General features: G+C 44.5%; 6 protein-coding genes across 15 annotated transcripts in view; 2 read left to right on the forward strand and 4 right to left on the reverse strand.

Annotated features, from left to right (window-relative positions):
• Positions 1 to 26766: 26766 nt before the first annotated feature.
• MEIOB (meiosis specific with OB-fold) lies at positions 26767 to 70257 on the forward strand. 6 transcript variants are annotated; one of them, XM_029576741.1, is made up of 15 exons: positions 26768 to 27082; positions 27675 to 27779; positions 27890 to 27965; positions 30962 to 31019; positions 37817 to 37948; positions 38433 to 38505; positions 45892 to 46087; positions 55040 to 55140; positions 55782 to 55834; positions 55928 to 56023; positions 58370 to 58468; positions 61565 to 61718; positions 62812 to 62998; positions 67527 to 67613; positions 69964 to 70257. In XM_029576741.1, the coding sequence occupies exons 3-15, from the start codon at positions 27897 to 27899 to the stop codon at positions 70072 to 70074; spliced, it is 1416 nt and encodes a 471-aa protein (XP_029432601.1). In that variant the 5' UTR covers positions 26768 to 27082; positions 27675 to 27779; positions 27890 to 27896; the 3' UTR covers positions 70075 to 70257. The 6 variants fall into 6 exon arrangements, with proteins under 6 accessions (XP_029432605.1, XP_029432601.1, XP_029432602.1 ...); XM_029576742.1 differs by having other exon boundaries at positions 26768 to 26917; XM_029576743.1 differs by lacking the exon at positions 26768 to 27082 and adding an exon at positions 27096 to 27431.
• A 99-nt stretch (positions 70258 to 70356) lies between these two features.
• On the reverse strand, positions 70357 to 74163 carry FAHD1 (fumarylacetoacetate hydrolase domain containing 1). Its single transcript, XM_029576746.1, has 2 exons — positions 73939 to 74163; positions 70357 to 72730 (listed from the first exon to the last, which is right to left on the reverse strand). The coding sequence occupies exon 2, from the start codon at positions 72627 to 72629 to the stop codon at positions 71964 to 71966; it is 666 nt and encodes a 221-aa protein (XP_029432606.1). The 5' UTR covers positions 72630 to 72730; positions 73939 to 74163; the 3' UTR covers positions 70357 to 71963.
• A 5609-nt stretch (positions 74164 to 79772) lies between these two features.
• Positions 79773 to 94359, reverse strand: HAGH (hydroxyacylglutathione hydrolase). 4 transcript variants are annotated; one of them, XM_029577566.1, is made up of 9 exons: positions 94229 to 94359; positions 90030 to 90217; positions 89803 to 89867; positions 87385 to 87502; positions 86004 to 86112; positions 84940 to 85043; positions 84202 to 84303; positions 82781 to 82860; positions 79773 to 81683 (listed from the first exon to the last, which is right to left on the reverse strand). In XM_029577566.1, exons 2-9 carry the CDS (start codon positions 90132 to 90134, stop codon positions 81584 to 81586), a joined length of 783 nt encoding a protein of 260 aa, XP_029433426.1. In that variant the 5' UTR covers positions 90135 to 90217; positions 94229 to 94359; the 3' UTR covers positions 79773 to 81583. The 4 variants fall into 4 exon arrangements, with proteins under 4 accessions (XP_029433426.1, XP_029433425.1, XP_029433427.1 ...); XM_029577565.1 differs by lacking the exon at positions 94229 to 94359 and adding an exon at positions 93984 to 94084; XM_029577567.1 differs by lacking the exon at positions 94229 to 94359 and adding an exon at positions 93752 to 93918.
• LOC115076294 (hydroxyacylglutathione hydrolase-like protein) lies at positions 94234 to 107969 on the forward strand. 2 transcript variants are annotated; one of them, XM_029577569.1, is made up of 10 exons: positions 94234 to 94788; positions 99055 to 99171; positions 99528 to 99592; positions 99694 to 99811; positions 100986 to 101094; positions 103204 to 103307; positions 104207 to 104308; positions 105193 to 105272; positions 105963 to 106149; positions 106901 to 107969. In XM_029577569.1, exons 2-9 carry the CDS (start codon positions 99067 to 99069, stop codon positions 106111 to 106113), a joined length of 834 nt encoding a protein of 277 aa, XP_029433429.1. In that variant the 5' UTR covers positions 94234 to 94788; positions 99055 to 99066; the 3' UTR covers positions 106114 to 106149; positions 106901 to 107969. The 2 variants fall into 2 exon arrangements, with proteins under 2 accessions (XP_029433429.1, XP_029433430.1); XM_029577570.1 differs by lacking the exon at positions 94234 to 94788 and adding an exon at positions 94851 to 94899.
• On the reverse strand, positions 107508 to 116771 carry CIAO3 (cytosolic iron-sulfur assembly component 3). Its single transcript, XM_029577564.1, has 11 exons — positions 116603 to 116771; positions 115408 to 115503; positions 115114 to 115257; positions 114644 to 114776; positions 114099 to 114233; positions 113592 to 113710; positions 112708 to 112837; positions 112165 to 112237; positions 110725 to 110862; positions 109270 to 109427; positions 107508 to 108717 (listed from the first exon to the last, which is right to left on the reverse strand). Exons 1-11 carry the CDS (start codon positions 116666 to 116668, stop codon positions 108473 to 108475), a joined length of 1437 nt encoding a protein of 478 aa, XP_029433424.1. The 5' UTR covers positions 116669 to 116771; the 3' UTR covers positions 107508 to 108472.
• A 3882-nt stretch (positions 116772 to 120653) lies between these two features.
• LOC115076197 overlaps positions 120654 to 142470 on the reverse strand; it is a 43384-nt gene continuing 21567 nt past the window's right edge. The window contains exons 28-38 of the mRNA XM_029577374.1: positions 140499 to 140628; positions 138182 to 138363; positions 137712 to 137802; positions 137433 to 137550; positions 136121 to 136317; positions 130815 to 130970; positions 128892 to 129025; positions 127108 to 127244; positions 126063 to 126157; positions 124634 to 124823; positions 120654 to 121666 (exon numbers count right to left, since the gene is read on the reverse strand). Of these exons, the coding sequence (XP_029433234.1) occupies positions 121551 to 121666; positions 124634 to 124823; positions 126063 to 126157; positions 127108 to 127244; positions 128892 to 129025; positions 130815 to 130970; positions 136121 to 136317; positions 137433 to 137550; positions 137712 to 137802; positions 138182 to 138363; positions 140499 to 140628 (1546 nt within the window). The 3' untranslated portion in view covers positions 120654 to 121550. The remainder of the gene's footprint in view (positions 121667 to 124633; positions 124824 to 126062; positions 126158 to 127107; positions 127245 to 128891; positions 129026 to 130814; positions 130971 to 136120; positions 136318 to 137432; positions 137551 to 137711; positions 137803 to 138181; positions 138364 to 140498; positions 140629 to 142470) is intronic.

Genomic DNA, 142470 nt, shown 5'->3' on the forward strand with positions numbered 1-142470 from the left:
GTAAGGGTCCCAATACAGATCCCTGAGGCACTCCACTGTCCACTCCCTTCCACTGAGAAAATTGCCCATTTAATCCTACTCTCTGTTTCCTGTTTTTTAGCCAGTTTGCAATCCACGAAAGGACATCGCCACCTATTCCATGACGTTTTACTTTTCCTAGAAGCCTCTCATGAGGAACTTTGTCAAACGCCTTCTGAAAATCCAAGTATACTACATCTACCGGTTCACCTTTATCCACATGTTTATTAACTCCTTCAAAAAAGTGAAGCAGATTTGTGAAGCAAGACTTGCCCTGGGTAAAGCCATGCTGACTTTGTTCCATTAAACCATGTCTTTCTATATGTTCTGGGATTTTGATGTTTAGAACACTTTCCACTATTTTTCCTGGCACTGAAGTCAGGCTAACCGGTCTGTAGTTTCCCGGATCACCCCTGGAGCCCTTTTTAAATATTGGGGTTAATTTGCTATCCTCCAGTCTTCAGGTACAATGGATGATTTTAATGATAGGTTACAAATTTTTACTAAAAGGTCTGAAATTTCATTTTTTAGTTCCTTCAGAACTCTGGGGTGTATACCATCCGGTCCAGGTGATTTACTACTCTTCAGTTTGTCAATCAGGTCTACCGCATCAAGCGTCTGACATCAGATTCCAGGCCCAGTTCTGACTGAGCTGGAAGCTTAAAGGAGCAAGCAGCCACAGGCGGGTCAGAAAAAATTTAAAAAGTGATTAGAGTCAAAGGCGGAGCTGGGATTAGAAAAGGTCTGGTCTGTCCAAAGTCACACTGAGCCAAAGTGTGTCAATGTCTTTTTCCCCAAACAAAGCTTAGGGAACGTCTTCCTGTCTCTCTCGCACACATACAGCAGTGCGTAAACAGTGAGGCAAGATTGCAAAACCTGGATTCTGAGTTTCAGGTTAAAACTTCAGCAGCATGGGTGAATCCCAGACATCAGGAAGGTGTGGAGCAAGGACACGGAAAGCAGGGAGACAGAAAGAAGTGAGCAGTGCAGGAAGATGGGGGACCAAACCCCTGGATGCATTGCTAGGTGAGCAGTAGCAGTGCCAATATTCTGAAGTGCCAGCAACATTTCACCAAGCTCCAGGGGGATTCAGCAAGAAGAGGGGAGGCGAGGGGGTGGCAGGACGAGTAGAAAAGGAGACGAATGGTGGAGAAACAAAGAGGACAGAGGGCTGAGTTACTAACGTGCTGCCTCAACAGCCATGGCAGAGGGAGGGATCAGGGGCTTGAAACTTAAATGTTACATCCCGTGCAGTAGCAGAGGGCAGAAGCAAATTTAGGGGTTACCACTTCCTCCTCCTGAACTTTACATTAAAGAGTCACCACTGCTGCTTTGCACCAGGGGTTTCCCCCATGCCCTCTGCAGAGCTGAGGCATCAAGCTGGAAAACGGGTAGGAAAGGTAAGGCTGAGGCAATGGTGGAGCCAGAATCCATCCACAAGTTCTGTTTCTAATCCTTTACAATGAGCAGTCACCGGTACAATTCTCATTTATTTAATTGCTATATCTGCTACTAGAAGAGTATATTTAAGGGTTTGATTTTCACACGCATTTACATGCATGTAACATGGTAAATGGGCAGCCCGGGGGTAAGGGGGGCTATGAGCACAAAATACACACAGAAGCGATTCCGTGCTTAGTTTTCCACGCACGAGAAAGCTGCATCCCGGGAGCACACAGGGCTGGTGCATCCCATTAGACGAACTAGGCGGTCGTCTAGGGCGCCAACCATTAGGGGGCGGGAAAGGGCAGCCATGTAGGGCGACGAGCAGAGCCGATCCTGCTCGCAGCCGAGAGGAGTAGAGACTCGTCGGGCCGCTGGCAGCATCCATCCTGCTCGCGGCCCACGCAAGCACAGAATTGGCCGGCTGCAAGCAGTGCCCATCCTGCTCGCGGCCATGAAAAGCAGACACTGGGCGGCCCCGATCTCAAGGAATGAGGTTGGGGCCGGGCGCAAGGCAGAAGGTTTGCCTAGGGCACCTAATACCCTTGCACCGGCCCTGAGTGGCTACTTCCAGTTCTCGAAAGCCTGTGCATAAAAGCTACTTGTACACTTTTGCGTCTCTTGCTGAGCAGATGGAAATGTGCGTGCCTAGGCTGCGCTGGGCTCCGCGTGTACACCACATTATTCAAAGTGAACATAAGCATACACATCTGCTTTCAAAATTCACAGACTACAGACGGCGAAAACTTTATCCCTCCATGGACACCTGAAAATGACCCTTTGTAAGACAGGATCTTCAGCTGTGCTCTTATCAGATGAAAGATTAAGCCAACTGGCTGGCAGGGTACAGCACAAAATATTCTCCTAACCCCTCTGGAAGAAGGGCTCACAAATTAAAATGGGGCAAGAAGACAGAACAATGGAGCAAGGTTTGTGCGAGAAACCTGCATTTGCTGAAAACACGCACGTTTTCAATTGTAGCTATTAGATGGACCGCTAGTGTTCATTCTCTCCATGACTGTGCTAGGATACTCACACAAGCTCCCGCAAATATTGTGATTTTCACGAAATTCATAAATGCAAATTAATCTGAAGCCTCTCATTTTTGGAATCCCAGTGGGCATCCATGTCTTGAATGACCTCAGAGGAGAAAAGACAAACTCTTCTACTATCCCTAGCTGAATACAGGCAGCCTCTCCCTGAATTCATTATGCAGTCTGCTGCTCCAGTCAAGGCCATGACGCACTGAGTCTCATCTTCCACTTTTCTGCATTCGTTACTCAGGTCATCCCGTGCCTTAAGCCAAGCGGCAAACTCTTGCATGCAGAAGCAGCCCCAGGGTAACAGGCACCCTGTGGGAAAACTGAAATTACAGCCCCTCTCTGGCAGCAGCTCTGGCACAGCAGGCCCTCCTTTGGCAACTACTCCAGCACAATATTGACACCCCCCCGCTACGCAGCACCAGTATATGCCTTTGCCCTGCTCTTCCCTCCTGCCCAGGCTGCCAGCATCCCCCTCTCCCATCCTCTTCTCTTTATCTCCCCCTGTCCTGCCCTCCTCTCCTTGCAGACTGATTAGACACAGGCAGAAGCCTCCTTCCTCCTGCACAGCACTCCTGAGTCTCCTGCTTGCAGAGGGCGTACGGCAGGGTGTGGGAGGGAGGGGGCCCTGACGCCCTGTGTGCTCGCCCAGCTCCCAGTCTCTAAACGTCGGCCCTGTTTCTACTCAAGCTTTCCTGCTCAGCAACAAGGCTGCAAGATTAGGAATGCTGGGTCACCTGGCAGTGGTAGATTTGGATTATTTTATGTGTGGGCTACTGTTTTGAGTACCTGCTAATTTGATGTGCTTTTATTATAACGTATGTGATTATTTTCATCATATTTCTGTAAATTGCTGTGAGCTTTATGGGTGCAGCGAGTCACAAATAAGAAAGCTGAACTTTGGAAGCCTTCTTGTGTGGTGCTGGTTGTAGCCATGTTGGCAGTACTCCTCATGTTTTATCTATCACTGTCAAATCCTTTCTCGAATACATGAACCTCCATTCCGACGTTTCAGTTCTACGCCCCCCACTTAGGATCTTGCACTGTTGAAGAGACTGATGTTATACCTGGATGAGATATGTACTGTCATATTACCCTTTTATGTCTAATTATGTTTGATCTTACTGTTCCCCGCTCTGAACGTAGGAAGGGCGAGTAATAAATGACTATAAATAAATAAATAAATGAATAAATACAATCCGGGGGTACTGTAAAGTCTATAGGGTGAGAGCACAGAATTATAAACTCCAGTTTGAATTGCACCACCATCAGTTCTTCATATGTGTGAGGAAACAAGTCAGTAGAAGAAAGGACCTTGCTATCCCATTGTTACTGTTTACTGCATGTCAGTGAGGCCGCGCACTTTTTCTTTTTATTGTTTCAAATATAAATTATGCCCTTGGGGCCTTTTGCAATAAAGATATATGTCTTAGGTGCTTTCTGAATAAGGTCTGGTGGGTCTCACACTGTTTTCACAGTGGAGCTCACCAAGATTAGGCAAGCCTTTTGCTTCAATTTCTATATCCTTACAGCCGCACAAAGAAGATGAACGTAAATCAGGTTGCGAAAGTCTTTCAATCACTGTAACAGGTTTGCATTCAGTTTTTAATGTAACTGCAGTTTTGTGCAAATTAAATTAGAATTCTGTACAACTTCTGCAGAAAAGGAATGGTTGGATGCCTCTGACTTTTAGGGCTGCTTCTCGAGTGCAAAAGCACCTCTTGTCAACCATCAGTCCATACGCACGTTAGAACTGATTTCCCGAAAATTCGGCACACGCCGTCTTTCTTAAAGGTAAACAGAGAATTCTAAGCTTGCTTCAGATTGGTCCAACTTAATGATCAAATTGAGCCCAAGATGCATCCAGATGTTATGCAATGTGTAACCATCTCCAACCTTTCCTTGGGGGTGCAGCAGCAAATCTAAGGAAATTGTAGTGCTGGAGCCGACCAGTCCTGCTGATTCCCTTGCTGTATATGTCCCCTGTCACGATTTTTCTTCTGCCCTTTTGGGCCTCCAGCTGGGGCTATGGTACCACGAGTCTTCACTGGCCAGTACCTGAGGATTTTCCCCTTCCCCTCCTCTGGCCATCGCAGTGACAATCCTTCCCCAGATGGCAGCTCCCTCCAAATCCCAGTACAGGTGCACCCTGAGCCTGGCCAGTAGGTGCTACCATTGCATGATGGCTAAGTCTCCCTTCTCTGAGGGATGTAAGTGCTGCCTCCGCAGCATGCTCAGCAGAGGCCAGGCTCTGGAATCCATGTGGAGTTCCTGCATTGCAACATCTGGCACTGCTGCTGAGCTTGCTTGCCAACCCATGATTATTAATATTATTTTTTATGCCAAAATCCTGGCATAATAATCATTTCTGCCTCACCAGCTCTGACTTTCTGTGTCACGCTTTTTTGTACGACGAAGTCACATTAAAATGACACTTTTCTGTACCATGTTGTTCCACCAACACACTAGTTTCTTTGAAAAATCTGCTTTCTAAAAGAACTACATAAATAAATTAAAAAATATCCTATATTTATGGCAGATCAATTTCTGGAAAAAGTACAGATGGTCACTATATAGGCCAAATTCTTATGCATAAATCCATACAGTATCGTCTAATTAAATTTGAGATCAATAAATCAATTTGCATTTCTTTCACTTCAAGACTGTGGATGTGATATATTAAGGCAATTGCAGGAGCACAGAATGGGAGAAATTCCTTGTAAAATGAAATTCTATGGGCCTGGATCCCATTCTGAAATAAGAGCTTCATGAATCAGACCCTGATTTAAATTCCTGAGTTCCCAAAGCACTACAGACCCATCATAAACAGAATTTCTTTCTCCCATACTGTCTGACTCCTGCATAACTTGTCTTGGGGATACATCACCCTGATGAATTAGCAAGCTTGCTTCAGAACCTCTGTTTTGCAGAGTTTGGCCAAAGGCACGAGATGGGAAACCAGGCCTGGATTTCTGGGCAGGCTTCCTTCATGAGTCGTGAAATGTTGCACCGGATGCGGGACACAGAACCCCGTAGCATGTCCTGTTAACAAGATCCAATTACTTGTCCCACCGAGAGAAGATGAGTTCACAGCTCCACTGGTCCACACAGGGCCAAGGAGGATCCGGTGGTATCGACCCACCGGCTGCCACCCGTCCAGCTTTTGCTGCACGGCAGAGGCTGTGACAGAAGGGTCGTGCTGCCAAGGGCCTCTGCCCCAGGCTGACCACTACCACTGGATAGGGTGGGAGGGGGTGGATGGCAAAATTAAATCTATCACTGCATGTTGTGGGAATCAGTAAAACTGTTGCAGTGACTATCAGTAATACAGTTACTGCAATAATGCAGAGCGGTTCAAAACGGAACTAGCAGGCCTGGTCTGGTGCTGCTCAGCACAGCTCCACAGCTGGAAAAGGTTCAGTAGCAGCACATCTGTTGGGTAATACACACCACGAGCTGCAAGGTTTTCCACTTATACTACTAAAGGAGAGAAAGCTGCTGAAACGAATAGTTTCTCTTATGGAAGGAGCTAGGTGGGCATTGCAGAACTGTACCTTCCATACAAAGGGAGACCACGTGTTAGATTTTCACAATTTGACTATTTTTGGAAATAATGTCTTTCAGTGTTACTTTGCAGTCTCCGAAGAGAGGAGCAGACCTGAAGCTGAATTTACACTTTTGAGCTGTAAATTGAGAGCTTGGACCCACAGAACGGATGGTACAGGAAGCTGCCGTCTCACCGTTTCAACAGCCGCTGAATGATTGTTATGGTAAGATCTGATTTGGAAGAAAGGCTGAATAAATCCAAGATATAGTTGTATCATTTGCCATCAGATATTGCACTGCCTTCTGAATGCCTTCACTCCACGGGTACAAACCAGTCGATGTGTTGGGGCTTTGAAATGCTTCCAAATGGACAGGAAAGTACAAATTTAACTCAGTTTGTGTTTCCTTGATATACGGGGCAAATTGGGGTCAAACAATAAAAGTGAATGTGTCCATAGTTCTAAATACAATGAACCCACTACATTATTTTTCTTTTTGCATTCTTGGTAGAAACGGATGAATTGGTCTAGGCCCTCACTGGGGTACGCAGCTGTGTATCGGCTGCACAAATAGCAGGAATCAGGCCCAGTGCCAAAATATGTCCCAGGACCAGATTGTAGTGCCCATAACTTGATAGAAACGCAAAACCAAACCAGCAGACACATTTTCAAATGAAAGAATGCAGTACAAATTATTAATAGTCTCAGTGAGAAATGCCAGGCAGTATTTAGAGTCAGAAAGGAATATTTCCTCATTCAGAATCGGAGGGGATGCTACGCCCAATTTTTCCACAGCTGCTATAGATCTGGCAAAGCAGTGCAGGTGAGGTGGAAAGTGAAAGTGAATGGGTGGAGAAGCCGAGATCTTGCAGGACAGGACTATAAGGAAGAGCAGTGCTGTGAAGTGAACAAGCAGGCATTTTAGCCCATGGGGAGCCCCTCTCCCAACTCCTCCCCTGACCCCCCAGCTTCTCCCTCCCTTTCCCCAGGGCCGGTGCAAGACGATCTGGCATCCTAGGGAAGCTTCAGTCATGGCCCCCTTCGCTCCCTCTTACCAGTGGTAGTGGCTCTGGCACAGCTCCCCCTCTGGGTCTCATGCTGGTGGGAATTTGATGCCCTCCAAAATCTTGGCATTTTAGGTGACCGCCTAGTTTGCCTAATGGAAGCACCAGCCCTGTCCTTACACCTCCGATCTGGATGGTAGGAAGAGAGCTGCAATCTTCCAGGCTTCTCATCCACTCTAGGTCCATGCTTGCATTTCAGTCATTTCTCTGCTTCCTGAGCATCTGCCCCTCTCACCCACCCCTAGTTATGGCCCCAGAGAAAACCAAGGGACGGGGATCTTAGTTTTTTAGAACATGTCCTCAGTGGGAGCAGTCATTCAGAAGTTAACGCTTTGGAGCTTGCTTAGGTCCCATTATAAATATATCCACATGTGCCTAAAAATTCCAGAGAACCTTCTGGTTTATCACTGATAGAGTCACTCCATGTCAGCTTCCGAAGTATCACTGATCTATACAGGGAACAACAGTATATAAAATGTCTAAATAAATTACCGATCCAACTGCTTAAAACCCTGCACTTCTACAGCACAAAAGGGAGAGTTTTGTAGATTCCAGCGGTGAAGTGTTTCCCCTGGATAATTCATCTCATCTCTTGTCAGCCTAGACAGCTTTCACCCACAGGTTGTCCTTGTTCTCTTTGCAGAATGGGTCATTTTGCAATAGAAATACAGACCTCCATTGCCCGTTTTTAGCCTGATTACATATTAATGCAGGCTCCTGAAGTATACAAGCACCAGTGATGCATATAAAACAGATGGGCATGCTGTAGGAAGTGAAAATCCAGCTGCTACAGTGATGCTAGACTGAACTCTGCCCTTGCACTGTCATTAAAGGTCTTTCCACTAAAACGCGCACCAGCACAAAGACCTAATATGAGTGGAAAACATTTTCATGGGTTAACATTATATGTTTTCCATTCCCAGACTATTGCAGATGTGAGTACTGTGAGGCACACCATGGTCATTGTTACAGGAAGATATCTGTCAGGTGAGTTTTAATGAATGACTTTTTCACTTCACCATATCAGCCCAAGGTTCCAGAAGCAAAGCATTATTTTGCAGTCTGCTATTAATTAGTGATTGCACTGTTTGTCAACTACACATGAAACCTGAAAGTAACTCAGCTTAAGCAACCAATGAAAATTAAATCTAAAAAAAATACAAAAAATAAATGTAGCAACATGAATACAAATCATAAAATTGATTCGACGAATACCCGTGCCCTGACTGCTAAACATGAAGCTTGCAGGCTGAAGGTGCAGGTCAGTCTGTCTCATCAATAATTAGGCTTGCTTGAAGGCAAAAATTCTTGTTAGAGACTTTTCAAACAGCAAACACAGTGTAAAACCCAGAGACCCCACTGAAATCCCCTGCCTACCACTCACCGCTTCATCTCTCTGTGCTCAAAATGTACATTAGAAGCTCTGTGGGGCAATGGGTATTGCAACTATTGGGTCAATGTTCACAAAGCTGCCCAGTGCAAAGATAACCCACTTATTTTAAACAGTAATGATAACCAGTTTATTTTAATCAGTAAAGATAACCTGCTTCTTTTAATCAGTAAAGATAACCAGCTTCTTTTAATCAGTAAAGATAACTGGTTTATTTTAAAAAGTAAAGATAACCGGCTTCTTTTAATCAGTAAAGATAACTGGTTTATTTTAAAAAGTAAAGATAACCGGCTTCTTTTAATCAGTAAAGATAACCGGCTTCTTTTAATCAGTAATCTTTAGATGAATTTTCAGTTGAACTTAACTGGCTCAGTTTTTGGCTTACAATTACCCTAACTCTAGCCAGATAAAATGTGTCTTGTTATTTGTGCTAAATAAGAAGGAAGAGAACGCCAATCCGCCATATTGTGAGTGAGTAACCATGTCAGTGTTGTTTGAGAGGAGGTCCTTCGAGAATGCACATCTAAATGATTTAAAATTGATTAGCGTTGTGTAGTTTCTTTTTGTGGTGTTTTTGACGCAGAGCATTACCCTTGATAAAGGACTAGTATGTCCGAAACACGGTCCCGTGTCAATGTTGCAAGTTGGAATATGTGTAAAGGTCTTGTTATTTGTGCGACAGGGGTTTGATCAGCTAAACCTAGCCAGTTAGCACTGAAAATAAGCACTAAGCAGCTACGTCATAAGCCTGCCTCAGGATCAGCTCTGGAGCCACTTTGTTTTGCTTGGTTAAATCGGGCTGCCTTGTGAATTTAGCTGGTTAAACCCTTTGAAAATTGACCCATTTGTGAATTATAATGCTACTCTCGACGATGATTTTCTAACAATTTATATTGAGAAGGTAATTAAGACATTTGGTTGACGGTGTTTGCCTTAACGTTCTGCTGAAAATCCATTGACCTGCATGTAATTTCAAGAATAGGTCCAACCTCATAGGGACAGAGCAACAATATTGTTCTTTTGTAGTCAACCAGATATTGACTGAGAATACGCAGTTTCATTTCAATTTAAAAGGCACGAGAAAATCTATATATTTGGAATACTTTGTATAATTCTAGAGACTGCACCTTCTAAAAGATGTAAACCAAATGGAGAATTTGTAGCCATTTCCTCTTATTTTTTATTTGGTAGCCTTAAATGTATTGCTAAAGACTACTGCATATTCATTTTAAACTGAAGGATTCATGTTAACTTATTTCAAGACTGTGTAGTTTTTAAGCCTAGGCAGCACTGCTGTTTTATCTCATGTCCGAGTATTTATCTTAAGCTTTGTTATTATTGCAGATTTATTTCTGCCTTAGTCCTGCTTCTTTTGCAAGCTGCTACCAATTCTCTGATTATTCCCTGCTTTGGCTGAATTTCTTATTCAAAAAGGCAGGTAATAAATAGCAATAAATAAATATATAAGAGGGTGGCTGCTGAGATGCTCCGTTGTAAATTACACGGGACAGCCTTAAAGATCGAAACATATTTACCCTACAGAAAAGGCGAGTTAGGGGAGATGTGATCGAGACATTCAAAGACCTCCAAGATAACAATGCTCAGAAGGTAAGAACGAGGGGTCACAGGATGAGGGCAAAAAGGAGTAGACGGAGGAGTAATCTAAGGAATTATTTCTTTATTGGAAAGGAGAGAGTGCATGAAGAGCTTCCCCATGGAGGGGGTGCAGACAAGGACAGTATGTGAATTCAGGAAAGCATGCAAGAAGCACAGGCCATCTCCGGTGGAGCGGCAGGGCTTGTAGAGCCGAGCACTTGGAACCAACAGGCTGGACGATCTTCTTCTGCCACCACGTTTCTAAATAAAAACACAAATAAATGTTGTTTCATTTTAGTGTAACATAGTCTACTCCACTGAGAGTTTTCACAAATATATTTGCAGATTGCTTATGGGAAAGAATTCAGAAACTGTGCAGACACAAAAAAACTTGAGCCCCACCTGTCTGCTAATGTCTGTCAGCTTTCCTGCTGCACCAGTTCCTTTCATTCTCTCCTCCCCAGCTCGGCCAATCCCCTCTGGTCCCCTCACCCCCCCCCCCCCCCCAGCCACTATTTCTATCGCTGTTATTACTAGACGTGTACAGCACTCTGTAGATACATATACGACAGTCCCTGTTCCAGGGAGCTTACAGTCTAGTAAGGATCCATAGTGAAGCACCGTGCAGCTCAGCTAGTTAGCCAGATACACTTACTCAGCTAACGTAGCATTTATCTGCCTAATTGGTGCCTGCTGACCATAGCTGGATATTCAGCGATGCCATTTAGCCGGGGTAGGTCTGACTTATCCAGCTAAGTTTTTTTATTTTATTTTTTTTACTACGACAGGGGGAATGAAGAAAAGTGGATCTATATACAGACAACAACCAACAAGGATTGAATTACATAGTCTGGGTAAACAAATAAGCATGGGTGTAGCTTGCTTATTGCGGCGGTTACTACCCCTAACTAATTATGCTAGATATTTCACTTAGATGCAGCTCCAAGACTGCTCTCTGCATTAATGGTGGGGGTGGAAGGGAAATAGAACCAAAAGGTTACTAAGAGCCAAGAGTAACGGATAAGCATGAAAAAAAAAAAAGTATGAAACTTGCTGGGCAGACTGGACGGGCCGTTTGGTCTTCTTCCGCCGTCATTTCTCTGTTTCTGTGTTTCTATGTTTCTATATATTGGGCTCATCAGGACATACAAGAGTCTGTGGGAAGTGTATTTATTGTAGAGAAATGTTTAAGATCTAAAAGCAGCCTGAAAAACAGCCCCTTGACTATGGCCAGAGAAGACAGCTAATGAGGAGCTGCAGAGTGAATGCATTTGTAGGCAAGTAAGAGAAGCTTGAATTGTTTGCAGAGGCAGCGTAGTGACTTGAGAAGAGGGGTTACTGACAATGAAGGAAAATAAGTCACATAGCCCCCCCGCCACTTCTCACTCTATCAAATCCTTTCCATTACTGATCCCTGTGGGGCTAATCTGGTTTGGACCATGTCCTCCTCTTCTGCTATCCAGGACCCGACTGCCGCACAATTTAAAATGGCAGGGAAGGAGGATAGGCACCGCTGCTCCCCTCCTCCTATTGGAAGATGAGTTTCGGTGGGGGGGGGGGGGGGGGCAAGACACACAGGCGTTGTTACACCCATGGGTGACGGACAGGCCTAGCCAGCCAGCACCTTCCCCAGTCCTGAGCTCATCCCCAGTTTCCCATGCAATTCTACATCAAGGAATAGATTTAGTTTATGGGTAGTTGCCAGGTTCTTATGGCCTGGTTTGGCCTCTGTTGGAAACAGGATGCTGGGCTTGATGGACCCTTGGTCTGACCCAGTATGGCATGTTCTTATGTTCTTAAGGGCTGGATTCTGAGGCATTACAGGAGATGGTGGGTCTTACTCTTAACATATTCCTCCTTCTGTCCAAATCTCACTGCTGTGGTCTCTTACCTCTCACTCTGAAACTTGGAGGCAGGTTTTTTCATGTTTTTTGTGACTAAACTTCCCAGGAGATGATCACTGTTGATGCCATCTGAGCTAAATATGTGTTCAAAAGGACTAATAAGGGGGTCCTTGCAAGGTGAAAGTTAGGTGACGTGCGGATAACGTGGAAAATCGTGTGTTTTGGCCGATTTGCCTTATTACAGCTGTTCACCCTGTGTACTGTTCACAGAGACTTAAAAACCGACAGTATTTATTAACCTCTGACAAAGTGATTAATTAAAGTGTATAGATTTTTGGAGTTGTTGGATGGAGCTTGCTTTGATTTTAACCTATGCTTAACAGAACAGAGAAGACTAATCTAGTGGTTACTGGACTGGGGATTCGGAGAATTCCCGAGGTTAGAGGATTCAAAGACGGTTACTGCATCATTGCTTTGACTTATATAAGTTTAGGCAAGTAACTCAACAGCAACTGACTCTTCAGATTATTTCTTTTTGGCTTTCTCTTCTAATGCAGAAGCGGCTGCTTAAAAAGGGAGTTGAATTTCTGTGGGATTTACTCAGTGCAGTTTCTGGACGTTGACTTCATTGTCCAGTTTCTCCTCAATGTACCCAACAGGAAAGGGCTTTAGCCCTCCCCATCCCCCTCGGAAACGCCTATGCTGCTTACGCCCTGAATGCAAAATATGTTACCCACTTTGGGGTGGAATGGATGCGTGCAATTATTCGTGCAGTACAATTGCCTTATTCTATTTAAGGAGCACGTGGGAGTCAAAATCAGAAATAGTAGATCAGTCTCGGAATGCAGGTTGCTCGCTGGGAGTCCACTCCAGAATCCACACGAGAAAAAGTTTGTAACAATGGGCTCTCTTATAGCAAAGCAGTGTGCGGAGGCTGTGGATTGAATATCCTGCAGTGTGACAGCATCTGTTTCATTGCATCAGCACCTGTGGCTCCGCTATTAAAAACGTCAGCACTCTTCATTCAGCAGCACTGATCTCCCAGCCAGTTCAGGTATCACCAGCTCCAGCAACCGAGAAGTCCTTAAATACTTTGTTTTTCTTTAATACAATCAGGCCAATTAAATTAAATTACGGTGCAGCTCATCTTTATTTTACCCAGTCTTTGGATGCATAAGCAAGAGATGATACCACTGAGAACAGCAGAGGCGGTGGCGGGCAGCTGGGGGGGAGATGAACACGGAGATGCACACCGACAAAGGTCTACAGATAAACCTTAGGGCTCGATGTTCTGTGGAGGGAAGAAAGCCAGCATATCGTCTGGAAATGAAAGGATTCAGCTTGGGTTACCTCATCTTAACTTCTCAGTTTGTTTGTTTATTTCCAAGGATTTATCCAAAAAGGATCCAGACGACTTACAACAAGAAAGGAAATACAAGAAACTAATGCATCTCTAAAAGAATACATAAACCCAGTAAAACCACCCACAGTAACCATAGCATCAATTAAATCTATAATAAAAATCAAATAAATATTTAAAAGCATCAGTAAAACTCGTGCTTACATTGTTACCTAACTCTACAGATCCTAGCCGATGACTGCCATTTTTGCAAGATGTTATCATGAGATGCTGGCCAATCCTGGCTTTCTAATTCTGTAAAAGAAGCAGTGCCAGAAGGCACCGAGATGGGAGTTAGAAAGGCGCACTGGATTTCGCTAAGCTCAGGACGGCATGGACTTCGGCTGATTTTGAGACACTTGATAGCTTTGTACCAATGCGATCAACTGAACATTTCTAACCTTGAACGTCCAGCTGATCACTCATCACTCTCATCTCCTAGGGGTTTCCTGGTCTGGGTTCCAACTGTAATCATGAAAAGGCTTTGAGGCGACCAGGGCTCGAGGTGAAAGCAGCCCCATGGAAGTCACAACTGCTGGGTCCGGTGGCCCGGGCAGTAAAGAAGGCTGCATGACTGAGAGCTGAAATACAGCAGGGCCCCTTGCCTGCCTGGCTTGCTAAGCAGACCAGGATGCGTTACCCTACGGGTACAGAGGAAAGGCAAAGCCTGAACAAAAATGAGCCAAGACCTAAGGAACTGTAGCTTTAGCAGCTGCTCGGTGTTAAAACAGAAAGCTGACGTCACTGGTGGAGACGTTCGCAGGTCTCTGGAAAGGGGAGGAGTTTGCCAAAACTTATTCCCTTTCACGTGCATTCTCTCTGCACAAAGAAGACAAAACGCTTCCCATAGGCAAGGCCCTCAGAGCCTTTGGACAGAAATGAAAATAAATTGAGCCCAAAAGCTCCTTAAAGGGCATCCACCCAGACAACTGAGAGATGTCCCTCCTTTTTTCTGTAAAGAACACAGAATTCAACAGCAGATAAGGACCACAAGGCCCATGAAATCTGCCCAATTTACTTCCTCCTGCAGTGCCACAGACCTGCCTCCCCCCTCACTTCTTTTCTCAGGTCCTACCGGTCCCTGAATTTAAAACAAATGGGGAAAAATTCGGCTACTGGCACCAGCCCAGGAGTTGTGGGTCGCGCTGAGTCCTGGTCTTGTGGCAGCAGAGAGGAAGCTGTGTGGTGCTGCCCCTGTGCAAAACAATTACTGGGCTGCCCCTCACCGCCCTCCTTCCGGTTTTTTTAAACACAAAATGTTGTTGTTTTCCCCAATAAGCAGCACACAATAGATACCGTCAGTCTCATGCTCTGTCCCAGGCCCCCTTTTGTCGCTGATAAAAAGCCCCTGCTCTTTCCTACAATCCAAACTATCAAAGTTGACCCCCGAACCTATTTTACCCCATTCACAGGTCCAAAATTCCTAAATAGTGCAGAAGTGATCCCCAGGTACCCCTTCCCCACCTACCACTACATTGTCAAATGACAATTTTATCAGATAACCCAACATAAAATTGCTGCTGCCCGGTGCTCCTGGTACATAAAATTGGTAGCCAGCACCAGTTCGCTGTATAGAAAAACTTGCACTGCTGCGGTGCCACCCAGAAAACCCTCCAAAAAAAGACACTTGGAACCCATATGGTACTGGGCCTATTGTAATGCATGTTAGCCGTGGATTTGGCCCTTGGACGGCCTTGAGTAAACTAAAACACAACAAAATAGTAAACTTCCCACAGCACTCAAAAAGGAATAATCCTGACCATGAAAAGGCAACTATTACACCAGGCCCTAAAACACCTCCTATTAGGAAAGCAGAACGAACCAGTCTGCTATAAATCCCTACATATAAAGTACATGCTAGCAGAATACCTCAACTCACTTACATATGCAGAACACAGACAGACCCTCACCATATACAGAATAGAGACCATAAAGCATAAAGAGAAAGCTGAACTGGAAATGCAACAAGGCAGACTCTGTATGCAGTGCAGCAATGGAAAAACAGAAACATCACCAGTGCTCCTAAATCATCAAACAATAAAATCAAGAAATATAAATCAATCATAATAAGCCACACTAATACAAAGAATATTGCCAAAAAGATGACAAATAGAATAACATCCAATATTAAGAACTCATATAAAAAGTTTACAAAATTTTCCATACAGCAATGAAATATTTCAAAATAGCAGACACATCAAACACCCAATAATGAAAGCAAAAGAATGGAAAAATCCCCTGCTTCCCATACCTGAAAACTTGATTTCCAATCACCCTGAGCTTGTTGTGGATTAGTGGGGGTGGAACAAAATTTTTTCATACTCACCCCCCCCCCCCAAGGCAGGCTCCCATTAACATACATACACATAACATACACATACATAACATACACATAACATACATACATATAATTTATACAACATACACATAACCTACACACACATAACATACATACGCATAATATACACACATTACATACACATAACATACATACATATAATTTATACAACATACACATAACCTACACACACATAACATACATACGCATAATATACACACATTACATACACATAACATACATACACATAACCCCATCTCCTCCAGGCACCACACACACACCCATCCTCCTAGTTGTCGGGTCAGGTCATGATGCTTAGAGTGCAGTACTCCTTCTTCTTCCGCCTCCAGTGAGATGGGGTGGCCTCATGGGCTCTCTCTGCTCCCTTTAGTGGGTCCCTTCATAAGAACATAAGATATGCCATAATGGATCAGACCAAAGGTCTATCTAGCCCAATATTCTGTTTTCAACAGTGGCCAATCCAGGTCACAAGTACCGGGAAGGATCTCAAGGGGTAGAGAGATTTCAAGTTACTTATGCAAAGAATATGCAGTGGATTTCTGCAACTCTGCTTTAATAATGATTTATGGACTTTTCCTCCAGGAACTTGTCCAAACCATTTTTAAACACAGCTACACTAATGGTTTTCACCACATCCTCTGGCTATGAATTCCAGAGCTTAATTATGTGTTGAGTAAAAAACTATTTTCTCTTATAAGTTTTAAATATACTACCCAGTATCTTCATTGTCTGTCCCCTGGTCTTTAAACAATTCAAAAGAGTAAACATTAACAACTGGTTAACTTTTACTCGTTCCATTTCACTCATTATTTTACAGACCTCTATCATATTTCCCCTCAGCCACCTCTTCCCCAAGCTGAAGAGTCCTAACCTCTTTAGTCTTTCCTCATAAGGGAATCATTCCATCCCCTTTATTATCTTGGTCGCCCTTCTCTGTACCTTTTCTAATTCTGCTATACCTTTTTTGAGATGTGGTGACCAGAACTGCACCCAATACTCAAGGTGAGGTCGCACCATGGAGCAATACAGAGGCATTATGATATTCTCTGTTTTATTCTCCATTCCTTTCCTAATAATCCCCAGCATGCTATTTGATTTCTTGGCCGCTGCCACACACTTGCTGTGTGGTGGTTACTACCCTTAAGCAATAAAGCCTTCATGCTGTTGATACAACTCCAATATTGCTCACTGCTCCAATATTACTCTTTGCTTTAACGGTGGTGGGGGGAGGGAATCAGACTCAGACAGCAAGGGACAAGGACCCTGACTTTTACAGTCTGTGAAAACAAATAAGAATGGGGGGTAACTTGCTGATGCAGCTGTTACTACCCTTAACCAATAAGCCTGATACCTGTGATGCTACCAGAAGCTTGCTGGGCAGCCTGGATGGACCGTTTGGTCCTTTTCTGCCCTCATTTCTATGTTTCTGTATTAATGTGGAACCTTGCATTGTGTAGCTATAATTTGGGTTACTCTTTACTAAGTAACATGGGCTTCTATGGCCAAGTCCAAAAGCAAAGCAAGTCAGCATTGCTGGAATTTTCCGGAAGGCTCCTCACCCAGTAAAAATGTAGCTAGCAGGAATTTGCTATGGGTTTGACAGTCATTTCGTTTTTGGTTGTAAATATTCCTACCCTTATCATAAGAATTGGGGGTAACTGCATGGACTGCCCTTAAGAGAAACTCGTAGGTGACTTACACGGCGCGGCAGATGCCACCATAAGAAGCTTGCTGGGCAGACTGGATGGACTGTTTGGTCCTTTTCTGCCATCATTACTATGTTACTATATATGTTACACTTGTCCGCATTAAATTTGATTTGCTATTTGGATGCCCAATCTCCCAATTCTGTAAGGTCCTCTTGGAATTTCTCACAATCCTCTTATGATTTAACAGCTTTGAATACTTTTATATCATCTGCAAATTTGATCACCTCACTTGTTGTTCACATTTCCCAGGCCATTTATAAATATATTAAAAAGCTGTGGTCCCAGAGCAAATCCCTGGGGCTCTCCACTATTCACCTCTTTCTGTTGGGAAAATTGACCATTTAGCCCTACTCTCTGTTTTCTATCTTTTAACCAGTTGGCAGTCCACAATAGGAAACTGCCCCCATCTCACTGCTGCCGCCCCCCTCCCCCCAGGGTGTGCCGCCTCAGGCAATTTCACGGTTTGCACACCCGTGGCACTGGGCCTGGCCCCAAGGGACTCTAGCTTTTTAAAAATGCTTCTCCTTTGGCAGTAGCTAAAATCTCCTAACATTTATGGCACAGCTAGACCATAATCTTCCGATGTGAGTACTGAGATCATCTCAACCGAGCCTTTTCTGACTACAAAGGATAGCCTGCTGCTTTCAGGAAAGGTTCTGTCTGGGTGCAGGGAAATTTAGTGATTCATTCATGGTGAGCACTGGAGAACTCCAGACCAGATAACTCTGTGCTTTCACCTCCAGAGTGCTCTAAATTGTCCTCAAGGCTCAGTGACAGCCCAAATCAAATTATATAGTAATCCTTCAACTGCAATGCCATAGGCAATTATCATCTCCAGTGTGTATGACTCCAAAGGATTCCTATATATATAATTCATACCAATGTCAAATATGAGTTTATTGATACCATAAATATCTTTTGGCTACTCAGCTGCTGGAGCAGAAACGATCGCCACATGCTGAAGCAGCCCTTGGCTTCTCGAGAACTTCAGAGCTCAGCGGAAACTTTGCTCCATAGTTAATCAATAGATTCACGCGCTTACCCCAAAGTGGTGTCCGTCTTTCGGGACGTGGTGGGGTGCACGTGTGCCCTGTGCCAGCGGCTGAGTAGCGTTCGCGCTTACCTCGGAGCATGCACGTGTACGTGCACTCAGCGGGTGGGGAGAGGGGATTGGAGTGTACTGGGGGGGGGGGGGTTCGGAGTGAGCTGTGGTCAGGCAGAGAAGTGGGGAAAGAAAATGATAGGGGTGGGCCTAGGGGCAGAGAGAGCTGAGCACCTCCAATCCACCATATTCTTCACTGAATTTTCAGCGGGTGTCAGCTAGTGTTGTATAAAACAGTGACCTAAAAAAGAAAGGGCCGTCAGTTCCCCAGAAATGCCATTCGTCATCAGCGCAGTATAATTACAATGGACTTTATTGACATAATAAATATGAGAGCACAGGTGGTATCCATTTTCAGCTCTTTAATTGCAGTAATGAAAGATCCTGTAATATGGAGTTGACAGGAAGAATTTGTCAAACTACACTAAACTTTTCAATAGCTCTGACCTTGGGGGTCATAAAATTACTGATGGCAGGGTGAGGAATTTTATGGTGCTGAAGTGGGCAGTATTGATTCGTTTTGTTTTTAGAGGTAATGTGAATGGATAGAAGAGACTTTTTCAGTACACTATCTCCTGTGCCGCAGTCTGCCAGCAAAGTGCAGGGATCAATACAAACAATGTCAAACAGCATCAATTATACAATCCAGTGACAAAATCCAGTGCAGGCTTACTGCGCACAGGATGGAGGGACATTAGCAGCTAGACTCGCTCCCGCCGCTCTGCTCCTTTGCAGGAAGCTTCCTGTGCAAGCAGGAATACGGACACCGCTCAGCACTCGCTTGGTCCGCAACATCAGAAATATCGAAGAAGTGTGGAGGCAAAACTTCAATTAACTTCACTGTAAAAGGATTACAGTGTAAAGCTGAGTGCTTACCCCCCATTTCTGAAGTACCCTCAGATTTTCAGAATTTGAATCACCATCCTTTCAACACCCCCCCCCCCCCAGTATAATAGTAGTAACATGAGAGCAGATATTCAGCCACTATCTGCTTGTATTTATTTATTTATTTATTTATTTAGGGCTTTTTTATACTGACACTCATGATAACAATCATATCGTATCGGTTTACAGTAAACAGTGTAAACCATAAACTCTGCACAGAAGTAATTCAAAATTCTCACAAACTATTTCCCAGCACACACACATACCCTCAAAATTTAATGTAAACCTTAAACTCTGCACAGAAGTAATTCAAAATTCTCACAAACTATTTCCCAGCACACACACATACACTCAGAATTCAATGTAAACCTTAAACTCTGCACAGAAGTAATTCAAAATTCTCACAAACTATTTCCCAGCACACACACACCCCCTCAGAATTCAATGTAAACCTTAAACTCTGCACAGAAGTAATTCAAAATTCTCACAAACTATTTCCCAGCACACACACATACACTCAGAATTCAATGTAAACCTTAAACTCTGCACAGAAGTAATTCAAAATTCTCACAAACTATTTCCCAGCACACACACATACCCTCAGAATTTAATGTAGACCTTAAACTAGTCACAGAATTAATTCAAACATTCACAAACTATTTTCCCAGCACATAGAGGCTGATGTAATTGTACAAGTTAGTTGTACAATTGTACAAGTTAGTTGGATAAACTTATTCCTGCTGCGGCACTTAATATTAATTTAGTCACTCCTTCGGTGACTTCCGATTGGTTCCTCCACTGTCACATGTTACTGAAAGGACCAATCCTCTTCCAGAAGGCTGTCCTTTCAGAATTCTGAAAAGGGATTTTTTTTTCACTGATATTTCAGGGTGGAGGGACCAATCAGCTTTCAGTTGAAGGGACAACCTGTCAGAGGAGGCAGGGTCTTCTGGAGTGCAGGGGGGGTTTGGAAGGGTAGGTGGGTGGATGGGGGAGTTTCTTTAGGTTGATTCCATTTCTTTAAGATGAGTGGGCTGGGAGGGGTACCAATGGCACTCTGACCTGAGACTCGACTCTATTTTTATTTAAGTGAGTGGTTTGGCATAGTTGGGAAGGGAGCAGGATCAAACTTGATTTTCTTTTTTTTTTTTTTGAGTGGGTTTTAAGCTTATGACAGGTAACATGGCTGCGGAGTAAAAAAAAAAGCTATTTTGTACGCATGGTCTATTATTATGTCATTAGCTTACTGCATCCCGCGGGGACCACATATGTAAAATAAAACCCACACTAAACTCTAACTCTGATTTTAGTGCGGGTTTTATTACATCAGCCTCTATGTGCTGGGAAAATAGTTTGTGAATGTTTGAATTAATTCTGTGACTAGTTTAAGGTCTACATTAAATTCTGAGGGTATGTGTGTGTGCTGGGAAATAGTTTGTGAGAATTTTGAATTACTTCTGTGCAGAGTTTAAGGTTTACATTGAATTCTGAGGGGGTGTGTGTGTGCTGGGAAATAGTTTGTGAGAATTTTGAATTACTTCTGTGCAGAGTTTAAGGTTTATATTGAATTCTGAGTGTATGTGTGTGTGCTGGGAAATAGTTTGTGAGAATTTTGAATTACATTAATTCTATTATAACTGACTGATTGATCATTGACAAGGTAACATAAAACACACCTATATTTGGTTAAGTATATCCACTTCTTAAACAGCTTTAAATGTTAGCAATTCAACCACATTTTCAAACAGAGGTCCAGCAGCAAGATGGGGGCTTTCCAGGTGCCACTTGTATGATTCTCTTCCTGTTGGTGAGAGGTTGTATGTGTGCACCTGGTACAAAGAGTTCCTGTCTCTCAGAGAATGAGTCCGATCTCTGGAGGCAAGCGGGGCAGAGGCAGACAGAGAGGTATACGGAGGAAATGTTCAGGGACATAGCTGAGTGGTCCCAATGCCAGTCTCTGGCAGCCCTTGTGCTGTTTTGGAGAAGCAAGGTCACTTGGTAGGAGACCATCACCTTAGTGTGGCAGGAAGCAATCCTGTAGCTAGGACCTGCTTGCCAGTTTGATGCCTTAGCTTCTCAAAAGGGAAGGGTTAGGACTGCTATTGTAGTTGGTGATTCAACCATTAGGAATAGCTGGGTGGCTGGTGGGCATGAGAGTCACTTGGTAACTTGCGTACCTGGGCAAAGATAATGGACCTCACAAGTCACCTAGATAAGGTTTTTAGAGAGTGCTGGGGAGTAGCTGCTGTCATGGTACATGTGGGAATCAATGATACAGGAAAGTGCAGGAGGGAGGTTCTGGAGGTTACATTTCAGCTTTTAGATAAAAAATCGAAATCCAGAACCTCCAGGGTTGCATTCTCAGAAATACTCCCCTATCCATCTGCAGAACCCAATTATGCACGAGACGATGGTGCAGGAAAGAGGGTTTTAGATTTGTTAGGAACTGGGGAACAGGAAGGGGGAGCCTATTCAGAAGGGATGGGCTCCATATTAACCAGAGCAGCTTTTAAACCGCTCGTGCGAGGCAGCTCAGAAGCTCATGGCTTGGCGGGATATATATTTCAAAGATACTTGCAAATAGAATATCCCAATAAAAAGGCTATGGTAAAGGTTGAAGAAGCCCAGATGGATTTAAATAAAGAACACACAGATATGAATAACTCCAAACTGTCTGTGTCATCTTCTAATAAGTAGGTGAATACAAACAAAAACATCCTTTAAATTGTCTGTATGCAAATGCCAGAAATCTGCAGAGAAGTCAGGTGAGTTAGACTGTATAGCAGTCTACAGGATAGACAAAATAGGCATTTCAGAGATGTAGGGGAAGGAGCATAAGCAATGGGATAGTGTGATATCAGAGTATAAATTATATCAACATGACAGAGCAGATCAAACTGGTGGAGGGGTAGCGCTGTTTGTAGGATGGCAGAGAGTGCAAGAAACAAAACACACTGTCGAGAGAAATTTCATGTGCAATGGGTAGGAGTTTATAGCAGTGCAATGCTCATCTGCCCAAGATGAAGCATCAGGCAGGGAAATGCTGGCTGAAATGAGACAGGAAAATAAAACTGGCAACACAACAGTAATGGGAGAGTTCAGTTATTCCAGTACTGATTGGGTCAGTGTTTCACCAGGGCACGCTAGAGAAGTTACATTTCTAGATGCTGTAAAAGGCAGACTCAGTGCAGCTAGTTCTAGAACCAGCTTTACATCTAGTCCTCAAGGTGTTTTATTTGCCGCTTCTAATGAATGATAACGCAGGCTATATTATTATCAAGCTATTTTTGGGGTCATGAAGGCAGTTCTTTGGATACAAATGTGGCTGTGTTTCCTGTTTACTCCCCCTGATCACCACGAGGGAGCTGTCAGAGTTGGAGGAGGAGAAATGAACAGCTGTGTTAAATGGTTTTATTTTAGAAATAAAAACGGAATTAAGTGGGAACTGAGAAAATAACCCAGAAGGTCTGCCTCCTTCTTCTTGCCTCTGCCCCTGACCACCAATAAACTCACCGCTCATGATTACATGGAGCCCGCTTGGTGCTGTGACTGTGCCCTGCCTGACTCCTGCACATGGCCACAGCCTTTGCCAGGCCCAACCACTGCAACGGACTCAATAATTCAGATGCAAAGCAACTTGGGATGAAGGTATTTTGGTTAATAACTTTTGGTTTGTACTTTACCCATTAAAGCATTTACATTTTTATTTTGTTTAATAGTTTATTTGATATTCCACATTTTCCTAGGGTAAGGCACATGAAAAATAATCCCTTAGTCTGTCCCAGGGCTTACGCTCGCTAGCAGCTATGATCCTCTGCTCCTATGCTCATAGAGGCAGCTTCAAACCGTTCTTGGTTTTACGTGCCATCGCAGAAGGCATGGCAAAAAAACAGTGGGCACATTTCAGTTGAGTCGGATTTGTGAAGCTGTTAAGTTGAAGTGCTGCTTCAACAGGAAACAAGAGTTAATAAAAAATGACCTGTGCAAATTATTTCACTTTAAAACCAATATATTGTTGAGCGTCATTGAATTACAGCTGAAGACAGCTGCTTTCCTGCAGTCCAATGCAATATAGTGCGCTCAGCCTAGCACACAGCTTGATGTGTGGTTGGATGCGCATTTTGGAAGCGCTAGAATAACTTCCGATGCAATAATGGGATTAGTGCATCCAAAATGCACATCAAAACCAGCGTGTAGCTAATAGCGCTCATCACGTGTAAATGCTATGTAGGAGAGGCTATTAGCAAAGAAATCACCATGCGCCCGACGTGCACATTTTAAAATGGCAAATTTAACGGCAGATCCGAAGCTGGCATTAATTCTTGCCGCGTGTCAAGGGCTGTCGTTCCTAAGTAGGAGGAACCACAGAAAGCAGCATCGTGAAAAAAAAAAAAGTCTTGATGGCAGTCAGGTTAGGAAAACGAACACTCAGTTTACCAGCATCTGATTTCCTAAGCCATGGCTGTGCCCGTTCTCTACCCGCCTTTATTGCATCAGCCCCCCTTGTGTTTGGTGAGCATCAGAAGGACTGAGAGGAAAAGCCCTGCTTGGAACCTCTGCCCACAGCAAGCTACACCGCACACAAACATTTCTGCAATATCAGGAGGCAAGAAGCGCTTTGAATGACTTTGTCTAGGAAAGATAAAGCAAATTTTCTCTTTCAAAGAAAAGAAGACCTGCTCCTTTTTAGACGATGTTGCCAGACTGCCATTGGACAAAAAGAAAACGTATCCTTTGTAGGTCTGTTTTCTTTTTGAAGCATGAGGCTGTGTGACCTGCTGAGCTCTCACCCTAGCTGCAGGTGGGTTTCATATCAGGTTTAGACTCTCATAAACCAAGTGCGGTGTTCTCAGTAATTTGACACTCCAGGCTATTAACCTGATACAGCTAATAGAAGAGGTGTTAAAATACAAGGAGAGCAAGGCTAAAGCTTTCTCAGGTGCCCACACTGTAATCAGAACACTAATCCACTCAGGTCTTTCCTCAGCTTTACCATATTACAAGGGCCTTGTTCCTTGCGCTACCTTTGTACTGTAACTGAAATACAAGATACAGTATCTTGAAAAAGTCACAGAAAATACCATCCTCTTCTATTATTGCTATAAACTCTGGCGTAACCTTGCCCACCTTTGAGATGCAAAGATGACTGAACTCCAAGGCTGCTGATACCTGAAAGGGAAATATATACTCTGTAAATGCTTTCACAAAGCAGACCAAGATTACATTCTGCTTGCACCTTCAAATAATGAACCCTTCCACCGACAGACGCCCAGATGTAGAGCAGAGGTCAGATGTTAGGAAATGCTTTCTACAGCTGAAGAAAGGTGAATAAAATTATTTTGCACCTCTGCCCCCTGGCACTGGCAGGCCCCTGCGTGGACTTTCCACACCTTTCTCTGTCACACTTCACTCTGGCATCTGACAGCATTTCTGGTGCCCTGAAGGCACTGCTGCTGACCAGAGGGAGTGGGTGTGATATAAGGAGAAATATCACTGACAAAGAAGCAGCAGCCCTTTCAGGAACTCCCAAGCAAACAACTTCTACCCAGAGCCTCCAACCCCAACCCCCCCCCCACCCATCTTCCTTCTTCCCCCCCCCCCCCCCCTCCTGTCTGGAAACGACTCCTTCCCAAGAGGAAATGTGCAAGGTACTAGGTTGGAGGATGGGAATGTTCCTCCGACACCTTCCGTGGAGCGGGTTTCTTTCAAATGCACCCTCCACCCAAGCCAATGAATCCCTCCTTCTCCTCAGCCCCTACAGGCCGCAGCCTCCCTTCTGGCTTTATTTCATTCACTCTGCTTTTTTGCTGCCCCTAAGCACTTTTGGTGCTGTTGCTCCCTTCCTTCCCTCAAGAGGTCAGAAAACAGGGATGTAAGGCATACATAGACTCACAGTTTCCTGCAGCAGGAACGAGACGTTATGCAGCACTTTGACAGTATTTCCATCTTTTATATCACATTATAAAAATAGTTTTCCAAACTTACTTATGTCTAAGGAATTTATTTTGTTCTTATTGCAAGAGGAAAAGAGATCTCAAGCATCAGTAGAGGGAGGAGATCTTGGGATGGGAAGAAGTGAGAGGAGGACCAGAGATGGGGAGAGAAGGAGAGTGAGAGAGGACTGGGGATGGGGAAGACGAAGAATGGGAATATAAGGGGAGGATCAGGAATCTGGAAAGGGGAAGAGGAGGGAGAAAGAGGTAAGAGCGGGGATCAGGAGGCTCTGGGATTCGGGGCTGAAAGAGGGAATTCCAGGATCTGAGATTTGCATTGCTGGGGGTGAGCTTACCTGCTCCAGTCCTGCTGCTCCTCTCTAACCTCCCACCCAGAGTGAGAAACACATACACCTGGCACAAATACATTCCCTCTCTCAAATACACGCTCACAACCAGAGCCATCCTTCCTCCTTCCCCTCTCACGCACAGACATATGTCCCTCTGCCAATCCCTTTTCATCTCCCAGCCCCTCTCCTCACCCTCCAATGAGCTCCCATTCAGCCATTCCTAATCTCCCCAAAATTATTTATTCCATTTCTTCCAGGTGAAACTCAACCCTCCTTTCTTATTTCCTGAAGCTGGATGGCAAAGCAATGGGCTGTTCTCTGCTGAATAGGATTCAGCACATCTGGAAGGCAGCAAATCTTTAGCCAGCCTCCTGCCCCGACTTCGTCCTAGGCTCAAGCCTAGTGTGCCTATTGATAAATCCATGCCTGCCTTTTTCTTTGCTGCCTCTCCTCCTTCCCACCTCATCTATCTCCAATGCCTACTGCTCCAAAAATGTAGTAGTGAAATAATACAGTCAAGTGACGTGATGCTCTTAGTAGCAATGCCATCTCCTCGCCCCAGGTCAACCAAACAAGTTTTGCCCCAAAGACATGCAGTTCTAATTTTCCCACTAATTGTCCTAAAAACCCAGGTCTGGAGCAGGCTCTTTAGTTGATCTGGGGTGAGGTGGCAACCTTGCTTCAAGGAGGAAAGATTTAAAAATGCGAAAAAGAACTTAAAAGGATGAGTGAGAGCCCATAATGAAGAGGATGGGAGCGTGAGATGAGAGTGATATTTCATTTTTACATCTCATGCAGAGCAGAAACTGAAGTATAAATTGCACAAGCAGGATGGGCATTGAGGTCTCACACCCACAGACTCGTTCGTAAAAAGCGCTCCCATTTCCCGCGCAGACCCTTCCAGGCGGCTTCTCCCGCCTCCCGCCGCTCATTGGCTCTCCAAATCACGAGCGAGCCAATGAAGGGCGGGGAAAGCCGCGCGGCGGTGCCGTCCTTCAGGCAGAACGCCCCCCCCCCCGGCTCGTGCCCGTACTCCCCTCGGCCTGGGGGCCCCGCGCGTGCGCGCCTGCGATTCCCGCCTTTTTCTGAGGGGAAGGCGGCCGGTTGCGCTCCTTTGCCTCCTCCCGCCGGCCTGTGAGGACCCCGCGCATGCGCGCCTGCGATTCCCGCCTTTTTCTGAGGGGAAGGCGGCCGGTTGCGCTCCTTTGCCTCCGCCCGCCGGCCTGTGAGGGCCCCCACGGTGGGGCTCCCGGGGAAAGGGGTTGCTGCTCTTTGGAAGTTCGGTCAGGCCGTGGGCTGTGGTTTGGACCCTGGCACCCCTTCCTTTTAGGGCAGGTCCTGGGGGGCGCACGGGCACCCGAGTAGCTGAATCTGCAGCCAGGCCAGCATTGCTAGAGCTGAAGGGGTGAGGCATGGGAAAGGTGGGGCTCTTGGATGCTCCTCTCAGCGGGATGGGGGAAGACAAAAAGAGACTTGCGGGATAAGGAGAAACCTTGCAGGTGGTCACACGTCCTGTGGGAGCTTAACCTAGGGGTCTGGTGGTGAAAATCAGTGCTACCTGTCTCTAACACTGCCCCCATTACCATCCACCTTTTAGTTGCCTACATTTAAGAAAGGGTTTTTGTGCCCAGCCTGTAAGTTAGGGACCTGACTCAGCCCCTTAGAAAGCTGACTAGGGATTTTATTTATGTATTTTTGAGGATTTAGTTCACACCTTTTGGTTGGTAGCTCAAAGAAAGCTGCATTCAGGCACAGTAAGTAAATGCAGGTGCCTAAAACGTCTGGTTGGAAATCGTAAATGTAGGTAGGTGCCTAATTGTGGCACTGAGCATTTTTTAAAGTGACTCTAAAGCTCCTACGTTTAGGTGCTTAGCCCTAGTTAATTTTTTAATGGGGCTGATTTAAGTGCCTAACTGCCAAACTTAGGCACCTAAGCCCTTTGATAATTGACCCTTATGTAAGCATGGGTTTAAGGAAGGTTTTGTTCCCATTTTCAGATATTCAGGATACCAAAAAGAGCCACTATGGAGACTGTTTTTCAGCTTTCCCGCTGACCAGGATGGGGGAAACAGAGGCTTCATAGTAGATTTATTGGCCATAAGGTGCTAATGCCACTGTCTTTCTCCATGTTTCCAGGTGACCAGTCTCTGCCGGGCATTTATTTTAATGTGGCGTTTCATGGTTTTCTTTTGTACCTTTTTGTGCATTACAGATAAAGAATGGCGTGCTTCAATTCAGAACAGAGCTTCGTAGCCTTGCCAGATCTACATCCAAATCTGTCTCGTCCTGTAGGTCTTAATAGTGTGACCTTATCATATTACAACAAAATGATTTAATTGGCATGTGATTTAGATACTAAAAGCAATAGCATAATTATTAACTTCAGTTCTCTTTTTCACTGGGGAAGTGAAAGTTGATGCCACTGCTGTTCAGTGTGTGATGGGCCTAATAACTGAGCAATTCTTTGCTTGAAAGCATGAGGGAATGTTTAGTACGTTAACTGATTAATGATAGAAATGATTGCACAATATTGACACTGAAATTCTGATGTATCAACTTGATTCATTAGTTGTAGATAGTATGTGCAGTATTATAATTGTCCTTAGCAAGTGTTACAAAAATACTAAATTGCAACTGGATTATGTCTTTTTTTTTTTTTTTTTTTGCTTGCCTTGGGATAATGAAGCACTGGGCTAATCTGCACAAAATGGCAGTTACAACCCTAAACAGAATGTTTGGAGACAGAATAACATTTAAAGTTGCCACTGTTATTCATAAAATGCTGAACACACATGATGTCACTATGCTGAACTCTGTTAAGGATTTGCCAGTAAGGAACTATTGAAAGTTCCCAATGTGCGTCATGCACGACTTGGCGAGAGTAGCTGGGTAGAGAGTGCATCAAGCTAGGTAGAGAGTACACTGTACAAATCAACTCTTCTTTTACATTTCATCACTCCAAATGACAGAAAATCTTCAACTGTGCTGTTTGTACCTCTGACTGTATGTAAAATTGCCCTCCCCCCCCCCCGAAAACCTACCTCACCTCCCAAACCTCACCCCGAGTTACTAGTGCCTCCTCTTACAGTAGAATAAATAATAAACGTTTATGTCTCGCTCGCTAGCAGCCCAAACTGCCATTTGAGATAAAACCCTTTTCGGTTGGTAACGCACCTGTGGTGGTTGATGGATCCAGGGGTTAGTTTCCATTTTGTGCCTTCTATAAGGGACTAACTGCTCAGCTGATGCTGTCTTGTCTGAGAATACAGTGTTGACTCTTGCAGAGGGTTCTTAATAGCCAGGGAGACCCTGTAGGAGATGCTTTAACATGTTTCTATACAATCCTGAAGTTTTGTAGGAATTTGTGGGATAGCTCTATGTTTTCAGTAGTTACAAACATCTGCCTGATACATTCACCATTTGCACTGTGTAAATAAAATTGGACTCTTGGCAATTCTAAAGTGTATGTGGTATTGTCTTTTTCCTTTCCAAAAAGAGGTGCAGGAAAATGGGTTCAAGCTGACGGACAGCTCTGGAGATAGGTGTGAGACAGTACATGGGGAGGGTGTCCCTAGGTCTCAATTCCTTGTTGTGTGATATCATACCCATTGAGATTTTTCCCTATAGAGGCGTCAGTATCATAACAAAGGCTCATATTAATGGTCTTCATTCCCCTCTTGGTTTCATTCTTAAAGCAGTTTTTTATTTAGATTAGTTTGAGAATCTTACCTGTCATCTGAAGGGTGGTCCTGGACATAAAGATATGTCTATGGCAGCTGCCTCCTTGCTGTCCTTTTCCATTTCTGTTCTGGTGCTGGGCCCTACCTCACCTCCTTTGTCTATCTCTTCATCTCCTTGTCTGTCTCTCTCTGTTCTGTCTTCTCCACACTTCAAATAATTCCTCTTGCTTCTGTACCACATCTCCATTGCACAAGGTGCCCAAAATGCATTCAGGTTGCTTAGTTTTTTAAATAGCATGAGAAGGTCAGCAGAGAATGCCATTTACCAAGCAGCTGTTAAGACCTAATTTTCATCTTATATATTTGTTTTACTTGTATGTGATTCATTTTAGTCGGGTTTAGCCTGCATGCTAGGATGTTTGTGCATTGCCTGCTATTGTGAGTGTGTGCTAAATGGCTTTAGCATGTGCACTAAGCTTTCTTGCATAGGCCCCATTATCAGGCCGATGTAATATCATGTGCGTAAAAAAGTGCGTCCAACATGGAGGCACATTTTTTGAACATGCACACATCCACCTCTCTTGGGCAGTCGATGCAATATGCAAATGAGCTGCCGTACTGAAAGGGATGTGTAATGAATAATTTGACTGACCCTAGTGCTCTGCATCGGGACTCCCAGGAGAAGTGGCTGTGCATCCACAAAGCCTGGCCAGAGCTTCCTCCCCGCCCCTCGGCAGGGCTGTTCCCAATCGGTCCTTGACCAATCCCCTTTCAGGACAGCCTTCTGAAAGGGGATTGGTCCTTTCACTGACATGTGACAGTGAATAGACCAATCGGCAGTAAGTGAGTGAATAGATTAATATTAAGTGGACTGCTAGCTCTGTGCAGGTTACCAAAATGGATGCTCATTTTATGAACGTCTGTTTTATCCCGCAGCAGCTGATTTACTGGTACGATACACACGCACGCAACGATACACACACACACACACGACGGTACTAAGTAGGAAGAACCACAGAAAAGCAGATTTTTGGTTTTTAAGTTGAGCCCGTGACATGCGTGGAAGACTTCACACCTGCTCCGGGCAGATGTAAAATTTGATGGGTTAAAAAGTGTGCCTTGGGCACAGAGGGATTTTTTGCATTGCAGGGAAATAGCTAATAGCCTCATCTTCGTGGAATTTACATGTGATAAGCACTATTAGCTATGTGCGAGTTTGGACGTGCATTTTGGACACACTGATCCCCTTATTTCAGCGGAGGTTATGGATGCACTTCCAAAATATGCATCCAAGCGCTTGTTAACCTGTGTGCTAGGCTCAGCGCATGATATTGCATTGGCCTGTATGTTAGAAAACTAACATAATGATTAAAAGTAAACTAGAAGCATAAGCTATGATACCATATGTTCTGTAAATGCCACATTTTTGTCAATAGTATTAGTTTCTATAAAACTGAAAATCATGCACATTTATAGTCGTGTGCCATACATACACTAAAGTGATTTCCCTGTTTAAAAAAAAAAGGGTATTAAAACCAGTAAGTGTACCAGATCCATGAAATTTAATTCACCACATACATCTGTGTCTCAATTTTGTATTTCAGAGTGTATTCGGTGTAGTAATTGGAAAAACAGATGTTAGAGGGTTTCCAGACAGAAAAAGTTGAGTTTAGCTTCATTGCCTTTTTAAAATTTTTTACAATAATTTTTAAGTTTGCGTGTGAGTGCAGAACTGACATGCAGTAAATTTATTTTTCTATATCATTCACCTTTTGTCTAAGTACCGGTATTTAGTTTTAAATTGAGCAAAGCATTGTGATTGCCATCTTAGTCCACTTGAATATGTAGAAATAAAGGTTAATAAAATTGTAGGTGAGAACTTTTTATTGGATGGACTCAGTAGGTCTGTGACTAACTTTGAAAGCAGTACTCCTTTCATCAGGCCAGTGAAGAAACAGCAGAATTAAACTTAGTTTTAAACTGAAATTTCCCTGTACGTACCCGGATCAGTCCAGACTGCTGGGTTTTGCCTCCCTTCCAGCAGATGGAGACAGAGAAAAACTTGTAAAGCTCCCCCTCTTAACCCGGTGTGCTACCTGCATCTCCTCAGTATAAACAGTATCAAAGCAGAAATAACTTGGAGGCTAACAGTGCTGCAAAATGTAGAACTTTGCAGATCAAGCAACAAACCAAACTAGAAAAGTCGTGAACTGATTAATAAAATCGAATAAACATGTAGCCTTCTTTTGGTTTCTTCAGTAGAAATAAATCTCAGCGGACTCTCACGATAAAGCCTTTTAAAGGGAGGGCGTCTGGACTGATCCGTGGTACTACAGGAATGAAAATTATCAGGTAAGAACTCATTTTCATTTCCCTGAACGTGCCCAGATCAGTCCAGACTGCTGGGATTTACGAAAGCTTCCCTACCCAGGGTGGGACATTGAGAGTCCCGCTTCAAGAACACCCCTGCCAAAACTGCCATCATCTGGAGCTTGGACGTCCAGGCGGTAATGACGCGCAGAAGTATGAAGTGTCTTCCAAGTCGCCACCCAGCAAATCTCCTGTGGTGACACCGACTGACATTCAGCCCAAGAAGAGGCTTGAGCGCGTAGAGAGTGTGTTTTCAATCCTTCCGGAACTGGCCGGCCCTGACAAATATAAGCCGACGAGAGAGCCTCTTTCAGCCATCGAGCTATAGTCCGAAACACGGAAAGAATTAGTGACCTCCAAATACCTCAGAAGAACCCCTCCATACATCTAGACGCTTCAATTCCCTAGAATGCGGGGCAGTTGAATCCATGTGTGAAAAAGCCGGAAGCTCCATAGACTGATTCAGATGGAACGAAGAAATCACCTTCAGCAAAATGGACGGAACGATCCTAAGAGAGACTCCCAAATCGGTAAAGCGTAAGAATGGCTCCCAACAAGAAAGCTTGCAGTTCTGATACCCTACGAGCTGAGCAAATAGCCACCAAAAACAACCTCTTAAGGGTGAAGTCTTTTAATGTAACTCTTTTAAGGGGCTCAAATGGGGCATAACATAAGACTCCAAGTACGAGATTCAGGCTCCAAGATGGACAGAACGAACGGACTGGAGGATTCAAGTGTTTCGCCCCCCCCCCCGGGACCTGAGGGAACTGCCATTAGGTTTGCCTAGGAGACATCCCAATGCTGCCACCTGGACCTGAAGGGAATTAAAAGACAATCCTTTAACTAGGCCTTTCTGTAAAAACGCCAAAATCTGTGGCACTGACAAACAGTGGGGAAGGACCCCCTGCTCCTTGCACCATAACTCGAACACCTTCCATACTCTAACATACGTCAATGAGGTAGATGTGTTCTGTGCCTGTAGGAGGGTAGAGATAATGTCCTCCTGGTAACCTTTCCTCCTCAATCGCCTCCGCTCAAAAGCCAGGCTGCTAGACAAAAGCGATCCGCCTGATCAAAAAATATAGGGCCTTGACATAGCAAGTGGGTAAGATGCCCCAGCTGGAGAGGACCGTCAACTGCCAGACTGACTAGGTCCGCGAACCATGGGCGCCGAGGCCATTCCGGAGCCATTAGTATCACCTTCCCTGGGTGAACCTCTATGCTGCATAAAACTTTGCCAACCAGTGGCCATGGAGGGAAGACAGAGTAGAATCCTGGACGGCCAAGGAAGAACCAAGGTGTCGACCCCCTCGGCTCCGTGCTCCCATCTGCGGCTGAAGAAGCGGGCGGCCTTGGTATTCCTCTGAGTTGCCAACAAGTCCAGATGGGGTACCCCCCCCCCCCCCTTGTGAATGATGAGGGCCATTGCTTCCTTGGATAGCTCCCACTCCCCGGGATCGATCTGTTGTCAAGTAATCCGCCTGCACATTGTCCGTGCCTGCGATGTGTGACGCTGCCAGAATGGGGAGATGCTTCTCCGCCCAGACCATGAGCTGTGCCGCCTCTGCAGCTACTGGATGACTTCTGGTGCCGCCCTGATGGTTGATTTAGGACACCGTTGTTGCATTGTCGGACAGCACCCGTACTGCTCGATTGTGTACAAGCAGCAGAAACAGTTGAAGCGACAGCCGGACCACCTTCATCTCCAGGCGATTGATGGACCACTGCGACTCCTCCGTTAACCAGGTTCCTTGGACCACCTGTGATTTGCAGACCACTCCCCAACCTGACAAGTTGGCATCCGTGGTGACCACTATCCACTGAGGAACCTTGAGATCCACTCTGCGAGACAGGTGCTCTGGGATCAGCCACCAGCCAAGACTGGATCTTGCAGATTCTGTGAGCGGCAATGGGATCTGAATCTGTTCCGACTTCGGATCCCATCCAGAAAATAATGCACTCTGTAATGGTCTTATATGAGCAAACGCCCAAGGGACCAACTCCAGAGTGGCTGCCATGGAACCGAGGACCTGCAAGTAGTCCCAAACCGTGGGGATCGGCAGCAACAACAAGCATCTGACTTGTTGCATCAACTTAGCGATCCTGTCTGCTTGGAGAAAAACCTTCCCCAACCGGGTATCGAATCGGGCTCCCAAGAAGTCCAGCGCCTAAGATGGGAAAAGGTTTCTCTTTGGCTGATTGACTACCCATCCCATTCCAGGAGCCCCACAACTCTCCTGACCACCGCCTCACACAGCTCCTTCGACTTTGCTCGGATGAGCCAGTCGTCTAGATACGGGTGAACTAGCACACCCTCCCTTCGAAGGGCTACTGCCACTACCACCATCACCTCGGTGAAAGTATGAGGCGCCGTCGCGAGACCGAACGGCAGCACACAAAACTGGAAATGGTTGCCGAGAATCTTGAAGAAACCTCTGATGATCCTTACAGATGGCTATGTGCAAATGTGCCTCGGTCAAGTCCAGGGAAGCCAAGAACTCGCTGCTGCGGACCGCCACTATGACTGATCGCAGGGTCTCCATCCTGAAATGCGGAACTTTGAGGGCTGTTTACCTTTTTCAGGTCGAGGATCGGTCGGAATGATCCCTCCTTCTTGGGGACTGATCCGTGGTACTACAGGAACGAAAATTATCAGGTAAGAACTAATTTTCCTATATCTATAGAAATATTTGAAATATATGCATGCCCAGCTTATGTTTAAATAATTTTTTTGAAATTATGAAGCATAAACAACACATTAGACATAGTAAAAGTTTGTTCTGCATACCCCATGTCATTTAAAAGAATGGTTCAATTATTCATACAAATAGAAGGTAATTTCTCCCCCACCCTCCAGATCAACATATTGTAAAACAAAAATCAATGTATGCATCAGAAATGAAAATAAAGAAAAAGGTATACAAGAAAACGGAAAAACAAGTCAACCCATAGGGGCAGATTTTCAAAGGGTTATGCACGTAACCCCCAAAAAACTGCCCCTTCCACCCCCTGCGCGCGCCAGCCCCGGGATGCGCGTAAGTCCCGGGGCTTTCCTGGAGGGGACGTGTCGGGAGCGTATCGTGGCCTGTGCATCTTCTGGGGGCGGGGCCACGGGCATGGTTCCGGCCCGGGGGCATGGCCGCGGCCTCCGGACCAGCCCCCGGACCGGAACATGGCGTGTCGGCAGCCAGCCGGCGCATACAAGTTACACCTGCCTCGGCCAGGAGTAACTTATAAAATAAACGGGGATGGGTTAGATAGAGGAAGGGAGGAGAAGGCGAGGAGGGGCTGGAGGGAACGGAGGATGGCTGCGCGGCTTGGCACGCGCAGGCTGCCGATTTTGCGCAGCCTTGTGTGCGCCGACCTTGTATTTTATAATATGCGCGCAGCAGTGCGCGCATGTTATAAAATCAGGAGTAGATTTGTTCGCGCCGGGTTGCGCGAACAAATCTACTCCAGCACGCACCTTTTAAAATCTGCCCCATATCCTTTAAAGAAAATGTCCTACTTGTAATAATTTGCATTCTTACCATGAGAGCAGGCTTGGATTTAGGCACAGGCAATGTAGGCAACTGCCTTTAGTGCCAAATTTTTAGTGTCATTAAAAGAAATATTCAGTGTGGGGCCTCCTGCTCCCCTTCTCATGAAAGACCTTCCTGTTAGCTTGGAAACGGGATGGTACCATAGTGCCTATTCGTGCATAATGACTACAGAAGGCCCTGTGCTGAATTTTTAAAAATCTGGAGCTGAAGATAATGTGTTGCAGCTTGAAGAAGGGAAGGGGTGGATAGGAAGAGAAGAGGATCATCCCCTACAGGAGGACAACCTTCCCACCACCACCTTTTGCCTATGGGCACTCTCCATATTAATCCAGCCCTGAATGAGAGTGCACATCTATACATTTCCATGGTTATAGTCTTTAGGAGCCGATTTATGAAATATTTTTTCTTATTTTGTATCTGGGGAAAAACAGGGCAAGGACCCTAGGTGACTTGCTGAAGGATAATGCAGAGAAGTTGTAAACAAAGAAATTGAAGCAGCTTCTAGAGTTTGTGCCAACCATGAGGCTACATTGCAGTCCTTGTGCATGTGTGCAGTTAAAAGATACCCAGATAATTTTGCTACAAATGTGCACAGAAGTTTAGAATGAATTTACAATTTTTTTTTCATATGAATTAAATGCAAATTGTCTTCATCTTTCCCACACTTTCACCCTTGCAGAGAGAATTCAGAAGTAACCTAAAAAGTACAGTATTGAAGATCATACTACCAAAATTTTAATCAGAAAAGTGTTAGGATTTTTGCTGCATCATTTTCTTTTATTGTTACTTTTTGAGCAGTTAGCACTGGAACAGAACACCTGAAGTTTTTTTGAACAGATGAAACAAATTTACATTTTGTCACCTTAAAGTAGATGGTGGGAGCTAGAGGAACTCATTGTAACTGTGCATTGCTAATCTTAGCACCCAGCCAGTATTACATTAAAATACTTCCTTTTGCTAAAACTCTGTTACTGTACAGGTGACAATTGAAACTAGAGAAATCAACTTTGTATACTCGGGTAAAAGAAAAGAAACCAAGATTTCAGTCCAAAATTGTATACTGGAGGAGACAGTGGATGATGGGTGAACAAGAACATAGCTTGTTTTTTGTTTTTTACTGTTAATTATATTGGTAGTAGCCAAGCTTATCAGAATTATGCTGAGCTCAGCATGATATGAAGGGAATTTATTTGTCATGGCAGGATCAGTTAGGTCCTATACCTACTAGCAATGCTGAATTATTCTTACATTTGGTGAGAACTAAAATTCCCAAAGGCAAAACATTTGCTGACCTCTTGTGGTGGTGGTTTTAAAACTTCAGCCTGCATATTACTTGGATTCCACTGTTTGTATTGTAGCAGGTGTGAAGTGTAAGGAGCGCATCACTGTGATAATCTGCATTTGTTACCAAGAGCTTGGAGATCAAAATTTAAAATGGTTTGTTTGTCTTTTAAAGGCTTAAGGTGAGGGGAGCCATTATATTTGGGCTGTTCAAATGAGGCTTGTGTCTATGTCCACCAATCATACATTCTCATGTGCAGAGACCATACTACGGAATGCCATTTCATTGGAGTGCTATCTGGAAGAAAAGTACCCTAAGTTTAGAAAGCTGCTAAAAGCATGGAATTTTTCAGAAAGGCTTTTACTATGTATTTTATTTATCACTGGCACCTTCTATGATTTTTCATTAATCCATAGTTTATATTTGTGGTATTTTACCAATCACTGTTTCACGTTTTTATTAATCCCTGACGCCTATTGTGCTATTTCATTTATCACTGGATGTTAGTTATATTGTTAGACTGAGATTCTTGTGATTTTTCTGATTTTAATTTGTATTTATAGATACACTGTATTAGGATTTTATCTTTGTATTAGATTATATTGTCTCAGGATTTTAATTATGCATATAATTGATATGATACAGTGTTTATGAAATAATGATTTTAGTGTAGATTCTACTCTCTGCTTTGGCTGAACTTTCTGAAAGGAGGAATATAAATATGGAAAATAAATACATTTATTCTAAATTCATTCAATATATATTTATTTTTAAAACATAAATGAACAGTTTCACCATCAAAGGGTTTCTGTAAAAACAGTATATTTCCTTTTTCTTCCAAATTCCAGTCCAATCCAGATTTATTTATATGCCGCCTTTCGAAAGAGTTTTTCAAAGTGGCTAACAGCAAGGTAATACAGATTAAAAAAAAAAAAAAAAAAAAGCATATTCAAAGAGTTTGAATCACAGAAGCTCCAGACAGTAATCAGTCAGAAAAACTGCCTTTACAAATCCTGCATGGTGGATCTTTCTAGTCAGTGAAAAGGAAGCAATGGAAAGTTAATTTACTGTTCTTTTCCATTATTTATTTGCTAGGTTGAGTTGTTTTTATTTAAAGTGATGACAGAGTTTTCAGACAGTTAAAAGAAAACAACTTATGCTGGCAACTCCTTTACAGGAACAGTGTGACCAATCATATGTGATATGAAATCTTACTAAATGTCAGGTGTAATTATAAACTATTCAACTGAAGTTTCTCTCTGTAGATATTGGTTCGGAAAGATACACTTTCAGTTTTACCATTAGAGATTCTCCAGCATACTTTATAAATGCATTTGCCTGGGGAAGAGAAGAGTATATTAAATCTCTTTCAGAAAGTTTCAGAGTTGGTGATTGTGGTAAGCAGCCATTTACTCTTTACATTGCTCTATTTTAATGTGCTTTTTTTCTCTAAATGATTGTTATATTTGGATTGTTTCACTAGATCTGGGGTTCTCAACCAGTCCTTGGGACACTCCGAACCAGTCAGGTTTCAGGATATCCACAGTGAATATGCAAACGTGTGTCATGCATATTCATTGTGGATATCCTGAAAACCTGACTAGCTCAGTGTGTCCCAAGGACTGGGTTAAGCACCCCTGCACTAGATATCGCCCAGCGAATGGAAAGCAAATTGTACATTTTGGTGGAATATAACCAAATAAATATTTTTTGTATTAAATCGAGAATTTTCAAATCATCCACATGCATTAAAACAAATTTAAAGACAATACACAGGATCCTTGTGAATATTAACATGCACATTTAAGTGAAACCTTTTTTTTTTTTTTTTTACTTGATTTATGTGATGAGAGGCTTTAAAACAATTGTGTTTTCTTTCAGTTGTAATTGAAAATCCTTTAGTGCAGACAAAAGATACTGAAAGAGAAGAAAAGTTTAATCCCATAACACCAAGGTAATTTGTCAGAAGACACTTCTAAAAATTTTTGATAAAGACAATTTTTGCCTTCATGTGCAAGTGAACATCTTTGTTACGCTTAGGCACTGTTTTGTGAGAAATTACACATTTTCTAGTTACAAGGATACTTTTTTTCCCTGTACGTACTAGGATCAGTCCAGACCGTGGGTTATGTCCCCCGTCCAGCAGATGGAGTCAGAGCAAACTTCCGAGGGTGCTGACATATAAGCAGGTGCACCCTCCAGGGATCCTCAGTATCTCTCTGACTCCAGCAGATGCGAGTGGGGGAACCTTTGCTTCCCCAGTTGGTGGCTTCTGCCCCACTATTTCTATCTTTTTCTTCTCAGGACAGGATCAAGCAGGCCTGGGTTCTAAATTATTAAATAGAGTATAAAAAAAAAAAAAATATATTTTCTCTTCTCTTCAGGGAGTCTCTCTGAGCCCCTGCCCGGGTCTTGCAGCCCTGGTTAGCTTGCCAGCAGGACTAATTTTCTCATTTGTCTGCCCTTTGTTCTTCTGTTTTTTCCTCCTCTCTCCGGCGGTAAGTTTCTGTGGCTGTTATTTTCCTTTCACAGCTTCGCCGTCGGACGGCTCAGGGGCACGCTGGTGGAGCCAGCCTCTCCCCTGTTCGGAGCGCCGCGATTCGCACCCCTCCCCCTCGGCCCTGCGACGTGTTCATTCCCCGGGGCCGCGGCAGCAGGGAAGTCCCATTCCCCTGCTGCTCCTGAGGGGAGGGTTCGCGGAGTTGAGCCTGGGCGGACGAGCCCGCTCCTCCCGCGGCGCGGTTTCCCCGGATCCGGCCCCAGGGGCGGTCGCTGAAGGGGTTCTCCCTCCCAACCGGACGCCATGCAGCGATTTCAGGGGGCTACCGGCGCCGACCCGGGGCAGGGCGGATCGCGGGATGTCTCCTCCGGCGTCGCTCTCCCCGGGGGGGAGTCCGGACCGGCTTCCCCGCCTTTTTCGCCGTCAGGCTCGGAGCGCCGCGGCTTGAGGGGAAAGGCCCCGCCCCCTTCTTTGGCGGGAGCGGCGGCCATCTTAGAGCTAGAGAGCGCTGCTGACTCGGAAGCTGAGGAGTCACAGCATGGGTTTTCGCCGCGCTTGAGGCCGATTCGAGCCTCATCCTCCCCCCCCATCGCTTCGGGCCCCTCCACGGACCTCGCCCTCGCCGTCCCTCCACCGGCAGGGGGGTTTACGGCGGATTTTGTTCTCCTAATGCACCAGGCGTACCGCCAGAGCCTGCAGCCGGCGGGGGGGTCGCCCGGCGGTGGTCAAGCGAACCCCACGCCCGCGAAGATGCCCCGGCTGGTGGGGGTGGGGGGGGCCAATCCAGCGCCCTCGGGGGGCGGACAGAAGACGCTCCTGGCTCTTCCACCCAGCGGAGCGACCCCACCGCAGGACCCGGGGAGTGACCCGGCTTCGGCTGATGAGGATTCGCTACTGGCAGCGCACCTGGAGTGTGACGACCCACGGGTGCTCCGGATCTTCCGAAAGGAGGAGCTGTCTGACCTCATCCCACACGTCCTCCAGGAATTGGATCTCGACCCGCCCGTCGAACCGCCTGGGCCTCCGGCTCCCTCCGTTGCCTCAGCAAGCTCCAAAGGGGACCCTGTCCTGGCGGGCCTACGTCCCCGGGCGCGAACGTTCCCGATTCATGAGTCTTTCCTACACCTTTTGGTACGGGAATGGGACACGCCGGAGGCGTCGCTCAGAGTGGGCAGAGCCATGGACAAGCTTTACCCTCTCCCCGGAGACTTCTTGGACCTGCTTAAAGTACCCAAGGTCGACTCGGCAGTCTCTGCCGTCACCAAGAGGACCACGATTCCCGTTACAGGGGGAACGGCCCTCCGCGATGTCCAAGACAGGAAGTTAGAAGTCTGCCTCAAGAAGATCTTCGAGGTCTCTGCGCTGGGGGTCCGCGCAGCTATTTGTGGTTCACTCACCCAGCGTGCGGGGCTACGGTGGGTGCAGCAGCTCCTTACTTCACAGCAATTGCCACCTGAGGAAGCGGCGCAAGCGGACAGGCTGGAAGCCGTCATTGCCTACGGGGCCGATGCTCTCCACGACTTGCTGCGGGTCCTGGCGAGGACCATGGTTTCGGCTGTTTCCGCCAGGCGACTGCTGTGGCTTCGGAATTGGGCGGCGGACGCCTCGTCCAAGTCCAGCCTAGGCTCTCTACCCTTTAAGGGGAAGTTCCTTTTCGGCGAGGATCTTGACCAGATCATTAAATCCCTGGGGTAAAACTCCGTACATAGGTTGCCCGAGGACCGCCAGAGGTCATATCGTCTGCCCAATTCCTTCTCCAGGAATCGGTCCCGCTCTCAACGGCGATTTCGGAGCGCCAAGCCCCAGGGTCCGAGAAACCCCTCGAACAGGTCTCAGTCTTGGACCCGGTCCTTTCGTGGCCGCAGACCACCAAGGGATTCTTCGGCGCAGGGAGCTTCCGGCAAGTCCAACCAATGATGTCAGGCCGGCCCACTTCCCCCTCCCGAGGATCGGAGGAGGACTAGCCGGGTTTTACGAGGAGTGGGCCAACATCACCACGGATCAATGGGTCCTGGATATTCTAAGGCACGGCTACGCGTTGGATTTGCGGCATCGCCCCAAAGACAGATTCGTCTTCTCGCCCTGCGGGGCAAGTCACAAACGCCTGGGAGTACAAAGCACGCTGGACCGGCTCCTAGCCCTGGGGGCCATCTCTCCCGTCCCCTCCGGAGAGGTGGGCTCGGGTCATTATTCCATCTACTTCGTGGTGCCCAAGAAGGATGGATCCTTTCGTCCCATTTTAGATCTCAAGGAAATCAACAAGGTCCTCTGGATACCCCGGTTTCGCATGGAAACCCTCCGCTCGGTAATAGCGGCCGTTCATCCGGGGGAGTTCCTAGCTTCCCTGGATCTGACGGAAGCCTACTTACACATTCCGATACGTCCGGACCATCACAGGCTCCTCCGCTTCAAGATACTGGGACAGCATTTCCAGTTCCAGGCCCTCCCCTTCGGGTTGGCGACGGCACCCAGGACGTTCACCAAGATCATGGTGGTGGTGGCGGCTGCGCTCCGGCGAGAGGGCATTCTAGTACATCCTTACCTGGACGATTGGCTCATCCGAGCGAAGTCCCTCTCTCAGGGGCAGCAGGCGGTCGACCGGGTGGTCGGATTTCTGCAGTCTCTAGGCTGGGTAGTCAACTTCGGCAAGAGCAGTCTCCTTCCGTCTCGGCAGCTGGACTTTCTCGGAGCACGCTTCGACACCGCTCAAGGCAAAGTCTTCTTGCGGCCGGACAAGGCCCAGTCGCTGAGGGAGCAAATCCTCCATTTTGCTGCTCTCCAGGTCCCAATAGCGAGGGATTACCTGCAGATCCTGGGCTCGATGGCCTTCGCAATCAACCTGGTACCTTGGGCCTTTGCACACCTGAGGCCCCTACAGATGGCGCTACTCTCGCGGTGGAAACCGGTCTCGCAGGACTATCAGGCGATACTACCTCTGCCGCCGGCGGCCAGACTCAGTCTTCGGTGGTGGCTAGACCCCAAGAACCTGGCGCAGGGCTGTCCCCTGGAGTCGCCGGAATGGATTGTGGTCACAACCGATGCCAGTTTGACCGGCTGGGGGGCCGTGTGTCTCAGAAGCTCAGCTCAGGGGCAGTGGACACAGGAACAGGCGTCCTGGTCGATCAACCGCCTGGAGACCAGAGCAGTCCGTCTGGCGCTCATTCAATTCCTGCCTCTCATCCGACAACGTGCGGTCCGGGTTCTCTCGGACAATGCGACCACGGTAGCCTACATCAACCGACAGGGAGGCACCAAGAGCCCGGGGGTGGCCCTCGAAGCGGCCCGTCTCATGGCCTGGGCAGAGCGGTTCCTCGACCGCCTGGCGGCCTCCCACATCGCAGGCGTGGACAATATTCAGGCGGACTACCTGAGTCGGCAGACGTTGGACCCGGGGGAATGGGCTCTCTCCAACGAGGCAATGTCACTCATCACTCGGCGCTGGGGAGCTCCCGCCATGGACCTCATGGCAACGTCGGGCAACGCAAAGGCTCCGCGGTTCTACAGTCGGAGGAGAGATCACGGGGCGGAAGGAGTGGACGCCCTGGTGCTACCCTGGCCTCCTCATGTTCGGCTGTACGTCTTCCCGCCGTGGCCTCTGGTGGGCAAGGTGGTGCGATGGATAGAGGATCATCCAGGGCAGGTCATTCTGGTGGCGCTGGAATGGCCGCGGCGCCCGTGGTTTGCGGACCTGCTCAACCTGGTAGTGGACGGACCTCTGCGATTGTCACACCTTCCGCGGCTACTCCATCAGGGTCCGGTATTTTCGGACCAGGCGGAACACTTTTGTCTCGCGGCCTGGCTTTTGAAAGGCAGAGTCTGCTGCGCAAGGGATACGCAGTAACCGTGGTAGACACTCTTCTCAAGGCACGTAAGACCTCCACTTCAGTCGCCTATGTACGGGTCTGGAAGGTGTTTGAGGTCTGGTGTGCTGGACATGGAGCCTCCGCAACGGCGCCTTCGCTCCGTCAGGTCTTGGCCTTCCTCCAGGAGGGCTTGGAGAAGGGTCTCTCCTACAACTCCCTGCGTGTGCAAGTCTCTGCTCTAGCCTCCCTGGCTCGTACCACGGGAAATCCAAATCCTTCGTCTCACCCGGACGTCTCGCGCTTCCTCAAAGGAGTCAAGCACCTGCGGCCGCCGGTGCGACATCCCTATCCCTCCTGGAATCTCAACCTGGTGCTCCGGATCCTTGGTAAGGCTCCCTACGAACCGCTGCGACAGGCCTCCCTTAAGGACGTCACCCTTAAGACGGTGTTCCTGGTTGCCATAGCCTCGGCAAGGCGCATCTCCGAGCTTCAGGCGCTCTCGTGCCGGGAACCGTTCCTCCGCTTCACGGACTCGGGAGTTTCCATTCGAACGGTTCCTTCGTTCCTACCTAAGGTGGTGTCCTCCTTCCACTTGAACCAGTGGGTGGAACTGCCGGCCTTCCCAGCAGATGCGCCCCAGGCCCTCCGGCGCCTCGACGTGAAGCGCTCTCTGCTGCGCTACCTGGAAGTGACCAATGAGTTCCGGACGTCCGACCATCTCTTTGTGCTTTGGTCCGGGAACAAGAGGGGACTGCAAGCGTCTAGAACTACCATCGCAAGGTGGCTCAAGGAAGCGGTGTCCTCGGCCTACATAGGCGCCGGGAAGGCTCCCCCGGAGGGGGTCCGGGCTCATTCGTTGCGTGCCCTGGCCACGTCCCGGGCGGAGTCTCAACATGTTCCAATTCAGGAAATCTGTCGCGCGGCTACATGGAAGTCGCTACACACCTTCTCGAAGCATTACCGGTTGCAAATGCCGGTAGATGAGGCGGGTTCCTTTGGGGACAGGGTCCTCCGAGCAGGGTCTTCAGGGACCCACCCGGTTTAGGGAAGCTTTGGTTCATCCCACGGTCTGGACTGATCCTAGTACGTACAGGGAAAAGAAAATTATTCCTTACCTGCTAATTTTCGTTCCTGTAGTACATAGGATCAGTCCAGACGCCCACCCGGGTTTTCTTTTCTTCAGTAATGGTCAGACGCCTGCTCGTGTACGTTCTATCTCCTGTCCCTCCAACTCCTGCATTCTGATGTTTTGTTGTGGTTGCCTAGTTCTTCACAGTTCTCCTTGCAAGTTGCATTGGTTATATGTTCTGTGGTTACAATTTGATTGGCGCTTGATCCATCCTACTTTCTGTCTAGTGTTGTTTTTCGCTAGGCTTTGATATTCTCGATACTGAGGATCCCTGGAGGGTGCACCTGCTTATATGTCAGCACCCTCGGAAGTTTGCTCTGACTCCATCTGCTGGACGGGGGACATAACCCACGGTCTGGACTGATCCTATGTACTACAGGAACGAAAATTAGCAGGTAAGGAATAATTTTCTTTTATCTTGCAGTATTTCTCTTCGTTTTGATGTAGGTTATGTACACTGCCTTAGGCAACCTCTGAGGCTGAGAATGTGATTTAGAAATATAGGAAGTAAATAAATGTACCTTCAGATAACAAAAGAAAATGAAGCGTTTATTTATTTATTAATTTTGGGCAGAAGCCTAGTAAACGACAACATGAAAACAGAAAATTGGCCTATCCAGTTTGCCCAGTTGCAATTCTTCTACTTTGGGTAGATGAGCACAGAATCCCCACACTCAACTCAAAACTAGCTCCTCATATCCCCTAGCCCTCCTGCAACACTTCTTCCATTACTGCTTTCCACATCAGTCCCAAGAGTGCCCAAATTCTGACAAAGCACTGACCTCCATTGGCAGGTCATTTTGGGCCCTGTAATCTTCCTCTATGATTCGTTTGAGACCAGTATTAAATCCAATACTCAGGTCGCCTTTAAGTCTTGTTATTACCAAGTTTTCTAATAATTCATCAAAACTAGTGAAGCCATTAACCAAAACACACGATTTGGGCAGTTGCTGTACAAAACAAAACCCAAGTCAAGGGAAGCTTTCAGAGCTCCTCTTTCTTTTTCAGACTTGTGTGCTCACAGACAGACTCCAAAGGACAGTGCGCTCCCTCCCTCTCCATACTCGCTGAAGTTTAGGTTTTAATCATATTTATTCCATGCAGGTTTCTGTGAAAGTAGACTTCTGTCTACTGCATTGAAATGTTGCTATATTACCGCTATTACTAGCAACGGTAACATGGAATAGACTTACTTTTTGGGTACTTGCCAGGTTCTTATGGCCTGGATTGGCCTCTGTTGGAAACAGGATGCTGGGCTTGATGGACCCTTGCTCTGACCCAGCATGGCAAGTTCTTATGTCCTTATTAACTCTGTCTAGCAAAATTCCAGCATGGTGAGTTGATTTAGGTTTTGTTTGGTAATGAGTGGAGGTGCTCCTTTTATTGTGACTAGTTTTTAGAATTTGATTTCAGTGCCCTACCTGCTATTTCCTTGTGCCAGTAATATTATCCAAATAGGTGCCTGCTGAGTTGCTGTACTCTCAAGAGTAGAGTATTGCTTTGTAAACATTGTATTACTCTTAAAGAAGAACAAAACAATGGTACATTTCTTGCGTTTTACAGATTGCTTGTTTAATATCTGAAGAACTGTGCATTGCATGTTTTCTTTGGCAGTGTTTCATGGGGAACTGATGGTTAACACAAGTTAAAATTATTTGTATTTATTTATTATTACGCTTTTCAAGCAAGTTGCCCTTTCATTTCTGTTCCTCTATCAACTCCAACAGAGATGGCATGGCTTATAATAAGAAAGCTTTCATGTTTTTTGGGTTTTTTTTGTCATCACCCACCACTTAATAAAGGGATACATTATTTACCAAGATAACTATCAGGTAGTATGGATAATGATGCACTATTGTATCTTTTGGGATATATTACTCAGTTGCTTCTTGTTATATATCTCTTTAGCTATTATAAGCTGTTGATCAGTGAGAATCATTCAGTTGTCCGAATTCGCTCCAGCAATGAAATGGACACAAGCCTACGTTCTTTGTTACACGTACCTACGAAGGACTCTCAGGATTACTACTCCCTGGGTGACATTGTGGAAAATGGGCAAAGCCTTGATGGCAAAGTCATTAATGTTCTTGCTGCAGTTAGATCGGTAGGTTGGAGAAACACCAAAGTGAAAAGGCACTTTTTTCCCTACAGCCTGACTGCTTCTAACAAAATACTACAGTAGGAGAGTTTGTGATTGGTTACACAACTTCTGCCTCAGAGATTTATACAGAATCTAGTGAAAACTGCCTGCTTTGGATCAACCTCTATAAAGTTCCATACTTAATGTGCCTTTTTGTTTGTGCTGGTACATAAAAAAACCCCATGTTATCTTTAAATAAGTGTTTCTGCTAGGGATGTGCAGAGGGGCCAAAACGTTACATTCAGTATTCGTATTCGTGGGGGGGCAGATACGTTGCATTCGGCAAGGGGGGCCCCGATCTGTTCATGCGTTCCATTCTTATTCGTTTCCCGACTAAAATGTAATTAACTAAAAACCCCCGCCCTCCTGACCCCCCCCCCCCCCAAGACTTGCCAAAATTCCCTGGTGGTCCAGCGGGGGTCTGGGAGCCATCTACTGCACTCATGCCTTCGGCTGCCGGTATTTAAAATGGCGCCGATAGCCTTTGACCTTACTATGTCACAGGGGCTACCGGTGCCATTGGTCGGCCCCTGTCACATGGTAGGAGCAATGGACGGCTGGCGCCATCTTGTGCTCCTACCAAGTCTTGGGGAGGTCAGGAGTCCCCCCAAGACTTGGCAAAAGTCCCTGGTGGTTCAGTGGGGGTCCTGGAGCCATCTCCTGCACTCGGGCCGTCGACTGCTGGTATTCAAAATGGCGCCGATAGTCTTTGTCCTTACTATGTCACAAGGGCTACCGGTGCCATTGGTAGGCCCCTGTGACATAGTAAGGGCAAAGGCTATCGGCGCCATTTTGAATACCGGCAGCTGGACCCCCGCTGGACCACCAGGGAGTTTATCAAGTCTTGGGGGGGGGGGGGTCAAGAGGGTGGGGGTTTTGTTTAAATTCACTCCTTTAGACGGCCGAATAATTCGCTGAAGATTCATTGTATTTGTGGGAATCGTGATACATTTCGCTTCCCCACAAATACAATGAATATGGCCCTATATGTTGCGGATTGCCAATAAGTTGCAAACGAATGCACACCCCTAGTTTCTGCATTGCAAGCCTCAGCTTAGGACTATCTACACATACAATCTAAATCATGCTTGCTTTTTGATGGAGAAAGCAAGTTTACTTACCTGTAAAAAGGGCACTCTGTAGACAGCAGGATGAATTAGCCATTATTATCCATCTGTCTCACTGGAAAGTTGAATACTTCATTAAAGGATAAGCTCTGTAAGAGCTCTGAAAACTGGCACTGTTGAATGATGTCATTCATACATAATGGCTAATTCATCCTGCTATTTATGGAGACATCTTACTATTCCTTAACAGAAGGCTAGGGGGTAACCTGCACAGAGCAGCAGTTACTACCCTTAATAGAATGCTTGAGGGTAATCTGCATAAAGTGGCAATTACTACCTTAAAAAACTTGCTTGGCAGATTAGATGGACCATTTTGGTCTTTATCTGCCATCATTTACTATGAGGTCAATATTCAGTCACTATCTGGATAGCAAAGTTAGCTGAATAAGCTTATCTGGCTAACTTTGGAGGTATATTTGTGCAGCTGCACTATTGAATATAGTCAGCTATCTTAAAATTAACCTGCTAACTTTACCCAGCTAACTCTAGGCCAGCTCTTTGGCTCAACCAGTCTTACAGGGTCATTTTTCAAATTGCGTTAGGGCCCTAATGCCCGCGTTATTTTTCGCATCTCGCAATGTGAAAGAAAATTTTGAAAATTCAAAGGGGAGGAGTTTGGGCGGAGTTTATGAAAATGAGGGGTGTTTAACGTTGCGTGCGATAGCGTAACACATGTTTTAACACCGGAAATAACTACACCTTTTTTCTGGGCAGGGATTTGAGAGAGAGAGAGAGCCTCTGGGGTGGCACACATATTAGGAAACTACTTATACCATTGTAGGAGGGTCAACTAGTAACTTGAGGTGAGGTTTTGGTGGTAATCTAGGGTTTGGGGGCCAGTTTTATATGAACAATCAAGAGGTACACACAGCACAGTACACATCAGTGAACATTTGATGTGATTTGGAATGAGAAAAGGAACACAAAGATGAAATTTCTACAATGTACTCTTGCCCTAGCTTGATAGCACCTAGGTAGAGAGTGCTTTTCTATAGAGCCACCAGGCATGCAGCACTGTAACATGAGTTTTAAATTTCTAAGCTGCTTTAGGAATAGCATCACAAATTATATTATTAATGCCAGTCTGATAGATTTATCTCAGCTGTAATGCCTCAAGTGACCAGACACAGGGCAAGAATCACTTAAATATTGCCCTATGTAATATATAATTTTGTACTCTTGCAAACCTGATTGCTGCTAACATGCAAGTGAATTGCAGGGGCATCTCAAAGAAACTTTAAAATAAGGCTTACTAGTAATGATTGCATGTGAGAGAGAATGAAACTAGTTCTCATGAATAATTTTTGTGATATTATAGTAAACAGTTGTCTTTTTCATGTAAAACTGCAATAATATAGGTACAAAGTTAGTGTGTTAATAAATTTCCTTTCTCTTTTATATCTGCATCTCCTTTATTTTATATTTTCCTAGTCATATATTCTTGATTTAGAAAAGGAACAATGGGGGAAGGATAAAATTTATAGATGACACAAAAAAATTCAAAGTAGTTTAATCACAAGCAGATTGTAAAGAGCAGCAGAAGGACCTTGCTAGACTGGTGAATTGGGCATCTAAATAGCAGATGAAAGGTAATGTGGACAAATGCAAAGTGATGCACATAGGGAAAAACTATTCAAACTGCAGGTACACTCTGCTGGGATTTGTATTAGGCATCACCACCCAGGAAAAGGATCTTGGAGTTATTGTGGACAATACATTGAAATCCTAAGCCCAGTGTGCGGCTCCTGCCAAGAAAAACTAATAGACTGTTCCCTGTACGTACCAGGATCAGTCCAGGACACCTGGGTTGTGACTCCGCACCAGTAGGTGGAGACAGAGCAAAACTTGTGGGCGGAGCCATATATGCCCCTGTGCCAGTCACAGCCCCTCAGTCTTACTCTGTCTCCAGTAGGTGGTGCAGGTGCGGTCACAGCCTCGGCCTGCACTGATTCTGGTAGTTAGTCAGGTTTTTTGGAATTTTTTTCTTTAAATTTGGTTTTGGAAACTTTTCATCTAGATAAAGAAGATTTTGGTTTTGGAAATGTTTTCTTCTAAAGAAAGAAGACTCCCTCGTCCTGAGAGCCTCCCAGGGGGGTTGGGAGGTTCTGAGGGGACCATCCCCCCCTGGTAGAGGCCGCTGCTGAGGGTCGAGGACCCGGCCCTTGCTGGCAGCAGCGTCGGGGGTGACACCGGGGAGCCCGGTTCACTCACCCCCGCTGGAGCAGGCACGTCAGGACCAGGGACAGCATCCAAGCGGCAAGCGCAAGTACAAAAAAAAAAAAAAAAATCTGTTTTGTTTTTACTTTGCGGCTTCCTCGACTCGCCGGCTCTCCGTCCTTCGCGGCTTCGTTCCGGGGGGGGTTGATTTTTACTGTAGATCCCTTCTGGGCACTGGCCGGTCGTGTGGGGGATGCCGGTTCTCCGTCCTTCGTGGCTTCCTTCCGTGGGGGAGGTGAATTTTTTGATACTGCAGATCCCTTCTGGGCACGTGCCGGTCGCGTGGGGGATGCCGCGTGGAGCCTCCTGCCGCGTGTGCGGCCCGGCGCGCACACCTGTATAGGGACGGCGTGTGTTTTTTCACGGGTCTCGGGCGGCGGGGGCCGTCCGAGACAGGTCGGTGAGCGCGGATTCGACCAGCGTCGGGGCTGCCGTGTGATGAGCAGGCAGGGGATAGCTCAGCTGTTTCGTCCCGCTGAGCGCCGTTCCCGCTAAGCGCGGGAACGGCGGCCATTTTAGGTGCAGTTAGTCAGGCCGCGCTGAAGGCCTTAGAAAATGGAGGTCTCCCTCCGGATCTTCCCCGCAGCAGCGAGCCCCCGGGAAGCCCTCCCCGGGGAGGGGGGGGGGCTGCTTCTCCGGTTTAGATGGAAGGGGGCCTCCTCTGTTTCGGAGGCCTCCCCTTTTCTTCGGATTTCCTGAAGTGCAAAAGATCAAGGCAGCAGAGGAGGAAAGCGGGGAAAGGATCTGAAAAGCCCTACGATCCTCCAAAGCGGAAGTACCCGGTGCGGGCAGACCGCAGGAGACGGACTCCGGAGCCCTCCGGTCCTCCAAGGCAGAAGTGCCCGGTGCCGGGCAGCCCGCAGGAGACGGACTCCGGCTCCTCCTGTTCGGAGGACGCAGCCCCGGCTGGGGGGGCGCTGAGGAGCCGGAGGAAGGGGGGTCAGACCTGCCAGGTACCAGCACAGGTACAGCAGTGGATGGAGTTGACCCCAGAGTAGTCCGCTTGTTCCCATGGGAGGAGTTGGCCCTTTTTTCCCGGCCATCCTGCAGTAATTTGGGGTGGAGGCCCACAGATGGAGTCTTGACCGGGGGCCAAGATGGATCCGGTCTTTTCCAGCTCACCGGTCCAGCAGTGGCCTTCCCGTTCCCCTTTTTCGGCTGCGGACATTTTATTCCGGGAATGGGATACCCCGGAGCGGGGCCTGAAAGTGAGTAGAGCCATGGTCAAGTTGTATCCATTACCAGCAGATACTCTGGAGCTTCTTCGGGTTCCCAGAGTGGACGCAGCGGTGTCGGCGGTAACTACGAGGTCAACGATCCCGGTTACAGGAGCAGCCGTTTTCAAGGATATCCAGGATAGGACAATGGAACTCCAGCTTATGCAAGGGTTTTTCAGGTGTCGGCCTTGGGGGGCGCGCGGCGATTTGTAGTAACTTTGCGCTGTGTGCTGGGTTCCAGTGGACCCAGGTTCTCCAGGCCCACGCGGATCTGTCGGAAGAGGAGGCGCGGCATGCGGATCACCGCAGATTCTCTGTATGACTTGCTCCGGACGGCCGCCAGAGCTATGGTCTCGCCCGGATCAGCGAGGCGCCTCCTCTGGTTTCGGAACTGCGATCCCAGGTAGTCGCGTCCTCCACGTTCGTCGGGACCCTCGTATGGGTATTCTTCCCCCCGGACCCCTCAGTGACAACAGTCCTTTCGGGGGCAGCGGTTCGGTATGCCCTCGCCGCAGCCTCTGTAAGTGGTCCAAATTGTTGGGGTGCGGTTAATGTTGGTTTTCGAGGACGGGGCCAGCGTTACGGCGGACCAGTGGGTCTTCGGTGTGTTAAGTCGCGGCTACGCGTCAGATTTGTTCGAACCCCAGCGGACAAGTTTCTCGTCGCTCCTTGCAAAGCTCCGGAGTAGGAGGCGGCAACGCTAGGCACCATCCGGCGCTTGGAAGTTCAGGAGCTGTGGTTCCGGTCCCGATCCATCAGCATGGCGACGGCCGTTGCTCCATTCGCTTCATCGTTCCAAAGAAAGACGGCACGTCAAGACCGATCCTGGATCTCAAAGGCGTGATCAGATGCCTGCGTGGGAGAAGATTCGTTCGGGGATTGCTTCGGTGTGCCCGGGCACATTCTTGGCTTCCCTAGATCTTACGGAAGCGTCCCTTCACGTGGGACTTCGACCGGAGTCCCAGAAATTCCTAAGGTTCTGCATGCTGGGACGTCCCTATTGTTTCCAGGCGCTGCCGTTTGCTCGCGCAACAGCTCCCTGCACATTCACGAAAGTGATGATGGTGGGGGCGGCGCAGCTACGCTGGGAAGGCTTCCTGGTTCATCCTTGCCGGGACGACTGGCTGATTCGCGCAAAGTCCGAGGGTCAGTGTCGACGGGCGGTGGCCCGGGTCCTACAGATCTTGCAGTCTCTAGGCTGGGTAATCAATTTCGGCAAGAGTCAACGGGTACCGACCCAGACCCTAGAATTCCTCGGAGCGGTCTTCAACAAGAGACAGGGCAAACTGTTCCTACCCAGGAACGCAGGTGCAAGCTACTGTTTCAGGTGAGGCGGTTGCTGTCTCTTCCCGGTCCTTGGGTCTGCGATTGTCTGACGGTCCTGGTTTCGATGACTTCAACACTCGCCATGGTTCCCTGGGTGCTCGTTCATCGGCGGCCGTTGCAGTCGTCCTTTTCTATCCCGATGGTAGCCGGTCTCGAAGGAGTTCTTCCTGCCTCTTCCACTCGAGGGCCAAGCGAGATCCAGCCTGCGTGGGTGGCACAATTCCAAGCTTGTGGTGTGTCCCTGCTGGTACCCGATTGGGCGGTGGTGACCACGGATGCCAGTCTCTCCGGCTGGGGAGCAGTTTGCCTAGGGAGGTCGGTCCCGGGGCTATGGTCAGCGTCTCAAGCCCAGTGGTCTATCAGCCGACTAGAGACCAGAGTGGTCCGTCTGGCTCTACAAGCCTTCTTACCGTTAGTACGGGGAATGGCGGTCCGAGTATTATCGGACAACGCAACCACCGTGACCTACATCAAGGAGGGACAAGGAGTCCACAGGTGGCTGTAGAGGCGCAGCTCTTGATGTCAGGGTCAGAGCTAATCTCGGCAGCATCGCAGCCTCCCACGTTGCCAGGGTCGACAATGTCCAGGCGGTTTTTTTCTCAACCGTCACCTCCTCAATCCCAGAGAGTGGGAATTGGGAAGAGCCGTTCCTCTTCATTTGCAAGTCCTGGGGAATGCCCCACATGGGCCTGATGGCCACGTGGCACAACGCAATCGCCCCGAGGTTTACAGTCGGAGTCGAGAAGGGGAGCAGAAGGGGTCGACGTGTTGGTGATTCCCTGGCCGACGGATGTGCGTCTGTACGTGTTCCCGCCGTGGCCCATGCTCGGCAAGATTCTGCGGCGCATAGGATTGCTCCCGTCCAACGTGATCTTGGTAGCACTGGAGTGGCCGCGCCGTCTGTGGTTCGCAGACCTCGTCCAGTTGTCGGTTGCGGCACCCCTTCGTCTCCGGGGGTTCGCGGGGCTCCTTCATCAGGGCCCCGCCTGTTTGGAGGATGCGGATCCCCTCTGTCTTGCGGCCTGACTTTTGAGAGGAGTCGGTGGCAGAGAAAAGGTTACTCGGACGCGGTAGTTGCTACGCTGCTGAGGTTCAGGAAGCAGTTCTACGTCCCTGGCTTATGTCCGGGTCGGGGTAGTCTTTGCGGAATGGTGCGTGGAGCGGAGTCTGGATCCCACTTCCGCTGCTATGTCCGATATTCTGGCTTTTCTCCAGGCGGGGCTGGCTAAAGGCTTAGCGTGCCGTTCTCTACGGGTCCAAGTGGCGGCGCTTGGTTGTTTACGAGGTAAGGTCCAGGGAACCTCCCTGGCTCTTCACCCGGATATTTCTCATTTCCTTAGGGGGGCTACACTCCTCCGTCCTCCTTTGTGGCCCCTTGGTCCTTCTTGGAATCTCAACTGGGTGCTTACCGCCTTCGGCTCAGCGCTGTTTGAGCCCCTGAAGCGTTCTACGATCAGGGATCTCATGTTGAAGACCGTATTCCTGGTGGCGATTACGTCGGCTCACCGTATCTCGGAATCGTAGGCTCTGTCCTATCGGGAGCCCCTCTAGCGCTTTCCGATTCGGGAGTTTCGTTGCGGACGATTCCTTCCTTCCTGCCCAAAGTCGTCTCGGTTTTCCGTTTTGCATCATTCGGTAGAGCTTGCCGTTTTCGCGGTTGGGGAGTCTTCGGACACGAAAACGAAGACCTTAAGAAACCTGGATGTGCGAATCTCTCTTCTTCGCTATCTAAAGGTCACTTATCCTTCTCGGGTGACGGATCATCTGTTTGTGCTGACTTCGGGTCCACAGGAAGGTTCTGCGGCGTCCTGCACGAAGATCGCCCGTTGGTCTAAGGAGGCCGTTGGCTCCGCGTACTTAGTGCGGGGCAATTCACCGCCTGTGGGTCTTCGGGCTCATTCGTCGCGGTCTCATGCTGCGGCTTGAGCGGAATCTTCCCGGGTGTAGCCTCAAGAGATTTGCAGGGCGGCTACCTGGAACTCGTGGCATACCTTCATTACACATTGCCGGTGGGATGTTCAGGCTGCTGAAACTGGGGGGTTTGGAGTGAGGGTTCTCTGAGCGGAACTCTCTGCTTCCCACCCTCGGTAAGTTAGCTCTGGTACATCCCAGGTGTCCTGGACTGATCCTGGTACGTACAGGGAAAGGAAAATTAGTTTCTTACCTGATAATTTTCGTTCCTGTAGTACCAAGGATCAGTCCAGGATCCCGCCCGCAGTGCTACGCTAGTGTAACGGAGAGTCCGCTCATCGATGTGTTTAGGTCAGCTGACCCCTTGTTTCTTCTCGCTCTCCCGGTTGGGGGAGTCCGGTTCCTGTAGGGGTGTTGGAATTTTTCAATTGCAAGTTGGTAAAGTTTGCTCTGGTTACCTTATGGAGTTTTCTACTTTGACATTACGTATGACTGAGGGGCTGTGACTGGCACAGGGGCATATATGGCTCCGCCCACAAGTTTTGCTCTGTCTCCACCTACTGGTGCGGAGTCACAACCCAGGTGTCCTGGACTGATCCTTGGTACTACAGGAACGAAAATTATCAGGTAAGAAACTAATTTTCCTTTAGGGGTTATTCGGAAAGAAATGGAGAGCAAAATTGAGACTATCATAATGCCTCTATATAGATCAATGAACTGAGAATAGAATAATGCTTCTGCACCTTGAGAATTGTGTGCAGTTCTGATTCCCCCCCCCCCTCAGGAATAGTGGAACTAGAAAAGATGCAGAGGAGGGCAACAAGAATGATAAAGGGGATGGAAAGGCTCCCTTATGAAGAAAGGAGCATAGCTGGGTTTGGACAAGTTCCTGGAAGAAAAGTCCATAAACAATTATTATTCAGGTAGACTTGGAAAAAACTACCACTCGTCCCGGGGCATGATCAATAAGGAATGGATATGCTAGATAATTCTGGGCAGGATGCTGGGCTTGATGGATCTTGGTCTTACCTAGCCTGGCACGTCTTATGTTCTTATTCTTGATATTTTACTACATTTCTCAGCAACACTAATAGATTTTTTACAATTATTTTTTAAAGGTCGGAGAGCCAAAGTGCTTCACCACTTCAGACAGAAGAAAAGGTCAGAGGTGTGAAGTGAAGCTGTTTGATGAAACAGTATCTTCATTCGCAATGATATGGTGAATTATTTTTCCAAGCCTCATTTTAAAATAGTATCTATGAATTCAGTGGTAGATGCAAAACGGCAACATGAAATATAGGAAATAGATTCCATTAAGACAGGTCCTGATTTTGTAAGAAGCATATACTCGTAGACCTTTCTTTTCAGTTTTTTATTTTGTTTTTACTGGGAATTTGAGTGTTTATTACAAGAAAAACAGGAGAAATCAGAGGGAAAAATGACTCTCTTTTTCCAGGTAAATATGTTTTTGTTTTTGTTGTAAAACACTGATAATTTCCCAGGAAAAATAAAATAACTGTTACTTAGCAAATCATTACTGCACGTTTTAGTGGGTGCACACTCTTTGGTTTCAGTATCAGAAATACAGGATGTCTTATTGTTTCTTTGGTTAACTTCACATTGGGATAAAAGGAGCAGAAGGATTTGGCATATTAAAAGGTGCATTCTTTCATCAGAGCAGCTGTATTGGGGTTAATGGGTTTCTAGCCAGGGGCTACTCCATTGGAGTAGGCCTGACTTTGCAATACAAGTCACAGAGGTCTTACGAGGAAGGAAAAGAAAATGAAACCAACATGGCTGTTCTAAGGTTAATGTTTTATTACTGGCTGTAAAAACACTGTTTTGTTCTCTGAAATCTAGTTGGGATAATGAGTCCATTCAGCTGGCTCAGAGCTGGGTACCTCGAGAGACAGGTATTTCTTGCTAGTTTTGATATTTGCTGCTTTCCTACTTGTTGCATCTACAGTGCCACAATATAATGAATAATTTTTGCATGTTTGGTTTAGTGATATTTGCATCAGATATAAGAATAAATTATGACAGCTTCCGAAACTCCATGGTGGCCACAGTAATATCTAAAACAATCATAACAGCCAGTCCAGGTAGGATTTTATCAGAGCATCAAATGCAGATATTCAGGTTCGAATACATGTATTAGAGTTAAAGTATTTTGGAGAAAAAACAATGTTCAAGACTATACAGTTGTTCATTCTTGCATGCCAAGAATCCTGATGAATTTAAGGCATTGCCAGGCAAATTAGCCCCTCTTAACCAATCTGTGTATCTTAGCTGAACAGTATGCTGGTTTTCTTAGCAACTCTCTGCATATTGTTTCTACTCCTGCTTGTGTTTTTAAGCTTGTATTTAAGAATTCCCCTGCATTCAGGCAGGCCAATCTACACCAGTGGGTTAAGCACTCCTACCAGCAGATAGAGAGTGAGAAAACCCGACTCACTGATGTTCCTTTGGGCGGCAGGTACTTCGAGCGGTACTGTCAAGGTCCCACCCTGTCTAGGGAAGCTTTGGTACATCCCATGGTCTGGACTGATCCTTGGTACTACAGGAACGAAAATTATCAGGTAAGAAACTAATTTTCCTTTCTTGTAGTACCACGGATCATTCCAGATGCCCTTCCCTTTCTTGTCTTCCTGTCCGCTCGAAGATCCTTATACTATTCCTCCAATGCTGTATCCTACATTGTTCTTTTCTGTTCTATGTGTTCCTTAATAGGAGGCACCGGAAGCATCTATGTGATGATTGTGGGCATTTATGCAAGAGTGTCCATGCACAGAGTTCATTCGCTGTTTTCTCTTGTTTCCAATTGTTCTCGTATTGTTTGCTCGAGTTCTTCTGTTACTTGCTTGTTCCATGGTGTTTATTTCTCTGCTTTGACAATGGTTATACTGAAGGGTTACAAGATAGGCTCTGTCCTCATATAGGATACCCTTTCAGTTTTGGTCTGTCTCCACCTGCTGGACAGGAGGCTCAACCCATGGTCTGGACTGATCCGTGGTACTACAGGAATGAAAATTAACAGGTAAGAACTAATTTTCCTTTTTTATGCATGCAGTGTTGATGGGACCGCAGGCTGCCTCCTGCCCATTTTGGGAGTAGCTTTGGTACAGCTCACTAGTGCAGATTGACCTGCCTGAGTGCAAAGGAAGGAAAAATTACTATTTACCTGATAATGTCCTTTCCTCTAGGAAGGCAGGCCAATCCACAACCCACCCTGGGCTGCCTACTTGCTTTTAGTTCGTCCTTTATTTGCAGACGATGTAGAGTGTTATCACATTTTATTTGTTTGAAAGACCAGTAAGGGAATAACCAGGAACTAAGATGTTAACATTTTTGCTGAGCTCATTGTTTCCTGGTTGGTTGGAAGCACGAGTGATTGACATTAATAGTCATTTTCAAGTATAATCAGTTTATCCACAGTTTGACCTTTATAGAGATACTGGCAGGCTGATGTTGGGGCAGAGCTAGATGTCAGTGACATCAGCAAGTCAGTTTTACTTCGTCTCCATCTGCTGGTAGGAGTGCATAACCCCCACTGGTGTGGATTGGCCTGCCTTCCTTAGAGGAAAGGAAATTATCAGATACATCTCTGTCCTTCTACCTTAGTTCTAGGTTCTAGACTGTTAGCCTGTAAGAGAATGACTGCCATACATAACAGGGCCTGTATTACTTTGGACTGGTTCTGCTGAGATCTATTTAACCTACATGTTTATTTTTTATTTTATTTATTTAAATGATTTTATATACCGACAGCCGTTTGCACATCGTGTCAGTTTACAAGTAACTTACAACCAAAGTATATATAGGCATTGCCTTTACAAAGAACAGTATGCAAGATAAACGCAGTAACAGAGCAAATAACTAGATAAATTGGAGGGGGAGGGATGCAGGTTAGGCGAGACAAAGGAGGGGGCGGGGGGAGGGTGAAACAAAGACACAGAGGGATAAGTTATGTACAGGGTTTAGAGGAACATTTGTTATGTACATTGGTTATATACATAACTTAGAACCATAAGGTGCCAAAGCAAGGTCAGTTATACCTGGTTTGCCATATATTGTTGTACATAATATATAGATATTGAGAAGGGAGTAAAAGAGCCATGAGGGATAGCAGATGGCTGCCATGATCCCTTGAGGAACAAGAAGAAGGCTGCTGGATACTAGAACATTTGTATTTTCACACCATGATGTAGTTATTTTAACTGGTCAATGTCACAGAAGGTCATATGACAAGGTTTGGGAAGGTGGGATAAACTCCTTTGACTGCTGTATATCAGATGGTGCTTTGCACCTTTGAGGCTGCCCTTTACATGCACAATCTGCGAATTTTTGACTGACTTTACTCTGGTCCTTAGCCAATAATCTCAGAATTTCTGTTGTACATGCCATATTAAGCGTGTCATATTATGTAAACTCTTTTCATTTTTATCAAGACACACAAGAAGCTAATATACTCTCAAGTTGTGTAAGTGAATATGCAGAAACAGCTTTAGATGAAGAAAATGATAAACAATCAAAAGATTCAGTTAATTGTAAGTGACAGATTTTATTATCATTATTATTATTACTATTATTATGTGGTTAGGAATAGAAGTTATATTTTTTTATTTTTAGCTTCGAAGTTCCTGCAAAGCTTTTACTTAAGATAAATGAAAAGCACATTTATGCCATTAATCAAAGTCAGTTTTGAATTTGAAGTACTGCTTTATTTCAGGTTTTCAGATACAGCTTTTTGAAAATTAGATGGCCTAATGTACTTTTTTAGTAGTCAGGTACGGTGTGCACTGTTTGCCCTTAAGAGGAAAATGCTGAATACTCTTGCTTGTAATATACCTGGTGAAGATTTTGCATACCTCCATCAGGACTGTAAACAATAGCAAGGAAACTCTGAATAAGAGCAGGGGAACACCCTATCTCAGTCCCTAGGTAGAAAAAAGCAGGTTATAAAAGGTAATTCAACAATTATAAAACTCAAAAGCAAGAGATTTTGCAGGAAGATATTCGAGAGCCTTGTTTGCATACAGATAATGCAGACACTAAAGACAACTCCATAGATTTTGCAAGTTTTAACTACAAGATTCATTACTTAAAGCTGACCGGTTTATTCTTGCTAGACATAATAAGGAATCTTTGACTTTCAGCAGGGAAAGCCCTCACCTCTTAAGGAGAAAGGAGGGGAAGGGGGAGTGTAAAGGAGTGGCCCACTTACCCCTCTTTAACCTGTATGGGACCAGGCTAGATGCCTGGTCTACCTTAAAACCTTTAGAGAAAGCTCTGTGGGCATGATCCTGCTGGGCAGAATGTGAGCCTAGCTGGGAGCAGACAAAGCCCTGCGTCTCCAGGAGAAGGCAGCTCCTGTAATATATCTGATCTAAAGTGAAGCTATAAGGACACTGCTGGAGGTAAGCAGTTCAATGTATGTTGACTGAATGCTATAATAAAGTAGAATCTTTTATGAAAGAGGCTGGAGTCAGTGTGAGGTGTCTCCAGCCTGACATTTGCTCAGCTATCCCAGAGAGAGAAATTTTAAGGACAGGAGATGAGGCACCTGCAGTTCAGAGAGCTTCCTCTTCATCCAGGCAAGCCAGTCCACACCAGTGGGTTGTGCACACCAACCAGCAGATGGAGACGGAGAACAATGACTCGCTGATGTCGCCCTTGTATAGCTCAGTGCAGACTCCAGCCAGCCGGTATTTGTCCATCTCCAACAGGAGGTGGACATGCATCCTTGCTTGTGGACTTCAGCCTGCCAGGATTGAACAGGCGATTCTGACTTTCTGCGGTGATAGCCTTAACTCCCTCCCTCAGTTAAATGTCTGGAGAACAGGACAGGAGTGAGATGAAGGCTGGTGCCCTAGCCCTCCTCCTGTAGGGTAAAGAGGCCTTGGGCTCAGCCCTGCTACATAGTTTGCTTTCCTCTCCTCTGTCTGGTCCACTTCTCTCTTCCTCCTGCTGCTGCGGGCTGTTTTCTTTTCAGTGCACCTGATGAGTGACTTAATGTAAAAAAAAAAAAAAAAAGCGTGTGTTTCAGGCAGAGCTGGTTGCTGACGCGTTGCTTGTGGGGCCGTTCAGGAGGGAAAATGGCAGCTGCGATCACAACCACATCGGGCTGTGCTGGGAGAAAGCGCTGCGGTGCTGTTTTTGTAGTCTATTTCATGGGTGGAATTTAAGGATCTTCAGGCTTTCTGTCAGGGGCAGGAAGGGTCCTGGGAGGAAGCTCAGGATTGCCCGAACCAGAGGTTTCCCTCTTCAGGATCTTGTCATGTTCAGAGGGGGTCCTCTTCCCATTTCAGACTGGTGAAGAAGAGAAAGGGACGCAGTGAGGGAGAAGAAGGTGAAGATGGGGATCATAAGAACATAACATAAGAACATGCCATACTGGGTCAGACCAAGGGTCCATCAAGCCCAGCATCCTGCTTCCAACAGTGGTCAATCCAGACCATAAGAACCTGGCAAGTACCCAAAAACTAAAGTCTATTCCATGTTACCGTTGCTAGTAATAGCAGTGGCTAATTTCTAAATCAACTTAATTAATTGCAGGTAATGGACTTCTCCTCCAAGAACTTATCCAATCCTTTTTCAAACATAACTACACTAACTGCACTAACCACATCCTCTGGCAACAAATTCCAGAGTTTAATTGTGCATTGACTGAAAAAGAACTTTCTCCGATTAGTTTTAAATGTGCCACATGCTAACTTCATGGAGTGCCCCCTGAAAGTGGAGCGATTTTATAGTCTGACAAGGGATGTTCAAGCACTTGGAGTGGATACGCCAGTTCAGTCTTGGCCACCAGAAAAGTTACTCTGTGTTTCCACCGTGGTAGTTGATCAGTTTTTGCAGATGATAGTGTGACATCCAGGCTTGGTGCTCCTCATGGCCCCGGCCTGGCCACGCAGGCTGTGGTACGGGGATCTACATCTTCTTCTAGTGGAGGATCTGTGGCAGCTCGGGGGCCTCTTGCAGCAAGGCCCAATATTTCATAACAATCCGGATCACTTTTGTCTTAGGGTTTTGCCCTTGAGATGGCCCAGCTCAAAGTGGGGTTACTCGGAGACAGTAGTGGAAACTCTTCAGGGGGCATGTGAGTTTTCCACCTCATTGGCCTGTATCTGAGTCTGGTGAGTCTTTGAACATTGGTGTCAGGATCACTCTTGTCTACCCTCATCAGCATCTATTCCCTTAATCTTGGATTCTTTACAGGACTATTGTTAGCAGAGCTGAGTCCAGCGTTTATAATATTTAAAAGAAAAAAAAATTCATTTTCAAAAGTGAGAGCTTATAGGATGCAATAATTCTTGTTAATTTTTATTTGATATAATGTCCATAGTTGGCTTTTGAAGAAATACTGGCTGGCTTGGGTTTGTATTGAGCTATATGAGGGTGACAACAGTAAATCGTTATTCTCCATCTTCATCTGCTGGGTTAAGTGCACAACCCACTGGTGTGGATTGGCTTGCCCTCCTTTGAGGAAGGAAGTAATTTCACCATTGGATGTTCTGTTCCACTTATGATATTCTACCAGTTGGTGCGTGACACAAACATTCTAACATAGAAACCCTTTTCTGCAGTTCATATTCATTTTGAATAATATTGAGTGACATTAATCATTTTCTTATTCCCATCAGTACAGTCCATTGGTGATGTGTACACAGTGCAGCAGTTAAAAGTGAAAGCCTCACAGTTTGAGGACAAGACGAGTCCAGTCTATGGAATTGTATATGCTTATCTTTCTATGCTGAACGTGGATGTCGATGTTGGTAAAATAGTCCGAAATAGATGGTAAACAAAGACTAGATTTTGCACTAAATACTTGCACTGTATCAGAGTAGATTGTAAGATACCATACAATTAATTTTTACAGGGCAAAGGACATAGGCTTACTACACTGTGGAAACACGCTATGGTAGACCTTACGGCATTTTTCAAATTCAGCCAGTTATACTGAAAGCCTTGGCATTTAAGTCACTGAGTTCATAAACTGTTTATGTTGCTCAGGTTTGCAGTTTATCACTTTCTTACCGAAAATTGATTCTTTGCAGACTGGGTGGGCCAGTTGGACTTTATCTGCCATTATTTACTGTGTGACTATATAAACTTGTTAGCAAAAGAAAGGTTTCCATTTACATGCAGTGGAATTTGGGTCAGACCCAAAATGTCTGGTCTCATTACCAGTGGATTAATTCAGATCAAAGGACTCCCAGGTGACAATTTCAGAAACAGCCCCCAGAGTGGCAGATGGAGACATCTGGGGATAGGGCTCCACTTTAGAAGTTCCGGAAGTGACTGCAAGTGGGCTCCCTTCTTCTTTGGGCACTCCCTAAATTGCAGGGCTGCTTGGGCAGTACTATTTTCAGGAAGGTCTATGGCACTATAGAGCCTGGTTCTGATTGAGCTAGAAGCCCAAAGGGGCCAGAGGAAACCCCTGGGTAAAAAATTAAACCTAAACATGTGCACCTAAATATAGAATAGAGATCTAAGAACATAAGAAGTTGCCATACTGGATCACACCGTGGGCCCATCAAGCCCATCATCCTGTTTCCAACAGTGGCCAATCCAGGTTACAAGTACATGGCAGGTTCCCAAACATTAAGTGGATCCCATGCTACTAATGCCAGTAATAACAGTGGTTATTCCCTAAGTCAGTTGATAAGTTTATCCAAGTTTATCCAAACCTTTTTTAAACCCAGCTACACTAATTGCCCTAACTACATCCTCAAGCAATACATTTCAGAGCTTAATTGCGCATGGAATGACAAAAGAATTTTCTCTGGTTTGTTTTAAATGTGCTACTTGCTGGCTTCATGGAGTGCCCCTTAGGCCTTCTATTATCTGGGACAGTAAATAACTAATTCTAATTCTTTTTGTCTTACAGTTCACGATGCCACTATTTAATTAATGAATCAAACACATGTACCTATAGTTTTTGCAATGATATGTCCTCGGATGCGAAGTCTGTTACCACCAGTTTTGAATTACAAGTGGATCTTACTGATCACACTGGCACCCTTCAGTCTTGCAATCTGTCCAGTAATGTAGCTGAAGAGACGTTAGGCTGCACGGTAAATAGTACTAAAAGTGAAGAAGCCTAAATGTTATGAGACCACATTATACGTGGCTGTCCAATCTGTACAAATGTGTCTTATGCCTTAAAGATACAAATAATGCACAAAAAGCGTGTTCCCATGTATGTACCCTACCAGCAGATGGAGACAGAGAAAGTTTTACTGATACCGCCTAACCTTGTGTCTCCAGCAGATGGTAGATAGGCAGACCTACAGCTCTGCAGTGTTTATGATATTTTTAGAGTTTTGGAGGGTTTTTGAGTCTTAGTGGATCCTTCCTTGTCCAGTTGAGGTGGACAAGGTGGTGGTTGGTGACTCTTTTATCTGCTCAGTCCTTGCACCCTTGGAGTGTAAATCTAGTGGTCCAGATCCCTCCCCTTCACGAGACCACTGAGGCAGCTGCAAGCTTGGGGTAAAAGATTTTGTTTGATTTTTCCTTTGGCTATTTGTAGCCAGGGTACTTTAAGCAGTTTTTTGTTTCCTCTAGCATTTTTGTAGCCAGAAGAAACAGGCTCTTCATAAAGTTTTATTAAAAAAAAAAATAATAATATATATATATCAGAGGAGAGCTGTGCCGATGACTTTCCCCCTGCCTGGTTCGGGTGACTGGGTGTGAGTTTTTGCAATCTGAGGTCGGTGTATTCAAGCTTCTCTGAGGTAAGCTTGTAACTGCGACCACGATAGGACAGGGTCAGCCTGCTGCCCGTGTAGGTTGGCACGATCGCGGCTAAACAGTGAGAAAGGTACTTTTCGCCCAATTCTGGACTTAAAAAAGGTGCTCAAGGTTCCACGTTTCTGTATGGAGAGTTATAGTGGCAGTCTGCAAAGGATAGTTTCTAGCATTCTTAGATCGGACGGAGGTGTACCTTCACAAATCCATTCAACCAGATCATCAGCTGTTTCTGCAGTTCATGGTTCTGGGTCAACATTTTCAGTTTCATGCCCTACCCTTTGGGTTGGCCATGGCTCCATGGACTTTCACCAAGGTTATGGAAGTGGTAGCTGTGGCTGTCCGGCGAGAAGGTGTTCTGGTGCATCCTTATTTGGGCAACTGGCTGATCAGCGAAGTCGGAGGATTTTTGTCATCAGTCAGTGCAGAAAGTGACAGGGTTACTCGAGTCTCTTGGCTGAGTAGTGAACGTGTCGAAAGGTCAGTTGGTGCCATCACAGTTCCTGGAGTATCTGTCCCCGGTTCAAAACAGTTGGGCAAGGTTTTTCTCACAGAGGACCATGTTCAGAAGCTCCAGGTGCAGATTCGGCAATTGTTGCAGTTGCCGATGCCCAGGATCTGGGACTATTTGCAGGTTCTGGGCCCTATGGCGTCAACCCTGGAGTTAGTACCATGGGCATTTGTGCACAAGGCCCTTGCAGGTGGCTCTTTTGGCTCAGTGGAATCTTCTCTCGGAAGAATTTCATTTTTCCTTGCCACTTGAGGGAGAAGCGAGAGACAGTCTGTATTGGTGGCTGTTACATGCCAATTTGGTACATGGTATGAAACTTGAGGTTCTGGATTTTACTACCAATGCCAATCTCTCTGGCTGGGGAGCAGTTTGTTAGAAGACTTCCTGGTTGATCAACTGGTTGGAAACGAGGGTGTTGCTCTTAGTCTTACAAATTTTTCTTCCTTTGGTGAAGGGTTGGTTGATGAGAATTCTTTCTGATAATGTGACCACGGTGGCGTATATCAATCAGCAGGGTGGTACCAAGAGTCGAATGGTAGCATAAGAAGCTCAGCAGTTAATGTGTTGGGCAGAAATTCACTTGGAATGGATTGCGGCATCACACATCACGGGGATTGAAAATGTCCAAGCAGATTTTTTGAGTTGCAACCTCTGCAAGAGGTGGGGTCCGCCACAGGTGGAGCATGCCGGAATGCCAAGCCAGTTCAGTTTTTCAGCAGGCGAAAGGAGCGCGGCCAAGGGTGTCGATACTCTAGTAGTACCTTGGCCTCATGGGGTACTGCTGTGTGTCTTCCCTTCATGGCCACTAATAGCAAAGTGTTGTGAAGGATAGAGAAACATCAGGGCGAAGTGGTGCTGGTTGCTCCGGATTGGCTGCGTCAGCCGTGGTTCACGGATCTGGTCAACTTTGCCGTAGACGGTCCGATTTGCTTCAGACATCTAACAGGCCTTCTTCATCAGAGGCCCATATTTTCAGATCAGACTGCTCACTTTTGTCTAGCTTTTGAAAGGAGGCGTTTGAGCCGCAAAGGCTATCCCGAGGCGGTGATTACGACGCTTTTGCAGGCTAGGAGAAAGTCTACCTGTCTTTCCTATGTGAGAGTCTGGAAGGTGTTTGAAACCTGGTGTACGGCCTCTGGAGGCTGCAATTGTAGATGTCTTATCCCTTCTGCAGGAAGTTTTGGTCAAGGGACTGGCTCTAAATTCTCTTAAGGTTCAGGTGGCTGCTTTAGGTTGTCTGAAAGGTAAGATTGAAGGTTCTTCCTTGTCTCTTCCGGATGTTATTAGGTTTCTACAGGGTGCAAAGAATTTGCATCCTCCAGTGTGGAGAGTTTGCCCACCTTGGAGTCTTAATCTTGACCTCAAGGATTTGTGTGAGGCTCCTTTTGAACCACTCAGAAGGGTGACTCTTAAGGATTTGATGCTTAAGGTTGTTTTCCTGATGGCAATCTGTTCAGTTGGAGAGTTTCCGAGTTACAGGCCTTGTCGTGCCGTGATCCCTGTCTTAGGATTTCTGACTTGGGGGTGTCCTTGCATACGGTACCTTCTTTTTTACCAAAGGAAGTTTCAGCGTTTCACGTTAATCAGACAGTAGAACTTCCAGCTTTTCCAAATGGGGACGCTTCTGCTCCTCAGATGTGGGAGCTTAAGGTTTTGGATGTATGCAGGGCATTATTAAGATATCTGAAAATGACTAATTATTTTTGTAGGTCAGATTATCTTTTTGTCCTATGGAGTGGTCCGAAAAGAGATTTGCAGGCATCTAAAATTACAATTGCGCGGTGGCTTAAGGATGTTGCTTCGGCCTACATATCCAAGGGTTGTCTAGTTCCGGAGGGTTTATGTGCTCATTCGACACCTCTCAGGCTGATTCGTGGGTGAAGGCTTAATTAGTTTCTCTGCAGGAGATGTGTAGATCGGCGACTTGGAAGTCGCTGCATACTTTTGCAAGACACTTTTGTCTGGATGTGGGAGATACAGATTCTCGATCCTCTGGCGAGAGTGTTTTGTGAGCGGGTCTCTCCAGGTCCCACCCAGAGTAGGGAGCTTTGGTACATCCCAGGAGTCTGGACTGATCTGGGTACGTACAGGGAAAGGAAAATTGTTTTTTTCCTGCTAATTTTTGTTCCTGTAGTACCACAGATCAGTGCAGAACTCGCCCGATCTTTGGAGAGGGAGAATCGTCTGCTCAGTCAATTTTCTGTTTTTTTCTGTAATGCAGATTGTTTTGAAAGAAAGAAATTTTTGATGAATTTTGTTATCTTAGGCTTTGATACAGTTCAATACTGAGGAGCTGCAGGTGGCACACAAGGTTAGGTGTCCGTGTCAGTAAAACTTTCTCTGTCTCCATCTGCTGGTTGGGAGGCAATACCTGGAGTAACTGATCTGTGGTACAACAGGAACAAAAAATAGCAGGTAAGAACCAATTTTCCTTTCCAGTGGAAAGGGAGCGCTAGAATAAGAGGCCATGACATCAGGCTCAAAGGGGAGGGTGGGGGGAGACTCAAGAATAACATCAGGAAATATGTCTTCCTAGAAAGGGGTGGTGAATGCATGGAACAATTTGTCAGTGGTGGTGGTGGGGAAGACCAAAACAGGATAGGCACAGAGGATCCCTAGTTGATGGTAATTAATGGTAAAGCCAAAGACTGAGTGAGGTATGTGGCAGTGCAATCCAAAAGGAAAATGGGCAGACTAGAAGGGTCTGATGGTCTTTATCTGCCACAATGTTCTATGATTAAAAACACTAATGTACAAAAGCAGCCAAACAATTTTAAAAAGGGTACTGTATATGAATGGGAGCCAACGTTTCAAAATGATTCAGGGTGCTAAACTCAACACAAATTGCCTTTCCTTGGGTACAGCGAAGAACTTTGTGCAACACTGGGGTGCTCAAGCACTCACAAAGCTGGCACCTATGCGTATATTTGGAGCAAACATCCAGGACTCAGCTGTCTGTTGATCGAAATAAACAGTTTGTGGGCTCTTTTCTCCTCTGAAACCCTTAGAAAATGGAGAGCACTCTTTGGTGTAATGTTGCACATCTAACTCCACCAGCAGAGAGCTTTGTTTAATTCTGGTGTTTTCATCCTCTGCTCCTGTACTATGTTTAATATTATTTCATGTGTCCAAGAAGGTAGAGATTCCATATTAACATACATAGTAGATGCAATAGATAAAGACCAGTCTGCTCAGTGATTCCAGTAAATGGGTTTACTAATCTATTGTCCTGTTATTTTTGCTTTTTTGTAAGTGAATCTTTTTTTTTCCAGTAAAGCAGTTATAATGGAATGGTATTTTTAATACATATGGTAAACATCAGTGTTGAATGAACATTTTTCTAGGTAGATAAATTCCTAACTCTAACAGAAGAACAGAAGACAGCATTAAAATGGAGTCTCCTACTGGAACGTAGCAAAATCTATCTAAAAGTTAGTATGTTCAGTAGAAATATTAATAAATACAGAATTATAAATGCATAAACTCTTTGGGGCTGAGTCCACGAGCATGCTAAATCGTGACTAGTTACTGACAGCATGGGTTTGCACACTAACAATTACTGCACATATGTATGAAAATTATGCAGATAGGGTGATGAACTGGAATTCCCCTAGTGGCTAAGTGCTGCTACATTTACTAAGGCTGTCTGGCCCCAATAACTTTAGCAGCACTTTAAGAATAGCTTAGGTATTTACCTTCATGATTTCTGTACCGTTTTACAATCCCTGATATTTTCCGGACTACATTACTGCAGTGCTTTCTACTTTGGCCTTCCCGACACCTCTCTCCGGTCCGTACAACTAATTCAAAACACCGCTGCTCGTGTCCTAACCGGTACTTCCAGGAAAAGCCATCTAACCCCTATACTATATTCCTTACACTGGCTCCCAGTCAACTTCAGCATTCAATATGAAATCCTATCCATTATCCATTCTCTTATACACAATCCCTCTTCTCTCTGGCTCTGCCCTACCCGCTGTATATACCAACCCAGCAGCCATTTGTGATCTCAAAACAAATGTCTTCTCAAAATCCCCTCCATCCGCCTAGCCAGACTTGACATAACCCGGAAATGCCTTCACTGTCGCCGGTCCCCGAATCTGGAACTCCAGACCCGATTTGCTTCAGTCCTCACCTTTCACAATAAGCTCTTTTTATCTAACCACTACCAGATATAAACTTATGTTTTAATTATACCATTCGTCTTATCTTTTATGCGTTTATGTATGTTTTATCTGTAAACCGTTTTGACCAACCCACGGTTGTAAAGGTGGCATTTAAACAATTTTAAGTAAAATAAATAAATGTTAGTGTGCCTGCAAGGCCGTGTCCTCAGAGTGAACCCCAGCAAGCAAACCGGTCCTCTGGGATCCCCCAAAACGTGAGGTCCTTTGGTATCTAGCGATCTTCCCCTGCAGCCTAGGTGATGTCATTCAGCGGGCAGTGGTGGTGCCAACAGCACAGCTCTCCATTCCTTCCTGCCAGTGAAGACTGGAATGGGTACTGATCATTCTGGTGCCCCCAAGGAGAGGGGGGATTTTAAATGACTCCCGGGGGGGGGACGGGGGGGGGGACTTTTCTTGCCACAGGAAAGGAGGGGTGGAAGCTGATTGATGGTCCCCTGAGGGCCTTTTGTTGGGTGGGAGATGTTGGCTGACCCTGGACGATGCCTTAGATGATCTTGAGGCTGTGCTGGGGTGAGGAGGGTTAGGGGGATTGCTGACCCTTGGAGGGACTTCTTTTGTATCGGGGAGGAGGTATCCCCCATGGTAGCAGCCCTTGCTAGAGAATGGCATGCGTAGCATCTCCACACTTCCTTTAGCTGTGCATATCATTAACTCAGTGAATCAGCCAGAAATATTTATAAGCCACACATTTTACAGATATGGAAAACAATCCTCATTATACTGACATACCTCCATTTTTTTCTTATGTTTCTCCATTCTAAACTTCCAAAGCAAAAAACAGAAATATAGTTTTGGAAAATTCCACCAGTGTTTTAGATATAATGGAGACAAAGAAGCCAAGTCACTAAATGCGTTTAAGAGCAAGCAGCATGGAATTAGCTTTCCTATTGTTTGTTATCTGATGGGCACTTCCACTGTCAGGCAGGATGCTGAGCTTGATGGACCAGCATGGTCTTCCTTATGTTCAGGATGCCCGGCTCAATAGACTGGTCTGTCCTAGCACAGAACTTCTAATGGGGGGACAATAAGGAATTGACCTTTAAGTTTCATGATTTTATTATTTAATTACTCCTTTTGCCATGAAACAAAAAGAAATCTAATGCAACATTTTCAGAAAAAAGCTGCTGGAAGATCACAAAAGCAGAGGCAACAACATGACAGAATATTGTTGGGAAATTTAAAATATTGTACCCATTGCTGCAAGTGGTGCTGTGTTTTTTGGCAACAGCTTGCGAACCGTGAAAATATCCATCACCCCACCCGTGCAGTCCAGCATGGTTTAGCAATATTGGTAAAATCTATTCCCCAGAAAGTGTCTGAAAAGCTCAGTTAATTCCTCTCACCTTCAGTAGCTGTCTCTCGCTGTTCTTGGTTTAGTTACAGAGGGCTCACTGGTGTGCAAATAACTGGGCTCTGTGGGAAGAACAATGAATAAAAACATTTGCCGTCTGCAGTCAGACAGGAACCATGCCATGAAGTGGAAGTAGCTGGCCCATTGAAACTGATATTTCACAGACCTGATAATGGAAGCAGAGCTCTTTTGTATGAACTCAGGTTAAACTGTTTTCATAATATCTTTCAATCATTTTTACAGATGTTTTTGTCTCCCAGTGGAAGAAATGGATTAAGAGTAAATTTGCTGTCATGCAAAATTGCAGATCCGGCAGAAGCTAATCAGAGCATGTCCAGAAAAGGAAGTACCTAAAATCTCTCTCACCTTAAAATGTTAAATCTTATTATTAATAGTTTCATTGTTAATTTATCAAGTTTGTAAAAATAGGAATTTAAGTGATTTTATGCGTGGCTCAACTGCTACATTTTCCTGTTACCTGATGTCATCAGCATCTTATAAAGAGAGTTTATTTATTGGTGATGTTTGGGTTCAGAAGAGTAGTCCACTACTAACTTCTTCAGATTTCTCTTCTGATAAAAGTCTTACTTCCGAGATGTGGAACAGCTGCATAAACAGTTTAAATGAGACTGACAGTGATTTTAAATGAACTAGAAACATTTTTATTGCAAAAAATTTCTGGCAGAAATAAATCCAGAGTTTGTTTACAAATGATACAACATTCAGCTTGAATCTTTCTATTATTGTATTTCCGAATGTTGAGTTTAGTGTAAAGTTATCCCCAATAAAATCAGAGAGATTGAAGAAACCACTGAATATTCAACTACACTTGTGACAACATAAACAGCCAGCTTTCTTACAACATACACATATTGATGGGAAAACATTAATTTAATGCATATTCAAGAAGATAATTGTGTTGCACTGAAGTATCAACAGGAATTAAATAAAATGACTTCATAACACTGGAAATAATTGCAAAGTGGCAATAAACGGTGATAAGAGCCAGGATTTCTCTTAGTCTTCCCATATTAGACCCAAACTAGTCTGCTTGAGATATCCATTAGCTCAGTGTTTCCCAAGCAGTGTGGTATGGAAAAGTCACCACTGCCTGATGGTCAGATCCAGGCCAGCCTCTAGGCTAGGGATGGCCAACTCTGGTCCTCAGCAGGCCAAGTTTTCAGGAAATCTGCAATGAATATGCAGGAGATAGATCTGCATACAATGGAGGCAGTGCAATCAAATCTCTCTCATGCATTTTCATGGTGGATATTCTGAAAATCAGGCCTGTGTTTTGCTCTTGAGGACCCGATTTAGCCACTCCTGATCTAGACTTTGTTCTCAGCACCTCACAAGTCATCAGTGGTAGCTCTTAAATACATAAGAGCTCCTTTCTGAGAGCAGGTGAAATCGTGTGTGCCTCTTCTTCCCAGCTACAGCCTATGCACCAGAGTGGGATAGTTAATGGGCAGCAAGCAGGGCACTGATAGCAGGACCCCACTTAGCACTTCCTCCTCTTCCTCCTTTTGAGTTCTTCCAGCCTCTGTCTTATCCCCAGGCTAAATGAGACAGGAAGAGCATGCAGTGAGCACTGGAGCGAGTCGGTGAGCAATGGGAGCAGTGGCAGTGGAGGAATTTTGGCAGCCAAACTAACTAACTGGGCCGGTTGTCCGCATAATATAGATGTCTGCCTGTTAAAAGTTTGGATGAGACAGGAGTGGGGTTTTCAGCTCTTTTTTTGGCCATATGAGTCCTCTCCATGTCTGCAATGCCTGCGCTGTGGAAGCTGATGTGACACAAGAGTTTTGTTCCTGTAGATGTGCCTTGGGTTTGAAAAGGTTGGGAAACATTGCATTAGCTGCAGTTATCCAGAAGAACAGTGACACCCTGTGGGCAGGCACACTCACTGGAGGTGGATAAAATGCCACTTTGAAATTACTGTCACAATAAAAGTTTAATCTTTTAAACATTTAATTTACAATAAATTCTTCATTTAAAAGTACTTTGCAATTTTTTTTTTTAATTATCCATATTGGCCCTGGAGAAAGCTGGAAGTTTTGCAGGTTACAGGTTTATTGGCCCAACATTGTTATTCAGAGCTGAGATCAAGTGGGTCCCTTTTTCAGATGTGACAGTGTACTGTATTTCTGTACACACTACTTGGTCAGCAGGAAAAAGGCATATCCTTAGCATGTTTATCCATCCTACAGTGCAAGTGCTTATCTGCATTGTGCATTTTAATTTCAGAGTGCTTGTCTCTGCACTGTAAACTTCATGCTTACAATGCCATCAATACCAGCACTCATCTCATCATGCGCTTGGACAGCACCAACTCCTTTTGGAGTACCTGTCAAAATGAGATCCCCTTCCTCCAGTGCGATGATATTGCTGATATAACTAATGAGATATGGAATAGAGAAGATCATCGATGAGGTCTCTCCTTCCTGCTTCACTTTGTCATTTACCTTTAGCCATATTTTTAAATTGTGTGGATCTGGTATCTTTTCCTTGGGTATAAAGTCACTAACAGGGCAAGATGTGTTAAAGGCTTTGGCTAAAGTCCAGGGGAGCCCCTTCTTCTTACACTCATCCTGCTTATCCCTGGCAGTCATATCCAGGCACAGCGCATAGCCTGCAACGTGGTCCATTGCAGCTGTCTGGGGGATTGCGTTTCCTGGCTTACCAATCACCACCGCCAGTTCTACTTCATGATGTAGATTGCTGCTGTAGTATGGGATAAGGACTGGGGCTCCTTCCCTCACATAAGCAGATGATGGCTTCAAGAACAGGACCGGCTCAGATGGGATGACATTTTTTAGCTCCTTGGCATGTTCTGCATAATTTCTTCCCACACAAATGATCTTTCTTCCCCAATCCCAAAACTTGGTCAGATTTCTGGAAGACGCCATCAGAGTTGCTCACCTCCTCCTTTTCTGCTTTAGATGCCGTGGCACTTTTGGTGTGTTGCGTGTGTACCTTGTAAGGTGCTGACACAGCTCTTTCAAGGTATCTACAGACAGATAAGGGAGGACAAGGTCATCATACAAGTGTTAATAAACCTAGGAACCTGAGTCTTTTCTCTTTATCCCTTTCGTTGATCTTGTTCCTAAATCCCTTTTGTAAAAATATTCTAGATTGTTTTGAAATATGCCACTTTTGCTATGTCCATACCCTATTTTAAGGCATATTCTGTACACTAAAGATGTGGAGTGGTGTTGCCAGGGCTTAATTTGAGGGGGGATGGCCTGAATGCAGTTCCACCATTTCTTTTGAGAAGTAAGTGGAAGAGCAGCATGGCTGTTCTGTTCCAGCCTCTTCAGACAGTCTGCAGGGAAGAAGAGAGGACAGCATGAGCCTGGAGCATAAAAGAGCAGAGAACAACCACTCTGCTCCCATTTCCTTGGCGTCCCCACCCCCCTCTTCCACAAGGAACAGGAGAAGAAGGGGTGAAACTGAAGCAGATGCTGCAGAGCAAAGCACAGACAAAAAAGGGTTGAATTATCTCATCTTTTAAATTTATGAGCCATAATGCCACTCGTCAAGGCTTCAACCGTAGCCTTGATGAGCACTACAACTCACAAGCTTCAAACTTGTGCTAATTCAACCCCTTGTTGTTCTGCCAGGCCTTAATCCTGGGGTTTGTTTGTTTTTAGCTTGATAGTAATTTCCTGTTTTACCTCCCTTGGTATTTTTCTTGATGGTGACATGCAATGTACTGTAAGTTCTTCTTTATTGTTTTGGTGATGTAAATTTATTTTTATAGCTCATTTTTGCTTGGCGTTAATTCATGTATATAATTTAAATGCTAATAAAAAAAAATACCCCCCCCCAAACCATAGCGTGTCTGTGTTAAACAGCCATGCCTAAGTGATACATACTAAGTGATAGTTATAAATATTCACTGTACTATCACACAATAAATGCACCCAGTTACTGATGAACCTCTGGTATCTTTAGGTGAAAGATAGCTGCATTCCTTCTAAACAGTATCCAAAGTAAAGCCTAAAACCTGACCATACAAATCTTGAAAGAAATAAAATGTAGTTTAGAAGGAAAACTTATTACAGTTTCATTTTAGTTTAGGCTTTGACGCTTCATGATCGTTTAACAAGTCCTGAGAACTCCAAGAAAACATTAAATAGCAATACTTTTTTTTTTTTTTTTTACAACTCTAGTTCTATAACTTTTAGTAGAATTTTCTGTAGCAACCCCACTCACCTTAGGCTCCAGTTCTAATTTAAATCGGAAAGCACACGCAGAGCAAGCAGATCGGAAGCAGAATTTCCGCCCTGCAGAGGGCGGGGCCAAGAAGCTCCTCCTCTGGAACGTAAGGAAACGTCCTCAATCCAGACGCTTCCTCCACATGACGTTTCATGCCTATTGACCAATCCAATGAGAGAAGGGGCTGGAGTCTGCCTTAAAGTAGAGGGACGTGGCGTGCAGTGTTGCCAACCTCGCTTATTTGCCGCGAGATTGGGCTTCTTTTTATAGTCATTCGCGGGTTTTTTTTCCGATTCGCGGGTTGCTTTTAATTGGGCTATTTTTTCTGCCAGTCGCGGTTTTTTGGGCTTGTTGGGCGGGACTTGTGCTCTGAATCATGTTACAGTGATTGGCTGCTGCTGCGATGAAGCCTGTCCATAGCAGGCGCACCCTATCCCTATATTGCAGCAGTAAGCCAATCAGAGCAGAATGCTAGCCTTGTTGATACACACGACACATTTTGTGGGCAGACCTAGCCAGCACAGCATCGCACGTGGGCGGAACGGGAAGGCCAGCAGCGCAGCATTGGAGAGCAACAGCAAAGGAATCCAGAGTGTGCAGCTACAGCCAGGTATCAGGAGGGAAGGAATTAGTATGTTGGGAGGGGGGAATGAGAGTCTGGGGGCCAGAGATGTGCTTGGAGGGGGCTGGGGAGAGGGGAATGAGTATGTGAGTGCCAGAGATGTGCTCGGAGGGGTTAGGGAGGGGGGGAAAGAGAGTGTGGGGCCAGAGATGTGCTCTGAGGGGTTGGGGAGGGGGGAATCAGTGTGTGCGGGGCCAGAGATGTGCTCTGAGGGGTTAGGGACGGGGGGAATCAGTGTGTGCGGGGCCAGAGATGTGCTCTGAGGGGTTAGGGACGGGGGGGAATCAGTGTGTGCGGGGCCAGAGATGTGCTCTGAGGGGTTAGGGACGGGGGGAATCAGTGTGTGCGGGGCCAGAGATGTGCGCTGAGGGTTTGGGGAGGGGGGAAGGCGTGTGTGCGGGGCCAGAGATGTGCTCTGAGGGTGGTGGGGAGGGGGAAATGAGTATGCGAGGGCGTTAAATGCTATAAAAAATAAAAAGCTTCAATCTCACCTGTTTTGGGCTTTTTTTGGGCTTGTTTTTTTGGAAAAAAGTGCTTGTTCTTTCATGAAAACCTGGCAACACTGGTGGCGTGGGAAAACGCTAGGAAGGGTGAAGCCAGGAGCAGCTTGGGTTGGTTGCAAGGGGGCGCGAGGAGTCGTAGCCAGCCTGGCTGAGCCCGCGGTGCGTGGGGCGGGCTGCAAAGCAGCAGGCAGTGCTGGAATCCGCTGGAGCCCAGTAATATGATTGTTCGGGGCAGCAGATGTGCATGTGCTGTCCTGGTGAGGTTTCTGTGTGAGGGGGCTTGGGGAAAGGCTGTCAGCAAATGCAAGAATTTTACATTATGATGTCAGCACGCTAGGGAGAGAGGTTATTCACCGTATGTTTGTCTTGTTAGATTGTAAGCTCTATTGAGCAGGGACTGGCTTTTTGTATGATTGTACAGCGCTGTAGAGACGTTAAGTAGTAGAAGGCGCACAAGGACAAGAGTGGAGGGCACCCTCTACCAATCCACACCAACTTTAGGGAGACCAGAGCACTGTGGATCCCTAAAGGCTAGAGGTGGAAACGAAGAAAAGGGTGCGTGGGGTAACCTGCCTGGAGCAGCAGCTCCTATCCCTAACAGAAGGCATGGGGATTTATACCCTTAAGCAATTAGCTTTCATGATTTTAACACAACTGTAACATCACTCTCCACTTCGGTTGGGGGGAATTACATCAGATGACAGCCCACCTGGGCCCTGACTTTTACAATCCAGGGTATCCATACGCAGACATTAGGGAAAAAGGCGGCAATAGCCAATAAGACCAATGGCACCTTCTCTTCCCTAGCATACCAAATAAAGTTTACAATTTTACAGATATAGTCCGCAGCCTGTCTGCCCGGTATGAAGCTGGATTGGTCCATATGTAACAAGTCCGGTAACTATTTAATCTGGCTGCCAAAATTTAGTTTAGTTTCTAGGTACTTGTCAGGTTCTTATGGCCTGGATTGGCCACTGTTGGAAGCAGGATGCTGGACAATGGACCCTTGGTCTGACCCAGTATGGCATGTTCTTATGTTCAGATCTAAATTCAATAACAAAATCAGCCTATAGGAACCTCCTAATGTGTTGTCCTTGCCCAGTTTAGGAAGAACTGTTATTCCCAAACACCTAGAAGTAGGTAATACCTGATTTTGCAGCAGTGAAGTATGGAGTCACTGGAGTAGGGGGATAATTAAGTCCCTGCATTTCTTATAAAAGTGCCCCATATACCCATCCAGTCCAGGAGATCCATTAGTCTTGAGGGAGGATATTGCTGCATAAATTTCCCCATGTAATCTCCCCATCCAATTTTTGGGATACGTCTGCCAATAAAGGCAAGTGAATCCCCTCTAAATAATCACTGATGTCCTTTTCCACCTGTATATAACTCCCTATAGAACTGGACAAATCTTTCCCCTATTTGATCGCTAATCATAAACAACTACCCCCCTACATCTCCCTCCATCAACAACCCCAACCCTTTAACAAAGAATTGTGTGATCCTAAACCCATCACATGTCCTGAGGAATGATGGCACCTGAAATGGCCTGTCTTTTCTGTATTATTAACCATAAATAGTGGCTGTGCATATGTATCATTACTGACCAAGTACAGAGAAAACCAAACATCCACAAGGTCCCCTAGCATGAACCATAAAACAACTCAGAACTAGAACAATGTGTTAAATCATCCGGCAGATGCACCTGTCACCCATCAGCTGTGCAATAACCACAAGTGGTTGTGGTATGTAATGCAAGAGTCAAGTTCCTGAATCCTTTGCTGGTAGATCTCCATCTACAGCCTCTTTCCTCCCTTGCCAATTTCATTACTTTCAGGACAAACAAAAGCTGAAGGGCAAGGCCAGATTAAAAGATTCCTTGTTAAATAAGGGAGCTGGTATAAAAAGTTTTATGGATTTATTCTCAGCAACACTCCTAAAAAGGAAAAGAGAAAAGCCATTGACAACTTGGTTAACTTCCCAATCAGTTTGTTCCCTGTATGTACCAGGATCAGTCCAGACAGCGGGTTATATTCCCCGACCAGCAGATGGAGTCAGAACATCATCGTCTAATTGACCCATCAGAATGTTCCCAAACCCCAGCTAGCGTGACAAATTGAAGAGGCCACCCATCGCCCACAGGAGTGGGTGCAGTGCTCCTAGCCCAGCCACTGAGTCTGATTTTCCTAGCATTGACCTGGTTAATGATGTTTCTGCCTCAGCACTTCAAAACATTCCAACTAGAATCCTGCACAATGTCTGCTCTGCTTGGTGGCTTCATAACTCTCCCCTCTAGAACCCTGCACGATGTCTGCTCTGCTTGGTGGCTTCATAACTCTCCCCTCTAGAACCCTGCACGATGTCTGCTCTGCTTGGTGGCTTCATAACTCTCCCCTCTAGAACCCTGCACGATGTCTGCTCTGCTTGGTGGCTTCATAACTCTCCCCTCTTTGCTGAATGTATTTGGTTCCACCTTCTTAATCTAGCTAAGTGGAGGTGCAACACATAGCAATATGCTAGTCCTCACTGGTTAGAGACCTGAGGGCTCCACGCCACAGAAACCAGGGACTAACATGCAACCTGCTAAAGGGAAAGGTAAAAATTCTCAGGAATAGCCCAGCCTACAGTCCATGAAATCTTCAGCACTCTTAGGCAAGATTAACCCCACCACGGCAGAAACTTACATGCAAAGACACAGCCTGCTTTTAGTGTTCCAGATGCTCAGATCCCAGGAGGAGGTGCCGTCCGAGATATCCATCACCCACAGGGAGGCACTGTTCGAGACACCCACTGTCATATGGGCTGTCAGATAATATTGGGCACTAACTTCGGGCCCAATGGAAGCAGGAGCACAGTAAATTCAGAACACAGCTTTTTAACCTGTGTCACAAAAATATCTAACTCCTGATGCGGTAAGCAAATGCTATGCTAATGCAGTGAGTTAAAAAGCATGCAAACGAGTTAAAATGTGCATTTAGCTTCCCCATTCCAGCAAGGGGGGGGGGGGGGCCTCAGATTTACACACTGAAAAGCACGTTTCTGCCTCAGAACACCCCCTTTATATTGGGCTAAATTTTAGCTGGATAAGTGCCAGAGATACCTTAGAAGTTACCTGTCTAAATGCCTCTGAACATGGACGCCTTAGTTGGATTTAGGGCTCTGGAGGGATTCCTGGCCCCCTGCCCACGGACAGTGGCTGGGCGAGTTCAGAGAGGATATTAAAATAGGGGAGAAATCCCCAGGTAGATACAAATGAAGGCTTGTGGGACAGTAGCCCAAATGGAAGCTGATTCTGATTGAACTAGGAGGCCAAAGGAGCAGAGGAGAAACTGCGGGACCAAAAAACAAACCAAAACCCAAGCACATTCCCATGCCCCAAAGATGCTGCATGCGAAGCCAGTTTAGCACATCCGTGACTGCTCTTTCCTTAACCGAGTTCACTTTGCAGGCTGCATGTTCGGAGCGCTACACGTCTCTGCCGTTGGGTCGTGTTTTGCTGATGTTTGTGATATTTTCATTCTAGAGGCTCCCCAGCACCAGCTTCCAACAGGTATCATCAGAATTGCAATAAAATTCTGCAGGAAGTTCAGCACAGCCCTAAAAGAGCAAGACTTTTGCATCTGTGCATTAGGATGATGTTTTGCCTTCCTCTAAATCTCACAAAAAAAAAAAAAGATGCCTGCACCACAGATAATTAGGAAACCGTGCCTCCCATTTCTAATGTCTTCTCCATGAGCAGTCACCAGTTCCACTGCAATCACAAAGGCAGCTCCCATTTTATGGGACAACCTTTTGATGAGCAGAGCTAACCAACAGAGCAATTCTCGCTTAAAGGTTTTCATTCATCTTGTCCCAGAGGACTAGAGATGGGCGATTTGATCACCATTCTATATAATACAATCCAAAATCCTACCGCAGATGGGGGGGGGGTTAAGGGACAGGCAGGGCTTTCTTGACTGCAATCTCAAATCACTTAGAACCAGTCTGGGGACCAAGTCAGTGCACTGCCCTGCAGAAGGTCCCTCAGGTCGCTCGCTGGGTCAGCTAAGGATTCTGCAGAGGTGGAGGGAAACAGTCATACGACAACCAAACTAAAGACGTTAGGGGGAAGATGGCTAGGAGGAGGGGAAAAACCTGGTGCCAGAGCCTAGCCCCGAGTCTTCATTAAAATGGAAGTACAAGAGGAGCAGCAGGAAACGGCAGGTCACAAAAATAATGTGTATATATATAAAATCAGATAACGAGAACGGCACAGTCTGGGCGGGGTATGAGCGTTCCTGATTTATGAATGAAACCAGCACACGGTCCCCCACCGCCCAACTTTACTTCTGCTATGGATTTTAACGGTTGGGGTTAAGAGAGGAAAAGGAAGACTATTTAAATAGGGTAGGGAGGGTTAGGAAATCCTGGGGATACAGTGCGTGTTTCTATTAAAGTCCCCACACTTTCGCAGTAGAGGGGGCATCCATATAAAATTGTGTACATATGTACGCTCGGGCACCCTACTGTATACCATGCGTACGTATGTCATAAAATCTCCTCGACTTTGGACACGAGCCAGCATGTGTGCACCTATGCACTTGCACACTGGTATTAAAGTTACCGTCGTTATAGTCAAATATTTAAAGATAAAGCACAGGGCATTGGCTGCTGGAATAGACCAGCACTCAGGCTACATAAAAGAAATCACATTCAGCATTCACAGGTCAGAAGCAGGATGTTTTTATTATTGTACAATACATTCATTAGATACATTGCAGCTGAAATTCAACAAACAATTTGAAATATAAGCAAGAAGAAAATTTAAAAAGCAAATGTAGCTGAAACACATCATAAGACACGCTGCGGTGTCCATATCTCACGAGCCAGGGGCTAAGGACGTTTTACAAAAAGATAAGACTTTGGGTCTTCAGAAGATGGGGAATGAGAGTTAGGCTGGGGCTTTAAAGTGACAAAAACCAGCACAGATGAGTTCTGCAATCTTTTAAATAACTTTGGTCAAAGCGGAAGCTGGAAGATACACGGGTGGTATCGTGCGTGCAATACGACCATGGCAGATTCAATTCACAGCAGGAATGTAAAGCGGAAGCAAGACAGACCAGTCTCCTTAGCTTGGAGATATTCATATTGAAATAAATATCCTGAAGCTAAGGAGACTGGTCAGTCGTGCTTCTGGTCTGCTTTGTGAGACCCTCCCTTCTTCCTGTGGCTTAAGCTGGACACAGTTTGTTACTGCATGGTGGAGTATGAGGGACAATGAATAAAAAGTAACAAAATTACTTATGAAGGTGCCAAAAAGATGCCCAAGAGAAAAGACGGGCTTATGTAGCAAACAGAAGCTCCCATTGGCCTGAGGGACTTCAGGAAGAGACGGAACACTTATTTACCTACTGGCGAGGTCTCTGTTCTATGACAGAGATTCACACATCTCACTCATATGCTTTGTTAACTATAAGAAACTTACTTATAAAATAAATGTGCAACGTTAGTTATAACACTGCTAAATGATGTTTGCTTAACTACAATATTTCCATCACTTGCAAACATGCCCATTTCCAACAAAAGGAAAGGAAGGTACTCCCCAAAACCAGTCAGATCTCCCCCACCACCGTTTGCAAGATCAGATACATTCTTATAAGCTGGATAAGATTTAAAGTATCAGGTCAGCATGCTTAAAAACCAAAACAAAAAAAAAAGCCCTCCATAATCTGTTTATTCTTTTGTTTCTAGATTTCTTTTGTTCAGTTCTTAGTAACTTTCAGTCAAAATACATTCCAGGCCTGAGAAGCTGCAGCAGTAGCTACAACAAGGCTCTGTGCAAGGCATCCATATACAAATGCTCCTTTTTTAAAAGGCATTTTAAACTTTTCAGTACAGAGGGTCTGCAACGCATGCCTTCTTAGTGTCTAAAGCTTGCTTTTTACTCTCACCTCAACTGGGGATCAAAAATCCAAGGCTTTGGTGAGTAATGATGGCAGAAAAGGACCATATGGTCCATGCAGTCTGCCCGGGAAGCTTCTTATGGTGGCATCTGCTGCGCCGTGCAGGTTACCCCCATGTTTAATATATAGCAGAGCATGCTACAGGCTCTTTTCACCTAAATTTAAAACGTTAAATTACATACAAGAATCTCTTTTGGTTAAGTGAATACTGAGATGCGAAAAAGCCCCTCAAAACCTGGAATACTGAAATTTGGGTTTCTACTGTAAGAAGGTCTGTACCCTTTGTAGTGCGTTTGTTTTCTTAAGTGCAAATCACTTTCTAGCAGAGAAATAAGTAACATTTTTGCATCCAAAACACAATCATGCATATTTCTCATAATTTATTATAGATTCAATTCTAAAGCAAACAATTTTTTTTTTTTTTTAAACATCAGGATTTTTAAAATATGCTCTACTACACTAAGGCAGGGACAAAGTGCTTTAAAGATATTAACAAAAACAAAAGGCTATTTTGTTTAAAAGACTGAACAAGTGAAGCCATCTCAGAAACCTCCATTCAAAGTCTGCAATTCCCATCAGTCCTTGGGTACCTTGAAGTTATCTTTCTCTCTGCGGATGGCTCCCATCGTTGCAATGGCATCACTTTCCCTGGCATGGTGCTGGACAGACTCCTCCCTAGCAGCACAAAGCCAAGGAAAGAGACCTCTTATAACAGAATTATAGAAACAGGACGGCAGAAAGAGACCTCACGGCCCATCTCTCCAATCTATCTAGCCTTACCATTCCCATCAACACCTTCTCGCCAAACACTTCAGGCTATTTCATGGACTTATTCTGTATTTCTATGAACTTGTTGAAGGGGGAAGTATACTCTTTTATAAGCATTTAAAAAACCCAAAAACATTTCAAAAAGGGATTTACCATCTCAGGACCGATGATTATTTATGACCCTTAGTGGTGAAAATACTGAATGAAATTGAGGTTCAGCATCCATGGGGTGTTATGACGGTCCTTCACTTTAAACTCTAAAGGTATTCTCTCTTGTATATTTTGCCACTTGCTTGCAATGTTTTTGTTATTTATGTTTGCTTCGTTTGCATTCTGTTGGATTGTTTCTTTTTGATCCTAGTCCAAGGTGCCATAGAGCAATTCAGATACAAAATAAAGTGAGGAGTCATCAATAAGTGAAAGCCAGTGTGCGAAGATGGATTTTGACATTTATTTTGAAGATGCGAGAGTTTATTCCAAAGGTGAGAAGCCAGTAAAATGACAGTGACTGATGGGTGTGTGGGGTTGTACACAGAGGACATTTGGAAGACAGCAATGACTGTCAGAAAGGAGGAAAGGTGAGGCAAAGGTGTGTCAGCCTTTGACAGCTAGCCAGTGTAGGAAAGCAAGCAGGAGAGGCCGTGTAGATTGGGGAAGCAAAGTGAAAATGTAGGTAAGCCAGCGAGGGCAGCCTGAAGAACTGAGCAGCTTGTATCAGAGGAGACTTTCCCCAATACTGAATCATTGGTGACTGAGAGCAGAGTGGGGCTTTGAGAGAGGCCAACATCGATTATTAGCTGTACACATGTAGGTGCTGTACAGAGCTTAACAAGGAATAGTGACAGCATCCTAAATAAGTTAATGTTAGACTGAAGCACCGATTCAGGATTTGAGACATAGGATCATCTGACAACAGAGAAGCTGAACTTTGAAATGCTGCTCCTGCAGACATCGGGATTTTACAATGGGTTGTCAGCAGGTCTGACCATTCCTGCAACACATACCTCACTCTCATGAAAGGGTTAAACGTAAACTCCTCTGCAATAGTGGATGGGATGGTTGGCTCTCCCCTTTCGTACTGCTCCTGTAAAGAAAGAAGACATTGAGCCTTACCTGATCATTTCCTTCCTTTTACTTCTGCTATCCCAGTCAAGAACTTGTGAGTTTAGTCCCCTGTACTCTGAGCCTAGCAGGTTGTGCACGTATGGACACGCGTGTTGTGTGCACAGAGCAGATACAATGCTCGTACCATTCTATGGAGGGCAATACAGCACGCACAAGATGGCGCCGCCGTGGTCTACCACGCGATGTGCCGACCAAGCCTAAAAGTGGGGCCGCTCAACCCACTCAGAAGCCCACTTCCCCTTACCCCAATGGGATTGGGAATGATGTCGGACGGTGCCCCGAGCAAGGAGAACAGAGGAAGTCTTACCGACACTCCTCCAAACGTCTCTGAATCAGGAGGTCCATCTTTAATATTTACCTGGGCTCTTCTGGCTGAGTATAGAAACTTGTCTCCAGCTGTGGGGAGAGAGGGCTTTGGCTGTCACCGCCGCGCTCGGCTTCCTGCACCCGCTGCCTTTCAGCTGCTTAAGCAGCAAAGTCCACGCCGGGAACCGGCTACCGGACCAAGGCTCACCTCTGAGGGATCTCGGAAATCACCTCAGGAATTCTCAATTGGGGGAAGGGACCTTTAGGTATCACCGCAGGAGAGTGGGGCTCAATCTATTCTCAGATTTAAAATGTAGACTTTCTCCTTCTAAAAAGTACAGCAATCCCCATAGGGAGAGGTACATCCACCATCTGCTGGAGACGGAGAGATACTGAAGAGCTGAGGTCACTGCAGGGATGTATCTAGGGTGACATCAGCTCTGAAACCTGACTCAGTCTCCATTTGCTGGCAGGGGAGCATAAACTCATTGGTCCTGAATCCATCTGGCTACACGCTAGGAAATAATAGTTTAGCCTCAAATCTATATTGGCAAAAGATGAAAAATGTATTGAGGGATACCACAGTGCAGCTGAGGAAGCATTTTAAAGCTCGAGGTGCTGGAACCACTGAAATTTGCACAAGTTTTACTCAAAGCAAGCTTGAGGATACGCCTAATGACTGTCAAGATGTTTATCGATATATAAAGGAGGGGGAAAGTGCTTTCAGTCCATTGACCTGTTAGAAAATCTCTGAACTCAACTTTGAGTGAATTTTGTGCAATGTGAGAATTTGTTCAAGGCTGAAAGAATAAAAAATATATCACAAGCTTTCCTTTAGTGATAAACATTATAAGTCACTTTGGGTGCTGATATAACTGACTATTTGGGGCTTTCTGTACTAAAGGCTTTGTCCCACTTTATGTCTGAGTACATCTGGCTAGCAAAGTCCTGGCGGATTGCTGGAAGCATTCACAGAGATAATCATTGTCTTTACCTTTGCCCAAGCTAATTTTTCCTTGATGGCACTGTTGTGTGGTTCAACATGACGCGCAAACTTTAAATTATTGATTGTGTATTCATGGCCGCAGTAAACTCTCTACAACAGAAAGAAGAAACAATCAACTCTGAAAGCAGATACGAAGGATTGCAATTTCTAAGAATATACTTAGTTCTGTGACAATTATTTTGCTTGTAATACAAGGCATAAGGCTGAAGAAAGCTTATGCTAATTTTTGTGATCCAAAATGGTATCCTACAAAGATGCTGATGCTATTGAGAAAAGCCAAGACCAACATATTTTCTGAAACTGCTAAGAACTGCCTATAGCTCTTGTGTTTGGCAGACACTGCAAGGCTCCACGCCCGTTTTACCAACACACATTCTGGTCTAGAGAGCATACAACATGGTGCAAGATGATAGGGACATCTTTTTCTGGCCAAAACATGCATAGTTCCTGCCCTGGGAATGCCTCCAAGAAGATGTGGGTAAGGGTATGCATGTATTTTCCCTCACAAACAGATTAGGCGATTTTCAGACAGAGTCTCTAAGAAGGTGAATGGCTTTTGAAAAACGCCCTCAATAAGTATTAATGCAACTCTGTGAGAGCTATGAGTGTTACACTGGGCCTTACTGCATTAACAGCTAACAGGTTCTCAGGCTTTTGCCACTTTCTGGCCATAATAATATTTGCCCTCATCAGATTAATTTTACAAGAGCTGGAAGATACACGTACAGTTTCAGGTGGAAGCCGGCCCAAAATCTCAACCAGAGCTTTATACATTTCTTCTGCAGTTCCTTCAAAGAATTTTCCACAGCCAGCTACAAACAGCGTATCCCCTGTAAACAATAATTATATATCATCAAAGAACTCTATATTATGTATAATACATTCTGCCTTTCATTTATCTTCTCAACTTATTAAATTCTACTCTACTCAAATTATGTTGGTTACTCTATGTACAATGTTTATTCCATACTTATGGTATAAAATCATAACATCAAAATGCATAAAAATAACCCCCATTACAACTAACCCTTGCAATATCACCCTAATAACTAACCTAATATAAATAACTTTACAGAAAGTATTTAAAGCGCTTATACATAAAAACATCCATAAAAGAACAATAGACACATGACATACATAACAGGGAATAAAAATAACCTAAATCTCGGACAATTTAAAACAATGACAGATATAAAACAAAAATGAAAAAAAGATAAACACAGAATGTCATATAAAGAGCAACAAGGGCCAAGCCTGGGATACAATAAGTGATGAAGAACTTCAGTAATTACAAGATGGGAAGTGATTTAAAGAGGACCAGATAACCTTATAAAAAAGCGTTCTATGGTGTCATTAATACAGTGATAGGACCATTCTGCGATCAAAATTATAATTCTTCTCCCTGCAACTGTTATTCTCGGGGATAATGCTGCCGGGAAGACTGTTCTCATGCCTCGCAGCATCTGTTCCAATTTTCACAAGAATGACTAACCTCAGTCACTGTAATACCCTCAATATGCAACCTCTTCCCGCCAGAGTCAGTCACTGTAACACTGCATCGCGGGGGTCACTGCCACCGCACTGTTATTGTAATGCTGAGTCCTGCTAAATCATGCCGAGTGCCAGAACAAGCAGAAGCATTGTCTTGGGCATTAGATACCAGAAAACTGCCACCCTGAGTCAGATCAATAGCTCCGAGTGATCACCTAGGTCTCCTGCAGGGACTCAGGAAGCTTGTACCAGGCTCCCATAAAACAGTAACACACACCCAGCAGAAATAAAACCCTGACCTGTGAAAACAGCAGGTGGCTCGGAACTGTTTGATTTTGTCACCAAATAGCAGATGTGTCCAGATGTGTGACATGGTGTATATAAGCACTTTACATTGAGAGATCCCACCTAAAAAATGCAGCAGTAAAAAAACATTATACACAAAAAATACTATGGCTTACTAAATATAATATATGTATTTAAAAAAAAAAAAAAGGGGCAGAAACCAGCTTATTTCCCAGGGTGCACATCCAGAAACATGCATGGATCTCAAAAACAGGACCATCCCCACCCCGGGCACCAACATTAAAGTTAAGTATTGATTTAGATTATTCCCCTTTCAATCAATAGAGGAGGCACACAGACATGGCAATCTCATCAAGCTTTCGCTTTGGAAAGACGGCTAGAAATAGATACTTTTTACTATTCTTAGTAAAATTACCTTCTGTTTGACTATTTAGGCGGGATGAAGGATTGCTAAGATGGCCACGGTGTTAGACGCCATTCAGATTCAGAGTTAAAGGTCAGGTAGCATGACCAGGCAGCCTCATAGCGTAACGACAGGCTGAGCAAGGCTGGCTTTTAGCTCGTCCATCTATGGATCTGAAGTCCTGTCTTTCTCAGAGACACGGGCAATGTTATAAGTCAGGGAGCTGTCTGATCACCTTGACCTCAGGCCCTCTTGGTGTTGGCTGAGATAATGTGCACAATCATTCTTTCCATAGGTGGAAAATGCTGGACCTGACGTGAGGCTGCTTGGATTGTCTTTAGGATTTGGGCATGGGAGAAAAATCGCACTGATTAGGGTCCTAAAATGTGTGTTAGTTCTGGGTGGAACTTCTTATTGGGATTAGAGAACATCTGGCATCAGCTGGCTAAGAAAAGAAACGTGGGACTCTGTTCTCCTTCAGCTGCACGACAACGGGGGCAGAAACTCCTCCCTCTGCTGCTGCTGCTGTCAGAGGAAGAGATGGAACCGAGGCATCGCTCTGCGGCATCACTAGGGAAAGAAACTTTTGTACATGGGACCTAGATTTAAGGAGACGCTTAAGGGTTGGTACCATAACAACACAGTTTAAAGCCTGGACTTTAGCTCACTTCAAAGCTGGCTAAATTGAAATGTCTCTCCATAAGCATGTTTTCTGCTGATTTACATGCTACAAACTCGTCTGTACAGGCTGCCACAGGAACGCCTTCCTGGCAGGGTCAGTTACATCTAAGGTAAGCCCCAAAACATGAACTCAAATAACTGATGCAGAAAAATATCTAAATCCTACAGGTGTACAGAGCTACAAAAACAAACTATCCGCAGGGAGCATGGCCTGCCAGGAGAGGCCTGACCTGCCCCATCATGTGGGGGCTCTCTGAAGACGCTGCTCTGGATTCAGATTTCTGTTTTACCTTAAATGTAGTAAGGTGCGACACTTTGTGTGTGAGCGCTCCAACTCTGCTGTCTCCTCCATACACTTTCAATCCAGATATCAGCTTTACAAGTTTCTCATTCCCTCCAGCGTGGTCCCTACAAGATTGGGGACGAGAAGGTGATGCAAACAAAGTCCAAGTCTTTCACCCAAGCTGTGGCTCACAGTTCCAGCCACTTCATCCCGGTTACTTTTATGTGATTATAAGGCAGCCAAAATCCCTCTACTTCCATCACAACCGTCCTTACCTTGAATCAATGACGAGAATAAAAAAGCTCCCTTACCAAAATCCTACAGAAAACCCCCCAACTTTATTTTATTTATTTTTATTTATTTAATGTCTTTTTTATACCGATAACCGTTCACACATCGTATCGGTTTACAGTTAAACAGGAACCATTGGGCAGAACCCTTACATATAACATTGCAAACAGGTTAACTTTTGGGCAGGGCCCTTCCATAAAATTGAGAACAGCAAAATCACTATATACATATCATCACTTTCCGCACTATATACATATCATCACTTTCCGCATACAAACTTCTGAAAGGTTGTCTGCATTAGTTTAACACTTAATAACCTCTTCGGAGGAAACTGGCAGGAAGTGGTCTTACTGCAGGAGGCATAATGAAGCCTCATCTGAAGACCAGGAGGTCCAGAAATGGGTTCTGCTTTATACCAATGTCCAGGGTTCACTGATCAAGCTGCTGCGAGAGACCAAATTCAGTTTTCCACTAAGGAGCGCTCAGGTAAGACCTCACCACCAGCCTCATGCAGCAAGGCTTCCCAGGATCGTTGGCTCACTGGAGGGAGATATTCAGCAGCCGGTGAGCAGGAGTTTGTCCGGATATTCAGTAGCACTTACTCAGATAAGGCTGCTGAACATACCAGGCTACTTCTAGGGCAGGTATTTTCCCAATCAGACTTACCTGGCTAACTTTAGCCAGAAAATATTGAATCATCAGTGGTCACCAGCTAAAATGCAACCATACTGCTGGAATGTCTCCATCATATACCCAGATAAAGTCAAGTCTCAGCTTTTCTCTGCATAACTCCAAATGTCACCTAAACAAACCTCTGAATATTAACCTCAGGGGTGCGTGCATTGTAACTGGCACAAGACTACACTATGGACTACTCCAAAATCTTTCTAACTAACCAAGGCATTTGACTGATCCACAAAAGTAAACTGAGCTGGGTTAGTTAGTGGCTGTTAGAAAAATGAGACCCCCAATCCAAATATTCTGCAGAGATAAGCTTTGTTTGGAACAGAATCTGCAACTGCATTTAATTGATCCACTTAAAAGGAAGTAAAAAAGAGCCAAGTCCAATGTAGACTGCTGCCCTACTCATGAAACACATAAGAATATTCTTATTCTATTTCACTGCAAGAGTGGAAAATTGCTGGGTGCCAGGTCCCCCAAGTGCTTAAAAATTGCCCAATGCTTCCCCAGGCCCAGGAAAATTCAATATAGCTGTGTTCAGGGCTAGGAGGAGCTGCTTCTGCTATGGCAGACCCAGGCCAGAAAAGGAGACATTCAGAAAACCTGGGCCAGTGCCTGGGAAAGGAGCTCCTACAAATAGTGAGAGCCTAGAAGGAGCCACCACTGTCGTCACACAGAGGCTAGAAGGGATATAGAAATAAAAGCAGAAACACAACACAGCAAATAAAACCCAAACCACCAAATACACAAAAACAAAACAAAAAACAAACCTCACCCCACCTACCCACAATAAAAGCATAAAAAAAAAAAGTTACAAGAAAAAAATATCTTTTAATTTAAACACAACATGACAGCAGAAAAAGGTCCCATGGCCTATCTAGTTTGACCATTTGCCCAGACAATTGAATGAAATGTAGCAGTGTCCATGTTGGATGTGGGATTGGCTCTTTATAAGCAGAGGTGAAAACAGTATTTTGAAAACTTGGATCCTTTCTGTTGGCGTTCCAACATTGTGGGACAGTATGCCAGAAAAGCTGAGAACTAAAGCAGTCACTTCCTCATTTAAAAAATTATTAAAAACCTGGCTGTTCCACAGGCATTTTGGGTGCACAATGCTGTAGATGTCAAATGTAAACATAGTTCAGAGGTCATCTAGTGAGTAATTTGCAGATGATGTTCAGCATGGTGACTGTTTTGTCAGTATTGTTTACATTTTTATGTCTGTGCTTTTAGGTTTGTAAACCGCATTGATCTTTTCGTGATACTGCGGTATAAAAAGTGATTGTTAAATGCCTAATTTTTCTAGCAGCCAGGGCAAAAATATATTACTTGCAAAAACAGATTTCCCAAAGATGGCTCTTTACTGATCATTTTTAGAGACAACAGACAAAAAATTATTGTGAAACTGTCCCTAGAATCATACTCTGTAATGGAAATGCCTAATTAAATTTACCAGTGGTGATGTGTGGTGAGGACTGATGTCAAATTAACTCCATGCTTTTTGACAGCATCCACAACCTACAAGAAAAAAGAAATATACAGAAAAATGCGTAAGTGCATAGAGACAGTACAACATAGCCAGATTCAAAAGTACTAATATAAGACACTGGTCCACATTTGCTGGCACAGTCCATGCAGTAATAAAATAAAAAAGCAAGAGCAGCAGATTTCACCAGTTACCTTTTGGGGTTGTACTGGGTCCACAATGGCTGCCTCTTTGGTTTCCTCATCAGTAAGGAGATACATATAATTATCAGTTAGTGCTGGTAGTAGCTCCACCTTCATGTCTGATTGAGTGACTATTTTAGATTTTCTAAAATCAGGCTCGGTGTGAGTGTGCAAGAAACAACTTCTCAAATGTGTTTGACCTTAAAATGCAAAAATATATTTCAGGAAAGCAATAGATCATAAACAATAGTAACATCTCAAAATCCTGAAACCATAAAATGAACATTTGGCACAAACGTTATGCTAAATTCCCAGCCCGCATGGAAACATAAGGACTTATTCTGCGAGAAAGTAATAAGTGACAGTGCCTAAAGTGCCAAGGTACAACATGGGGCAGAGATCATCGGGATACTTATGAACTAATCCACATCATCTCGATGCACGAACAGGTGCAGAGATTTCATGAGTCTGCAACAGATTTATGACCAAGAGAGTCACGGCAACAGGGAAATGTAGTCACCCGTTACACTGCCATGAGGAATTTAGCTTTTACATTGAGATTTAATGAAAAATATTCTTAGTGGTTCATTTTCTGCTAAGGTTAATTCAGGCCTGGAAAACTCCTGGTTCCTAAAATTCAGAAAAGCACAAAAGAAAATTCTAAAACTAAACTAAAAATAAGCTAAATATTGGGGAAAAAGCCCAAAGCTAAATACTATAAAGAGCAAAAAAGTAAGGAAAACAAATATTATCTGGCCCTTAGGTTTCTAAATATATTTGCATTCCTGTGTAAGCTAACCCTAAATATTTTATTAACTTGTTTATTGCTCATATTCGATCTCCTGCCTCTATGTTCCAGGAACCTTAAGGCAAGTAACAAAATTTAGCAAACGTGACATTTCTATACGACTAACTTGAAACCTGTAGCAGAAAGCAGTCCAGAGATGCTATTTCAATCAGTTGCAAAGGCATTGTATTTCTATCATTTATTTAATATATTTACATTCCACAAATAATATTTATTAAGCAGATTACAAAAATAAAAATGGATACATTTACATAATAATAAAAACAGACATGAGGCTGTGCATTGCAGTGGCTCTCTGCAATTTATCCAGCAGAAGAAAGGGTTTTTTGTTTAAATATTTATTTTTTTTGGATGGGTGCCATGATTTTTCTTTTAGAGCATGATGCTGGCTCCCTAGGGACAGTCTAAATTACTACTTTTGCAGACAAAGTAAAAATATTTCTTCATATTGCCTGAAAAAGAATTGTTTTTAAAACATTCACTAACACTGTACACAACTGTGATTATGCTTCGCCTGCTCAGGTTAGATTCATTTACAGCAGAATTCTGTTTGTCTACAATGGACCTGCAGATTAATGATTTGGTGAGAGAGGTAACAGTGGTGGGGCCACTTGGCAAAAGTGCTCATAATATAATCAAATTTGAGCTAATGACCGGAAAAGATACATTTTGTAAATCTACAGCTCTAACACTACATTTTCAAAAAGGAAACTTTGATAAAATGAGGAAAATTGTTAGAAAAAGTGAAAGGTGCAGCTGCAAAGATTAAAAGTGTACAACAGGCATGGACATTGTTTAAAAATACAATCTTAGATGCACAGTCCAGATGTATTCCATGCATTAAGAAAGGTGGAAGTAAGGTAAATGATTACCGGCATGGTTAAAAGGTGAGGTGAAAGAGGCTATTTTAGTCCAAAAAAAAAATCATTCAAAAATTTGAAGGATCCATCTGAAGAAAATAGGAAAAAGAATAAGCATTGTCAAGTTAAGTGTAAAACATTGATAAGGCAGGATAAGAGAGAATTTGAAATGAAGTTGGCCATAGAGGCAAAAACTCATAATCAAACCTTTTTAAAAAATATATCCGAAACAGGAAACCTGCCTGGGAGTCAGTTGGATCATTAGATGACTGAGGGGTGAAAGGGGCTCTTAGGGAAGATAAGGCCATTGCAGAAAGATTAAATGAATTCTTTGGTTCTATGTTTACTAATGAGGATGTTGGGGAGACACCGGTTCCAAAATGGTTTTCAAGGGTGATGAGTCAGATGAACTGAACCAAATCACTGTGAACCGGAAAGATGTAGTAGGCCAGACTGACAAACTAAAGAGTAGCAAATCACCTGGACTGGATGGTATGCATCCCAGGGTTCTGAAGGAACTCAAAAATGAAATGTTAGATCTATTAGTTAAACTTTGTACCCTATCATTAAAATCATCCATTGTACCAGTGGAGGGTGGCCAATGTAACCCCAATATTTAAAAAGGGCTCCAGGGGCGATCTGGGAAACTACAGACCAGTGAGACTGACTTCAGTACTAGAAAAGATAGTGGAAACTATTCTAAAGATCAAAATCACAGAACATATAGAAAGACATGGTTTAATGGAACACAGCCAGCATGGATTTAAGAACATGCCATACTGGGTCAGAGCAAGGGTCCATCAAGCCCAGCATCCTGTTTCCAACAGTGGCCAATCCAGGTCATGAGAACCTGGCAATTACCCAAACATTTATAGATTAAATAAATCAAACCCATATACCTTTGCTTTTCAACACCGCAAGCAGTAAATTTAAATGTCACAATGATACTAACTAGGAGGAACTACAGAGGACCGTATTTTTTAATTTCTCATGAGCCCTCGACACACAGATTGATTTAATGCCACCTTCATGACTGGAATTAAATTTGCCACCTTAAAAAGTGTGCATTGGGCACCCAGCAATTTTTTTTGCATTGTGGGGGGGGGGGGGGGGGGGGTAATAGCTAATAACCTTATCTACATGGAATTTACATGTGATGAGCACAACTGGCTATGCTTTTGTTTGGTGCACGTTTTGGATGCGCTAATCTCTGTATTGCATCGATTGCTAGTCTAGTGTGTTCAAAACACGCATAAACCTGTGCAATAGACTTGGCGTACTTTATTGCATTTTCCCTGTGTGTATGGGGAAAAAAAAAGTTCAGTAAACAATTTTGAATGTTGTGCTAAATCGGCAGTGAATTGACCGCACAGACCTTGACATTTGAAATTAACTAAAGTTAAGACAGTTTAAGGGAGTGAGTGTCTCCGGAGGCAGTGCAATATGGTGTGCTTTAGACAGAAATCTTAAGCACAACACAGGAGAGTACACATACATGTAATCCAATCCGCTCTGAAGTGCCTGGAAAGTGGAATATAAATCAGTCAAATAAATAAATAAATGTACTTGGCCGTGTTAACAAGCTAACTGGTTAATTTTAAAATCCCTACATGCGCCGAAGCCGGAAGATATGTGTATGACTTGGTAGGGCCTGCTCAGGTACACACGTCTCTCCTACACGCACAAATCATAATAATCAAAAAGGGATGGGGCATGGCTGGGCAGAGTCTGTAATATGACACCAGCACACAAGTATTTACACGCACAAAGGCGCTGGGGTCCATTACCACCTAAATTTACTTCTGCTATGGACAGCATGTAAGTCATGTAACAAACACATAGAGGCTACTTAGTGGGGTTTTAAGGGTCAGGGCTAGTAGGGAGGCAAGTTATCTAGGGAGGATTAGGAAGTTGTATCCTTTTACTGGAGCAAAGCGTGGAAAAGGCCAGTATGTTGGCAAGCGTAGCTACTAAAATTCCTCCCACTTATGCACATTAATATAAAATTGTGCCCGCGCATTTGTTATAAAATCGCCACGTCCAGGCCCACAGGTCTTAAGATTCACCTCTAGGCTCTTACATACTACAGCACTCATCGCTCCCCTTAAATATCCACAGGGATACGCGAGTCCAGAAGCCCTTCCGCCCATGCACAAGACGCAGTCGCTGGGAAAGTTTCTGGCCTGGCCCGGAGCTGCTGAACCCCACCAACCCCGATCTGACAGCGCACCAGGGCTACCAAAGCAGCTCGGTCAGAAGCCCCTACCCCGCCCCAGCCTCCGTGCGCGCCACACCCACCTCCTCCGAACCCGGCGACGCCTCCCAGCAGCGCCCGAGCGCAGAGCCTGAGCCCCCTACGGCCGAACCTCATAACAGACCCGCCCTCTGCCCTCCGACCCACGCCACGACGTCACAGGACGCGCCCATACCTATCCTAGCCCCGCCCCCATCTCGTGATGTCACTAGAGGCGCCATACCTTTCCGGACCAGCCATAACTGTTCTTGCCCCGCCCCGCGCTTTAACGTCACAGAACGCGCCTTACCGGTCCCAGGAAACCGTCACATCTCCCGGCTCAAGCGGCCGGAGATCCGAGGAAGTAGGCACTGGGTGGAGAGGAGCGCTTCTCTTGCTCTGCTCCACCAGCACCCGCGGGCTCCTCAGGTCACAGAAATGAAGCCGATCTCGTTTCCAGGGCAACGGGCAGCCGACGCCTCGCCGATGCGCGGGTCACGTGCCTGGGAGGCGTGGTTTGATTACTTCGGTCTGCGATTCTCATGTCGTCGCAAAAAAAAGAAAACATCCTGCTGCTTTGGAAATGGTTGCGAGTTCATCGTGTTTCCAGTGGGGGTGGGTTGCAAGGGGGTTCCTCCTATATTATATAGGACCTCAGCTCAGACCTTACACGTGGATCTTAGCCAGAAAAAGTCGAGCAGCACCATGATAAGCTCTTGGATCAGTACGTCACTGGGCTCAGCTGTTTCCCGGCTCCTATCAGTGCTGCGCTTTAGGCTACAAGCTCCTGTGATTGGTTGCGAGGAAATGTTAGGCCTGTGATTGGCAGACATACCCGGAAGAGGTAGAAGAGCACCCTCGTCCCTGAAGGTGAGCGTTTGTTCCATGTTAGGGGCACGGCTTGTGTTTTTTTTGCTAATATACTTAAGAGGCTATTTATTATATGAAGAAAAAAAACGATTCTTAAATGTACTGATTAATGTGAGCATCTGAATGTTCATCTTATTCTATAAAAGTATATTATCTTGTGCAGCTGTCACGCCTTTGAGTAAGAGAGGAGACATTTGTAGAGAAACAGGATGTATATGTTGTTTCTTCCAGCTGCTGGGTGCAGTCTGGGACATCTTTGAGTGACTTTCTAGAATTTGTAAAGTGGTCGTCTTGTTAGTCCACTTGAATTGGCGGAAATGTTTATTTTTATGCGACTGTAATTCGTTTCTGTACAGAAAGCTAATTTGTAAACATTATACACTTTAACGGTTTTTTTGTCCCAAACTTAAATGCAGTCCTGACAGCTTTGGCTTTTGGTGGAATCTCCAACATTTCTTATTCTGAAGCATAGCGATATAGAAGAGATAATTGGATAATGACCGCACGTTTCCCCTTTTGCAATATTGCAGATCCCAACTGATCTCTGGCCTTACCTTCTCTTCCCCCCCTAATTCTCTGGTGTTTATCCCATGCTTTATTGAATTCCAAAAACTGTTCAGTTTGCCAACCTGTTGACCCCGCCTCAGGTTCTTTTTTTTTTTTAAGAACATAAGATGTGCCATGCTGAGTTGGGCTATCAAGCCCATCCTCTCTCCTTAATGCAATCCGCTTTGAAGTAACTAAAAAAGCAGACTATAAAGCAAAGAACTAAATAAATCACAAGTGCCTGGCATTGTCCAAGAACACATCCAATTCCTTGTTGCTCACTCCCAGGGATAAGCAGTGGTTTCCCCAAATCTAATACTGGTTTTTGAACCTTTCCTCCAAGAATTTGTCCAAACCCTTTTGAACCCAGCTTTGCTAGATGCCTTGACTTGACAACATCCCTCAACAACAAATTCCTCAATTTGATTGTGTGTTGAGTGAAAAAAATAATTTCTCTGATTTGTTTTAAATCTTCTACCTCTTAGTTTAATGGAATATCACCCAGTCTTCATCTTCTACCTCTTAGTTTAATGGAATATCGCCCAGTCTTCATGCCGTTTAAGAGAGAAAATAACTTTCCCCAATTTCCTTGTTCCACCACATTTGTGATTTTATAAACCCTTATCATGTCTGCTCTCAGTTACATATAAATATAAAACATAAGCAGTGCCATGCTTAGTCAGACCAAGGTCCATTAAGCCCAGGATCCTGTCTCTGACAGTGGCCAGTTTGGGTCACAAGTACCCAGCAAACCCTCAATAGATCTGTTTCTTGCATCTCACTCCCAGGGATAAGTGCTGGTTTTCACAAGGACTTTTCTTCAGGAAGTTGTCTAATCCATTTTTGAATCCCACTATGTTAGTTGCCTTGACCTCATCCTCAGACAAATTCCATAGCTTGATTGTGCACTGAGTGAAAAAAACACTTCCTATGATTTGTTTAAATCCAAGTCCTAAAATATAAACTTCATTAAAAGAACATGGAGTGAATATCGATGGTTTCTTTATGGATCAGATATACTAAAGGTGTTTCTCATTAATGCCTACTACACTCGACCCTCACAAGGCTTATACATGTTTATAGCTACAAATGCTGGTTATCCCCCCATGTACCCTTTTCTTATTTTCAAACTCTAGCCTTTATTGATCCACAGTGTTCATCCCATGCCTTTTTCAATTTGTTTACTGTTTTTGTGTTCACCACCTCTTCTGGAAGGGCATTCCAGGCATCCACCACCCTCTCTGTGAAGAAATATTTCCTGACGGTTCTAAGTCGTCCATCCTTCAGGCGGAATGCTTCTCTCTAGCGGCTTGGCTTTTGAAAGGCGCTGAAGGGGTATTCCGAGCCGGTGATTTCTACTCTACTTCATTCTAGGAGATCCTCCACTTCTCTGGTGTATATCAGAATTTGGAGAGTGTTTGAGGCCTGGTGTGGTGCCCATGACACTGATCCCTTGCAAGCATATGTGGCCCGGGTTTTGGCCTTTTTGCAGGAGGGGCTGTCAAAATTGGAAGAAGGATCCAACAGAAGAAACTAGGATAAAGCATAAACATTGGCAAGTTAAATGTAAGACATTGATAAGACAAGCTAAGAGAGAATTTGAAAAGAAGTTGGCCATAGAGGCAAAAACTCACAGTAAAAACTTTTAAAAATATATCCGAAGCAGAAAGCCTGTGAGGGAGTCAGTTGGACCGTTAGATGATTGAGGGGTTAAAGGGGCACTTAGAGAAGATAAGGCCATTGCGGAAAGATTAAACAATTTCTTTGCTTTGGTGTTTACTGAAGAGGATGTTGGGGAGGTACCCATAATGGAGAAGGTTTTCATGGGTAATGATTCAGATGGACTGAATCAAATCACGGTGAACCTAGAAGATGTGGTAGGCCTGATTGACAAACTGAAGAGTAGTAAATCACCTGGACCGGATGGTATACACCCCAGAGTTCTGAAGGAACTAAAAAATGAAATTTCATACCTATTAGTAAAAATTTGTAACCTATCATTAAAATCATCCATTGTACCTGAAGACTGGAGGATAGCAAATGTAACCCCAATATTTAAAAAGGGCTCCAGGGGCGATCCGGGAAACTACAGACCGGTTAGCCTGACTTCAGTGCCAGGAAAAATAGTGGAAAGTGTTCTAAACATCAAAATCCCAGAACATATAGAAAGACATGGTTTAATGGAACAAAGTCAGCATGGCTTTACCCAGGGCAAGTCTTGCCTCACAAATCTGCTTCACTTTTTTGAAGGAGTTAATAAACATGTGGATAAAGGTGAACCGGTAGATGTAGTATATTTGGATTTTCAGAAGGCGTTTGACAAAGTTCCTCATGAGAGGCTTCTAGGAAAAGTAAAAAGTCATGGAATAGGTGGCGATGTCCTTTCGTGGATTGCAAACTGGCTAAAATATAGAAACAGAAAGTTCTTGGAGGAGAAGTCCATTACCTGCTATTAAGTTCACTTAGAGAATAGCCACTGCCATTAGCAATGGTAACATGGAATAGACTTAGTTTTTGGGTAATTGCCAGGTTCTTGTAGCCTGGATCGGCCACTGTTGGAAACAGGATGCTGGGCTTGATGGACCCTTGGTCTGACCCAGTATGGCAGGTTCTTATAATTCTCTCTGAGTCCAGTTTGCAGCCTTAGGTTGTTTTAGAGGAAGGTTATAGGGAAGACTTTTAGCTTCGCGTCTTTGAAAGGAGCAAAGCATTTGTGCCCTGCAGTTCATAGACTTTGTCCATCGTGGAATCTCCATTTGTTTCTGCGAGTCTTGTGTGGCCCTCCTTTCGAGCCTTTATGTAGGGCTTCTTTGAAGGATCTTACGCTGAAGGCGGTGTTTCTAGTGGCGATTTGCTCAGCGAGACGGATTTCTGAGCTACCTGTATTTTGTGTTTAGTAGGTTATTCGCGTGACGTTATGCGCACAGCCGACACACTGCGTATACCAAAGTTCTATGGAGGGCAATACGACGTGTGCAAGATAGCACCACCGCAGCTTACCACGTGGTGGGGCCTAGCTCACTGGGGGGCCGCTCAGAAGCCCACTTCTCCTTACCCCAGCAGGATCGGGAACGATGTTGGTACGGCGCACCGAGCTAGGATACTTGAGGAAGTCTTACTGAATCCCCTCCAAATGCCTCTGAATCGGGGGGTAATCTTCTTCTCTCTCTTTTTTTTTTTCTTTACTTACCTGGGCTCAGAGCTTACCAGCTGAGTACGTAGACAGTCTGCAGGGGGAGGAGGAGGGCTTTGGCTGTCACCACCTTGCTCGGCTTCCTACACCTGCTGCCTTTCAGCTGCTTCAGCAGCAAAGTCCATGCCAGGAACTGGACCAAGGCACACCTGTGAGGGATCTCGGAAATCACCTCAGGAATTCTCAACTGGGGGAGAGACCTTTAGGCATCACTGCAGGAGAGCAGGGCTCAATCTTTCTTCAATTTAAAAGTAGAATTTCTCCTTCCAAAAAATACAGCAATCCCCATAGGGAGAGGTACATCCACCATCTGCTGGAGACGGAGAGATAGTGAAGGGCTGAGGTCGCTGCAGGGGTGTATGTAGGGTGATAAGTTTTGAAATCTGACTGCTAGCAGGAGAGCATAATCCATCGGTCCTGAGTCCATCTGGCTACACGCTAGGAAATTTCTTTGTTTCAAGGAATAACTTTATTTGCTTTGTTCTGCCAGAAATGAAATTATTTATGTCCTCCTATCTTCAATACAGCTTGACTGGACCATGAGGGTAAAAGTGATTTCAGTCCTGGAAGATAACTACATGTATTTGGTGATTGAAGAAAACACGAAGGATGCCATAGCGGTGGATGCTGCAGTCTCAAAGAGGGTAATCTGTTAATTTCTGTTAAAATAAAACCTCAGTGTGATGGTACCCAGTGGATTGCAAGAAACTGACTTGGGGCTGATTTATCAGATATTTGCTCCTCTGCAATAATTGCTCCAGATTTGTCAAAGAAAACATTGCGACATCTTCAGTAGGAAAAACTGGAGCTTAACCTTTGGTAAATCTGCCCCTTAGTATCTGATCATCTATAACTGTTTTTTTCAGCTGTTTCCGCTCTCATGCAGAACGATGTCAGCTTGAGTTAGCAATGTTCATGATCGGTTCTTTCAGCTTTATGATACATTTAGTAAAATAAAAATATTCAGTTTCATTTAAAGTAATTGGCTTTTTCATTTTAGTTACTAGAAATTATCAAGAGAGAAGGGGTAACTCTTAAAGCGATCCTCACCACTCACCACCACTTGTAAGCACCTCTGTGGCTAATAACCTTATCCTTCACTTGCTACTTTTATGAGAAGCAGAGTTGCATTTCTCTTTACTTTCCACTCTTTGCTCTGTTTGAAGAGATCACTGCCGAGGGAACGAGGAGCTGGCCAGGCACCACCCAGATCTGAGGGTGTATGGGGCTGATAAGCGAATTGGGGCATTGACGAACAAGGTCTCGCACAATGAGGAATTAAAGGTTCAATACCCTGCTCCTTCTGCTGTCATGTCATCTCGTTTTGTAAAGCTTTTTCGGAGAAACCTGTTTTCACATTTTATTTCTTATGTGATAAAGTGCAAAAATCCTGAAAGCAGCTGTCAATGTTGTGAAATATTTATGAAAATGTATTGCACCGTTTTTGCATTCTTATGTTTAGTGCATAAGAAGTTTATCAGCCAAACAGGTTCAGACAGGCTTCACTACGGTTTTATAGTGTACAGGAAATGTATTTAACTGGTAGTTATTAAACAAGTACCACTATAATGCAGAATCCCATCAGGGAATAATCTGTGCATGCAATTCCAGATGAACAGAAATAGGATTTGTAGGCAGAGAGCTTTTTCACGTAACGTACAATAGGAGAGAGAGCGTACGCGTGAGTAATGTATGTGACGTACAGCGCTAGAGATTATACACAGAAGCGCTGCATGTAGCACAGGTCTCTTCCCGTGCAGAAAACGAGTATTATGAGAGAGCGTACGCGTGAGTAATGTATGTGACATACAGCGCTAGAGATTATACACAGAAGCGGTGCATGTAGACAGGTCTCTTCCAGTGCAGAAGACGAGTATTATGAGAGAGCGTACGCGTGAGTAATGTATGTGACGTACAGCGCTAGAGATTATACACAGAAGTGGTGCATGTAGCACAGGTCTCTTCCCGTGCAGAAAACGAGTATTATGAGAGAGCGTACGCGTGAGTAATGTATGTGACGTACAGCGCTAGAGATTATACACAGAAGCGGTGCATGTAGACAGGTCTCTTCCAGTGCAGAAGACGAGTATTATGAGAGAGCGTACGCGTGAGTAATGTATGTGACGTACAGCGCTAGAGATTATACACAGAAGCGCTGCATGTAGCACAGGTCTCTTCCCGTGCAGAAAACGAGTATTATGAGAGAGCGTACGCGTGAGTAATGTATGTGACGTACAGCGCTAGAGATTATACACAGAAGCGGTGCATGTAGACAGGTCTCTTCCAGTGCAGAAGACGAGTATTATGAGAGAGCGTACGCGTGAGTAATGTATGTGACGTACAGCGCTAGAGATTATACACAGAAGTGGTGCATGTAGCACAGGTCTCTTCCAGTGCAGAAGACAAGTATTCTGAATGGGGAAGGAACGTTTTCCTGACGGACGCTGTCTCCCTGCAGTTTGGACACATAAACGTGAGGTGCCTATTCACGCCATGCCACACAGCGACTCACATGTGCTACTTCGTGTGGGAGGATGACTGCCCTGATGCTCCTGCAGTTTTTTCAGGTACCTGCCTGCTTATCTTTCACAAATAAAATATCAGGAAAGGAGAGAGAGAGAGAGCGGAAGTGACAAGAGTTAGCCCTGCTGCCCATGTGAATGTTTATCCAAGCATTTCCTTTACACAGAGAGATAAGACATTATGTGTTCAGGTTCATTTTCTCTTCTTGTACCTGCACCTAAAGCATAAAAACCCTTTACCCCTGTGGTGGCTGCATGAATGGTACTGACGTATATAATCATTTTACAATGCTTTGTGATCTTTAAAAGCAAAAGACTTCACATTTAAGATGCTGGATGTAACTAGGATTGTGCCGTCTTATATGTAAAAGAAGAAGCTGCCTGTTTCATGGAGGCTTTTCCCCCATTCTGTGTCTGTGGGAGAAAAGCTGAGTGAATCAGGCCTGGCGTGCACTCTCAGTACATCAGGATGTCTACAAACTTTCACACATTTTTGTTCATTTTAGACTTTATCAAAAATATCTACAAAATCCATTCATATCATTTTTGGAGAAACATTCCCTGATCCACAATACTGTAAGCGGCCGAAAGATGCTTTCCGTGCACGGACGCTGTATTTTCTCTCATCCTTCTAACACAGCACTTAAACCACTGCAGCTGCTTTCATTCCTGCTATTTAGATAACCTGTGAAAATTGGGTTCAAAATTTACATTTGTTTAACAATTTATGCAGCATCTTTCTTTCTTTTTTTTTTTTTTTATAGAACTCAGGGCCTTGTTAGAAATATGACGGCAGAAAAAGAGTGCATGGCCCATCCAGCCTGTCCATCCGTCCAATTAATTCAGCATTATAATTCCTATCGCTGCCTTGGACATTCCGTGTATTTATCCCAGGCTTTCGCGAATGCAGATACTGGCTTTGTCTGTTCCACACATCCACTACCTTCTCTGTAAAGAAATATTTCCTAAGATTATGTCTGAATCTACCCCTTTCACCCTCATCTCATGACCCCTTGTTCTAGAGCCTCCTTTCCATTAAAAGAGGCTCATGGAAACGTTGGAGATATTTGAATGTCTCTATTATATCTCAAATGTTTAGATCTTTAAGTCTGTCCCCATGTGCTTTAGAAGGAAGACCACAGACCATGTTAGCAGCCTCCCTCTGCAGCGACTCCATCCTGTTTATATCCTTTAGAAGGTTTCGATCTCCAGAACTGTACTCAGTATTCCCAGTGAGGTCTCACCAGAGACCTATACAGGGGCAATATCACCTCCCTATTCTGCTGACCATTCCTCTCCCTATGCAGCCAAGCAGCTTTCTGACTTTTACTGTCGTTTTATGATTGCATACAGCCAGCTCTGGGGTGCATAATATAGAAGCACAATTGTGGTCCTTGCATTACACAGCAGCTTTTATAGGGGAGAGTGGACATGCAGGAGTGTGATTACTTTTTACTAATTAGATTAGGCAGACTGATAAAGTGGGTTGCTGGAGATCATACAGAGTCTGTGCTTGGATCTCGGGATTTCTGCTAGTTCCAGCTCATTCCTGTTGCCACCCTGCAGCTGTGCTCTAAGCTGTTATGAAGTGAAGCGACAAACTCCACTTCCTTGGCAAGGAGAGAGCCAGATTAATCCCACGCTCCAGGGTAACGGAGGAGGTAAAGACTGATAAGTAGGGAGAGTCCTGGTAGCTCCAGCGTTTCCACCAGCTGCCTCTACCCTTTGCTCCCCCATTAATGGTGGGTTCACCCAGTCCCATATTCCGAAAGTCTCACAATCTCCGTGCTTTTATCAAATAAAGAAAGTGCTAGCCCAAAATGTATCTGACGAATGAATGGTAGTATGCACCAGCTAGCAACTAAAATCCTTCCTGCGACGTCTCCCAGTCAGGCTGAAAATCTTTTATCGATTTACTTTTTTAAGCAGTTCATAAAGGGCTGCACATGGAAGGGGATCTGATTCATCCCAGTGTGCAGGGGGCGAGGGGGAATATGTGACGCTCCTTGCAGTATGAGAGATTCAGAATACACCCACAGGGTGCATCTCAAGCATTCTGGGGGGATATTTTCTTTTGGAAGGGTTCAGAACGGTCGAACACAATGTGGTCCTAGTGATGGAGAGAGCCTTAGCATGCAATGTTTCCTTACACAGGTGACACCTTGTTCATTGGTGGCTGTGGGAGGTTCTTTGAAGGAACAGCTGACCAGATGTACAAAAACCTAATGCAGATTTTGGGCACCTTACCAAAAGAAACAGTAAGTGTTCTAATTCACATCTGGGTGGTTCCAGACCCCTTGTTTATAAACTGATAAAAGTAGCAGTCCTCACGGACACAAATTCAGATTTTCTTTTCTGAATAAAACCAGATTTCCAGATGAGGTCTGTGCAGTGACCTCTGAGTGAGAGGAACGGGAAAGCTTTGCTTCTAGTCTGGTTGTTTTACGTCTCAGTATTGCAGGGAGAAAATAAGGAAAACCTAGGCCTTCACAGCCCCTGGGGGCGGGGATCCAGGCCATCGCACAGTGGTGACCCATGAAGTGTGAAAGCCTGCGGCCTCTGGCTGAGGTTTCTAAGTTGGATGGAAGGGCAGTAGTTAGAGGAAGCGCCGTGCAGGAGCCACTGCCACTGGTAGGAGGAAGCGCCGTGCAGGAGCCACTGCCACTGGTAGGAGGGAGCGCCGTGCAGGAGCCACTGCCACTGGTAGGAGGGAGCGCCGTGCAGGAGCCACTGCCAGTGGTAGGAGGGAGCGCCGTGCAGGAGCCACTGCCAGTGGTAGGAGGGAGCGCCGTGCAGGAGCCACTGCCAGTGGTAGGAGGGAGCGCCGTGCAGGAGCCACTGCCACTGGTAGGAGGGAGCGCCGTGCAGGAGCCACTGCCAGTGGGTAAGTTGTGTGAGGGGGCTTCATGCCAGAAGGTTCGCTTAGGGCACTAAATCCTCTTGTACGGACTCTGATGGGAACAGTCCATGAGAGCCTGGATCATGTCCTGGCTTTCTTTTCCATTTATTTTGAAAAATAGAAGAAAATGAATGCCCTTAAATTTGACAGCCTATTTTTATAACAACAAAAATGTGATTAATTGCTGTGTAGATAATTTACCTCCAGCTGTTTCCCTGACATGATTGCTAAGTATTTGGCAAATTCTTGTTGTTCTAGAAAGTGTTCTGTGGCCATGAACACACGATCCCAAACTTGAAGTTTGCTCTGAAAGTGGAGCCGGACAGTGAGGCTGTGAAAGCCAAGCTTGCATGGGCCAAGGTGAGGTTTTGCTTCCGATTTGTCTGTGTTGCTGATTGCGGGCGTTTTAGCCGTTAGCGTGCAGTGCAAGGGCTGTGCCTGTACGAATAGGCTGGTGGAGGATGGGAGGCTCCCAGAGGAGAGCACTCTTTGCAGGAGATGATTTTCAATAATCGTTTCCCCGGTTAGAGCTGTTCATGCAGTATCTGGTTTATGTGATCATCGATTGGGAATCACAGGGTCTCATAAATTAAAACTTTAATTCTGATACTCTGTGGGCAGGTGTAAAGTCCCCGTCTGTTTTCCCTTGGAAACATTTGCCGCAGAGATTTGTACTAGCTTTTTGTGCAAATACCTTTTCTGGCCAAAACCCCATGCATTGTTGTTTCCCAGGTCCTAACTCTGCCTCGGGAATGTCTCCATGAGAAGCAAAAAAGCATCCACATTGTGGAACAACAAGTGCGCCCTTGCCCACAGACCAGGGTGCACAATTTTTAAAGATCCCTTTTGGATTTGGATAATCATTTGCCTTTCCAAATCTGGGCTGAAGGGGCGTTACAATCAGGTATACTAGGTAGTTGCAAATAGCTTTTGAAATTCTCTCTCCCCATTAACTTTCTTATATTCTCAGACGGGCTTTTCAGGCACAGGGCTGCTGTTTTCTGTAGTCCTGGAGAAAGCTGCCGAGTGCAGCACAAAAGCATGGGCTTCATCCGAAGCAGAGACTTGAGGTCCAGGAAGCTCATGTTCCAGACGGTGCTCTTTTAAAGCTGCTCTTCCCTGTCGTACAGGGCACCTGTGGACTGTCTACAGCTTGCCAAACTCTTTTCCAGAGGCTTCAGTAATTGCCCTGTAAAGAAATGCCTTTGAAGGCTGTCTGCTTGACGTCTGTGGTATATTTGCAGGCTCGAGATGATGAGGACTTACCCACTGTGCCTTCTACACTGGGAGAGGAATTCTATTACAACCCTTTTATGAGAGTAACGTGAGTACTGTTCAGTGCGGGATTCTCTCTTGCTGCTGCTGGTGGTAAAACTCTTTCAATAGCCCCTGTGTCTTCAGAGAAAATGCGATAGCAATTTTATTAATGTATTCACTGGGCACTCTGCATGGCAGTGACTAGAGAAATCCTTCTAAATCTTGTTAGTCATATCACCAGCGATAGAGGAAATTGATGAAAATGGTACCTTTAAAAGCTGAATGTGGCTGTCAGATCGACCAGTGAAATATCTGATGTAATGCAGTCGGTAGTTCTGACCCTTTTTGTCACTGCTGAGCTCTTAGTGAAAGAGAGTAGAGCTGGTCAGCTTGGTGCTGTTTATGTTCCTGGCATTAGTTCTGCAGCTTATTGCGGTGCTGGTGAACATTAGCTATTGCGATAATATTTTTCTGTGGTGATCCTCAATCCACAGCAGGGCCAGGGAGGACAATATTAAACTCTGCACCAGTGGTACCTGGATGTGCTGGGCCAGGCGGATGACTTGGTAGCAAGTACTTTGCAATAGCAAGAGCCTGCGATGTTAGAACAAGATACGTTGGGGGGGGGGGGGATACTGATGTAGGAAGAAACACGATTGTAATGTCCTGCAGAACCAGGGGCAGATCAATATAGAAAGTGCTCTGCACTATTCTCTTGTTACTTCCAAACCTGATCTTGGATAATTTTGCATTGCAGAGAAGAATCGGTGCAGAAGTTTACAGGCAAGACTGATCCTGTGGAAGTGATGGATGTGCTTCGAACAATGAAGGACAATTTCAAAAAACCTAAAGAGAGACCGCCAGGCCCTGCGCTGGTAGCGTTGGAGTGGGGGCTCTTTCGGCCATGAGATTTGGGGAAAGGACAGCACTTATTACTCCGCCGTGTACGTTCAGCTGCATTCTCTGATCAGGTTATCCAAAGCTTTGTGCAAGTGATTTCCTGTACTTTTTGGGCAGAAATTGCTTTCTCGTGTTGGAAATGGATTTGATAGATGGCAACCGTGTGAATTTTAGATGTCAATCTTTCACCGGTGCTCAGCAGTTGCTTTCTGATGAGAAGAGCTGAACTTTTGAACACAGCAATTAAAAAAAAGTAAATTGTCATGAATTGCAGGTTAAAAGTCAGTGCATTACAGGGAGCAATCACAATAGCATAGCCTTCAGCCAGCTGTTAACAGCTGTACTAGAGTTTGACTGTTGGGTATGGGGGGAGGTGAAGAGTTGCTAAATTAAGTCTGCAGTAGATACAGCTTAAACCCTAAAAAAAAAAAAGTCAGCAAGTGCGTTCAGGCTGGAGTGGGTAACAAGCTAAATTCAGCGTTGCAGATTTTGATGAACACCTCCAGGTCCAGCAGTAAATTCTTTGTCTCCAAACTGGTTTTGGAAGTGATTCTGGTGGGCACGTTGGGTTGGGTCACCTCCTGAAGCCAGAGCCAGGTTCTGGCAGCGGAAGCCGTTAAGGGAGAGAGAATGGCTCAGCGCCCCATCCCTCCACTGTCCAGCTGTGACAATGCCAGCTAGCTTGTAACTGAAGGCTTCAGAGCAGGAGGTCTGTTTGTTGTCAGGGGTAATGGAGGGGCAGAGCCGCTGCTTATCTGTAAATAAATATACTGAAAGAAGTTCTGCATTTTCCAGAGGCTGCCACTGCACCGCCAGCCAAGAGGAGACCGCTCTGGGTTCCTGCTGAATATGCCAGCAACAAACAGTGCTCCACGCCATCCTGCACTGATGGGCCACCATGGGTTTGGTTTGGGAAAGACGCTTGATAACACAAGAACGCTGTTTTTCTAAGCAATGTAGCATTTACACTAAAATTTAGGCAATTTTCTAGACACGTACACTTCACAAATATGCATATGTACAAAAGAGGCACTTTCCAGGGCTATAATAATGTCTGCGTGTTGTATACAATAAGACTACTAGAACATCATGCGGTAAAAGGAAACCAGGAATGATGGTACTGTAAGAGCACAGCTGCCCTTGGATGACGATTTGAGCACATTCTCTTGCAGGTGAGGGCTAGGGGCGGCTTCAGCACCAGCGCTCCCCTAACTGAACGGAAAAGCTTTGATAAAGCATTGGATGTGCGGGCTGCTGACCGCTTCTGCTCCAAATATTTCAGCTGTTCCTACGCAAGGCGTGTGCGTTCTGCTTGGCTGTGGGCCGCCTGTTTTAGTTCTTACTGATCCTTCACACACTCGTGGCTCATGTTACTACTGCAAGGTACAGGGAACTTTGATAGTAATAATCATAATATTTATTTTAACTGATTTTCATCATAACTTCAAAATGGGGGATAGTAACAAGGTTAAGCTTTGACGCAGCATCACTCCTTACAGGTTTCAGGCTTGTGTTAAATATACTTTCCATACAAATAAGGCCCAGAAAAATGTTACAGACTTAAGGCCTGGTTCATTAGACACAAAATGGGAGGAAAAGCCTTAGTGAATCAGGGCCTTAGATAGCTCTGTAACCATCTGACTTTCAATACTAAGACATGCAGTTCAGATTTAAGACAAATCTGTACTTATAGTGAATGACGGGTCAGCTGCCACTTTTTGCAAATGGTGACCTAGTGTAGCCTGAGAACATATTCACTGCTTCTAATACCTCTTTCCTCTCGCTCTGGCAAGGAGGATTACAGCAGCATTTGTGATTGAGAAGTTTTGTTTAAAATAATAAAAATCAACTGAATATTTTTTAACCATTTAAAATCTACTCTCATGATTTCTCCAGTGTTCAGAGATCAGGCGCCATTACCACAGCACATAACAATTTATCACTGCCCTCGTCACAGCTCAGCTTCTGGGCCTCAGTGGCGTGGAGGGAGCATGCACAGTCCTTGCAGGCTGGCGCGGCCACGTGACACCCATTGGACAGCACTGGCCCTGTGCTTCCCAGGTGGATTCCTAAATGGGGCCTCAAATTTATCTTTATTTTTTGTGCAAATTCTGTCAAACCTTTAAGTGTTATAAATTGCAGAGAAGTTACCCACTGTTTGTTATTGAATCCTGGGCTATATTATATAGCCCTGTGCAATAACATAAGCATACGATCACTGCTTCAGTCTCAGGGTAAACACGAGGAGGTTATCAGAAGCTGGGTCTTTAGGGTTTACAGCTGCTTGCATGTGCTGAAGGCGGCCACGTGCTGCGAGTCTCAGAACCTCTTGGTTTTACTAAGATAGCAGTAATGGAAAACACATTATCACCACTTGATATTGAATCCGGTGTTCATTTTCTCCACGGCATGGTACTGTGTATGTAGTGCCTCTTTAACCTCCTCTGAGTCCGCCCCATTAAGCCACTGCTTGTAAAGTTCTGTTACGCTTGAGTTCTGCTCAGGAATCTTGGTTTGGGCAGTGTCATACAGCATCTCCACGCGCTGGAGCAGGTCCTTGCTGGCTTCACCTTTTCCTTCTGCTCTGATCTGACCCCCACCATTTAAACAACCTAAAAGCAGCACATAAGCAAAGGTTCAGCAGCACAGATCACGATAACATATTTAGAAAGGCTTGCAGTGCAGCGGACATGCTCAAGGTATCCTAGCATAGGTTATATGGATCCTGCTGTACTTACTGATGAAAACAGCACAGTCCAGCTTGGTGTTAATTTGAAAAACAAAGGAAAGGAAGACCTAATAGTCCTGGCACTGAACATAAGAGCTCGTCATACTGGGTCAGACCAAGGGTCCATCAAGCCCGTATTCTGTTTTCAACGGTGGCCAATCCAAGTCACCAGTAGCTGGCAAGATCACAAACAGTAAAAAGACCCCATACTGCTATCACACAATGATAAGTAGTGGCTATTTTTTTTAAGTTTACTTAATTAATAAGTTTGACTTCTCCTCCAGAAATTTGTCCAAACCTTTTTTTTAAACCCAGACATGCTAATTGCCATAACCATATTCCCCCAGTAATGAATGGCAGAGATTGTGTTGAGTGAAAGGATGTTCTCTAATTTGTTTTGAATGTGCTACTTGCTAACTTCATGGAGTCTTTATACCTGAGGGGCAAGCCATGACCTCCACATAGTGATACGGGCACTTTCCACGCTTCAGTTTCTGAACCAGATTCTGAATGTTTCGAAATCCATAAGCCAAAGCAAACTGCAGCAAGATCTTCCCATCCTGTTCCAAAGTCACTTCCTGAAAATCCTTGTTTCTAGCCAAAAGAATATAAGTCAAGATAAGGATTTGGGAATGAGGTTTGTCAACAAATAATTTCAGATAGTTCATTACTTTTCATACCTAGGATTTTAGAGAGCACTGGGAAGAGCTGACTGTCATGAAATGTGGGTAAATGACAAAGTTCAGGAGGGAGGTTGTGAAGGCTAAATTTAGGAATATACCTGGTAGGAAACTGAACTCTGGAACTTCCAGAGCTGCGTTTTAGAAATACTTCACATTCCATGCACAAGATATCAGAGGCAAGCGATGGAGCACAGTCGCTGCATGGATGGGACAAAAAAAAGGGGTTTAGGTTTGTTAGGAAGTTGGGATGGGATGGGCACCACATTAAACAGGGTGGACCCAGCTCCTGGTGCTAACATTTGAGAAGCAGATAGTGACTCAGAAGCTCATGGTTGGAAGGGAGATATCATCCAAGGATACTTACAAACCTGGGAAGGTAGAAACGCTAGTAGAAAGGGTATGATTAAGGCTCATGTAGCCCAGCTGGATGTAAATAAAAGGCAGCCAGCGTTGTCATCTCTAAATTCCCTGTATCTTCTGCTAATAAGCAGGATGTGAATATAATATGTGGGCAAATCCCAGAAATCTGAATAGGAAAGTTAAAATGTATGGCAGTATCGGGGTGGAAGGAGGATAACCAATAGGTATAAATTATATCAGTACAAGAAGAGAGAGTGTGGGGCATGGCCTAGTGGTTAGAACAAGGGGAGGCCGGGGTTCAAATTTGAGAGACCTTGGGCAGATAGAAACGTGTGGGTTATTTACTAAGCCATGTTCGGCATTTCTCCATGAACCACGGCGAGGGGCGGCTACTTTACATTTAGTCCTCACTAGAACACACAACTTCGTGCAAGCGCAGTAGCGATCATAATGAGTTCAAATTTGACAATCACTGGAGGGAGGCCATTAAGTAAAAACTACTGCAGCAGCATTTACCTTAAAAAAGGGAGATGATGACAGAATAAGGAAAGTAAGAAAACAGCTCCAAAGGCTGAGCCATAGATGTTGTTTAAAGTACCATCTGAGAAGCCCGGACAACTTATATTCCCTGCTTAAAAAAAGGTCAAGGGAAGACCAAATGGCTGCCAGCGTGGTTTAATGGTGCTGAAAGAGGCAGTAAAAGCCAAAAGGACATCTTTCAAAAAATGGAAATCAGGAGAGCATCTAAATAACAAAATGCAGGGGGTTTTTTAATTGGATGAGCTTGACCTATGTAAACATCCTGCTGAAACGTAAATAGTGCGAGTCAGTTAAAGAACAATTCTTACTTTAAAGGTTTGTATTGAATTTCTTCCACTTGCACTGCGAAGAGCTCCTTGGCAGCGTATCTGAAGATGTGCTCCAGATAGCCCCCGGATCCTCCCCCAGAATGGCTCAGCAGCTGCTCCTCCAAAGCATTGCTGAAGCTACGGCGACAGAAAGCACAAGGACGTGGTCCCCATTAGCACAGAAGTGGCCGAGGTTCTTCTCTACAAGGTTTCTGCTTGCATGGTCTGACCATTCCCACTTTTCGGCTCTTCTCTAATTCCAAGCAGTTTTAGAACGAGTCCCTAAAGCGCCTTCCAAGCATCCTGAATTCAGCCTATAGCGCAGGGCAGAGCAGTACTGAGACCCCAGGTCACCACAGCAGGACCCGGACCATATCACTGGCTGTGTGTCATGGCTGAATGTAATAAAGCCCCCCAGAGCTTAAGAGGATGTATCCAGGTGTGGGCGTGTTGTTACGCTAAAGCACTTCATGTCTAATGACCTCTCCCTGCCAGCAGAAGACCTCTGTGCTCCCATGTCAGAGAAGCAGCAGCTCCCCAGAAAGTGACGTCTGTGATGCTTCATGAGACAGTTGGGAACCTGCCAATTTTACCCAGCCACAGATATTTGGGCAGGGTATGAACCCATCTCTGGGCAAGAGTAAGGCAGAAGGGTGGTACAGCGGGGAAATCTGCATGGCTGCCAATACTTTATGTGCAAGGAGTGGAACATCCAGACTTCCAGGAATGTTTCTTTTTTTACATTTGACATACAAATGTAAATAGCATTGGCACTCCTTGCACATCTTCTTAGGTTGCTGTAATTCTATTTTATTTGCGTACAGATACAAATTCAAGCTTCCTTTCAAGGTTCCTCGTCTCTGCTTCAATGAGACTAATTTTACTTACTGTGGTCTACTTTTGTAAAATGCTTTAAGTGGGGGATAATAAGGGTGGACTGCAGAATACAAGTGGACATAAACTGGAAGAAAGGAAATACTTGGAGGTGACCGCATTCTGCTCCCGGGGCTCAGAGTTACTTCTGGATTCTGCTCATCATTCCTGCTCTGCTCTTGCACCAATTGTGCAAAGGAACAGGAATCGGCGACTTTTGTTTTTCAACCTCACTGTTTCCTGCTGCTCCTTTGTATTTCCAACTCCATTGGAATCAGGGCTGGGATTTCTCCCCTCCCAACTTACTTTTAGTCTGTCCTGGGCCAGAGGTCGTGCCCCAGGACTCCTTCCAGAACCCTGCAGTCGTGGCCACCAAACATCACCCTTAAGCAATGTCCAGGACTCCCCCCGTCCTGGGGCTGCGAACGCTGCCTCCACAGCAGTCCCAGGATCAAACTGAGAACCTTCTGCAAGGCAGTGCACAGCGCTTACCACCTCAGCCTCTGGGGTTAATACCTAAAATGAGAAAACGACCACAAGAAAAGCTGCTGGCATACGGATTCTTACACGGCATCCAAAGGAGCAGGGGCCACATCTGGTAAAGACACAGCCTCTTCTTCCAGCATCCTCAGCACCTCCCCTGAAAGAAACATTAGTGACCAACAGATTAGCACAAGGATCCTTAAATTGTATTTATTAAAAAAAATCTGCATTTCTGTCTAGTCATTAAAAACTAAAAATATTTTTTTAAAGTCTAAATGTTGACTTTATTAAAATACTGTGATGTTACAAAAGACATTTTATCCTGATACAGATAAATTAAAAAAAAACAAACCCAAATCCCATGTAAATGACAGCTCATACTGAAACCACCCCCTCCCCAAGCTTCTGCACACTATCATATGCCCCTGTTAGTGGGAACTAGAACAGAAGCTTCCCCTGAGATTCAATGCTTAATGAGAGAAAAGGGTCAGCCCAGCAGTGTGTGAAACTCTCCCTCCCCGTTCATATTTAAAATGGTCTCTGGTCATCATCCTTCAATACTGGGTTAAGTGCAGAATCAGCACGTGAGCATCAAAGGCGTGGATCAGACCAGGACTGCTCCCTCACCTGTAGTAATCACACAGTCCACCTCCCGGGTCTCAAACTCTTTGATGTAAAAGTCTGGCCTGGATGCCTCCAATTTCTTGTCATAACACGGCATGACGCTCACATGATAGATTTGCTCTGGTGTTACATGCTGCAAACAATGTGAAAGCTCAGTGGAATGGCACAGCCTGCAGCACACCAATTTAATGTTTAATCAAGAGTATCTTACAAGAAAGAGTTTCTGCTCTCACCATCGGAGGCTAAAAGCACATCCGGCAGACTCCAAGTTCCCTGTACGTACCCGGATCAGTCCAGACTCCTGGGTTCATTTCCCCCTGCCAGCAGATGGAGACAGAGGCAAAGCTTCGCTGACACTGTACTATAACCTCTAGTGCCACCTGCAGTGCCTCAGTATTTCTGTCTCCAGCAGATGGCAGAGGGTGGGAATCCTGCAATTCACCAATTTTTTTTCAGCCTTCCTCCCGGGGGTTTCTTTTGGTTTATTAGAATCCTTGTGGGTTCTGCCCGGTCCAGTTGAGGCGGCCAAGATAACACAGCAGTGACGAGATTCATGAAATCAGGTTATTTTTGGCTAATGTTTACCAAACATGCATTACGTTTGGTCAGTTCTTGTAAGAGGTATGAAGAAATCCAATCTAGAATATAAATTCTTCCACTTCCTGGGGTAGATTTTCAAAGGGGTATGCGCGTAACCCCCGAAAACATACCCCAAACTAAAGTACACGCTCGCGCTTTTTTATAAAATGTACCCCCCAATAACAGAATCAGTCAGCAGCCTCACTTCTCTTTATTAGTATTGTAGAACTGATACTAATTAAACATTATGATAACAATGCAGATAACATTCCACAATATTCTACACAGGAAACCTGGGCACATTTTACCTGCTCTTTTGCAAAGTAATCCTTGATGAAGTTGCCCATGATCTGCTGCGGAGATCTGGTGGTGCTGATGTAAGGAAGAATGAAACTACCATGGGTTTTCTCTGCATAACAGATCCAGCCTGCAAGCAAAAAAGAAAACATCAACCAATGCACAACTGATCCCATTCTTATTGCAGGAAGAAACATAATGTGAATTATTAAAGATCTTTTTGTCGACCGAAATTCTCTTACAATAGGTATTTGCACAGCAAAAACCACAGAGCTCGGAATGGAAATCTCTGAGATAACCAGATGGTCTAGAATAAAACATACCTCACCAAACAGCCTTACAAAAAGTCTACCAGACATACAGAGGCCACCCTAGGTTTGGTTAAAAAATCTTGTATTGCTGGGTGCAGTCTGTGCACAAGCATTTATAGGATGACTGTGGAAGCTTTGATTATCTCCACATGGAATAATGACTGCTTTACTGATGGATTTCCTCTAAGAGAAAAGGAAGCAGCTTACCTGGACAGGCAGAGGCCAGCATCGGCAGAGCCTCCCTCTCCTCACTCTTTCTCTGAAAGCGTCGTACAAATTCTCGCTGACTCTCCAGCAGAGAGAAATTTCTTGAGAAGGCTGTATCAAATACATAGTGCACGCCTAGAAAACATGGCCACCATGCTGAGTAAGCAAACTAGAAATAAAAACAATATTCACCCTCCAGAAAGTGTTTTCCTGTATAACCAAGAGCTCTCATCGCCCAGCAGGGTAACCTATTCAGGATGAATATATCTACATCTTGCTGATCAGTGTAGTAAGAACAATAATTCAGAATTTGCCTCTGTTCTTGATAACAAAGTCTTTAGATACAGTGGCCTGGTCTGCAGTTGTAAGGACATTAAATTAGAATGGATTACATATAGGTGTGTACAAATAAAACTGTGTTTTACAATAATAGCAAACAAAACCAAAATTGTTATAATTAAACACATGAAAACATTTCTATCATGTGGTTTAATATGGGGATCTCAAGGTACATATTAACAGTCAAAGTATTAGATATTACACACCTAATTTTTTAAAGAATGCCGTTAGTTTCTTTGCTGTGTCCACAATGCTCAGGTGAAATCTTGCTGCCAGGGATGCTCTGGCCTGGGGTGAAACAGACACTACGACCAGCTTTTGCTGCTGGGACTCTGCAGTCTGATGAGAGAGAGATGAACCCTGCAGTCAGAGCTTCACACCTGCCATTTCTAGCAAACCCATTTATTTCCTTTCTTGGATGGCACGGATTTCAGTCGCATCATAACTTCCCATACCCGTACTCCTCCTTAAGCCACCCCTTGAGTTTTCACCATGCCAAAAGCAAATAAAAAAACAAAACACATGCAATACATCTTTTGAAGAGATGGAGACAAAAAACATTAAGAAGCATGATTAATGCTACATCAGAGATGGGTCTTTTACAAATCAGTGGAATGTTTTCATTCTTGAATTCCTGCTAGATACTGCTAACAGATACCAATGTGCAGTCACGTACCCGATTATGTATTAACATCTTGTAAAGCTCCTCATGACTCTGCTGGGAGATTAAGACACTTTCTGCTGAGGTTATACAGCCACTGCAAGCTAAACAGTCATTCAGAGTGATTTTTGCTTTTTCCAGCTTTTGAGCATCTCCATCCTGGAGAGAAATCCATCAAAAAACAAATAAATAAGTAGGATTATTCTTAATTAATCATGGGCTCCTTGTCATTTTACTAATATCCTGTAATCTCTTCCCTGCCAGCTACTAGGATGACAGGTTCTGGTCAGGCATGAAAAATGTTCTGACCTGGTTAACTTGAAAGTAGCTCCCGTCATCTTCAATTTTGATCTTTGCTGCTACTCTCCCCAGCTTCTTCTCAACTTTTATTGGCTTTATACAATCCTAAAGAGAAACGAATCATAAAGGAAAAGAAGACATAAAATTATAAGAGTACCACGGGAGTTTCTGACACGTCTAATGTTCTCATTGCTCAAGATGTCCCTGATTTTAGTCCCATATTTTAAATCAGTCATCAATGAAAAAAATAAATGTGCACTTAGACCCTGAAGCTGCTGGATTTGTTTTTGAGGTTTAAAAATTGTACCAAAATGATCAAACGTATTATTATTGCTTCTGTAACAGAATGAATAAAACTAATTTAATTGTGCTCAGGACTTCCTTATCTAAAAATATTGTAAATTAATGAATTCACAAACTCATTGTTCCTGAGCTCTGCTGAACTTAAAGTATAAAAGTGTTTACCTCCTTCTGACAAAAAGAACAATTTTCTACCATCATAACCGAGCATACACATTTCACCAACTTCTTTTCAACAGGAAACAGTAACACAAATCTCAAACTCTGGCTCTAAGCTGAGGCTTTGTTGTTTACATAAAATTGATGCATTTTCCAATATATAATAGTAGTGGTATTCCAAGATTTCAGGGTCATTTTACACACGGAAATAGAAAGGATAAACACATCTAGAATTTTGTTTGTCAACCACCACAGGTGAAGGCGAGGAGGCTGTCTGCATACTATTTTTACCTGAAACCCCCCCCCCCAGCATATACAAAGGATGTTTCCTGTTTTTATTGGATTTGTCAAAGTGCTTATTTTTAAGATTTCACAATTTCTAGCAAGCCAGTTAAAAACCCGATGTGGCGTTCCTCTTAAAACATCTATAAGAGGAATCATTCTAGGATGATTGCCACCATACTGTCATGGTGCCCCTTACAAGAAGGGCAGCAGAACAGAGGTCTGCCCCTTGTGCTGACATCGGCCACGGCCTCCCTCTTTTGAAAACTTCAGACGAAAGGGCTCTAACCCAGCGAGTTCTTGCGTACAGTGCCGAGTACACTGGCGCTTACATTGGTATAATGATTACGATCAGCCCCGCCGCACGGTTTATTTCACGGGCAGCAGATCATTTCAGGGTCTCCAAGGATGGGAACCTGGGGGCCCCCTCTCTCTACCCGGCCCCGGGAAGGGGGACACTGACCTGCGAGGGCCCTATAAAGTCATCCAGGTCTGTCAGCTGCAGCACTCCGCTGAAGGGCGACGCCATTTCTGCCACACTGCCGCTAAGCGGGACAGTGAGAGGAGGCAACGTGCCGTAAAGTCCGGCTCAGGCAGCGACACACTGTCGCGAATAGGCGGCGCTCTGCGCTTGCGCGGCAGCCACTCTCCCATCGCTGCCGCGAGGAGGAAGAGGAAGTGTCGCTAGGCGCAGTTGACGTCACTTCCTCCTCTCCCGGGTTATTGTATGGGCGGGGAGAGGAGAGCTAGGTTCGCCCACGGGAGGAAGCTGAGGACCTTTATAGCTTGAAAGATAGAATTTCTGGGCTCTAATAAGCTCATGTTTGTAGTAAATAATTTCTTTAACACTGATAAAGTAGAATAAGAGGGTACTTGCCAGGTTCTTATGGCCTGGATTGGCCACTGTTGGAAACAGGATGCTGGGCTTGATGGACCCTTGGTCTGACCCAGTATGGCATTTTCTTATGTTCTTATGTTCTTAAGGCGATGCTGCAGGTTTGAGTTTTTTTAACGTCTGCTTGCACCTGACTCTTGCCAAGTGCTTGTAAAGCAAATAAGACTTTTGTAAGGGTCAATACGGTTAGGGCTCAGGATTCAAGAGAGGAAGGAGTTACTTCTGCTGCAGCGCTTTCCATACCTTATTTATTTATTTATAAATGTTTATATACCGGTGTTCGATTTTACATATCACATCGGTTTACATTTAAACTTGTATCCAACCATGACCCCCAGTATAACTGCTGAAAAGGCAACGACCCTTTATCATCCTATCCGAGTCTACTTGCCCATTCCATGAGTAGCACACACAGTGGAAACAGGCAAAACCCGGTCCTATTCTGGAATTCTCTCCCGCTTATATCTGTAATATAAAAGAGACCAAAGAATTTTACAAAGCTCTAAAAACTTTTATTCAAGGAGGCTTTTGAGCTAGCTGGCTAAAATCACTTCTTTTCTAAGCATTTGATGTGATTCTGGCAATTTTTTATTTGCAGTGTTATGCATATTTTTTTAATGTATTTGTTGCATATACTAATTTTATATATGTTACCATATACCCTGCCCCGAACTTTGGAGGTTGTGGGAAATCCATATTTTAAATAAATGACCAAAACAAAATAGCAGACCTCCACTCCCTTCCCCTCTGTTAAAGTGGAGAAGCAGCAGCAGTCAGCAAATGCTCAAGGGCCACACCTCTCTATGGATTTCCGATCAACAGGAGGAAGACTGTGCAGGAGACGGGGACAGGGATCTCACCTGTTGCGGTGGGAGGACCCTTTGTCTTGTCCATACACTGTTTTCATAACCCACAATTTGGGACCCACTGTTACAATCTCAATTCATTTCTTCGGTGCTTCATGTTATAGTTCACTTTTCACTTCTCCAATATTATATGCCCATAGATCTTAATGTTTAGATTGTGAGGAACTGCAGAAAGGCTTTATGATACTGGGAGACTGGGCCTTTAGATGGCAAATGCAATTTAATGTGGAGAAGTGTAAAATAATGCACACAGGGAAAAATAATTCCAACTACAGGTACATGATGCTGGCTTTCGTCTTAAGAGTCACCACCCAGGAAAAGGACCTCAGAGTCCTTTTGAGGTCCTTGTGGACAACACCTTGAAATCTTTAACTCAGTGTATGGTGGCAGTCAAAAAGGCAAATTATTTGGAAAGGAACAGAGAACAAAATGAAGATTATTATAATGCCTTTGGATAGATCCATGGTTGAACCTTGAATATTCTGTGCAGTTCTGATCATCCCATTTCAAAAAAGACATAGTGGACAGAAAAGGTACAGAAAAGGGTGACAAAAATGATATAGAGGATGGAAAGACTCCCTTATGGAGAAAGACTAAACAGCTTAGGGCTCTTTAGCTTGGAGAAGAGAGACTGAAAAGGGATATGATTGAGATGTATAAAATCATGAATGGGTAGATAGGGAACAGTTATTTACACTTTAAAATAACACTAGGACTAGGGGATACTTCATAAAACTAGCAATTGGAAAATTTAAAATAAATTGTAGCAAGTATTTTTTAGGGATGTGAATCGTTTTTTGACGATTTAAAATATCGTCCGATATATTTTAAAACGTCAAAAATCGTTAGGGCCACGATACAATAACAATTCCCCCCGATTTATCGTCAAAAAATCGTAAATCGGGGGAAGGGGAAGGGGGAGGGCGGGAAAACTGGCACACTAAAACACCCTAAAACCCACCCCCGACCCTTTAAATTAAATCCCCCACCCTCCCGAACCCCCCCAAAATGCCTTAAATTACCTGGGGGTCCAGCGGGGGTCTGGAACGGCCTCCTGAAATCGAATCGTGTTGTCTTCAGCCGGCGCCATTTTGCGCCGCCATTTTGCAAAATGGCGCCGGCCGAAGACAACAAGATTCAGTAGCAGGAGCCCGTTCCGGACCCCCGCTGGACTTTTGGCAAGTCTTGTGGGGGTCAGGAGGCCCCCCCCAAGCTGGCCAAAAGTCCCTGGGGGTCCAGCGGGGGTGATCTCCTGCCGCGAATCGTTTTTCCGTACGGAAAATGGCGCCGGCAGGAGATCGACTGCAGGAGGTCGTTCCGGACCCCGATTCGCGGCAGCAGATCGCTCCCGGACCCCCAGGGACTTTTGGCCAGCTTGGGGAGGGGGCTCCTGACCCCCACAAGACTTGCCAAAAGTCCAGCGGGGGTCCGGAACGACCTGCAGTCGATCTCCTGCCGGCGCCATTTTCCGTACGGAAAAAAGATTCGCGGCAGGAGATCGCTCCCGGACCCCCGCTGGACCCCCAGGGACTTTTGGCCAGCTTGGGGGGGCCTCCTGACCCCCACAAGACTTGCCAAAAGTCCAGCAGGGGTCCGTAACGGCCTCCTGAAATCGAATCGTGTTGGTCTATGGCCGGCGCCATTTTGCGCCGCCATTTTGCAAAATGGTGCCGCCAACCCTCTAAAGTCATTCTCCCTATAACCTCTCCCTCCATCACCACCCAGAAAAACAGTACTAGACTGCGTGCTGCAGAGCACTTTGGGTGATGCACATCAGCATCTTAAGACAGATGTTGGTGTTAGTTTTGTGTGCAATCGGTCAGACCATTGTTTTAATTGGGGTTTTTTTAAAATCTGTTTTGCCCTTATCTCTGTTTGCATTTCAGGTGTCAGAGAAAACAGTGACTGGATATGATGATTTCCTGATGAGAGCTGGAAGGGAAAGAGTAAGGAGAAAAGCTATACAAATGAGGGAAATATGTATTCAAAAGCGTAAAGAAAACAGAACCATCTTTCTCACTGATTCATTACCATTTCCAAAAGAAATATTTTATGGATAGGAATTTTATTGATGAAAATATATAATATTTATAATACAAATAGATCTGGCAAAATAATTTCTTTCTTTTACAGGAAGCACAGTAATACAAAGATTATAAACTCAGTAACAATTTGTTGTCATTAAATATTCCCAGAAAGACTAGCAGCACATTAAATATAATCCTGCCAGCAAAAGTAAGGCACCAAGTTCCTGATCCAGATATAGTTGCAATGGAGAAGGTACAGAGAAGTGCGACAAAAATGATAAAGGGGATGGAACAGCTCCCCTATGAGGAAAGGCTGAAGAGGTTAGGGCTGTTCAGCTTGGAGAAGAGACGGCTGAGGGGGATATGATAGAGGTGTTTAAAATCATGAGAGGTCTAGAACGGGTAGATGTGAATCGGTTATTTACTCTTTCGGATAATAGAAGGACTAGGGGGCACTCCATGAAGTTAGCAAGGAGCACATTTAAAACAAATCAGGAAACATTTTTCACTCAATGCACAATTAAGCTCTGGAATTCATTGCCAGAGGATGTGGTTAGGGCAGTTGGTGAGGCTGGGTTTATAAAAGGTTTGGATAAGTTCTTGGAGAAGTCCAATGCCTGCTATTAAACAAGTTGACTTAGGGAATAGCCTCTGCTATTACTAGCAGTTTTTGGGTACTTGCCAGGTACTTGTAGCCTGGATTGGCCACTGTTGTAAATAGGATGCTGGGCTTGATGGACCCTTGGTCTGACCTAGTATGGCATTTCTTATGTTCCTATGACGGAGCAATAAAATTTCAAGGCGGAAAACGCATATTATTTACCTTATGTCTCATTTCCTTCAGTGGTAGCTATTCACTAATAATGTGCATTTCTGCATTAACGAATCAGCCTCTAAATAAGGAATAATTAGTGCCAGAATTGCTTATGCAAGCTGCTTTGTGATTTACAGTGAAATAGCAGCATTTCTCATCCGTCCCACTGTACCATTTTCAGCACCCACTGCTCATCTGTGCCATCTCCGCTGCTGCATTACAGAGCCTGTGACAAGCACAAGATTAGTGCCATGATCTGCATTAAAAGATGACATCACCCAGAGTTGATCGGCTGATGACAGGCCTGGTGGCATCACAGCTGCTTCACTTATGGCCAGTGAAAGTTAAGCTTCATTCTTTGATGCATGGTTAGGATTTGATTGATGAGGATTAGTGAAATCCCTTCTGCTTGAGTATGGGATAGTGTTTGGTTCAGGATGAGGGAGTGAAGGACTGTCTAATAATAGTATTTCTGACTGCTGCTATGGGTGCAAGCTAAAACATAAGAGCATTTAGCAATACAGTGCCTTTTCTGGAAAACCCTTTTTTCTGATATTTGCGGCTCACATTCTGATAACTGTAGATTTTCCTGGTTATCAATAATGTTTCTTGGCTTATGTACTTATGCTGGATAGGGACATCAATCATAGAATATGAGGAGGTAGGCAAAGTGCAGGCAAACATTTTACTAGCAGTGCACACCTTCATGCTAGATTTTCCCTGAAGGATCTCAGTTCTGAGAAAATATTTAAATAACATGTAAACATGATTTGTTGTGCAGTACAGCAGCGATTTTGTATGATATTAATTTAGTGAAGAAGGTTGATCGTGTGCAATAAGGCAATTAATAGAGAACTGAGCATGCAGTACAGTAGCTGGGAAACGTTCGGCATCTTGTATGCTGTCGCTCCAGATGCTTGAGGTGCTGAAATAAGATTAAAAACAAATTTTGTATCATTTTTATGAATAACTGTTCAGTATTTTCAACAGAATTTTGTCTTGCAAATTTGGGGCTGAATTTCCATGCATAAACCTGGTTTATGCTCTAGATAGAGGCGTTCTGGTGCAGTGGTGAAACCATTAATGCACATACTTGGACATTTCAAAATGCTTGCACACATTTACAGCTGCTAAGTTTCAGGTGTAAATGTGTGCACACATGCCTCCAGTGAACACTTGTGTGCATAATGCACTTTGAAAATTCGGCTAAAGTCTATAAGTACTTTCTACACACAGACTGCAACCTGCTGCGGGGGCTTATAAAATTACTGTCTTCAAGTTACTAAGAAACAATGAGCAATTAAATACCCAAACCTCTTGCAGCAATGGAATAAAGTGTGCACAGCCTAGTACACAGGTTAACCTGCAGTTAGAGGCGCCGTTTGGATGCCCTAGACAAACACCCAATGCAATAAGTGGGTTGGCGTGTCCAAACAAACTGATAGCTAATAGCACTCATCACATGTAAATGTTATTACTCAGGATGCAAAAAACCGCCGGGCTCCTGACAGGCACTTTTTAACACAGCAAATTTAATGCCAGCCCCGGAGCTGGCATTATGACTTGCTGCATGTCAAGGGCTCAACTGAAAAACAAAAAATACTGCTTTCCTCTGGTTCCTGCTACCGAGACGCTCTAGGGGGCTGCCAGAAGCAGATTGGCGACTACGGAAGAGGAGAGGAGTAGCCTGAGAACACAGCCCCAGCTGTCTCTGAAAAAAAACACTCATAACCTGAATACACAGAACCACGCATGCATCGACTAACGCAAATGAAACGAACGCATGCATAAAGCAAAAACATTAGCCAGTGGCCAGTAGTTAGTGTTCCACCTTCACGGAGCAGAAGGATGGAGGGCTGCCATCTCCAAAAAATAAATAAATAAATAAATAAAACAAACAAAAAATAAAAACAGGGGTGGGTAATAGTATGGGGCAAGGGGGTGGCCTGCTTGTTACAGCAGTTGCTACCCTTAATTGAGCTGGATGTCACTTGGATGCAGATACGGAGCTGCTCTCTACATTGGTGGAGGGGAATTAGGGCTGGAGGGTACTGGTCCTGGAAGCCAATAGTAACAGGTGGGAGAGAGAAAAAGGAAAAAAAAATGGATAAAGTGCGTAGCTTGCTGGGCAGACTTGATGGGCTGTTTGGTCTTCTTCTGCCGACATTTCTTTGTTTCTATGTTTCAATGAGCAAAAGACCAGATCGCATTCTTTTGTATTCCTGAGGGGCGAGAAATGGATGCTTGTATTAAGCGCTCGATTTCCTAACACGCAAAGCCACACTCCCCTGTGCGCCCGATGCTTTTTAATGCAGCAGCTCATTGAAATATAGCATCAAGCGCCCAAGAGAAGTGGATGTGCATGTGATGAAAACACGGGCACCCAGTTTGGCCCCACTACGAGGCCCTTCACAATAAAACCAGCAGTAAGAGTATTCTCCCAGCTGCATTGTGGATCTACTTAATCCAAACTCTAGAAGTAAACTGAAAGATGGGGCTGTGCATGGAAGATGAAATGTATGACTGTAACTTTGAAACAGCTGCGCGGGCGCACATGAACGTCCAAAGGATGTGGCCATATTATAATATACGCGCATGGTATACAATTGGCTGTACGCGCGTACATGTGCACACCATTCTATGTGGACGCATACATGTGCGCACAAATGCCGCCTCTACCACGTAAGTGGGGAGAGGTGCACGCCAATGCAATTACCAGTTTCCCCAGTTCATTCCCAGTTCGTCCAGGTGAAGGATAGGACTTCCTACCCCCTGCCAGTTAAATAGCCTCCCTTTTACCATTAACATCAACTCTTAAAACCCCGCTGAATAGTCTAGAATTTTTTATTTTATGACTTACATGCTGGCTACAGCAGAAGTAAAGTTACGCGGTAGGGGACGCTGGTGCGCGCCTGTGCACGTAAGTATTTACGCGCTGGTTTCATTCACAAATCCTGGAACGCCCTTGCCCTGCCCCTTTAAAAAATGTTTTGTGCGCGTTCCGGGAGATACGTGCCTGCCCGGGTGCCTTTTAAAATTTGAGCAGCGTGTGCTGGCCCGACTTCGTGTGTCTGATTGTATACATGTAGGTAGCAGTGGAAACAACAGTATAATCATACATATATACATGCACAGAAACACCCAGAGTATGACATGCAGCACCATGAAGAGAACCATGAGTAAGATCTCTTATTACAGTTGAAGGCCCCATCCAGTCTGGTATATGTGGGAGATTGCGCAGACACTGAGACCTTATAGTAACTCCCTTCAGGGCACACAACTAATTTATATATGACATGCAGCAGACCCTGATAAAGTGACCTGAACTCTTCTCTGAATCACCACTGAAGCCTGTGCTTAGGACTCAGAGAGAGTGGATGCTAAGTGCAGATTGAAGTTGATCAATAGTGTTGGGATTCACAGATCTGATTACTGTAGTGGGCTCTGGAGTAAATGGCTGTAGTTCTTCAGAGCTTCATAAATGGACTTTGGGTTAATATTTCAAGACATTGTCTGAAGAGCATTATTGTTATCATAAGGAAAGGTAAAACAAAAGTAAAGATTTTATTTTTTTCGCCTTGCATGTGCCTCTGCTCTGGGAAAAGGCATTGCTTCAGTGTTTATTCATTGAGAGACGGGGTCTCTCAGGTAATTAGTAAAAATGCATTAGACGAGCTGAATATTCTGAACTGCAGCCAATCAGAAATATATGTTTAATTGTTATAATTTAATGCATTCAGTGTTTGTACTATTTAGTTCTCCTTGACTGTGTCTGCAGCCCTGTATTTATTCTGCTTGGTTGAGGACGGTGCATTTTGTGTTAACAATCTGCATTCATAACAGGGTTGTTAAGTGGCTAATTGCTGCTCCTGTTTCTATGGCAGTTACTCACCTAGGGGTATCGCTATGTAGCCGTTCGGCAGTGGGTCTCGAACCCCTGCTATCATTTGCAGTCCAATGGAATTCACTTCAGATTGAGTGTGTGTCGCTGCCCAGGCCTTTACTACTGCACTGTCCAGTACAGTGTTCAGATCTTGGAGATTTGCTCCTAGCAGGTCTTTCAAATTCTGACCACTCAGCATCTACCAAGAAAAAATTCAACAGTAAATTTATAGAAAATGTGGTGGGGTTTTTTTTTTAAAACAAATACATTTAGAAAGCCCAATCTATGACAAACATCCTCTAATTCAAATAGACATAAATAGGAATAATATATTTAGAATATTAATAATAATATGTGGGGTCAGACCAGTGGCCCATCAAGCCCAGCATCCTGTCTCCATCAATGGCCAGTCTGGGTCACTTGGAAAGCCCCAGCAGATCCTAAATAGGAAAGTCAATTCCCTATTGCCAGAAGTATGAAGTGGAGACACCCAAGTGTGTGATCTTTTATTAGAAGCCTTAAAGCGCTGAGATAATTGAGCAATTGGAATGGTTAAATGTCCTGAACATTCTTTCTCTTCTGTATCATATTCTTCGCAGAGCGCCTGTTTGCTGCAGAGAATCCCACCCTTTTCAATATACAGTGGACCCTCGAGTTACAGTTGGCTTGACTTGCAAACAACTTACAACCAAAGTCTTGAGTTACAACCTGAATGCCGGCCAAGGCCATGTGTATCCACTCATGCGTGCGGTTGCTTCTAATTGGGCATTTTTCCTGTCAATCGTGTTTTTTGGGGCTTGGTGGGTGGGACTTCTGCTCTGCTGTTGCAGTGATTGGCTGCTGCTGCTGCCGATGAGGCCTGTCCATCTCAGGCGCACCCAGAGCTGCAAAAGTTCACAGGAGCACATAGGCAGACCCGGCAGGGCATTGCAGCAAGCAACAGCATCACTGGTGACCAAGGAAGCTTCGGTGCAGCAGCAGACAGGGAGTGTAGCACTCAGCTGGCTACAGCAAGGTGTCCGGAGGGGTGGGATGAGTGTACTAGGAGGGGGCAACGAGTGTGCTCTGAGGGGGGAATCCTCCCCCTCCTCCCTTCCTGCAAGCCAAAGATGTCAACTTGAATGGTGAGTACAGCATGAAATTGTTGTTTCTGGTAGGCTCGGCACATTTTATAACTTTTTGGTGAGTACACTAGGAAAAATATTGGTGTTTCTGGTAATTAAGCACATTATACAACCCTTTTTTATTATGAAAATGTTAGATAAGGGGTGCTTTGGGAGGTTCGGAACGCATTAGGGGTATTTCCATTGTTTCTTATGGAAAAAATAGTCTTGACTTACAACCAATTACCAGAGCCCTGTAGTAGCAGGAAATGACAACATTTCAATGCAGATTTTATCAGCAATTGCAACTTTACTGTGTAATATTTCTCACACACCTTCACTTCCTCTGGGTTTAGTTCTGTGAATATGTTTATGTCCATCTCCGGAAAGCCAGTGGCAAGATTAACTAAATCTTCTGATCGAGCACCACCTTCAAAATAAGCAAAGCCGATAATTATACAGTGATTATAGAAAGTTAGCATGTCCTTTCCATGTGACAGCAACATATACAATGATATACAAAGTCCTAACAATAATTCACAACAATTTGGATTCTAACAATGAACTACTAGGAATAACTTTTAATCCTCGTACTCCTGCCCGTTCTCTTCATCTCTCAACAAAGGATTACTCAAAATCCCAACTATAAAATCTCCCACCTAAAACATACAAGAGACAGAGCTCTTATCAATTGCTGGCCCCACTCTCTGGAACTCATTACCAGAAAACCTTCGAACATCTACTGACACCAAGAAATTCAAACAAGATCTGAAAACCGATGCATCCCCTATTGTTATGCAGTTTATATGGTTTTCTTTAAACTTTATTTCTATTCCTTATTCACCGTTGTGATCTGGTGATTCTCACTTGGAATGACGGTAAATAAAAACCTAAATAAATAAATAAAAATAAAATGCCTTGATTTGTCTAAATTGAGAGTGCAATTATAATAAATTTGAAAAAGAGATCAAAACTAACCTAACACAGTTGAATTTTGTTTATTAAGGTGACTGATGGCACATATTGAATAACTGGGACTCTATCAGGTGAATTTTGAAAGGATTTACGCATGTAAAGGTAACAAACTATTGTAGCAATTTTCAAAAGCCATTTACCCACGTTACGTGCCCTTAACACAAGTAAATCCTACGGACAATTCAATGCTGTATATTGTAGCAATTTTCAAAATCCCACTTATACGAGTAAAATGCACTTACATGTGTAAAATGAAGTTTTAAGCGTGTAAATGCTTTTGAAATTCAGGCCTTTAATGTTTTGGGCCCAATGCTTGAATGACTGTACACGTCAGGTATTACAAAGCTACTTGTTAGGCTTTTGAGGAACAGGAAGCTATAGAGCGGTAACCGTAGTGCATCTCACCTAGTGCCGTCTTCAGCTGCTCATAGTAAGCATTCTGTGAGCTCATGGTCTCCGCATATGCAGCTTTCATTTTCTCCAGTATGAGATTCTTCTTGTTTTGAGAACAAACAGAAATGTTCACAGGGATGACTGAGGCTCTGGAGAGAAACCAATGTTTTAATAATCATTGTCAGTAAAGCAAAGTCGCTACATCCCTTGCTCTCTAAGAAAAAAGTAAGCTTTCCTCCATAAACCCAAATCGATTGCTCTAGCAGCAGGATCTGTTCTAATTCTTACCGGCGCCCTGACCGTGATGGTTTGGTAATTGCACTAAATAAGACAATAAAAGATCAATTGAATTCACACAGTAAATGCTTTTGAAGGCTGTACCTAAATGATTTCTACATTTGATGAGAGATCCAAGACAACGGACAGCGGTCTCTCTGGACAGAAAGCATTTTACTTTTATTCAGGGTTTTTTTCTTCACGTAGAAATAGGGGACTGCAGATAAAGACCATACGCTACATAAAATTACTTCTATCCTACGCCCTCCAACGTTCGGGGCGGGTTACACAGGTAACACACACAATTAAGGTGGCTGACTAAGAGCAAGACATCAAAGACGATCTTCAGGGTAGATAATGCCTGAGTGAGTCGCTATGTCCTCAGGGCTCTTTGAGGGCAGCCTCACCCTGGAAAATGCTCTTTCCTGTGCAACTGTCAGCCTGCTCTGTTTTGCAGCTGAGCTTTCTTGTCAGTACATAGAAATGTAGTATTGCGCTCATCCAGGGACTCGGAAATAGGAAATGCAGACGATATTTCCTATTTTGTTGCCTTTCTGGAAAAACAACCATAGCAACCTCCTTCTTCCTCCCACCTATGCAGGGCAGCAGTGAGGCCCATGCAGCCAACTGATTACCCTCTGCTTCAGCTGCTGGGAGGCAATGCTGCTTTTCTTCCTCCTTCCCGCACATGCAGCCCAACTGATTTCTTCTTCTGTGTCCTACTTTTAGCTTCTGCAGCAAGACCCAGAGTCTTTTTGGTGTTGGCCTGGAGACCCAACAATTACTTCAAAATTCTGGAGTCTCCTGGCTAGATCCGGAGAGTTCCCAGGTATGACAATGACTTCCACGCCCTCAGAGATCCCCTGTGCTTGTCTCATGCTTTCTTAAAATCAATACTGTCCTTGTCTCCTCCACCTCCATTGGGATTCTATTCCATGCAGCAATTACCTTCTCTGTAAAGAAATATTTCTTTAGATTACTCCTTCCCTTTTTCACCCTTAACCCATGACATCTCACTCCAGAGCCTCCTTTCCATTGTAAGAGGCTCACTTCCTCTGCATTGACATCTGTGAGGTATTTGAATGTCTCTATCATATCTCCCCTATCCCACCTTTCGGTGTACATGCTTAGAGCTTTAAGTCTGTTACCGTACACTTTACAATGATGATCACTGACCATTTTATCAGCCACACCTTGAGCTGACTCAGACTGGTTTATATCCTTTCAAAGATGTGATCTCCAGAATTGTGCACAGAATTCCAAGTGAGGTCTCATCAGGGACCTATACAGGGGCAACATCACCTCCCTATTCTGCTGACCATTCCTCTCCCCTCTCCCTATGCACCCAAGTATCTTTCTGGCTTTTTCTGTCACCTTATTGACCTGTTTGGTCACCTTAATGTTAGACTATAACAAGGTATATAGAGGAGGCCTTCAGGGAATCAGAGGAGACCTTCAGGAGACCTTTGCAGCTCTTGTGGTCCCATTTTAACATTCCCATTAAGGAAATCAGAACTTACTTTATATTATCACTGCTAATTGTGTTTATTTGCTCCTCTTCTAGTGCACAGATGTATGGGGCAAGAACTGTCAGCAAAGTCCCATCAAACTGAGCACCAGACCTTTGTAGGTACTGAGTGACCATAGAATTAACCTGTAAAAATATCAGTTAGAAAGAGAAGAATTTATTAAATAATATACAGTGAGGTCAATATTCAAAACTAAACATTTAAATGGCTAACTTGGAATTAGATAGATAATGGAGTTAGATGGATAATTTATGGTTACACTATAAGCATTTCTGCACAGTACTCCAAGCATTACTTTTGTCTAGCTTAGATTATTGTAATTCCTTATTGCCCGGCCTACCAACAAGTACCCTAAGATCATTACAGCTTTTACAAAATGCAACTGCCAGAATATTAACTGGAGCCAGAAATTTTGATCATATAACACCAATTCTAAATTCTTTGCACTGGCTGCCTGATAAATCAAGGACTGAGTTTAAAGTCTTATGTTTATTACATAAATACTTAAATAATAACAATATGGAGTGGTTAAATGCAACAATCCATCTTTACACACCGCAAAGGAATTTGCGATCTGCTGATAAAGACTTCCTTGTGGTACCAACTATACGTACAGCACACCTCAGCGAAGTTAGAGAAAGAGCCATTTCAATAGCAGGACTAAAATTGTGGAATTCAATACCTTTGGAGTTAAGAATGCAAACAGATCATATGGCTTTTAGAAAGAACTTAAAATCATGGCTATTTGCAAAGGCATTTGGTACATAGACCTAATAACTGATTGAGGATGCTAGTTTGTGGCCAGGATTTATTTGATTTTGATTTGAAAATATTTTTATTGTTTTTATTGTACAGCTGGCATTTTTATTTTATGTTTTAAATTTATTTTATGATTTATTTATTTATTTATTTATTTATTTAACACTTTTCTATACCGACCTTCATGGTGGAGACCATTTAACTCGATTATGTTACTATCATTATTTACAACTTTTAAGTTTTATTGTATTTTTTTATTATTCTTAATTGTTTATTTCCTATTTATTGTAAACCATCATGACTTAAAATCAGAATGACAGTATATAAAAGTTTTTAAATAAATAACATGAAATTAGATAATTTATGAGTTAGATGAATAACTTGGAGTTAGATGGATAATTTATGAGTTAGATGAGATAACTTATGAGTTAGATGGATAACTTATGAGTTAGAAGAGATAATTTATGAGTTAGATGAGATAATTTATGAGTTAGATGGATAACATGGAGTTAGATGAATAACTTGTGAGTTAGATGGATAACTTGTGAGTTATCCTTCTAAATGGCTTTGAATATTGACCTCAGTAAAACCTGAGTCTGTTTACTCATGCATTTGACTTTAAGGGACATTATTTCTCTTACAAATTGGCTAATGGTCTAAAATACTTTAAAATATTGAACTCATCTTTGCATATGGAGATTCTACTATTTAAAAATAATGCTTAAAAAACAATTTGGATTTAAGGCAATGTAGTTGTAACCCTGATTTTGAGCTTGCATCCACTGTACCTGTGAGTTTTGAAGTTGTCTGTTATAAATTGTAATGTTAGTAAGAACCTTTTTACAAAGTTCTTGATTAGTAGTCTGATAATTCAGTAAAAGAACAGTGGTTAAGCAGTAATTGATTTGATTTTAATTTAATTATTACTCCTCTTTCCAAGTGAAGTTACAAATTTAAGTACAGTGGGAGGCCCCTGCCCTAGAAGTTTGTACCTGAGACAATGGAGATCACAAGGAGCGGATGTGGGATTTGAACCCTGGCTGCTCTAACCACTAAGCCACTCCTCCACTAATTGTGCCTAATGTAGCCCACCAGCCAGCTCTGTCTGCTCCGCTTTCCCAAGTGGACATGCAGCATTCTGTCTGCTTCTCTCACCTTCGGCAGATCATTTTGCCAATCAGTTCCTTCAAGTAATGCTGCCAGTGTATCTATTTGTGTGATTTCCCAGCCAGAAATCTCAGAGGCGTTGTACATCCTGGCTATGTTGCCCAATAGTGGAATATAATCTTGTGGGACAGAGCCATTAAATATCTGTTTGAAACAGAAGAGGAAAATCAAATAGAGAATGTACACTGGAAATACAAACTTCTCAGGCAGAACTAAAGAACATTTTCAGGGTAATTTTGTAACATTATGCATAAATTAGCTGGCAAATACAGGCATACATTACACCAATTTTTAAAACAGGTTTATGTGCCTACGCCCACCCTACCCACACACATATACACCTGCTAAGATGGACCCCACGAGGGAGGGCTCGGTACCTGACCTAGTACTCACAAACGGGGAAATGTCTATCATGCCAGAGTATGGTTTGATATCAAAGCGAGGATGGAGAGAAGTCACACAGAAATCCAAGTTTTGAATTTCAAAAATGCAAACTTTGATAGAATGGAGAAGTACTTTGAGGAGGAACTAGAAACCTAGGAGATGATGGGTGAAGTGGAACAACAGTGGAACAAATTAAAAGGAGCTATTTCAAAGGCTACCAATCTGTATGGAAGAAAAGTAAACAAAAGTAAGGAAAAAGAAACCAATCTGGTTCTCAAAGGAGATGACGAATAGAATAAAGGCAAAAAGAACAGCATCCAAGAAGTATAAAAGATCCCAAAAAGAGGAACGCTGGGAAGAATATCTGGTGAAGCTGAGGGAGATGAAGAAAGAAATCAGGAAAGCAAAAGGTCAAGCAGAAGAAAGGATTGCTGAAGAGGTAAAGCGAGTGACAAAACATTTTTCCGATACCTCAGAGAAAGGAGGAAGATCCAAAGGTAGTATTGTAAAACTGAATGGAGCAATGTGGGGAGAAAGATGATAACATGGCTGAAATATTAAACAAATACTTCAGTTCGGTGGTCACTAAAGAAGACCTGGAGAAGGACTGTTGCTGGCTGACAAGAGCATGGATGGGAGTGGGGGAGACGCAGCCCTGTTTACAGAAGAGAATGTATGGGAAGAGCTAGGAAAGCTGAAAGTGGACCATGGAGCCTGATGAGATACATCCCAGGATACTGAGGGAGCTCAGAGACTTGTTCAACAGATCCCTGGAAACGGGAGTGGGGCCACAGGACTGGAGAAGAGCAGTGAAGGTCCCGCTTCAGACTACAGGCAAGTTAGCCTCACCTCAGTGATGGTAAAATGAATGGAGAAACCGCTGAAGGAAAGGACAGTGAACTATCTACAGTCAAGTGGCTTTCTGGAGTCAAAGCTGCATAGATTCAACCGGGGAAGGTTTTGTTGCACAAATCTTGGGTAAGTAGAGAATTGGCTCAAGGAATGTGATTTGCTTGGATTTCAGCAAAGTGTTTGATACAGTCCTGCATAGGAGGCTTGTGAAGCTTGGGTGTGGGCATCAAGGTGGTGGAGTGGATTACAAACTGGTTGACTATTAGGAAACAGCATGCAATAGTAAATGATGAGAGAAGGGTTTTAAGTGGAGTGCCTCAAGGATCGTGTTGGGACCGTTTCTGTTCACTATCTTCGTTAGCAACATTGCAGAGGGCTTAGAAGGAAAAGCTTGCCTTTTTACAGATGATACTAAAATCTGCAACAGAGTGGACACACCTGAAGGAGTAGAGAGAATGAGAAGAGATTTAAGAAAGCTTGAAGAGTGGTCGAAGATTTGGCAGCTGGGATTCAATGCCAGGAAGTGCAGAGTCATGAATCTGGAGTGCGGTAATCCAAAAGAGCTGTGTGTGATATTGGGGGGGGGGGGGGGGGGTGAAGGGCTGCTGTGCCCAGATTGGGAGAGGGATCTTGGGGTGAAAGTGTCTGGCAATCTGAAGATGGTGAAGCAATGTGACAAGGCGATAGCTAAAGCCAGAAGAGGGCTGGGCTGCATAGAGAGAGGAATAACCAGGAAGAAAAAGGAGGGGGTGATGCCCTTGTACAGGGTCCTTGGTGAGGCCTCACCAAGGACCCTGTACAAGGTACTGAACCCTGTACAAAGTACTGGGTTCAGTTCTGGAGATCGTATCTCAAAAAGGAAAGAAACAGGATGGAAATACTTCAGAGGAAAGTGACCAAAATGTTGTGGGGTCTGTTTCAGAAGACCTATGAGGAGAGGCTGAAGGATCTGAATATGTATCCCCTGAAGGAGAGAAGGTGCAGAGGAGATAGGATGCAGACCTTCAGATACCTGACAGGTATTAACAATGCACAAACTCCCAACCTTTAACACTGGAAAAGAAATGATAGAACTAGGGGTCATGATATGAAACTCCAAGGGGGGTGACTCAGAACCAATATTAGGAAATATTTTTTACAGAAAGAATGGTGGATGCCTGGAATCCCTCTCAGAAGAGGTGGTGAAGACGAGAACAGTTAATGTATTAACAAGGGCATCGGACAAACACTGTGAATCTAAAGGCATAAAGAAATGGATGGCGTAACATTTCTACATGGGGGTAACCTGCATGGAGCGGCATTTCCTATCCTTAACAGAAACATGGGGGTAACTTGCACGGAGCGGCACTTCCTACCCTTAACAGAAACATGGGGGTAACCTGCACGGAGCGGCATTTCCTACCCTTAACAGAAACATGGGGGTAACTTGCACGGAGCGGCAGTTCCTACCCTTAACAGAAACATGGGGGTAACCTTCACGGAGCGGCAGTTACTACCCTAAACAGAAACATGGGGTAACCTGCATGGAGCGGCAGTTACTACCCTAAACAGAAACATGGGGGTAACCTGCACGGAGCGGCAGTTACTACCCTTAACAGAAACATGGGGGTAACCTGCATGGAGTGGCAGTTACTGCCCTTAACAGAAACATGGGGGGAACCTGCACAGAGCGGCAGTTACTACCCTTAACAGAAACATGGGGGGAACCTGCACAGAGCGGCAGTTACTGCCCTTAACAGAAACATGGGGGTAACCTGCACGGAGCGGCAGTTACTGCCCTTAACAGAAACATGGGGGTAACCTGCATGGAGTGGCAGTTACTACCCTTAACAGAAACATGGGGGTAACCTGCACGGAGCGGCAGTTACTGCCCTTAACAGAAACATGGGGGTAACCTGCACGGAGCGGCAGTTACTGCCCTTAACAGAAACATGGGGGTAACCTGCACGGAGTGGCAGTTACTGCCCTTAACAGAAACATGGGGGTAACCTGCACGGAGTGGCAGTTACTGCCCTTAACAGAAACATGGGGGTAACCTGCACGGGGCGGCAGTTACTACCCTTAACAGAAACATGGGGGTAACCTGCACGGAGTGGCAGTTACTGCCCTTAACAGAAACATGGGGGTAACCTGCACGGAGCGGCAGTTACTGCCCTTAACAGAAACATGGGGGTAACCTGCATGGAGTGGCAGTTACTACCCTTAACAGAAACATGGGGTAACCTGCACGGAGCGGCAGTTACTACCCTTAACAGAAACATGGGGTAACCTGCACGGAGCGGCAGTTACTACCCTTAACAGAAACATGGGGGTAACCTGCACGGAGCGGCAGTTACTACCATAAGCAAATTGCTGGGCAGACTGGATGAACCATTTGGTCTTTATCTGCCATCATTACTAAGTTAATATGTAAAATGTGAAGTGATTTTTTTTCTGGAAAATGTACACACATTCTTTGTAAAATCTAATAATAATCATGCAAGTCGAAAGCCTTCCCCAACCTTGACCCCAGGAATGAATCCACTCAGTCCAGGTAAACTTACGTCCATACATGATACATGTGCCCAAGTTTACCTGCATATCGGGAAGGCAATTATATAGAAGCACATTTCTAGGGATAAAATACTGGTTTTCTTGTGGAAATGCTTTTGGAAATTACCCTTCTAATGCATTTTTTACTATAATATCCTTAGAGGGTTATCGTGCATAAGTTGCACCACTTTTTTTCATAGTGATTTAACTTGTATAAGTCCACGTTGAAAATCAGCCCACCAAATCTAGCCACACATAACTTCCACCTGCGCAGGCATTCAGAGCTGCCTGAATGAGGCCCAGTCTCTGTGCTGCTTTCTTATTTCTGGGACAATCTGTCTAGCCCGCGGTGGAGTTTGTACCAGCACAGGTAGTTTTGATTGCCCCGAAAGTGATTTGCTGAAGTCATCCATCAAATCATTGGCAGAACTAGATTTAGAAATCCCAGAGTTTTGCAGGGCTGCTGTAGAAAAGGCGGAGCCTTTTGCCCTACGCACTGAGCAAGCTTAGGGCCTTATTTTCCAATATCGCATTGGTAACGCATTAGGGGGCGTTACCAATGCAAATGAGGCTTCTTTCGTGCAGTGGGGAAACATCGCGTGCGGCGATGTTTTCGCCATTAGCGCCGCACGCGATGTTTTCCCACTGCACGATGATTCTTTCAGTGTTTTATCGCGGTGCACGATATTTGCCGGTTTCATTTATCGTGGTGCACGATATTTGCCACTTTTTGGAGATAGTCCCAGACAGCCTGTTGCAGGCTCCCGGGGGGGGGGGGGGGGGGGAGGGAGGGAGGGAGGGAGGGAGAGAGAGAGAGAGAGAGAGAGAGAGACTGACTTACTATATGCCCTACATAGGTATTTGAATCCCTATGGGAGGGCTACCTACTAACTCGGGGTGGGGATTAGGTATGAGCGTCGGGGGTTGGGGGCCACTTTTGCATTCCACATGAGACCTACGGACAGAACAGTGGTCTCTAGTGCAGATTTGCTGGCCGTCGGAGTGAGGACGCTCACTCCAAGCGGAGATTTGGCCAACATTCTCTCCACCTAGCATGTTGTTGCCCAGGTAGAGTGTCCATCAAGCTAGGTAGAGAGAACGTTGCCCAAACCACTTCTTGGTGTGAGCGTCCTCACTCCGACGGCCAGCAAATCTGCACTAGAGACCACTGTTCTGTCCGTAGGTCTCATGTGGAATGCAAAAGTGGCCCCCAACCCCCGACGCTCATACCTAATCCCCACCCCGAGTTAGTAGGTAGCCCTCCCATAGGGATTCAAATACCTATGTAGGGCATAGGCACTATAGTAAGGCTCGCGCTCTCTCTCTCTCTCTCTCTCTCTCTCTCTCTGGAACTACCGTGGATGGCGATAATCCTTTTCTGGCCCGTAGCGTAGTCCATAACGCGATAGCAGCTGCGCTAACACTGCGGTTGTTTCGCCGCACACGCGAATTTATCACACGCGGTAAAGTGCTTTGAAAATGAGGCCCTTAGTGTCCCCAGGTTTGTCACTTGCATTCCACCCTACCGTGTCTAGTTTTCTCTTCAACATCTGAAGCTTGTCATCCTCCAAGTCCAGCTCTCCAAAGATTTCAAGGTTTCCTCTCAACACGTTGTTGGGTAGACAGGCATCTAACTCACTGCTGGTGGCGTACGTGGCGACGATGTAATCTCTCTCTTCCACCACGCTGGCTGGGGTCAGAGCTGTGCCTTGGCAGGTTATTGCTAGAGAAAAGAAGACGAAAATCAAATCCTGAAACTTCCATTCCACCTGTCCACACTTGTCACTTTTCTAGTAAGCCACAACTCTCCGAAAAAAAATAAATCGGGAATCCATTTAATTCTCCTTTTTCAATTCTAGACATGAAACTCTCTCCCTGGGAACTCTGGATAGTTCCTTTTTGTTCTGGTTCTGATGCCCAGTATGAGCCTAAGCTTTCTCTTCATATTATTGGTGTAGATTCCGGGGAATTCTGCATCGGGGAAGCCAATAGCACTCAGCATTAGCTGCAGAAAGACACCTGTTATCCCCAGCCAGTCCGTCTTTTCTCTTTGCAGGTGGAAAAGCCAGAAACCAAAGTTTAGTGCCACAGCACTATACACTGGATGGAAACAGGACTTCAGGCAAGGATCGCTGTGGCCTTGTGGCAGTGAAATCAGAGGCATAGGACTGATTCTCTGGCACTGATGTTTATTTATTTAACGTGTTTTGTATACCGTCATTCGGTTTCGCCATCAGAACGCTTTACAGAATCATGCATCAGGTTGTATAAGCATCATTACAGTGTACGTTGATTACATATAATAGTTATTACTTGCAAGGCTGATTACGTATAATAGTTATTACTTGTAAGGATAATTATATGCAGTAAAGGTATTACATACAGGAAAGAATTACATACACACTGTTGTTACATATAGGCTTGGGTTAATAAGCTATGGAGAGAGGAGTGTGTATATGTTGGTTGGATGAGATATTAAACATTTGAATCTGTAACAGCAGGGGTTGTAACAATACAAAGTGTCTTTAGATGAAGTGACATATATTATAAGAGGTGGGTTGGGTAATCCATTGTTAAGAGTTCTTTGGTAGATCCGGGGCTGTAACATTTTTCTAGATGCTGGGTTGTGTGTGTACTTGGTGGGCTGGTTGATTGAGTGAATTTGAGTAGGCTCTGGTGATTTCTTTTATCAGCAAGAAAAAATGCACTACTGAGTGTTTGCAAATGTTTGTCTGTTTGTGCAGTTCAGGAACTTTGCAGAATTTAAACCCTTAGGAGGAAATAAAGTGGAATCAGGACTCCCCTATGCCTTTTATGAAGGAATGCAGCAAAACTTACCTGTGTCTCGCTGCCTTCTCTGTGAAATCTGAAGCTGGTTCAGAATATTCCTTAGTTGGTTTTTATTCTGCTTCTTCATTTGATCCAGAAAATCTGGGAAGAACGAGTTCTTCACTTTCTAAAGAACAGTAAGAAAAGCCTTTGAGAAAGTGATCAGTTTGTGCTCCGTAGCTATGTCCAGTTCTGAGCCGCTATAGGGCTCGCCGTCTCGCAGACATAACCTCTGCCTCTAACCTCTCTCTAACAATAACTGTGGTGGGAATGAGACGTAGGAAATACCTGTGGGATGTTCACGAAGATGCTGCTCTTCAAAGCACTGACAATACTGCCCATCTCTGTCATGTTGCTCACTGTCCATGAGCTAGGATTGCTAAATAACATAGAAATACGTCACGTGTCAGGATCATGGTAAGAGACTGTACATACAGACAGTGCCAGCATAAGTCAGCTCGCTGAGGTGAACAATACTTGCTCGCTCTTTCTTGAAAGCTGGTCGGTCATATTACAAAGATTTTACCTACACGGTAATCTCACAAGCCAGATCCCCATAGGATATTGACTGGTGGTTTAAAGAGAAAGCCATACCCTTTGTGGACTGTGCTGTATTTAAAAAAATGTACAGTACAAGTGGTAATGCCCATTTTAGTAACTGATAGTTTTACACTTGTCGTTGCTTTTGAAATTGCTTCCTAAACTAAAATTACTAAGTGACAAAAATGAAGCTTCTCTAAAGAGGAAAGGTTACCTACCCGTATGTCTTTACCAGTTGCTGCTGTATGGCAGCTGCTTGGTAATCTGTGAACGAGGAGCAGTTCTGCAAAACCGTTAATATGTAGGGATCTGAGTTTGCAATAAAAGCACTGCTAAGGTCACAGGATAAATGATTCAGAGTGTCCAAGGTCTTCTGTGACAAGGATGTGCTGGTAATCGCCTTAGTTAGAAACAAAACAAGAAAGAGAAACTTGTAGATTATCCCCAGCAGGAAGGAAGCCATGGTAAAAGCATTTCAAGATGTGATATAATGAACTAGGGAGATAATAATGCAAAAGGCAGCAAGCGGTGGATGCACGATTCTGTTGGCGAAGAGGGAACAGATACAGGGGAAGCATTTTGTTTGAAGTATAACAAGATCGCCTTATGGGAAGATCATCTGTCTGTCTGTCTGTGACTTCCTGGTAGAAGGCAAACTAGCAAATAGAATGAGCTCAAATGTGAGAGTTTACACGTTCAGTATTTAGAAGACTTCAAATATCAGGTTATTTGCTACCAATTTATTCACTTTAGTTTTTCCGTCTTTGATTTCTGTACTAGTGCACACTCCCAAGGTTTTATGTACAATCTGATGGTTTTATATGTGTAAAAACCTAGGACTGGGCACTAGGCTGGTTGCAAATGAATCTGCCCGCACCTGTACTGCTAGTGGAAGTAGACTTCCAGTTCTTGATGATGTGTTACATGGTAGTTTGTGCATAAAGCAGATATTGCATTTAAAAATGTAACAAGATTCCTGTGGGTAGCAGTAGTTTGCTTTCAGTGATGTAGGAAGCATATTAATGACAATACCATCTGCATAGAAACCCTATGACAAAGTACATATATGACAGAAGCACATTTAATGACAATACCGTCTGCATAGAAACCCTATGACATGCATAAATCCCTATGACATAGCACATATATTTCATGACAGAAGCACATTTAATGACAATGCCTTATGCTTAGAAACCCTATGATAAAGCACATATATGACAGAAGTACATTTAATGACAATGCCTTATGTATAGAAACCCTATGACATAGCACACATATGACATATGATAGAAGCACATTTAATGACAATACCATCTGCATAGAAACCCTATGGCATGCATAAATCCCTATGACATAGCACATATATTTCATGACAAGCACATTTAATGACAATGCCTTCTGTACAGAAACCCTATGACTAAGCACATATATGACATATGACAGAAGCACATTTAATGACAATGCCTTATGCATAGAAACCGCATGACTAAGCACATATATGACATATGACAGAAGCACATTTAATGACAATGCCTTATGCATAGAAACCCTATGATAAAGCACATATATGACAGAAGCACATTTAATGACAATGCCTTATGTATAGAAACCCTATGACATAGCACACATATGACATATGATAGAAGCACATTTAATGACAATACCATCTGCATAGAAACCCTATGGCATGCATAAATCCCTATGACATAGCACATATATTTCATGACAGAAGCACATTTAATGACAATGCCTTCTGTACAGAAACCCTATGACTAAGCACATATATGACATATGACAGAAGCACATTTAATGACAATGCCTTATGCATAGAAACCGCATGACTAAGCACATATATGACATATGACAGAAGCACATTTAATGACAATGCCTTATGCATAGAAACCCTATGGCATGCATAAATCCCTATGACATAGCACATATATTTCATGACAGAAGCACATTTAATGACAATGCCTTCTGTACAGAAACCCTATGACAAAGGACATATATGACAGAAGCACATTTAATGACAATGCCTTATGCATAGAAACCGCATGACTAAGCACATATATGACATATGACAGAAGCACATTTAATGACAATGCCTTATGTATAGAAACCCCATGACTAAGCACATATATGACATATGACAGAAGCACATTTAATGACAATGCCTAATGCATAGAAACCGCATGACTAAGCACATATATGACATATGACAGAAGCACATTTAATGACAATGCCTTATGCATAGAAACCGCATGACTAAGCACATATATGACATATGACAGAAGCACATTTAATGACAATGCCTTATGTATAGAAACCCCATGACTAAGCACATATATGACATATGACAGAAGCACATTTAATGACAATGCCTTATGTATAGAAACCCCATGACTAAGCACATATATGACATATGACAGAAGCACACTTAATGACAATGCCTTATGCATAGAAACCCTATGACATAGCACATATCCATTGCTGATAAAGAAAGATATTCATGAAATAAAAGCATCATCAACCTACCAAGCATTTCATTGCACTATTAAGCAGGTTTTGTCGTTTTGCAGATCCTTGTGGTAAGAGCTCAATATCTGCTTGTCCAGTGAGACTGAAATAGTTCACACAGTTTGGTGTATTTAGATACCAATCTGGCCTGGAAAAGATTAAGTAAGAAAATATGTCTTGTTTGTCCAATGGTGGTCTTCATTATTTCATCCTACTTAAATGTGACGTGAGTTGTGTACAAAAATGCTGAGATCGAATATTTTCCTGTAGGTTGAGTTTGGATTGCAGGGATTATGTGTCCAGGGAGGGTATGAAGGATTAGGTGTTTTATTCAGCAGAGCTAGTGTGAAGCTCAAGAATCAGGGATGTATTTTTATGACATGAACAGAGGACTTGGTTTGGATGATAGGAAAAGTAAAAGTTTGATCCAAGCTGTAAATTTTATAGATCAGACTTTTGGAGAGTTACTTAACTTGATTCAAAAGAAAATTGGTCTTCTTATCTTAAACATAAGAACATAAGAACATAAGAAAATGCCATACTGGGTCAGACCAAGGGTCCATCAAGCCCAGCATCCTGTTTCCAACAGTGGCCAATCCAGGCCATAAGAACCTGGCAAGTACCCAAAAACTAAGTCTATTCCATGTAACCATTGCTAATGGCAGTGGCTATTCTCTAAGTGAACTTAATATCAGGTAATGGACTTCTCCTCCAAGAACTTATCCAATCCTTTTTTAAACACAGCTATACTAACTGCACGAACCACATTCTCTGGCAACAAATTCCAGAGTTTAATTGTGCGTTGAGTAAAAAAGAACTTTCTCCGATTAGTTTTAAATGTGCCCCATGCTAACTTCATGGAGTGTCCCCTAGTCCTTCTACTATCCGAAAGAGTAAATAACCGATTCACATCTACCCGTTCTAGACCTCTCATGATTTTAAACACCTCTATCATATCCCCCCTCAGTCGTCTCTTCTCCAAGCTGAAAAGTCCTAACCTCTTTAGTCTTTCCTCATAGGGGAGTTGTTCCATTCCCCTTATCATTTTGGTAGCCCTTCTCTGTACCTTCTCCATCGCAATTATATCTTTTTTGAGATGCGGCGACCAGAATTGTACACAGTATTCAAGGTGCGGTCTCACCATGGAGCGATACAGAGGCATTATGACATTTTCCATTTTATTCATCATTCCTTTTCTAATAATTCCCAACATTCTGTTTGCTTTTTTGACTGCCGCAGCACACTGAACCGACGATTTCAATGTGTTATCCACTATGACACCTAGATCTCTTTCTTGGGTTGTAGCATCTAATATGGAACCCAACATCGTGTAATTATAGCATGGGTTATTTTTCCCTATATGCATCACCTTGCACTTATCCACATTAAATTTCATCTGCCATTTGGATGCCCAATTTTCCAGTCTCACAAGGTCTTCCTGCAATTTATCACAATCTGCTTGTGATTTAACTACTCTGCACAATTTTGTGTCATCTGCAAATTTGATTATCTCACTCGTCGTATTTCTTTCCAGATCATTTATAAATATATTGAACAGTAAGGGTCCCAATACAGATCCCTGAGGCACTCCACTGTCCACTCCCTTCCACTGAGAAAATTGCCCATTTAATCCTACTCTCTGTTTCCTGTCTTTTAGCCAGTTTGCAATCCACGAAAGGACATCACCACCTATCCCATGACTTTTTACTTTTCCTAGAAGCCTCTCATGAAAAGGAAAGGTATTGAGTAGTTAACCAGTAAAAGGTGTCACAGTGGATAACACATTGACATTGTCGGCTCAGTGTGCTGTGGTGGTCAAAGAAACAAACAGCATGGGGAAGATTTTATAACGTACGCAAGCATAAGGGGGGTGTGTGTACGTTTGCAAACTCCACGCGGAGACGCAATCGGGCCTTCCCCAGTTCCCTAACCCCCTGCCTAAGCTTCCTTCCCCTTCCCCCCTCCTCCCCACCCCCCTAAAACTAACCTC

The sequence above is a fragment of the Rhinatrema bivittatum genome, chromosome 14 (genome assembly GCF_901001135.1).
Source record: "Rhinatrema bivittatum chromosome 14, aRhiBiv1.1, whole genome shotgun sequence".
Taxonomy (NCBI): Eukaryota; Metazoa; Chordata; class Amphibia; order Gymnophiona; family Rhinatrematidae; genus Rhinatrema; species Rhinatrema bivittatum.

Excerpts from the sequence above, each read along its gene's own strand:
- MEIOB (XM_029576741.1), top strand. The coding sequence starts at position 27,897 with ATGGCGTGCTTCAATTCAGAACAGAGCTTCGTAGCCTTGCCAGATCTA. Across the intron at positions 61,719-62,811 it reads AAAATAGTCCGAAATAGATG|TTCACGATGCCACTATTTAA; the intron begins GTAAACAAAGAC and ends TTTGTCTTACAG. Across the intron at positions 62,999-67,526 it reads AAGAGACGTTAGGCTGCACG|GTAGATAAATTCCTAACTCT; the intron begins GTAAATAGTACT and ends ACATTTTTCTAG.
- FAHD1 (XM_029576746.1), bottom strand. The coding sequence starts at position 72,629 with ATGGCGTCTTCCAGAAATCTGACCAAGTTTTGGGATTGGGGAAGAAAG.
- HAGH (XM_029577565.1), bottom strand. The coding sequence starts at position 94,056 with ATGAGGTTCGGCCGTAGGGGGCTCAGGCTCTGCGCTCGGGCGCTGCTG. Across the intron at positions 86,113-87,384 it reads CGCACCTTACTACATTTAAG|GTGGGATCTCTCAATGTAAA; the intron begins GTAAAACAGAAA and ends TGCATTTTTTAG. Across the intron at positions 82,861-84,201 it reads AAAAATTAGCTTGGGCAAAG|GAGCAGTACGAAAGGGGAGA; the intron begins GTAAAGACAATG and ends CTTTCTTTACAG.
- LOC115076294 (XM_029577569.1), top strand. The coding sequence starts at position 99,067 with ATGAGGGTAAAAGTGATTTCAGTCCTGGAAGATAACTACATGTATTTG. Across the intron at positions 99,593-99,693 it reads CTCACCACTCACCACCACTT|AGATCACTGCCGAGGGAACG; the intron begins GTAAGCACCTCT and ends CTCTGTTTGAAG. Across the intron at positions 99,812-100,985 it reads CGCACAATGAGGAATTAAAG|TTTGGACACATAAACGTGAG; the intron begins GTTCAATACCCT and ends GTCTCCCTGCAG.
- CIAO3 (XM_029577564.1), bottom strand. The coding sequence starts at position 116,668 with ATGGCGTCGCCCTTCAGCGGAGTGCTGCAGCTGACAGACCTGGATGAC. Across the intron at positions 115,258-115,407 it reads GCTACTTTCAAGTTAACCAG|GATGGAGATGCTCAAAAGCT; the intron begins GTCAGAACATTT and ends ATTTCTCTCCAG. Across the intron at positions 114,777-115,113 it reads AGATGTTAATACATAATCGG|ACTGCAGAGTCCCAGCAGCA; the intron begins GTACGTGACTGC and ends CTCTCTCATCAG.